Source organism: Colletes latitarsis, chromosome 2 (assembly GCF_051014445.1).
Source record: "Colletes latitarsis isolate SP2378_abdomen chromosome 2, iyColLati1, whole genome shotgun sequence".
Taxonomy (NCBI): Eukaryota; Metazoa; Arthropoda; class Insecta; order Hymenoptera; family Colletidae; genus Colletes; species Colletes latitarsis.
This window is the reverse complement of record NC_135135.1, coordinates 16915401-17038270: the sequence shown is the minus strand read 5'-3', so window position 1 is coordinate 17038270 and position 122870 is coordinate 16915401. Positions and strand designations below refer to the sequence as shown.

General features: G+C 40.6%; 4 protein-coding genes across 7 annotated transcripts; 1 reads left to right on the top strand and 3 right to left on the bottom strand.

Moving 5' to 3' along the window:
- Positions 1-12183: 12183 nt before the first annotated feature.
- On the bottom strand, positions 12184-64592 carry Dve (SATB1_N and homeodomain domain-containing protein dve). The gene is made up of 7 exons (XM_076775363.1): positions 63560-64592; positions 50033-50303; positions 19459-19601; positions 18998-19300; positions 14009-14560; positions 13313-13693; positions 12184-12625 (listed from the first exon to the last, which is right to left on the bottom strand). The coding sequence occupies exons 1-7, from the start codon at positions 63632-63634 to the stop codon at positions 12449-12451; spliced, it is 1902 nt and encodes a 633-aa protein (XP_076631478.1). The 5' UTR covers positions 63635-64592; the 3' UTR covers positions 12184-12448.
- Positions 64593-85460: 20868 nt separating this feature from the next.
- Positions 85461-91778, top strand: LOC143348451 (solute carrier organic anion transporter family member 74D). The gene is made up of 10 exons (XM_076778663.1): positions 85461-85655; positions 86820-87080; positions 87261-87470; positions 87534-87792; positions 88179-88320; positions 89142-89433; positions 89514-89706; positions 89978-90236; positions 90305-90740; positions 90807-91778. The coding sequence occupies exons 2-10, from the start codon at positions 86822-86824 to the stop codon at positions 91718-91720; spliced, it is 2964 nt and encodes a 987-aa protein (XP_076634778.1). The 5' UTR covers positions 85461-85655; positions 86820-86821; the 3' UTR covers positions 91721-91778.
- A 90-nt stretch (positions 91779-91868) lies between these two features.
- On the bottom strand, positions 91869-106377 carry Oatp58dc (Organic anion transporting polypeptide 58Dc). 4 transcript variants are annotated; one of them, XM_076782969.1, is made up of 8 exons: positions 106334-106377; positions 98461-99090; positions 96915-97024; positions 94808-95247; positions 93986-94661; positions 93426-93807; positions 93237-93338; positions 91869-92892 (listed from the first exon to the last, which is right to left on the bottom strand). In XM_076782969.1, the coding sequence occupies exons 2-8, from the start codon at positions 98789-98791 to the stop codon at positions 92771-92773; spliced, it is 2163 nt and encodes a 720-aa protein (XP_076639084.1). In that variant the 5' UTR covers positions 98792-99090; positions 106334-106377; the 3' UTR covers positions 91869-92770. The 4 variants fall into 4 exon arrangements, with proteins under 4 accessions (XP_076639084.1, XP_076639081.1, XP_076639083.1 ...); XM_076782966.1 differs by lacking the exon at positions 106334-106377 and adding an exon at positions 104637-104768; XM_076782968.1 differs by lacking the exon at positions 106334-106377 and adding an exon at positions 102451-102587.
- Positions 106378-110506: 4129 nt separating this feature from the next.
- Positions 110507-119934, bottom strand: Oatp33ea (Organic anion transporting polypeptide 33Ea). Its single transcript, XM_076782771.1, has 8 exons — positions 119748-119934; positions 116725-116920; positions 114510-114935; positions 113649-113896; positions 112807-113077; positions 112496-112691; positions 111524-112080; positions 110507-111406 (listed from the first exon to the last, which is right to left on the bottom strand). Exons 2-8 carry the CDS (start codon positions 116903-116905, stop codon positions 111234-111236), a joined length of 2052 nt encoding a protein of 683 aa, XP_076638886.1. The 5' UTR covers positions 116906-116920; positions 119748-119934; the 3' UTR covers positions 110507-111233.
- Positions 119935-122870: the final 2936 nt, after the last annotated feature.

Genomic DNA, 122870 nt, shown 5'->3' with positions numbered 1-122870 from the left:
GGAAATGAGAAAAGAGGGAACGTGTAAAAGTCAGAACTGATTTGAGTTTTTAATATCGGCTAACGAATCAAATTCTTTGTGATAGGTAGAATTTTTAGTCAAATGATAATAGCTCTTTTCTCGAATCGATAATTTCGGTTTAGTGGCAGCATCTCGTAATGTAATCGCCAGATAGTCAATAGAACACGCCTTTTTCTGTAAAATCGACCTTCAGAATTTTATGAACGGAATGAAATGAAAATTTATCATATTTTTTAGACAATTGAGCGTGCCTGTGTGATATTTCCGGCCGGAAGGCAACGGTGACGGGACATTCGAGGATGAGCATACTTCACAGCGCTATCTAGGAACTCGTTGCACATCAGAACACGCCTAAAGAGTCGAAAAGATTGCGTCGTCTACAGCAGGCAACATGCCAATCTTGCTCGATGCTTTTTATTGCCGCGATAAGCGGCTGTCCTGTCTGTTCCCCACACCCTCGACGAGAAAACACCCAACGAAACGTTACGAATGTAATCTTTACTTCTGCGCCGCTTCTTAATGGACGTTCTCGGTCCTCTCCGCGCCGCGTAACACGCACCGAACGAGTTTCAATCTCTTCCAGATTTGGCAGAGCGGTATCTTCTTTACTGCGCGGAGGAAAAAATGAGGACCAGCTTCGCGAACAGTTCGGGAAACGATCAAAAGAAGGGGCGTTTAAAGTAGTACGCAGTTTTATCACGATTTTGCTTACTTCATCGTTGGTTAACACTCAGTCTACTGACAATTTTAATGTACCTATTTTTACCGTGACAAAATTGGTAATTATCGAAGAATTCATACTCCCACCATCAGTCTTTGCAATTCTGTTTTATTTTTGTCATAATTCGTTTTATAGGGATTACAAAAGCAGTTTAGTTTCCATAAACATTACCTATATAATAAATGAAAAAAAGTTAGTTTACGTAAAAACAAACCTTCGCTTAGCAAATATTATTCTTTCGTTTCATTATTGTACCATCGACTCGATAGTATCGAGGAATACGTATGTTAAACAAGATTTTCGTAGCGGAAGATCTTCGAGACTACTTTTTGTGGTGTTTATGTAAATTCGATAGATCGCGCCTAGCATAATGCCTGAAGCTTTCCCGTAACGAGCCAATCAGGACGTTTAGCGAGTAAGTCGCGCAGGGCCGCAAAATTTAACTTAAAGGATGCCTCGACAGTTCTTCGAGACTTGGAAACTTCGAGCCATTTTCGCCTAAAAACCCCTTTCTAGAAGCCTTTAAGTTTTTCTTCAGATAAGGTAAGCAACCTTGTCTGTCGTTCAACGGGAAGCGCATTAGTACGTAGATATTAGTTAGCGTCAATCGTCGAGCAACTTATTTTTATTCAGCATATAACGGTGGATGTAAAATCGTTTCGTTATAATGGACACGATAGATTCGTATTTAAGATAGGATTGTTTAAAACTTAATATGAAAATATGAAAATCGAAAATCGCAAGATTATCCCGATAGGTTTACTTCTAACTGGTATATAAAGGATTAGACGCGTTTCGGAGGTGGCAGTTATTTTCAATTATCCTTCGACTCCCTTCAGTTGCACCCCCACCCCCGCGCTTGGAGCGTAGCCCGGCCCGCTCAGGGGCATATAATGTATGCGAGATAAAGGCCGGAGAGGCGCCATCGTAGACTAAGATATTACAGAGGAATGGTATAAGGTGTGGAAGGTGGTGGCTGGGGGAGTTGGTTCCAGGGTACTGGGTACAGCGGTGCGGGGAAAGGGGTGCCCATAACTTATCGCAGATTTAAGGCTCTTAGACTTAAGGGACTCTAATAATAATATAGCGCCATTCCGGCACCGTTATATGGAATTCTGGTACATGTATAGGCAGCAATTTGAAAAAGTATTCCACCCTGTACGATGTTGGATAGACAGAAACCCTTAATCCAGTGGTTATTAGCCTCTTTTTTTTTTACACACGAACCTCTTTTTGCCAATCTAATAAGAGCTAGCGGACCTTTAATGTTCCTCAGAGTAACGTTCTTAAAGTCATATCAACGTTTGTTTAAAGTAGTGTTGAGTCCTGCTTCAGACACTGGGACACTCAATGGTCAATCGATGAGCATATACACATATACAGGAATAGGTCGAGTACTTGCAAGAAAGAGATAGGTCGAGCGTAGCCTTCTGGTGGCGAATGCTGGAAGCGCGCCACACAATGGAATCCAAAACTTGGTAAAAGGGTGCAGATATTGCGAGGATTAATTTGTAATGTTCATGTTATTTGGTCGAAGAAAAGAGTGAAACTTTTGCACACGCCTACCAATGTAAAGAGGCTACCATCGCGAGGTGAACGCGTATGTAAATATACCAGGCGCCGCGAGGTTCGGTAGTCGACTCGTAGGACAACTCGATTCACCGTCCGACATCCGGATCTCCCTTGTTCCGGGTATCGGGGGGACAGCATCCTTGTTCTCGCGGAGATAGAACTCGGGTAGCGGTGTACGGAACGTCTACGTGTAAGCTTGAAGGGTGGTTTATGTATCGCGGGGGCAAGATATCCGATGATTTAGCTGCGGTCTCGAGGCCGTTCCGTCGAGTGTGCTACGCGCCGGAGTATCTTCTTATCTCGCGGCTGGCCGCAGTAACCGCGCTGTAATCTTTTATTAATTCGACGACTTATGAAATTTATCGCGGCTTTTGTTTACGGTAGCGCCATGCCGTCTTAAATCTTCCCATTCGTTGGTCCGTTCTTCTCTACTTTTGCATTATCTGCCCCGCCGGCGCAGTACTTTCTCAATGGAAACCCGCGCTCCTCGCCGAAGAAATTTGATAATACCGCTTAGCATAGATTACGTTAGTAAATGGACCAACGTTTTCTTCGTGGTGCAATTACTGAACCCTATACGACGATTCAAGAACGTTACCTTCGATCAGGGACATTAGAGATCTTATGTTGCGATTAACAAGTTTGACGAATTTATGATTCCAAATTGTGAACAGGTTTTATTTGCTTTTGCTCTAGAGGATCGATAGGTTAAAATCTTTAAGTTAACATTGTCAAATATTCAAAGTTTATTCGAAGATCTATTATAATTTTCTTTATTTCTTTATTCTTTGACTTTAGTGTATTTGTCATAGAACATATAGAACTGCAGGAGACGATACACAGGGAGATTGACCAGAGATCAATGCTGTCGCGTGCCTTACGGTTTGAGATATCCGTATTTGCTTACTATTACTAGATAAGACACGGCGTAGACCGACGGACAAATATCTGGGTCCGCTATTAATTGGCAAGCAGGACACTTTGATAGGTATTTCGGGGTGAGCGGAAGACCAAAAGCTTCGCTTTGATGTCGAGAACGCGGTCCATTTCGTACAGGAGAGCCCAATTAATTAACCGACGATAAAGAGGGTGAACTTACACGTTCGAGAATTACGTGTTCAAGGCTATATTGGGTCGCATACTTTTCCAGACGCGATTATCGTCTGAATTTTTCTTACGCGTTGCAATGTAGGGTATATCGGTACCCTTCTAACTATTTTGCGCATCGAGTTACGAAAAACGTTTCATTCGTGAATAAAATTTCTTTCCAAAATAAAAAATATACGGAATATAAGCTTCACCGGATATGAAACTGTTTTCTCAGAATATCAAAGTAAAGAAATGACTATTGCATCAGAAATAATTGAAAATTTGAAATTTCAATTCGAGCTACGATAAAAATAATGCCAAGAGAAAGAGATTCGTTTCTCCGGTGTCCTCGAGTTTAGAACCTAGACTATCCTCAGTCCACGGTAGAATCGCGGGGAAAGAAGTAGAGGTAGCTAACGACTACGAAGAGCACGTAGAAGACGAAGACGAGGAAGAAAGGAGCCAAAGATATAGAGGCGGCCACCAGAGGCGGTGATCTATGGTGGGATTACCAATGGCGGTATTTCTTCATAACCGTTTCTTCGGGTTGCTTCTCTTTTCTCTTCTTCGTCGTTCCTACCAGGTTCGGTTGGTCCCTGCGATCTACCAGCCGCGTCTTTCCTTCTTCGGCTCTGCCTATATCTCCCTACGACGGTACGTATACACCCCGTGCTCTATGCTCCGCTCAGCTCGCGGGGGGTTGTATCTTAATAACATTCATGAGCTCAGATATACCCGCCAGATTTATTGCCCCGACACCCGCGGATTCACCGAAGCCCTGGAACCGACCACCACCTACCTCCCTCCTTCCTCCTTCTCCCTCCGTCTTCTTCTTCCGCAGCAGTTTCGTTTCTCCTCGTCCAAGGACGAGTTTCTTCTATCGTATTCCCTGATCCTCGTTTCCTCGATTCCCGCCATTTCTGCATCACGATGCCACGAATTTTCCACGCGGTCATTATTTATTGAGATTGCGTGCACACGGCGATTACACCCAGTCGCGGATTAAGGGGGGATTACCACTTCAGGGAAAACGGTTTTATCGCCTTCCACGAAGTCAAAAATTCGACGAATAACTTCGTACCGGATGTGGGTGGAATTCTAGTCGAATAATCGAGCAATTATTTATCACATTCGCGTCACGATTTCCTTCTAATCCACAAAGATACCAAGTACCGATACTGTTTTATTAAATTTTGATTTGTTCGTCGCGAAATGCTTCGTTCCATGATCGAGACTTTTATCTTCTGTTATTGTACAGTAATTGGAGTAATCGGAAATAAAATAAGTTTCTCAGAATTTCTACGTAAACGTCTTAAATAATAAATATAAATGAAGTTGAGATAAAAATATATTTTGCATCGTAATAATTTTCTTTTTCTTAATCACTTCGTCTTTCGTACAATCAATAATTAGGTTAATTGCGGGGCGTGCACCCCCCGCGACTTCCGTTATCTGTATGCGAAACGAAACCACTGTGGCCCTGCTTTTATCCGTTTATCAATTGAGTCTCTCCCACGGAACTACCCCTGCTAGCCACCTCCGTTCACCCTCCTTTGCAGAGAACGTCGACGGGTCTGTGTTTCGATATTTATGGCTCCCTGTATATTACACGCGAGCTTCAAAGCTACCACTGCCGTTATATATTCGACGTAAAATGTACACTGTCTTCGATTTACAGTCGATCCATACAAACGTTTTCATGGTACAAAAAGGTGATCCACACTATCGACCTAAAATATAGGAATTAACTTTGCAGATATCGTTTTTCTTTCCATAGATTTATAATTTTCAAAACTATCTGAAACTAGGACTTCGCGAAAAAGAGACCCCAAGAAAGATTCATTATTTGTCAGAGAAATATTTCTTTCGTTCTTGGAAAATAATTCGACTAAATCGAGTATTTGCATTACCTCCATAATATCGTGATCGTACGCCTAATTTCTAGCTAAATATGATTCTCTGTGAGGGCTGAAAAAATGTTCCTCTGATCCAGTGCATCCAGTTCCCAAATAGCGAAGCTCGGTCGGTTGTTGGGTGCCGATTACGCCGTTTCTTGCGGGGGTGTTTGTACCCGCGTTTCCACGTTCACGTGTGCAAGCATGTATCGGTGATCATGGTCGTGTAGGTGTAGTATAAGCTCCTCCCGTGCTGCGCAAGGCAATACAGATTTATGTAAGTATTTAGCGCAGGCTCTTTGCTTTATCGCGAGGCGCCCAGCTAAGACATCGTCGGCGCGCTACCCATCCCGTTCCTCTGACCGTCCGAAAATTTTCAATTATTTTTTCCATCCCCCCTTCCTTCGATCCCTCGTCCCTTTTCCCGACCAACATGTCCCGCGGGATCACCGTTGACCGTCGATTATCTTATATCCGTATGTCTGCGGAGAAAGCATCTAGAAACTGATAGTCATCGATTCGTCCAATATTTTCGCCAAACTGTAGATAAAAATTAAAATCTGAGACTTTTAATGTATTTTCCGAAGAAGGTTCGAAGCGCAAGAAGTTCATTTTTTGATCGTTGAATAATTTTGGACGGTTTCATCCCCTTTCACGATAGAAGGAACGATCCCCGGACGTTGTAGAAAGATACATGCGTGGTTTGTCTGCGGTTACGTCCTCCGTCGCGGTCTCAAGGATACGTGTATCGGATCAGGAGGACACGCTCGTACACCAGAAAAGGGAGAACGCTGTTTGGCCAATCATGAAAAGACTAAAAGCCATTGGTATCGTATCAACAACCCCTCTGTCGAATCCTGACCTTCCAGCAGAGTGGAACCTAAGCTGTATGGAATTCTAGCTGATCCTCGTAAAAGGGGAACTAATCAGTGTTCTTGAGTCCACTAGAAGCGAAACGGACGACATTGAGCCTCATCCGTTTTTGCGTTTCATCGTCGGTGACTCTAACAACATCCGTCATCTTTCATAGAAACAAATCTATAAGATTTGAAAATTTCTCACAAAATTACAGAACTTCGAAGATCCTGTAATTCCCAAAATTTTATTTTTTAAATCGCTACGTTTCCCAGGACCTCGATCGGTTGTCTTTCAGCCCCTAATCGTCATCGATGTCTCTCGAACGGATTCTCAGACTCGCGAAGATACATAAGTGGTCACACCACGCGAGAAGCGTAGCGAATATAGGTTGTTGGTGTTCGGTCGATCTTAATACTGTCTTAAGCCCACCAGAGCACAACATAAATTATGTATCGCTTTGGCGTAAGATGCCTCCAAGATCCCAGGAGCACCTGGTATTCCTACTTCGGTTCACGGTTTCTCTAAGACTTCCTCCGCCTCCATCTTTACCCCTCCGTCTCTGTGGCAGTTTATGCGTTCCGGCAGCACCTCCTTCCGCGGGGGTCCCTAAATTTTCTCGAAGTCTATAAGGGTTAAGGAATTAACTGCGGCTGCTAGCCGGACTGCTGCGAGCCTACGGGGTTCTGATACGACTCGGTGCAGGGTGGCTGCTGCCTCCGGGAGCTTAATAGCTCGTGCGAGGGGCAAGCGAAACTGGGATAGGGATGGAGGGACGAGGGCAGCCAGGATCTTCGCCGAAAGCCATTACAAGGATTTCTTTTATTTACGGTCGCGAAAAGAGCTCCTTTGCTGGCCGGGCTAAGTGGTATGATCTTCTCTGCTCGTGACTCTTCTTCTACGATAGATCTTGCCCAATGATCGACTAAGCGGCCACTTTTGGAGGCTTAATGTACTGTCCGATCGTGTAATATTTGGCTATAGATCAATTAAGAGACGGAGCCGGCTTTTCCGCTACCACCGGGATCATTGCGCCACTGGATGGAACGTAACTAGCCAATCTAGGACGTGGCTCGTTAGTTCGTTAATTGTGATTTAAAAATTCTCTCCAATCTGTGACGTAGCTTAAACCGCTTAACGTAGATGAAAAATGAACAATTATTTTATTTCAATTCAGTCTCTCGGATAAATAGTTTACACGTAACAGCGAACAATCGAAGTTAATAGTAGAAATCTATCGTTATATACAATATATTGACACCTTAAGAATGTATTACTGATAATATTACATTATGTATTGTTTTATGCACGGAACTGCGAATAAAGTAGTGCAAAAAATGAATTTTTACTTAAAATCAAGCGTATCTTGGCAGATCCACGACGCTCTCAAAGGGTTAAGAATTCCCGATTGGTAGACCCGAGTCTTCTCCCCTCGGTCTTTGTAGGATTAGAGTTAGCGATTCCGTATGGGTCGATTGTTATAGAAAGGGTTGAAAGTTTCTCCATGAATTTTTTTCAGTCCACCAAAATCGTCTCAGAACGATTTTGCAATATTTAACAAACAGAAATGCAATCTTTTAAACGAGATTGCTCGAATACACGGTCATTGCCATAAGAGTTTGAACGCATGAACGCGTTTGCAGCCGAGTCACGAGCGTCGCATGCATCATCAAAAATCTGTCCCCTCCCTGTGGAACAGTTTGAGTAACTTTCTTCCAAGAAAAACCTTTTTCTTTCTCTCGCGCGTGGTCAGGGGCGAGTACCGATAAATTAACGGGATTAATTATCCGACCTTCGGATTAAACGGAGCCGAGGATACGGCCTACCATTCTCGGCGATCTTCCTGCCACGGCTCATTACTTTCAATCGTTGCTCTTCAACCTTTCTCTCTTTCCGCCCTGCTCGTAATTTTTGCCATAGCTATCGAGGAGGTTGGAGTGGAATTAAAGAATAAGAAAGAGGGGGTCAGGCTTCGTTTATATGACCTCATCTACTACCTCATCGGGCAAAGAAAGACGAAGATTAGGGATAAGCGAAGAGAGAGCAAGGGACGAGGAGAGAGTAGCTGCGTTGTCGACCTCGCCATCCCTTAAGGATTATAAGGCCAATCCTGCGGCTAATTTGCGAGCTCTCGAATTCTCCCTCCAAGCGTTCTGCGACTTCGTCTTAACCGACCTATCGTTTGCCTTTTAACCGTTTCACGGTTGTTTTCTTTGTCTTTCCGCTCTTGCGCCTTGCTGCCGAGGAAACAGCCAAAATACGATATATTCGTGGTTAACGTTCCGATTTATGAACGTCTACAACGCGTATCTATCGAAACGGGCTTCGAATGTAGAGCATGATTAATTTAAAAAAATCCTAGAATATAAAACTAAGTTTAGGATCGATCGTTTGTATGAAAAATAATGTTAAACGTTACGATTTAAAAGACGATAGATTAGCTTCTTTTTATTGGAAATTGTAAAATAACGATTAAGAAAAACACATAATAAGCACTGTGTGCGGAGTTCTGAGAGTCGCGTTTACCGAGCATTCGAACCGCACGCCCATAGGCGTCCAACGCAGGGGTAGGAGCGATCGATTCGAGTACTAAGTACACGCAACGCAGAGGAGATAAAATAAGTCTTTCTAAGTAACGTACGGAAAGTTGTGTACGTACTCGAGAATAAATAGGTAGAGTCGCGTAGTTCCGTTAGCGACAAGCTACGTATGCAGGTAAAATAAATATTTTCGACGAACAAAAGGGAATATCGATTCCCAGACTCGTGTCCCAATTCTCCTGATCATTATTCCGACTACACGGTACGGTAGAGCATAAGATTCACCGCGAAACAGTATTAGGACACTTTTACCGTTCTCACTGATCGCTTCCAGCGATCTAACCATCCTGGACAACATTATCTACGACGAAACGTCCGGCAGCTGCATGGAAACAGAATAGTTAGGCATATCCTAACCACGGCTGATAGGAGAACAGCGTAGCTCCGCGTTTTCTCTTTCTCTCGATCTCTCTGTCTTGTTCCCCGTTATTATTCAGGAACTTTGCTGACAGCTCTCCGGATAGGCAGATAAGAACGTCCTCTGAATGCCGAAGCGTGCACAATGCTCCTTTGGAACGACGTGTACCCACGTCTCGTGGTTACTTTCCTACCATACAATCGCGCCGGGGCCAGAGTTTAGTGCGTATCGTGTCGAACCTTGTCCTGAAATCCCGAATTTTCTTTGGTCAGACAGATTCGTCGGCCGTTTCCTGAGTCCTGAACCATTTACCCGATTTTATCGATTCGCCGCTTCGTAACGCTCAAAATGACACGGTAATTAAAATAACACATACAACGTCACGAATTTTGTCGAACGAAACAGCCACGATATCTTTTTTTTAAATTATAGACGCTCGAAGGAATTGGGAACAGAAACAATAAGACAGAAATAAGTGAGAAATTAGAAAATGTAATGATAGCGAAGATGAGGAAAGTTTGGACTGTATGGATTCAAAGATATATGAAAAAATAAAAGTATATAAAGAGGATTGGAATTGTGAAAAATAATGGATAGAGAAAATTACTTAAATAGATATAAAATACGAGTAATAACAAATATGATATTTCTTTTTATGGAAAAGTAATTTTAAAACGTGTTGATCAGAAATCATTGTGTTTGCTGTGTTCGAATAAAAATGTAGAACAGAAATTTGTCAAAGTTGCAAATGAAATTTTGACACGTTCAATTATGGGAGGGTTGGTTAGTTCGAATTGAAATAGGCAAACGTTAAGAAACTGAACAGAAAGGGGCAGAGTGTCGGTGAAGCATTTCTCATAACGATTTACTAGCGAGGGTGTGGTCTAAATTGGTCCCGTGCCAACTGACAAATTAAGATCAGATAGAAGGATGATCCTCGAGGCTGCTGACTTTTAGATTTTCATAAGGCATCGGCCTGCCACCCTACCCAACTTCTTACGTTTCCCTCTGTCCTTTTCAAGCTCAATTTCCTTATCCGTTCAACCAGGCCGCCTTCTCTTTCTCCACTGTCGGATCTCGTTCGTCGAACACGAATTTCCCCGAGAAAAAGACAAATTATCCTGTCAATTAATCAGCGACCACGTGAATCATAGTCGCAAACCATTATCGAATATTTCTCTCTGAAAAGAGAAATCTAAGAAAAGAAAACTTCGTTGAACTTTTTGAATTCGATAATCGTTCGAAATCTTATTCCAAATTCTCGCCATATTTTCGACGATACGCTCGATTCAAGAGGCAGAGCTCGATATCAATAACAAAAGGGATAACGGGTTTTGGTTTGCGTTCGTATAGACTAGGATAAGAAACGGTCGTAGCAGTCAAGTCGAAATTCGATGTTTTGCGAATGAACGACAGTCGACCCGCGTAGATCTTTGCAAGTCACTTTAATTGGACAAATCCGCCTATCCTCATTAAATCCAGCCCGACTTTGGTACGATCTCCTCGACGACATCCGTGTATCTCATAAATGACAAGAACAACCCCCTTCGTTTTCCCGCGGCAATGTCGATTCAGACGAAATCCGAGAGTTTCGACATCTTTTGGATATAATATCGTGACGAGAGCCAAACATTACCAAAACTTTAAATAACTATATCATTTTATTTAGCTCTAATAATTTTGTTAGCTTGTATTTATACTTAGCTAAACCTTTCTTTTTTTTTTATAAATAACAAATAGACCGAACAATTTATTTTATTTTTGGATAAACTCAGTACTTTGTTTTATCGTATATTTATTTTCAATGGAAATGCACGGATGTTCGTTTTCAAAAATCTTTGAGTGTCTCATCGTTTTGTCCAGCAGCGTAACGAACGTTTCGCACGGTTAATTGTGTAACACATAGATTTTAGACGCGAATACTGATAATTTACCATCCGTGTAACCGGTACGTCCTTCGGCTCCTTTAGGAAAGGACTCATTGACTATTGTGACGCTTGAGTTAGGGTTGACTCGACAACAACGCTACGGTCTTATCTTAGAGCGAGGTTTCGACTCGGCAGTCTGCGCGTTTCCAGACTTGGAGACAGTATCACATATTTCCACGGTTACGTATACGCGTATCACATCTATTTAGGTTCTGAATATGCATACGAATATTGTATTCGACTGTGTATCGCGTTCAATTCTACGTGAAAATGTAGACGAGATCCAGCGACGATACCGGTGCGCGAAACTATACCAGAGTTCGATCGAAAAGTGAGCAAAATCTTGATTAGGCGAGATAGGAAAATGCGACGTCCATCAATCGTTGATCTGAGAAGGATAATAAAAGCTTAGACGAAACTGACGACTTAAACATCAGTATGGCGGCGTTTGGAATTTAAAAAACGCCTTCAGTGATTGGTAAAAGACTGGCTCAACATTTTAGCGACGAAAGTAAATTTAAATAAGTTAGTATCAACGTTTGCAAATTACTGAAATAAATCGGTTATTGAAATTTACGACTCACTTTTTCGAAAAGTTACGATTCGTAAAGTTTATTTGTTTAAATATACTAAAGTATTTGAATATTTTATGCAGTGGCTACGTACCTGAATATGCGTAATTCTTAAATAGTATGATGTGGACTATCAATCGAGTTTTTCAAATTTACTAGTCCTTTCTAAAGTTTTTATTTTCGTGCAGGATAAAATACTACTTACATTTTTCAACTGTACAGAGGTCATTAATAACATCTGGTTATAACGATGAAAATGATGGTAGTAATTATTTTATAATTAAATAATGAAATTTATCAATTTTTAAAAACTATGTGAATACGCACATTGAAAGGATATTCTTCTTTAAATATTTCAAGCTTGATCAGGGAGTTTAAAAACGTAATTTCCTTTACATAATCTTTGTTCAAAATTTCTCTTAATTACAGAACTTTTCTTCGTTATAGATTCGAAAGTAAAAAAGGTTCCAATGAAAACTTATTTAATTTTTCACGAAGGAAGAAAATAATTAACAAAAGAAACACAAAGATGGGCATATAAGAAATAGGAAGGAAAGGTAATAGAGGCACTGTGAGTCGTGACATATAGTTTTTATTCGACGTTATTCTCATATGTACATTCATCGAGGTCCATAATAATTATATTAATCGTTATGCAATAATTACAATAAAACTGCAACCCACGAGCGTGGTTACAAGTCAACGATATTAAGGTATAACAGGTCGATTAACGATGTTTACTTCTTCTCCTTCGTTCTCCATTTGTGTTGCGGTACATGGTCGTAATGCATTCTGGCTTCATGGTTGCTTCTAATTTACGTTACTTGAGGGAACGAGCTAGTCTGCATGATATGGATGCGGTTGCGGCGATTCGCCCTCGAAGAGCGCCATTTTCAAGCGCTTGCACTTGGCCCGGCGATTCTTGAACCAGAATTGCACGTTTTTTGGCTCCAATCGAGGAAACTTCTGTCGGTACGGCATCCGATTCAGCTCCTCTGTATATTTCAGAATTAGCTGTGAATTAAGCAGACAGAATCTTCTAAGCAACTTAACTCTTTCTATGTATACCATATTTTGCAATTTACTTTCCAAGTTACTTTGCACACACTTTCCATATATTTCGCGTATATTTACATTAAAAATATAGTTCAAAGCTTTTGAAATATTTTTATAAATTTTATATCCACTCTATTTTCGCGTGCTTTTATTAAATTTCACAATTGAAGATACAGTACGTGAACGATATTTGCTATCAATCGTATAAAAAAGGGTAATTGTAGCTTTGCGACCTCTGTTATAATAGAGAATAATTGAAATTGATTAACACGGAAATTCCTGTTTGGGCTTCGTGTCGGAATATTTATTTTTCCAAAGGCGAAATATGATTGCATCGTGTAATATTGAAATTTTAATTCCGGAAAGTGAACAGTTTTTCGTTGCAGCGTACAAATCATAGAAAACTACAAAATTAAAGCGAACGAATTATTATCTACGACGATAAATCGTTCGATTACTAAAAGGAAATAAATTACGTAGCAAAATTGAACCAGGTAAAATCGGTGTGAAGTAAAGGTTTTCGACGCACGCAATATTTTCCATCGAACGCGTTACAAATTACTCATATTGCCATACGGCTGATATTAATACGCGACAGTGGCAAATTAACGCGTCGATAGTTAAAAGTTTGAGCGTTCAACTTACCGCGTGACTGGGGTGAGTATTGTTGGTGAACCAAGCCTCGAGCCTCGGCACTTCCGTCACCGGATCGATGAATGTCCGGTTTCTCTTCCTCCTCTCGTCTAGCATGCTGGTGGAACAACCGGCAGGCCCGCGTGGCGGCAAGTAAGGTGACATATACATAATTCCGTGACCGAACATCGGACTGGGTACCAAAGAGAATCCAGGAGGCAGTGGACCGGTCGGTCTGGCCTCCTCGTCCTCTGAACCAGAGGATACTCTAGCGTCCTCTTGCTTCACCGACGATGGCGTAGACGGCGGTGGTTGCTGATCCTCTGGTCTAGTCGTCAAGGACAATGGTCCAACCGGTGGACTTCCGGGCGGGCAGGGCGAGGGAGAGGTAGACTGAAATACAAATTAAAAAATTTCCAAATTAACGCGTTTAGACCATCGTAATCTACATAATCCAAGATTCGTTTTGGTGCTTATTCTTGTAGGCTACCCAAATTTATTCCCATCAACGTCTCAACTTCAGAATTAATTTATGGGTGGCATAACAGTCAGAGAATCAATAGAACAATCAGTTTAGTTTGAATAACAGAATAAGAGTGGCTAGAGTAGCAAAAGTACTACATTCTAGGAAGTACATCAGGTGTAAAACCTTTGTTTCTCAGCAGAACATTGGTAACGATCACCACTGGTCGATGTTTCCATGCATACCTGATGTCTGGAATCCTCTTCCTCGTCCGTGCAATCCTCGCTGACGATGCTAGCGCCTCTGGGACTGAGCCCAGGAGGGCTGTAGCCGTTGACGCCCCTGTTCTCAGCCCTCTTTTGAGCGGCTCTGGCGTTTTTGAACCAGTAGACGACATTGTTGACGTCCAAGGGTTTCCTGCCCCGGCGGGACTCCAACGCGTTCAATTCCGAAACGTAGTGTTGTATCTGTTGCCGCGACGGGTGTTGATTTTCCCCGAACCACCGTTGAAGACGCGGTAGCTCCAGTTCGGGATCGAAACTCGTCCTCATCCTAGTTTTATGCGAGTATTGGAGCAACGCCGGATGCGGAGGGCCAATGGCGCTGCCTGCAGGCCCGATCGTGCTACCCCCCTCCGGTTGAGGACTCTGCGTGTGATGATGATGGTGGTGATTCGAGGAAGGCACGATCGGGTTCAGGCCCAAACCCAACTGTTGCTGCTGCAACCACGACTCGAAGTTCCGCTTGGTCTCCTCCGACAACTCGTTTCCACCTCTACATAGAGATAACAATGTCATCTGAAACGGAAACAATACATTGCGCTTGAGTACCAAGTGAATTATTCTGCAACGAGCGTCGGTGTGATTCATCATCCTTAGCCCTTAGTTCCACGATATGTTCATCGATTAGGATTGGAGAAGGACATACATCGTGTAATTATATCGATAATAAGGTCGAGAATTAGGCTAGGTAACAAACTGAATGCTATTTATAACAACGAACAAAGATTTAGTCCTATAAATTTGCATCGCAACAAAGGCTTCTTTATCCTAAAAAAAATTAATTCTCAAAGTTAAAGGAAATACATTTAAAGAGACTTCATGAATTTCAACGAATTTACAAAACTGAGTAACAAAGTGTAGATTATATATTTTCCAGTCGTTTAGAAATAAATTTCTGGCCCCTAATGTCACGGTCATTAGAGCGTGTTAAAAATGTGTTATTGTCAGGTATACAACATCTAAAGGAATATACAACAGATCTCATAAGTAAATCGCAGATACGCATAAAATAAAAGAAAAAAATACTGAATCGTTTATTTTAAAAAATGTCACAGATACTTAATGACTAGTGAGAAATATCTACAAATTTTTATACATCAATATAATCAATAGTTTCTTGGCAAATGGAGTGTGAAAGATGTACGTCAAAAAAAAAATTGATTTTTCTTATGGAAATGATTGCCGGTCAACAGCTGGAACAAAAATACAAAGAAAATCTTGTTAAGTGTGAGTTTACTCGTCCACAGTACTAGAATAAATTTGAAAGATCTAAAAGTCACAAAGTAGTGTATCGTTAACAGTCTTCGCTAGAATCTTCTCAAATACTAGGTGTTTCCTCGAAAAAAAAGTGGGATTATATAGCTTAATTATGTTCTTGACTTTGTATCTCTAATCAGTGTAAATAGTATAACAGACCTCGGTAAACCTCCTTCGTTTCACGAACATAGTTATAATATAGTGACGAAGTTCTCAAAATTCTCAATCTCGTTATCCACGTTTCTCATAATTTTTAAGAAACATCTTGTATCCAAACCAGTAGACAAATGTTCGAGTAAATATTGTAACTAGTAGACGTGTCCAGCTAAATCGTATTCGACAAATTTTCAAATACAATTGTTCAAAAAACGGAGCACCCTACGAGCAAAGTTTATTTATATTTTCGATTGATATTTTCACGAGGAATCCAGCCCTCCGTGACGGATCGTGCCACGAATAACGAAACGCTCGATATAATCGGAATTCTTGTTTCGTATAATAACGCGGTGGGACGAGCATTAAGATATCGTTGCGATACGTTCGTCTCCGAGGCATTAAAGCACTCAGATTACGGAAAAGTTTAGACTCGTAGGAAATAGTACGTGGTTTAAGAAACGCGTGCCTTATCTGGACGATGATTTACAAGTACAAACATCTCCGCCCGCGAGGATCAAGCTGCTCGTCGCCACTTTAATAACGCGGTAATCCGTCGCGTATCCGTGGCACCGTGGTAGCGCCAGAAACGACGCAGAACAATTGTTATCCGCCAGGCCTGTCAACCGTTTAAATTCTCATCCGGCGAATTTTACAACCCGGGCACTTAATCATTCAGTCAGCCGCGCGAGACGCTAGGCGGCTGACAGGGCCACGAGATTTCAGAAATCGGTTGATAAACATGTAAACACCGTCGAAAAGACGAGGACGAAACGAGAAAGAAAGAAACGGCCCATCCCGGCTTATCTGACGACATCGCGCTGTAATTCGTGGCCTGATTTACGCCTATTTATTATTTCCCGATGACGTAGCAGGCATCAGCTGATCATCCGAGGGGTAGCAGTAAATCAATCGTCGTGGCGAGAGCTGATCAAACACGCTACAATGAATTTCGCGGCGTCGTCGACACGACGTTCTAGCTCAGACTTCTGCGTAACGAGGAGATTCTTAGCAGATTAGAGACCCGAGACGCGAACTAGGAAAAACAGGAAGAATATTAGTTCGAGGTTCTGACCTTGTTCCGAGGTCACTGGGTCTTTGAAAGCTTAATTTTTAATTTACGCCATTCGTAGCACTTATGACGAGGGTAATTCTGCAGTTTAGTGGCTTCTCTAAATTATTTAGCGCAATTTATTTTTTTTTTTTATGGAGTTTAATGTCATAATTGTGTGGTCATTAACGAGTGTTCTATCTTGTATTTGTTTTGGAGTACATCGTGTCTCAAGAATAAAAATTAGAAAATGTAACTCAAATGTAGTATTGAGACGTTTGTCTCGAAGAAAGGGAAACATAGAGTGTTTTCAGGCGATTTAGTTCTCACGAATATAAATAATTAGTTACTTATTTCAAATGCAAACTCAAATTACAAATAAAAATTAAATTTCTCTAGTACATTTACTTTTGGTAAATGCGTGATGTTACTTTAGAACAGAAAAATTCCGAACGCGATTGAAATTAGATGGAACCTGATGGAATTGTCCCCATTACAAAAGTTAGAAGGGCAGTACACTGTGTGGAGAGGCAAAAAGAGTGGTAATCGTGTAAATTCGTCGAGACTTGGTAAATCCGCCCGATGTGTACCGTTGGCTGGTAGGAACGGCAGTCTTCGTCGAATGATCGACAGATTAAGTCTCACGTACACGAGCCGGCGGTTCTTCATCACAGCCGTTCGCCATTAGCCGACGGGCCGAAACTCGAGCAGGAAACGTCTGTCAGGGAAAATTGGTAATCATAGACCACCGCGAGCGGCATTAAAGTTCGGGGATGGGCAAGTATAGCAGAATCTTCAAAGAGAGTGCACTTAGATAATGCCCGCCCGTAGTGGGGGTGGAACACCCTCTCGCCCTTCTCCTTCTTCCGATATCGAGGGGGCTTTTGATGAAGGCTGCGAATTTGGTTGAGTAAAGGGTAATCCTATCATACGCTATGAGATCTTCATTGCCGTCGAAAGGGCACGCCTGACGATGCCCTCGTATGGAAACCGTACGATGATGCTTAAATCTTTCGAGAAACGAAACCCGAACGGATCTTCCTTCTGGATCATCTCCACTTCTTGACGACTGACAATCACAAAAAATTTTCAACGATTTCGCGGATCGTTCTGAACTGGGTTTCGGCGGAATACTTTTTCGTGACGGTAGTTCTCGAATTTTGCCTTCTCGCGAACGCTCTTGACAAAAATAAAATATAGGGGAAAAATCAGAGGATCGATCGAGAAAATAAAATAAGTAAAGCTATCGTATGAATACTTTCGTCCATTAATCATCAGATACATCGGTTGTTGTGAAATAAATCGAAATCAATTCTTCGCGTTGCAGAGAAAATACAAAATGTATTTCATTGCCAATCATTTCACCAAAAACTTACTGAACTCTCTATTAGAACCTCCAATGCATGTATACGCTTTTTGAATAATTGCTTTTTCTTTCAATTTTGTTATCAGCCACCCCAAAACCAACTTTTTGTTCACCGTGGACCGCGTCGTTGTTAACAATAATGTTTTAATTATCGAAGAATATCCTAAACCGTAAAAAGGAGGGCGAGAAAACGTCATCGCGGTGACTCGAAACCGAGAAAACATTTATTTAAGACGAAGATCAGCGACTTGCGAGCAAGAGTCTACCAAAGATTACCACAGTGGTTTTCAAAGGTGGAACAAGCGCCAGCGGGAGGACTTCTTAATGAGATTAGGTGCCCCGACGACAAACACTCTCTGGTTAGATTTACATTTTATACATTTTTAAGAGGTCTTACAGCGGGAGTCCTTTCCTCTGCTTGATCCCAAATCATCCTTAAACTTCTCGCTTTAACAGGTTACTCGATCTTAATCTTCGTTTTAAATATCGATTCTCTGTCGATGTACCCATTTTGTAGAATCATTTGTTTGGTCAGTTTAATCGGATGAAAAATCTTTAGAAGTTCGAAACACAATCGTACTGTCAAATAAAATATATATCGAACTATTCTTTGTTCTACGCCACATTGTGACACATTCGACCGTGGAACAAGTGGTACGGTGTAAAACAATTAAAAGACCATTAAACTTCATTTTGTTGACCATGCGCCAATAAAAGAAGCAGACGAAAATAACGTTGGCTGTTTATATAAATATTTCGGAGACGAAAGCTGTCGATGGTTAGATAGAATGTTTCAAAAAAATAATAAAATTAAACGTTCAAACTATTAAAGTATTTAAAAATAAAACTGTTAAGAAGTCAAGAAAACCATCGTCGGCTATATAGACGCAAACTGCCATTTTCTATAGTTAATTTGTGGACCCAATATTTACTCTTCGACGAATGGTGACAAAATTCAGTTCTAGTTTCATCGAATCGAGGTAACCTAGTGTCAACGCCGCTCAGCTACATTAAATTGTAGCAGAGATAGTGTATTCGTGTCATCGCACGATACGCCAGATTGCCGGATGAATTTACAACTCGTCAACGAAATGCCATGCTCTAGAAAAGTGCTAATGAAACTTACCTCGTCTAGGGGGCAACCAGCTGATACCAAAAGCGCGTGACTGTGCAGTAGTAGCAGTCTTAACAATTTGTTTCTAACTTCGGCTGCTGGACTAGGTGGGGGCGGTCTCGATCTGTACACCTCGATCTTCAAAGTCGCGACCGACGTCAGTTCAGCCAAAATGTCGCCCACTGTTAACAAGGGCCCTTCCGCGACCTTCTCCATCGGTAAAGGTTTCCAGTTTCGTATCACGATGCTTCCTCTGGCGCTTGGTATCAGATCGCTCGAATAACCAAGACGCACCAATGCTTCGCCCACTAAATCCTACGAAAAAACAAACGTTGTTCGGTATTCAAATATTAATAATCTTCTCGCGACCGAAAGATACGAAATAATTAATTTTTTTCGATAAAAATAGAAATTTATCGAAGTAAAATTTAAGACGGAACAATAAATTTGATTTAAAAATGAAATATATTTACTTGGAAAGGCATGGCCACGGGGATGATAACGTACGAATCCGTTTCTACTTGAGGTCTCCGCCAATTCTCACGGGAGTTGCTCACATGACTCTCTACGATGTTGTGAATCGTTTCGACTACACAATGCACAGGTAGATTCTTTCCTGTAACAAAAGTATGCACGAGATAGCCACAAGTTCCATTTAGTAATTGCCTCCTGACGCTTCCGAAAATATTTTAACAGATTTGAAATACATTGTCGTTGGTGCCTCAGTCTATTTTAAAGAATTTTAGTAATTAATAATTTACGAAGTTTATTCGGTGCGTGAAATCGTCGGTAGATCTCGGTATTTATTTAGATCGCGGCAGGCAACGTCGACGAAACTGGATACAAAGGGCAAAACAAGATGGCGTTGCGTATCCTAAGACCACTCGAAGAATCAAGCTAGTTCCGGCTTTACAGAATTCGACTGACAATAGGCGTGCGCTTTCGCGTTTCGGGATTTGAATTCGAGGGTCCAGATGATTCGCGGAGCTGAAGATCGTCGAGAGAAGTCTAACTCCCGTGCTAAGCATATGCAGATCCACTCGTCTATCCCGAGACAATAAGAGCCGGGCGATGGCACAATAGCTGCGATCCTTGTGTAACCCTGACTTAAGTCCCGGAGTCTATCCCACTCCAGGTCATAATCCCAGACTTCTGCGAAACCGAGGAAATGGAGAACGAGAGGAAGCAACGAAAGAAGGGAAAGGAGGGTATAAACTTGGTTTCGCCGATTCTCTTCGTGGAACGGGCGAAATACTTATTAGCGAAAAATCTCCGCGTCCGCCAATCGAAGAAGAAACGCTATCTGATGGTTTAAATCTCTCTGTAAATCGTGCGTTTCGTGTTTGTACGGGGTACACGTGCCTTTGCAGCTTACATCGTGCTTCTGTGTGGAACGCGTTGATATCGAACGTTCTCAGCCGCGCACTGACAACTCGCCTTATTAAAATTAATTTTAGACGGAAGAAATACTTTTTTTTTTATTCTTAATCACACTTACTATTCGCGTTTATATAAATTACAAATGTATTAAATACCTCGTGACGATTGAATAATGACGATAATAGGGGGGACCCAAAAATATCTATAAAATTCACTAAGGAAAGTTATTTACTTTGTGCATTATTAATTCGTGCATAAATATTCAACGAATATAAATTTCGAAAACTGATGTAAAATTCACGCGATAGAGAGGCAACGCGTTATTACACGACGACAATTCTAGTGGAGTATAATAACAGTCCTCTACATTGCGCCCGTACATACAAATGAAATATAAACTTTAAATCTGTGTTACGCGTTGTGCCCGACACGTTATTCCGAGTATTCGGTTGGCCCATTTAATATATATTATTCCGATATAGGGAAAAGCACGAATAGCGTTAAATAAAATTACTCCAAATGTTCCAAACTGAACGGTGGATAGGTTTTCGAATAATTAGAAGCGCTGTAATAATTTCCATTCTTCGTTGACGCGTCAAACAATTTACACGTTATATCATAAACTGTTAAAGGACGTTATCGATGCCTGGTGATGTAAGGTGCTAAGTCTCCTAGGAAGATGACCAACAAAGGATTTACTGCCGGTGGCGCGATATTAGGTATTAATGCCCTAAACTTCCATCTAATACGCTGGTCACCATAGGATCGACCCCCAGGTTGCATAAGACAGGTCGTACGTAGTGAGCCCGAAGGCTGACCAGTGGCCACCTTAATCCAGAGACGTATAGTTTTCATTAAGGTGCCCCGTCCTGGCGTCGTCTCTGTACCGGGATCAGCTGGTTCAAGGTAGGCTTTTACTCCGCAGATTTGGCCACAGGAGACCGTATTATGCGGTCTGTTTATTAGCGACGTTCCTTGATGCGCAAAGATCCCTCGCCTAACCCCGCTCTGTATACTCTGCTATTTCTTTCGCCAGCGTTGAACGCTTCAAACTATTTATTTCATCGTTACCAAACCATTTTAACCCTCCTACGTTCCTCGATTCAACGTTTGAGGTCTTCAAAAATGTTCCAAATATGGGGAAATTAGTTTCGATTTTTATTCGATACGTTACAGTACTTCTCATATCTCTTGTTTCAAAAAAGTTTTATGTCGTGTTAAAATGTTTTTACAAATTTTGTACATTTATAACATCTTCGTCTAATTTTAAAATAACACGTACTCTTTTTAGAAGATATTTATAATTAGCTTCATCTAATAATCTAATTCATGTATCCCTTTTGTTTCCCATTCTTTTATTCCATCATCGTAATTTTGGTTTACGTGGATCCATTATCCGAAAGATTGATTATTGCATATTTTAACTTCGTCTTCCTGTTAGGGATAATCGTTCTACTGAATCTCGAGGAACGAATATAAAAAAACTGCTGATTAATAGTTACGTGTATTAATATTGGTATCTTGTATTGTAAATCACGCTGTTAACGAACCTTTGGACGAAGGTCTCTGCCTCGACTTTGGTACATTTAAAAAGAGAGAACGAGAAGAAAAGTGTCAACCACTCGTCCGCGAAATCTTTAATCTCCACAACCGCAAAGACATTTCTCATTTCTGGTGCAGGCCCTATCGGTCGTCTGGTTATCTCCCCGTTTACGCTGTGAAGGAAGCACGACGGAAGCGTCAGGACGGTTCCTCTTTGACAGTTCTCGCTGCAAGATAAGATTCATCCGAAGGACAACCCTTGAAGAAGCGAGACCACGGCTTCCCTTGATAGATTTCTTTCGTTTCGCGAGGACCGTTACATTTTCAGATCATTAAACGAACAGTTCCTCGCATTCGTAATTATTTTTCAACGATAGGCATAATCTTTAAAATAACTAAATAGGTATCGTTTCGTTTTCATTATATTTATAATGAATTTTGGCTACTATTTACATTTAATAAAAAACATTATATAACGAAAGTCTTCTGTATGAAAAAGAATACTTTCAAAGATTCAATAAAGAAATAAATAGATTCTCATCGCGAGGAACATTGTTTTAGAAATTTAGTTGCTCGACGTTGAATTAAGCTGTTATGTGACGGGGAATTCCCTTTAAATATACTTCGCACGGTTAACGAAGGCCTCGCTCGATAAATTAACGGACTGGTTTCTGCACCCATTGCCAAGTCAGCGGTGCAGATACAAGATAAAAAGTTAGAACATATTTTTCGACACTGCGAGATCACCCTCTTCGTGCTGTCGTGATAATGGGTTCTTTAGTCGTGCACGGGGTTGGCGTGAAAAGAGACGAAAAATCTTTACCGAATAATTTCGTTCCGCGTCTTCGATTCTCCCTTTTGGACGATAATTACCCACAAGATTTGCGAAAGCCTCCCCGAAGCATTCACCGGAAATTCTCACCGCCATTTTAGATTTATCGACAGTAATCTTTTTCTACCCTTCGTTTAATAATTTAACCAGATTTCTGTGCAAGACGATGTAGTTCTTATTAAATTTCCAAATCTGTTTCCAAATATGGTATTTAAATATTTTAAATATTTTGGTAAGAAAATTGTTATTTCAATAAAACTATCAGGTACCTAGTCATGATTCGATCGAATTCTAAAATCAGATTTAGCGAGACAGAAAATTTATAAAGATTATCCATAATTAATTCAATAATAAATAAACGTGTATCTAGGAAATACTGCTAGCGATTCGTGCCCAATAATTTATTCTTATTCAATTTTCACGAGATCAGGAAACGTCTAGACCGGAATATTCCCTTAAATGCGAATAAATACATCGTGTCTGAAAACTATGTTTAATCCGAAATCGCGTGCAGCAGCGTCGCGTGGATTAAAATAATACATCTGTTTGGATTTTCTGCGAGCACGAGCGGCTGGTAATGTATGCTCGATCTCGGGGACAAAAATTTACACCTAATCTAACGTTCGACTTCCGGAAGAGGAACGCTATGCAGATAAGTCGTAGCACGACCGGGACTTTGATCCTAAGGTTTCCCCTTCGTCTTGGTGACTCGGTAATCCAAGACGATTCCGCCTAATCTTTCGAAATCGAATCAAGCTATGCTCCGAAGCCTCGTACTAAAGCACAAAACTTGTTAGAATTTGTTTTTCCGAACTGTGTTTATAAAATTCAACCCGGATACACTGCAAATGTTCGTAGTGTGTTCGAAGAGTATCCAAATTTATCGAATATTCGAATACAGAGAAATCTGACAATCAATCCAGTACTGCAAACAGGTGTTTACAGTTACTTATGCTAGATGATATTATTATCTACCGTGAATTCTTAATTTGCGCGACTCGATTGTCGGGAGAAACAGTCTTCTCTTCGCCGTAAATCAATGCGTATTTGCTCAACTGATAATTTCGCTCTATCTATCTGTTATTTTCCAAAAATTGTAAGTCACCAGCATACTCGTGCTCCGAAGTCTACGTTCGAACGAATCTGTTATTCGCACGTTTAATAATTGAGAACAGTAGTTTATCTTTGTTCGAAGGTTTCGAGATACTTCATAGTGTTTTAATAAATGAACAAGGTCGCTTACTTCCTTCGTGGATATCTTTAGAAACAGCTTGTATGACTCGTTACATGGATCGCCCTGTACATCGTCCCTTTACACGCATACTCAAAAACTGCACTTCAGTTAGTTACTTATTACTAGGTGCCCTGCAATAAGAACTATCAACTTGGTCCTCTACTCCGATGCGCTTAGTCTGCTCAGTTTAGCCTAAAAACTTGACTCTCGTATTCCATACTGTACCAAGGAACCCTTACCTAAATATTTTATATTTATTTTGTTTATTCAATACCTTCGTTGTTCAAACTTTGAAAGTATACGATATAGAAATAGTAAAAAGAAATATGCAAATACACGAGGGGCTAAAAGTTCAACTACACTGTTTTTTTTTTAATTAATCTCAAATCGATTTATCCGTGATTCGTTCTAAAAAATCTAAATTATATAATCGAATTATGTTTCACGTTGAACGAATCGTACGAATAACTGTTAGAGGTTTTTTTTATATGTGAAAAAGAGCGACGCGAATTTGAAAAATATTTGTAAAAATTTAATAGTGTAATACGTTAAAATATTTGAAGGGGTTAATGGATAAGTATTTAATAATTATAATGCGTAGAAGTTACATAGCGATAAATCACGTGACCATTGACGCGTGGTGGAAATCACAATCCCTGGAAGTCAACAGCTCTTGGAACTTAGCCTAAGCGCGTGGACCAGAAGGAAAGTGTGGGTGGTTTCGGTATCTGAGGCTGATCCGGCGGATGCCGGCCTTTACAGATAAACGACCAACTCTTTCGAACTCTTTATCTGCTACACCCGTCCTCTCTTTTTCTCTCTCTTTTCCCATCGACCGTCTCTGTACGACCTTCTTGCATCGGGTTTTCAATTTCCCTTCTTCCAACGAAAATCCAAACCTTTTTCGCACAAAATATTACGTTACTTTCTTTCTCAAATCCTGTTCGAAGAACGTAGAACTTAAATATTTGCAACATTTATAACCATATATAAACAATAGCGTACACTGTGATATGGAAACGAACGAAAATTAATGCTTCTAGTGTCGTTTAGAAAAAGTAAACATAAAGAAAGGCGATGGATCCGTTACTGTGTATTTTATAGAAGGCATAAGATATTTGAATATTCGAAAGAAAAATTTAAAGGCCAGAGCTGAGAAACTGCAAAAAAGCAATTTAAGTACATTTAAATACTATGAAGATAACGACGAAATGTAACTAAACACTTAATTTTGTTAGTTTGCAAACCTAGGTCGTTTTTAAGCAAAATCATCATATTTTTTAGTAATCATCTTCATCTAGCACTGTTTTATCGTTATGGGGGACGTTTATCGGAGTGATTCTTCATAAAGTTTGCGACACATAGTATTAGAAGTTCGTTTTGCATCGCGCGTGCTCCATTCGCGTGCAAGCAAAGACCGTGTCCATGAGCTTGCGTGCGATTTAAGCTCTACGGCACCGCTAAACCCGCGTTGGGGCGAAAGCACCAGATAAGACGTAATGAGATAACCTCGCAGCTAGTGTAGCTTATAAGATCACCAGCCACGCGACGAAACCTTCTAAATCTAAGTGTTAGCCGATTCTTAGGGACCGGATCACGCATCGTGCTGAAAAACACATCTCAATACTGTCTGCGAAAAGCTCACGAATCCCTTCTATTTCTATTAAAACTACAAACGAATCGTCAGTTCTGTACTAAAGACTTCCCATTTTCTAAATGCACAATTAATACGTACAAACAGAAACCTCAATTTTCTCGCTGGGGTAAATTTAACCCTTTAATATATTTTTCAGCACCAAAAAAAAAACAAACTGGCTTTCTATAAGCGTCGAATAATTCTAAGTTCGAATTACGATATCTTTGATCATACTTTATAAAAATTTATATAAATAAAATACTAAATTTGTCTGTAAAGGGGGCGGGGTTTGCTATAGTATTCCAAGGTTGATACAATAGCGACAGGTAGTCATTCCTGCTTTATCGGACGAGGACAAGTCGCGCAATTATCAATCCTTTCGTTTTTCGCCGGCACACTCGAACGTTAGAAGACGCGTTTTGCTCAATAGTCGGTTACTCCCGAAGTATGTGCCGTCGTTGAATGGAAGCAAGGGTGAAAACTTGCCCTAAGACGCTTAGAGAGTAAGCTCTTATACAAGACGGAGAATAAGAGAAGGGCGTCGTTCTCTCCTACCCGCCTCGCTCTTCCCTTGTCTCCGTTTACACACACGCGTATATACACGCGTGCTTATACGCACACGCACGGGTTCAAATATAAACACACACGTCGCGAGCAGGGAGTTTGTTTTCCAACACTTTCGCGCCGGTCCACGGATTTTCATATTGTACGGGGGTTAAGCGACGTTTGTGTGCACGCACTGTGCCCCGAAAGATTAAAATTACTTCGGTAAACTGCGTCGAACGAGAGAAAAGGAACGAGGCCTCGCAAGATACCAGAACTAGAGGAAGGGGGTAGGGAGGGGGGGCGACGTCTCGTAAATTTCTCAACTAAGGAGCTTAATTTGGATTTTCGGTAACGAGTTATTGTAAGCGGCAACTCATTCTGAAAGGGTGGGGGGTGATTTAGGTGGCATCAAGGACAGGTTCCGGTCGTCTATTACCGGCAGGCGATGGACGGATTATTCGTTGGATCTTGGAAGAGTAATATCGGCGAACTTCTTATCGTTGCTAACCTGTCACTTTCCGGAGCGTCTTTGGCGGTTCGTCTAAATTCTCGCTAAGTCGACGGTAGCGATCTCTATCGACGGATTTCATTAGATTTAGCGTTTAGTCGTAAGTGTTTCACGTTGAAAATACATTTCGATATTTAATTTAAACGAAAGATTCACTTCTTGCGACGAAAATAATGTCGAGCGAGCGAAATATAGTTGGTCCTCGATAAAACGTTCGAGCTTGGGGTTGCTCGTAACGCTTTAACGAGGTCGAGGCACAAACTTGGCTTTTGGAATTTTCGATTTCAAGTGTGCATTGTATTGCAGACGCTTAAATTCAAAACAGTGATTGCAATTAATGCAAACTAAGAACTTTCGTGTTTTGTTCATTTCATTTCATGCCCCTTGAAGGATCGCGTCCTCCATTCTGGAAAACAGTGGTCTATAAGAGCACTCGTTACAGGTGAAGAGGTGAGCTAAACAACGCAAAATGATCCACCTTGTGGCTGACAACCTGATTTAGAAACAGGATGGAGTCTTCCACGAAATCCTCAGAAGGAAGAGAGCTGATCCTTCCGGCGACCGGAGAGTCCTGCAGAATGACGTAGTAATCCCGCGGGAGAGCCTCGGCCTTAGCCTTAGCTTAAGCCATAAGGGTTTGCATACATGCGCAGAGAGACCGGCACAAATCAGGATACACACACAAAGAGACGCGCTTGTATACGGCGGTCCGCACGCGTGCTTAAAACACGGATATACGCGCAACACGAACGTTCCTAATCCACGAGGGTTTCAGCAAAACCTAAACCTCCGTCGGCCGTGGAACACTCTGGATTTAGCTATTCCACTTGCTCGGACGATCTGAAATATTTAAGGGAATCGATGAGAGCTTCGTACGTTCCGAGCTAAGATCAAAGACGAGCTGGGGATATGCGGAGGAACTGTAAGACATTCCGCGTTGCGTAAAATCGTAGAATCCTCGGGGACCGGCGAATTCTTCGGTTTGTTTCTCAAAATTTCATGCACGCTTTATCCTCTCGCGGGACGAACGTAGCGAATGGTCCGATAAATTCGTACGTATAGTAGCTACTACACATTTAGTATACAATCTTCGTCGCAAAAGTGATTTAAAGTTTAGTCGAATACATGCACGTTAGTTTGAGTTTTTCGAGATAATAATTTTGTAAAATGAGATTTTGCTCGTGAAGAGAACAACAGATGGACATGTTTCTAGAACATTGCAAAAATATTTTTAAACAATTCGATGCGAAAGACACCCGAAGACAGATCTCAGGGTTTTGGTTGATGTCGTTTCTACGTCTCGGGGCAACATAGAGAGGGTTAATTGAAACACAACAGTCTCGTCGGTTCTTTTAAACAATGAAGGCGTTTTAGGCGACATTGTGCTAAGGCACGTAATCTTCGGGGGTTTCTCGGGAAGTGACGCTGGTCGTAGCGAGCTAAGGTTGGTAAAGGGGAAGGGTCGAAGAAGACACCAGCCACGAGCACGGAATCGGCGATGGAAGGGTGAAGGCTGGGGCGGAGGGGTAAAAGGAGAGGGTGAAAGGGCTCCTTAGCGGAGATCTTAGGCAAATCCAGCGTGAAATCGCATCAGGACATCCCCTTGCCAAAACCACCACTTACTCTTACCATCCACGCTTGGTATCCGTGGTATCCGCCTAGGAAAATGCTTATTGCTATCTCTTTTTTAGGCAAACGCGTCCAAGGAATCTCTCGCGTACGATAGATCGCCGAAGAGTCATAATTGTCAATGACTGGAAAATGTAAAAGTAATACAAGAACCTGTGTCGATAGAGGTCTGAAGCTAGGAGCCAGAAAATAAATAAAATTAATATTTGTATTTCGATGGTGTGAAATTACGCGTTGATCGTAGGAGTGTTATTTGTAACATCATTATTGGTTTTAATGGCTTAAAAAGTTTCCCATTAACAAGTCGAAGAATGTTAATTTAAATACTTCGAGCGTTAAGCTCGTAATACGCGTGTAGGCGCATTATACTTCACACTGCATTCAATTTTCGTTATCTCGCGCAATTTTCACCGCGCGAAACGAGCACAAAAGGTTCACCTGGATCTTTAATCGACACGATGCCGCGGTAAAGATGACTTTTGACGACTTGACGGCCGTAAGTCGACAATTATTCAAAGCTCCGAGAGCACTATCTCCGGCAGTCTCTTTCCTCCTTTTCCCCGTTCGTTTTCTTGCCAGGGAACCGCTGCCGGGCTCGGCTCTGTTAATCAAAACACGGAGAGAAAAGACATTAAACGCCGCGGAGAGAGTCGTATCTCGCCACGAAATAAAGTTCTAGTCGACCAGGGAAGATAAGGCTCCCCCTTGGCGCTACTTTCTTTCTTCCACTCTTATGGGATCGCTGTCTAAACGCACTCTATTATTACAATACATTCACGGGCGTCGCGTGTGATTTCTTCTCCCACGGAAGATTATGTCGGATCCTATGAAACGGGAAAATGTTTCTGGCGTCAGATAAACCTTAACGGATCGAGGGTTTAATGCACGGCTTACCGCGCGAAAATATCATTTCCTTCCAAGCAAAATGATTTCGTGCGCGAACCAACGCCGATTGTCGCTTGGAATCGTATGCAGTGTTTCTCGGAACAACGTGTTTAAATATTAGTCGATTAAAAAATCCTGACATGCTCAGACGTTACGAACGAAGCACATTCGGGACTGGGACAATGTAGGAAAATCAAATATGCCAGATAATTGGACTATACCTACATATGAACTGACAAAAACAAGGAATATAATCACAGACGAGGTATACAGGGTGTTCGACCACCCCTGGGAAAAATTTTAATGGGGGATTCTAGAGTCCAAAATAAGACGAAAATCAAGAATACCAATTTGTTGATGAAGGCTTCGTTAAACAGTTATTAACGTTTAAACTTCCGACCGTACTGAATTTTTTTCTCGAAAATGCGCAAGATTTCGGGGGTATGTCTATTGACCAAAAATGATTGCAATTGACTCCCGCAACCGAAAATAATTTTTTCAGAATGATATAAAATTTTTTTTTTTCGCCGAAAAATGTAGTAAAATTAAAACCTACTATTGAGTTAAGGGCGTGGAAGCAGTTAGAAAAAACTCCCTTTAACACCCTTTTTTTATTTTTTGCATTTTCTCGGAGCTATTTTCTTATTATCCGATTTCTATTATTTGTATTTGATATCCTGAAAAATTCATTGGTCGCGATCCCCCGGTTGGATCTCATAATGGAGTTTCGGAGTGTAATGAATTTAAAGCGGAATAAGCGGTGTCACCGTTTGTTCCCGGTCCCTCTGTCCTTATTCTGCTTCATCAACAAAGATCACAAAGGGGACTAGGAGGGCATTGAATGGTAAGGCGAACGCGAGGAACGTTTTCAACCACGCAAAAACTGAGAGTCGGTCGGTCATCGACGTTTCGGTAAGCCGTGCTCTCGCGTGCATCGTCTTCGATGCGGGCAGGAACTCGAACTAGATCTCTGCGTGAATACATCCAGGTGAATACATAATGTGTAATCCTCGGGGTATGCGGACTCGGCGTCTTAAGCTAATCTTGTTAGGCGTTCTAAGCCTTCGGCTGACCCCGCGGAGCGGGCTTTTAATCCCTTAACACGGCTACGCGCACGAAGATTTTGCATAAGAAAGAAATAGGATTGCCCTGCCCCTGTTCGAAGGTGACGGAGCCATTTTCCGTCTTCTTTCGCTCGCGGGAAGCGCCTTTTTTCCTAGCGAATCGACGTCCCGCCGTACGTTTAGACGAGGAACGGCTCAATTTAAAAAGAAAGCGGCCACGAGGGTTCTCGCGTTCATTTCGTCGCGTGATTTGTTCCGTTTCGACGCTTTGGAACCGTTGCGTTGAATAACTTATGAGAACTTTTGACCCTGAAACGCAGGGGTTGAAAACAGTTGCGATATCGATCCTGGGTACGGAACAGTCGTAGAAACTGAAAGGATAGGGTAATAGTTTTACACTGGTGATGACAAAGTGATAGTACACCCTTTGTATACGTAAACAATTTTGTAAATATTTAATTAAATCTCTAAGTTATTATGAATTAATTATGCTAGGAACGCAGTTGTTTTTGGAGCTCACTATTTTGAAATTTCAAGTGGATAAAATGTTGTGGTGATCGAGGAATACTTGTATTTTAAATATTTGAAATATGTAATTATATATTTAAACAAGGGAAACAGATAATTAAATAATTGTTCGGTTCTATTTACATCTAAATGTAGATGATGATAAAGAGGAAATGGTGATCCAATTCGAAAGATGAATTATCAATCACTCGTACAGTGATTCTAAGAGTATCAATTGACGTTCGTCGGAAGAATTAAATGGCGATTAATAAGAATTGACGAAATTGGCGAATAAAAGAACGAACTGATGTTTCTTTTTTTATACAACTTGGTAGCGAATAAAATTAGAAATTGCATCGTTACATCTTTAGAAAAAACACATCTCTTTCAATATTATTTATTCTTATACAAATGTTTTATAGTGTTTTGAAATGTAAGTTTTATACGAAATACAGTTTTTTGCATTGCAATTGTTAATACGATTTTAGAACAGAAACAGTTTCAGATCTTAAAATCGCAGATATCGAAAATATCAATTTTTTATTTAAATTAGTCGTTTATAGTAGCACTGAATTGCTGCTCTTTAAGAAATGTTGATTACACATAGTTTTTAAAAAAGTTCAGTTTATTTTTAACGAAAGAATCAAAGGATATTTTATATAAAAAAAATGTTTAATTCTAAAAGAAAGAAAAATGTGACTGCATTCTCCAGATAAATAAATATTATAATCTAGTGCGAGCGAATCTGTAAGTATTCAAAGTTTATTCGTATTATCGGAGTACCTATAAAACATTCGAATATTAAATTACTCGAATGGTCCCAGTCCTACTTTCGAGTCGTGGAACTCTTTGTGACTTCGCGTGGATTGCATGCAAAGCATTATTCGTTCGTTCGTGCGCGCCGCGACGCGGAGCAAGACCAGTTAACAAATCCTATTAAAAATACATACAGTTGAAAGTCATCGACGGTGCAGCAGCGAGCTCGATGCCGCCTTACATCTATATTTATAAGAGCCTTAGAACATTAAGGCTTTGGTCGCAGCTGTTATGAATGTACAATGAAGCGCCGCAACTCCGCCTCGGGATAATTAAAAAGGGAGCGAATTCTCAAATTCGGCTCCCGCCAAGACCGACGGAGCTTCCTTTTCTCTCTATCTAATCCGACTCGAATTGTTCTTACATCGCGGTAAGAAGGCTTCAAAAGAAACGAAATTTTCCTTTTCACGAAGATGCTTGTCAAAAATTCGTGGTTGATTTATTAATTCCATTCAGAAGCTTTAAATGTCTCTTTTATCAACATCAGGGCTGAAAATTATACACACAAATCATACATTAACGCTAAATTTATATTAAAAGCTGTCACGTTCATGGTTAGATATAGGTTCATATCATTGCATGGACAAAATTCAATACAAATTGTAGACAAATAATATTTACGAGTTCTCTAACTTTAAGTATGGAATTTAGTGTTCTATCTAGTGTTAATTTCTTATCGTTCGTTTCTTCGATTTATCTATTACATCCTATCGTTTTTTAAAAAAGATTACAGTTGGTAACGTATGTAGAAACGTCTGCGTCAGCGTGCTTCAGAATGCCCGATAAATTCGTTGATCCGTCCGTCCTGGAAACTCGCCTTTACCTAGGCCCACCTAACCCAATAGACGTCCAAGAATAAACATTTCAACGGTGATTACCGAAAAGACCAAGGGGCACCCATCGATGACATCACCTGCCCCGTTGCGAGTCTGAAAGAGGAGAAAGATAAATCGAAAACAGGATGCAGAGGCGTGGATTTTCGCAGAGGCTAACGTGGGGGCAAGCGCACACAAACGCGAACCCACCGATACGCGAGGAGACTTGGCCAGAGATACGATGGAAAGAGAAAGAGCGAAGGCTAGGGGGGATCGGTGTATACCTACACGCATCATGGTACACACTGGAGTTAATGCCACTCACACACCGCTCCCACCTTCGGGGATTATCCTACGGGGATATTTTTGATCGTGCAATAATCCCTAATACGATTTACACAGCTCGTGCTCGCAGGGACGCACATATTATTCGCTGACGCATATAGCCGTTCGCGATTCCGCACCTGACCGTCGCCGCGAGCGTAACTTTCGTCCTGGAAGAATTTTTACAACCAAACCGACCGCATTGTTTCTTCCTCGATCGATGCTACTCGAAGAAAAGACTATAAATTTTTAAAAGGAAATATTTGCCAAGTTGCGTCCGGTGTGGAGGTCAAATGTTTGATCGGACTTGAGAAAATTCAATCTGTACAAAAGGTTGAACAACTTGTTTGTGCAAATGAGTATAATGTAAGAGGTGTAGTCATATTAGACTTAGGTAAGAATTAGAAAGGGTGATCAGTTAGAGTTGAAAGAAGTTGGAAATGGATAATCGTTGATATGATGCGAGCATTGGAGCGATCGTTACACGAAGATTGATAGAAAACGAGAAAATTAGCTATCGGAAGAGTGCTACAATTTTAAATTGTATCTTTCAGTACGCAGCGACGTTGAAAAAGCAGGACACTCGTTGGCATTAAAGGATTAATGTAATAAAGCACTTTTAAGCGCATAACGTAAATTCCACACATACGTACGACAGAACCGCGATAAATGTATCCCCAATTTTTGCACAAAATTTTTTTCCTTGCATTCGATTCGCAAAAGGTTCGGTAGCTCGTTAGGGGGAGGGAGTAATTAAAGCTGAAAACATTTATTATTCATCCATGAAGAAAATATGCACATTTTTACATAACGGACACGTAATTATTTAAAAATACATAGACTACAGCATAAACCAATATTTTTGTTGCTTGAAAACAATAATTCAAACAAAAAGTAAATATTTTTAACAAATTCAATTTTCAATTTTTGAAAAATTCATTCAAAAATCGACAATTTTAAAACGTATCGATATAGAAATTGATACAAATATTTCGTTTCACATTTTTTTTATAACTTCCCAATAAAGCATTTAAGTGCCTCCGTTCGTATACCATTATTTTCTCAATTTTGTTCGTAACATACTGGCAACGTTTTGCGGGGAAAAATCTGGGTCACGCAGTATGTAACGATAGTCAAGAAATTGTATACTAGATCCGTACGAAATACGACGTGTTGTGTAGGTCGACGTAGGACCGCAAGGGGTTAAAGATCGATAGGACTGGAGGCATCGATTAAAACATAGCGGCTAATCGGACGGGCAAAGCGAAGAAGCCGAGCGGCACTCAACAGTTGTTAGCCGCTCGGATAAAGATAAGTGTCGACCCTTCTTCTTCTTCTGCGTCTTCTTCGTAATGTTCCTCTTCTCGGGCGACGCGGCACGAAGATTAAGCCGGCAGCCGTGGCCGGTGACCCGTGAAGATAACTGGCCAGTATATTCCTAAAGCCGTCGATCGGTTCGTCGTCCATGCACTTCTCGTAAGCCGCGACTTTTTTATCAACCCCCTTCGTGCGCGTTGCGTCGCTGGCTTTCGGATATCCGATGCGCCGTTCGTTGCACTTTCAGTCGCACGCGCTCCACACGACGAGGAATCGCCAGCCAGATAACGCATTCGTCGACACGAAACGTAACAGACACACTACGCGAAAAACCTCTGGCGTGATTGTTGCAAAATTTTCTCGACCTAAATTTAAAGCGTAACAAACTTGAGATCGCGATAACGTAAAAACGAAACTTATTTACAGATCAGCGTTCCTGCTAAGTTTCCAATAATATCGAGTTTCTCTCGCGTGATAAAGTTTACGTTTCCAAAACGGTAAGAAGAAAGGTTGTCGTATCGCAAAATTATCTTCATCCCCCTGTATCGGCAGGAATCGCGCTTTTATAATGGACACTTGAAACACCGATGTACGTGTACATACCTGCGTTACTTTTTACACGAACGTACGTGATTATTTTGCAACGCACACACGTACGAGGCGCACGGACGCGGACCTGCACACAGCATCACGGAAGTGCGCTTTTAATCCTTGAGCTAAAAATCAATAGCGTGGCCCCTCGATGGCTAAAACCTCCCCCGGGATAAGCTCGCGCTGGGACCGTAGTTAAATAAATCCTGGATCAAAGGATAAGTCCTACCTCCGCTCTCTTTTTTCATACACACGCTTTTTCCTCCCTTTCGTTCTCTGCGCCCTCTCCCTCTGCCTTCGCCGTCCATTCTGCGCCACGGATTATTCCGAAGATCGTAAATTATGAATCTTAACCAGGTCGACCCAGGGAAATTGTATCCTTTTCCCTTTCGCCCTTTCCCCCTGCTAGAGGCTGAGCAGGAAGATCGAGATTTGTGGCGATTCCCCGGGTTCGACGAAGTTAAGATCGTGTTCTGTGCTTCTTTTTCTTCCGGCCTTTTCGACGCCATCTTTGCGCTTCTTTTTATTTCGCTACGTACGAACGCGCTTCGTTTGTTCGTGCATGTCGCAGGACGAGCCTTAATCTCAGATTATTTCGTCCTGCCCCGAGGATCAGGGATTAATTCGAGGAAGAGTCGACTTATTTGCGAGCGACGACCCGCGAATTTATTACGGTTTTACACACTTTGAACGCGGAAAACGTTACGCGATCGGCCCGAGCGTCGCGCGAATTCCTTCGACCGATCTCGATTTTTCGATAAACGTCCAGTGTAAACATCGCGCGCAACGAAGAAGAAACGAAATATCGTACGCCAGAGTCATCGGAAAATTGAATAATACAATTTTCCTTTATCCCCGCGAACTTTCCTCAAAAGGAATTTAAATGTATGGGAGAAAATGAAGCGACTGGTAGCAGGACTCGCCCCGTAGGCTTTTAAGGATAAGCGAATCCTTAAGTCAGCAGGAAAGTATAAAAGAAACCGAAAAGCTACGGCGGCAGGTTGGTTGGTCGGTATCCTGTTTCGGTTGGAATCAAAGGGCTTTCCGTACCAGGATTCTATACGCAGGAATCGCAGCGTCGTCCTACATCGCCCGAAGGATCGCGCGGAAGAACACGCAGGATCATCCTGGGTTTAGACGGAGTATAAGGGGTTTTATTATCAGGAGTCTATGAGCGTTATAGGAATCGTTCGCATCCTCTATCTCCATGGTTATTTTCGCGGATCCGATCAATTTATTTAAGTCTCGTTGATAAAAGTTCTAACTTCGAAATGTACGATAATCGTAACCCTGTTCCTAGTTGGAAAGAAACTAAATTCTAGTCACAAATATACATATGTAGAGTTTAATTATTCTTTGGAACGTATTTACTCAAGTGGGCGAAATTTATATTGCACAGTAAACGTTGGATATATGATCAGATTTACCTACAGCATAAAAGCTCAGTGTTCATTCCCACCATTGACACGCCAGAAAGTTCGGTAGCCGAGACTTCCTCCTCTTTTACTTGCTGTTCTTTTCTACATTCGACAGTTGACTGTGTTTCTCTAATCACAATCAATCCATAAATCGTAGTTAGAAGTATCCTCATAGATGTTTGTTTTCAAACATCCGAAGAATCCAAACTCAAAGATCCAAACTGAAACTTCTACTAATGTATAAGAGGATATCCACGGGTACCTTATCGACGTGAGTGCAGTTGTTTATTTAGCAAGGGAGCGAAGGGAGTTAGAAAACCTTATCGACGCAAGGGTACGGGGGATCACGTTTCCACGAATTTATCTAGATTTACCAGGAGTATCGTCATCGGAACCTTATGGATACCCTTCTTTGTCCTTCTCGACGCAAGTGGGTACTGACCTGCATCAACCGGTCCGGAAGGATCTGAAGAGATCCTCGGGTATTCTGTAACCCTGATAATCTCCTCTACGTACAACCCCTCTGAATCGCCACCAACTTGGTGTAGGGACGTGCGTACACGAGTTCGAACGCACCGTTTATTCTCGCGCCTGTGGTGGACGACGCCATTTCTGTTGAATTTCCCGCCTTATCGCACGGGAATGTAGGTAAGGCGACCGTGTGACCTCTCTATCCCAGGAGAGTAGGATCGTCGGGAAGGATTGACAAGGAACCACCAGCTTATGCCAAAGGTCCTCGAAAGTCTGAAGGTCATTCATAAGCGACCCATACACGGTGGAGGTTTACTGGAGGCTTGCCTGTAGCGTTGACCGCCTTTCTCGAGAAAAAGACCAACGCGAAGGACGATCGGTCAAACCCGTAGGTAGACCTTCACTGATACGACTAATCCAACGCATAGTTCCAAGAGAATCGTAGAACGATTATGGTAAATCTTTTGACGGAGAGAAGAGTAAATCTTTCCACGTTCTTTTCTTGTTATGGTGATATGATAATATGAAAATTATCACTCCACTTGTTGGAAATTACTTAGGTCACTTATATTCGACGCGTGTTTGCGGTTATCTTTCGATAGTTTTCAGGGTTTTGATCTTCTTTTATTATTTATCGAGGTCTTGATAAAAACGACTGCAAACGCGACCCGAATCGGACTATTTTGAGTTAGATAACAATGCACTTAGCAACGACACTCGCAAATGTTAGGAAAATTGTAAACAAACGATGGATTTACGTGAGAATTATTGATTCGTTGGAAAATAGAGGGATGATAAACGGTATTACTCATTACTATCGTTACTTATCTCAGCCTAACCCTAACTGGATCACGTTGTTTCTTACCAGTCTATCGGAATTAATGTCAGGAAATTTATTTATACTTTCCTCTTATCTTCGCTTTTTGCCAAAGCGCATCGATCAAATTTACCGAAGAAATCCACCACACATTATTGTAAAACGAAGATTTAAATTGATATCGAATCGAAAACCGTAAGAATCATTGATTAAAACATTGTCGAAACAACTTAAGACGTTGTATAGCCAGAGATATGAGAAAAAATAGTTTGTGTAATAATTTCGACTGTTCCTCCACTAATCTTGGATTAAATAATCCCTACGATTATGCAATCTTAACGTTTTGCTTGCTAAAGACGCTTCAAGGATTAGTGAGTCTAAGTATTAAATGACGGGATTATACATATAATCCAGAAGATTATTTAGAGCAGGATTAGGCGTACGTCAGAAACGGGGTATTTAATTTGATGTCAGTGCGTGCTGTTGCGAGCCTCATCATCAATAAAATATACTTATTAAAATAGAACGATGCTTTCCAATATTGTTATCGTTTGTCGAATAAAATATGTTTCATAATATAATATTGGAAAAATGAAATACTCCAATGTTTTCATGATTTATTTGATAAAATTATTCTTAATCCGGATGTAGTAGTGTTAAAATTCTATCGATTGGAAATTCCGACGATTATTAACATTTTGATGTGCAAACAATTAGGAGAACAACGAAACAAGGTTCGTATGATCCGTTGGGATTTATTCACAGAGAGGAAGAAGAATAAATACAGTATCGAAAGCAGAAAGAAAGAGAGAGCTTGTAGGGTGCGTAGCGAAGCCCGTGCGTAAGGACGAGACATCCTGCGATCCTGCTATCCTGGTCGTCAGGGTTCTACAAAAGCCCTTATTTGGGTCACAAACTATTTTCTGAGTACAGGAGGGGGGAGGGGGTTACACATAGATACGTTATTTTCTTTTTGGTTTTGGTTTTGTTACTTTATCAAGAAATGTTAAAAGTTGTTTATGAGAGTGTGTAAGATTAAACGAAAAGACTAACACTTATTAAATAAGTAATATCAAAGGATATATAAAATTTTGCAAGGAAACAAAAGGTGCTATAAGGCTTGGAGCGTGGCCCTTGGCACCCTTGATAAACATTATCCGAATCTGAACAGCACACGCGTCCAACACACCTACCCGTCTCTTCTACAACCCCGTCCACGAAAATAAGGTGCCAGGTATCGAACAAAGGACTCATTTACATATTTTCGGCTATGCAAGGATACCTTAGGCTACCAAGAATAAGGACGGGATACTTCCTAGCAGTGTATGCGCGCCTCGTACACGGGACGTCTAGTAGGCCTACAAATTATTAGACTTCGATCGATACAGGTGTGTGGAAAGCTTGGAAGCGCGCCTGTGCATTCAGAACAACAGGAATACGAACAGTGAATACTTGAAAAAATAATGAAAATTAAAGAGATTAAACAGAAGAAAAATACAGATAAACTCCTTGGACTCGTACTAGACAATAAGCTAACTTGGACCTCACTTATGAGATATTTAAAGGATTCGTGCTCGAAGAAACTAAACGTCATCAAAGGATCAGCCAAGAACAACTGGGGTCCAAGAGGTTATCTTAAAAACGTATCTTTTCTAAAGTTGACTATGGATCAATAATTGAACAACGTCTGCCAAATCAAACACATCCATATTTTCTGTCAAAACCTACGCAATCCATTCTGAAGCATGTAAAAAACAGCAACTGCCAAGATTAGCGTAATCTACAGAGGAATCTATAAACTATATAATAATTCAGGTCTTATCAAATTCACTAAAAAAGCAAGCATACTAACTATTCACATTCAACTTATCAACAAGAGCAAAAATATAATCTTGGTGCCCTCTCGTCAGTAAATAATCGGAAACGAAGAAACAGACATCAGTGCTAAAAAAAAAGAGTGGCAGATCCATAGATCGAGTCGACAAAGTTCGTACGTGCATAACCTGAAAGGGGAGAGAACCCAAGTTTGGGGAAACGTTGAAAGTCGAACTAATGGGAAGCACTTTCTTTGCTGACGTTTATTAAACGGGGTGCCTAGGTCTTGCAGAAGTTTCAGAAGGGGAAAAAAGGGTAGGGAATGACCCTTGAGCATTAGGATCGCAGAACAAGGATCGCAGGACGAACGCTCCAAGATGACAGGCACGTCTGGAAGCCTGGAAATTCGCGAGGATCAGGCCTTCATATTCCGCGAAGTCGCGACTAGCGAAACCTACTTTCGCTACTCCTACGAGCCTGATGTCCATGTCCGCTGTTTATCCCAATTCTCGCATTGGAGATTACTCGAATATCCGCGAAATCCATCGAAGGACAGGGTCGTTCATCCATTTCCTATGGGAACTGTGCTAACGTCCAGACATGGAATCTTAAACCCTAACCGTTCGTCATTTTTGTCGACATCAGACGCAACAGGCTGGAGGAACAGCTCCTGCGAAGATACGCGCCAAGAAGGACCTCCACGTGACAGTATCCACGCGCTGGTTCTGTTATCCTGACACGAGAAACTCGCCGCAACAATTTGTCGAGAAGTTTCCGAACACATGGCAAGCGTGCTCATGTTTCCTCGAAAATTGACAAATATTTATTGCGACCAATGCTCGAGGAACGTCGCAAAACTTGTGATTCGTACGAAGAAATCACCAACAGTACACTCACTGAGATACCAATGTTCTAACTATTATATTAACCCTTAAGTAGACTCTCAATCTCAACTGAATTATTTTACTCGATGTTGATTTTTACCAAATTGGTAAATGGAAATCAACTTTCCTTTAAAGCATTTAAAAAATAATTAACTAATGGGATAATTACTTTTAATTATTAGTTTAAATTTGCGGAGGGTCGCTGCGGCCCCAATAATCCATTTATGGGTTAACCTAACAGAACATTCCGAGAAACATTTTTTACCAGTATTCAAATTTTTCTCAGTCTTGAGTTATTATAATTTTTCATCAAAAAGAATATTTGTAAAAGCTTACGATCGATTTAATATTATTTTAGGTGCCAGTGTTCTGTTTATAGGGCTTCGTAACTTTGGACAAATGTTTATTTTAGTAAAAAAGATTTTTTCCTGTTTGATAAAGTATATAGTTTAACACAACATACAGAAAATAAACAGAAGTTTGGAAAATGTTATGATCGGGTACTCAAGGGCTTAAATGAAAATTTGTTCGATTATTTTTAAATAATAAATTAGGTGTAATTTCCTCGTGTAATTTCGAAAATATTTTGCTATAATATTTGACTCTACAGAAATTAATACTATTTTACGTATCAATGTATTTTTTGTCGTCGAGAACGGTTATATCGAACCTTGAAAATTATAGTTCATCTGTTTTTTTATTAAAAATCGCACAGTAACAGGCGACGAATCGAAGTGCCGTTTAGTGAATCAAGGCCAGTAAACTTTCTACGTGTCGTTTATTACTATGTATTCAAGATTACGCATTTCGATGATAAATACATACGATCCATGGATTTATCATCGTGGTACGACTGCGAGGTTTTAGACTCTCTAATCCCGAGATTCGTTCCAGGGACAAAATGGCGGGATTATACAAAACCCAGATCATTTAATCTAGGATTAAGATTATGGTCACAGACTGGAGGGCCTTCGCGAACGTATTCTCGTATTTTTCTTCTGCGAGAAGAGAAACGTTGGTGATAAAATCCATATGGGACTCCATGAGTTAATGCGCCAAGGGAGATTGTTCCGCCGGAGAAATAAGGTTTTATAAATATTTGAGTTTTATCTGCAAACGGTACCAATTAAATCGCGAACCTCTATTTCTGCATTTTTGCCATGCAGAAATTCTTAATTATTCTCTTTTAAATATAACAATAGTGTTACTACTTATATTTTCTATTTTAATTATCATAGAAAACAAGTTTAATGATCGAATTAGGTAGTACACTTATGTTTCGATTAATTTCGTCTGTAAATAACCCAAACTTTGGAGACGTCGACCAGATGTAATCGAATAGTTTTAGTTTTATCGTGATTTTATGGTTCACAAAATCAGTAAAATTGTCATTGTATTCTTGAATCAGATAATCTAGAGCAGCTCTGTATTCTTTTATGTTGTACATCCTTTGTTTCGTCTCTTCGCCTAATGTGCTTTGCTATCGCAATCGTCTTCAGCGCGTCTACAATTAAGTCGTAAAGGCGGACAACGGATCTGGCGCTAGTTGATGCCTTCTATAACGATACGCGACGACTTTACCTGCACCGTAGTCACCGGATATTCCAACACTCTCAACGTTTCCTCTTGCAAACCGGTTGGTTATTTTACGAATTTTCTTGCAAATCAACACACTTTACCCTGAATAATGATTCCATCAATTACAAGCTTTCGCTCCTAATTTATATTTGACGTAAGAAACGTCAGCAGTAACTAAGACCCTCACAGTTGACGAATAAATTAATTTACATTCTTCAATTTACGATTAATTTTATTAACTAAAAATTGAATCAATCGGTATCGTTATACTTCTCGAAGCACCAGAGAAGCGAATGATTAACTTGATCGTCAATCGTAGCAGACAATTTACGACTAATTCAATAGATCGTCGTGAACAATTACCGATTAATATAATCTTTAATCGTCGTGAACGATTGACGACTATCCATTTCAACAGTAATCGACAATCACTACTTTGATTAAATTTTGCTCGACGTTGCATCCAATGCGAATGGACAGAGCAAACGAACTATTGATAGAAAAGACTTCGGCGTTCGCTCGTCCGTAATTTCGAAATTTAATCATCGGTATCGCTCAATGTCGTTTATAAAAATATCGTGTACGAATGTGTGCATTATAGACACTTTCGAAACAATCGATTTTCGAGAGAAAAGTATTATACTTTTCCTATGAAATGAGTTTATTATTACACCACTAAATTTGCAATCAATTCCATTGAGGAATTTTTAGTAAATATGTTGAATAATATACTGGTGAATACATAGGTTGAGATATTAAATAATAAAGGTGAAAGAACATAACGAGTAAACGTAGAAAAAGACAATTTTATCAATAATCTATACCAAACTACCCCTTTAACTCTTTCGTGTTTCAGTCGTTGTTGGTTTGACTCCGAAGCTTCGTCCCAGAATTTAAATAACGATGTTCCTTTCTCAAAATCAAAAATTTATGAAAATTTGTTTAATAAAAGGATATTGCAGTGATCCTCGATTATTATCAGATCGTCGTTGATCGTGTCGCTTCTGTTGGAGCCTAAGAGCCCGCCAAAACCCCCGGAAGCGCGATTCCGGGTAGCGTGTAAACAAACAGAAACCACAAAACCAACGATCGTCGGCCGCGGCGTCGGGCGTCGGAATTGCGTCGTGACTCTTTCGCGCCGTCCAATATTTTCCCTTGAAACCGAAGCGGCCGTGTACATCCGTGCCTCCACCTCGCACACAAAGAGGATATCTTTCGAATCGTTCGTAGAATTCCCGACGTATCAGGACGGGATGTAAAGCTTCCTGGGGGATGAGCCGCTTAGCCTCTAAACCTTGTGTGCTCTGCCATAGTCCTCTCCCCTCTCAGCCGCCACCCTTGATCCACCCCCACCCGACGTTCGCTGCGCCACCCTTTTGTACGAACGGACCATCATCCGCGGCCGCGTTAGGTGTGCGTCGGTACGTGTGCACGCATACGCGATCCAGAGAGCGTATATACCACCCTACACGGGGATTATCCAGGTTCTATATTCGTGGGGATTATCTTCGGCCGTTGCATCGATGTATGCTTCGCGCAGACGGCTTTGTGTGCGTGTAGCCAAATCCTTTGGCGCCGCGGCCTGGTTCTCCAACCCCGTGTCCTGACGCGCGACCACACCACCATACTCCTCTCTCTGTGCGCGCAAGTGCGAATGCGTGTGAGCATAAGAGCACCTACAGTTGCGTTAATATTCGGACACCATACGGGGACTTTCAACTTTGTTGATTCACACCGTCTACAAAAAGTATTTCACTCAAATACACCCTAAGATGCAAACCTCGACACACGCATGGAATTTTAATATAAATAATTCACTTTGGAACGCGAAAACATAACGTACGTAGTGCTATGTAAATTTCAACCGTCTCAGAAAAAGGCAACACAATATATAGAAGCTTCTTTAAACAGATCAAACTGTACAACAAACTGTAAACTTGAGTCTGAGTCGCTAATAACCTGCACCTGATTGTTGATACGATTTTAAATACCCAACTAAAAAAAGAAATTTGCTTAAAACTTTGCATATACGTATATATGTATATAAAAAATTAGTCCTCTTCTAGATCCTCTTAATGGTATTTAATTTTACGTTACGTACAGTTACTACAAGCACAATGTTTGTATGCGTTTTATTAGTAATGTTTACCTGCTAATAAATATTTAATCCACCAGTCTTTCCAATCAAATTAGTCTACTCTACGAATACGTTCTTCAAAGAAACGCAGCCGTCACAACCAAGTTTAAAAATAGTCTACGAACGTGTGGTTCAAATCGAAATCAAAATCCATCAGAATAGTTAGAATTTTATTTCTATAGTTCGGTGTCCACGTTATTTCGTGAAAATTTTTACTTTGATCGTAAACGGTTTGAAGTGAGTAACTGCACGTTTCAGTCACTCGGTTTGACCGGGACTCTCCGTTTCGCGTTCCTCGCGAATGTACTGGTATAACTCGCTCTGCGAAAGGATACACGTCGTCCTAGATGTGTGCATTCGTGATTCGGTACGCGTGTATACGTACATAGCCGAACCTGGGATTAATCCGGGATTATTGGTCGAGTGTGCGCCGCCCGCCGCCTAAATCGGAAATCCAACGCACACAACTCAGCTAATCCTAACCCCCGAACCTCTCTACGCCGCGCCGCCCCTGCTCGCGCTACCCGTGTTCCACTCTTGGCGTATCTTGTGTGTTCGACGACATTCGGTGCAACATTCGGCCCAGGGTCTGCGCGAAAGTGCACCGGCCAGATTTCTCGTTCGTTTTGCACAGATAAAGTGTACGCGGTAGAACAAATACGGCCATCTCGTAAAAACCGGCATGATGATAAATAAAGATGGACAACACTTTTCAATGGGTAACTACCGATATTTTCTGTTGCTAAAATAATTCATCGATTTTATACTGGATAACCATTAAACGCAGATCGAGCAAATATTCAATTTCTTTGTTTAGAATATTTATTACGGAGAATTTAGTATCTTTCCCGATAGAAATACTTCGATTAGAAGGTAAACAAAAGTTCCAATTACCGATGACACCTTTTATATAGCATCGATTCATTATATCTCGATTTTTTCTTTAAAAAGAATCGTACGTATTTATCCATTTTCATCCGGGAGCCCCTTGAACAGATTGTTATATTTATTCTGCTAACTATATCGCTCCGAAGTTTTCGCCACCGTCCGATTCGTCGGGTTAACGATACGCCGTGCTAATAAAGCGCTTTATCGTTCAGATAAACCCGGCCGAAATTCGCGGGAATTTTCAGGCAATTTCGATTAAATTTGACGAATATAGGTCCCGACGAAACGTAACCGAACAGATCACAATTTCGGATAAATAATTTAATCGCGGGCACATATATTCCTTTTCACGCGAGCATTGTTTGCAAACGAGGCATCTCGAAAGATCTATTTATAGGCAGGCTAATCCTGCGAGCGCGTTTATTAACGCGTTTGTGTCTCTTTCGATTAAAAGAACAGTTTGTATTAACGGATCTTTCACATTGGGAGAATGTATGTGGGCCCTGGTAATGTATCGTTAATGCGATTAATGTATAACGTTCGTGGAAATTCTGTATTGCGATTTCCATATGGGATCCGAACCTCGAGATGTTTCGAACGATCCTTTCGAAAAGCTTGGATTCTTCGAGCGCAAATAAGCTAGCTTTAAACGAACCGTCAGGCGTTCTTAATGATACCGATGACATCACGAATCTAAGCGTGCAATGCGCATTTACCGAGTCGTAAGTGTTTTCCAAGTGGATGTTGAAGTTCCGCTATGTTCCAAGTTAAAGATAAATGATGCTGCTCGGTGTCGCGACGAGTGCTAACGATACTTCGCAGTTTATCACCGAGAACGTGCCTTTCGAGCAAGCCTATAGAATTTTTATAGCGAATCAAACACGCAGTTCTGACGTAAAATAATTTAAATTACATAAATATTGTTCGACAAACTCCTAGAATGCATGCAACAGAAAAGGAAAGATATGCAACGAGGTTAGAGAAAAATTTAGTAGGAGATCAACAAATTTAAATGACTTTTATTCTATGTTTACTTTGTATTTTTTTAAATGAATCGTCTATCGGATGAAAATTAGAAGCGTGAGAAATTTACCTGAAGGGATAGAAACTTGGAATGTTGTGCAGAGATAGTGTCGTGTGAAATTCTATTTATAATTATTCAATACATATTATCGCTTTACTATTCTTGACTGAATACGATATAATTTCCTTGTTAATCACCAAAATAAGTCGTATAATCAATAGGAATTGCTGAAACTTCTTTGGGTATGTAGCGTCAAAGTAAATGTGAAAATAAACATAGAAGACAACATAAATACTAATAATTGATATGCTCATCGGATAGGGGATGAAATGCCCTTTAAAATGAGCGTTTGTGGGAGTCGATAGCTTTATTAGTTCCGGAGATATAGCGATTTTAGTCTCAAGTTGATGCGGTGGCTAGTTCCGGAGATGTAAGGGTCCGAAGCGTTTGTTTACATTTAATTGACGCGAAGTGAATGAACTCGCGCGCGCGTCAATAGTAAACAGTGCGTAGTAAATTCTTGGAAATACTACGACTTCCTAGTCACGTGACTGTCTCGACTCACGCGCGAGAGAGAGGTCCAACACGACGCGTCAGACGGAGACAGAGACAGTCGAATTAAAAAAATTACCCCTTTACATGAATTACGATATCTCCAAAACGAAAAGTCGGATCGACAAAAACCAGAAACCATTTTAAAGAGGATGCTTTGCCGCCGCTAACAATGGCTCAATAATGGAGAAAACACTAGTATTTTCGGAACTGCACGCGTGTAAAATTTAACTATTTTTAATACGCGTTGTTAAATCATTCATAACCAGAGTTTGATACCAATTTTTGTCCAGTTTTTTACAAATAAATATAAATTGTTCAACCAGTTATTTGGCCGGTCGTGGTAGGTTTAGTGTTGAATCCGAAATATTTCAAACCCAAAGAGTAAAAATTTGAGAAGGATGGAAAGAACCGTAAAAAAAATTGAACACAATAAAATCACGATATATAATAATATTAAATAATCAGTGAATGTTCTAAATTTATGGTTACGTTAATATGGAAACAAATACACGACGTGTATGAAATATTTTATAAATTAATATAATCAGATCAATATTTCATTTTGCATAAGTGCGTGTATTCTGCATACGTTTTGCATACGTTTTTCGTATTTGCATACGTCATAAATACGTGAAATCCGCGGTCTAATAAATACATTTGAATCGAATAAGGTCATGGTTGAGCTGATTTTCACGAAGAAATCCTCGATAATCTATCGGCAATATTGCAATGACGATGTAATTTAAATTATAAAAATTTAAATTTTCACTAGTGGACGAAATGTTATTTGTTATCGTTAATAGGTTTTAGTGTAGTAGGTGACTCGATGTTGTAAAATTGTTGAATATTAGGTCGTATAAAGTTGTAATTATTCCGATACGGTGAACTTAACTGCGAAGCAACGTTAGGGGCGCTCGAACGGAGCAATTCAAATCTGCTGAACGCCAAACAAAAGCGTAAAGGATCAGAAGTTCGGTTTCCAGGGCCGCAGCAATCCGAACGGAGTTGGAGAAAGGGTTAAATGTCGTAACGAGTTCAATCGTATGCTGGCAAGACGGTGTACTGCATGTTCGCAGATCGCTTGGCATAGTCAGGGATTCGAATTTAATCCGGATTAGTTCGTAAGGGTCACAATATCCTCCCCTCTTCGTGTTCGCCCCTTACATGCACGCACACAGAGACTCTCGAATCTCGTACAGGTAAATCCGAAACACATGCACACCTACCCCATTATCCTAAGTCGCAATTGTCGTACTTTCAAGGCAACCGAGAAGATTTTCCAAATCCAACCCCCGCCTTTTCTATGCCCAAGGGTAATGGACACTTTGAACAAATTTACAAAAATGTTGTAGACCGCTTTACTGAAATATACAAGCGATCAACAGCATTCTTTAATTAACGTTCTGACTTCAAAATGTTTATAATGGGATTCTCTATAAAAAAGAAAGGGAAGTTTCTGCTTTCGAGATACGCGCTTTTATATTTCATCTTTATGGTGAAGATATATTAAAAAAGCACTCTGAAACGTCCTCGAACGTCTCCAAATAATCGTTGTGTCTTTTAGAAGCGGCTAGTTACGAAATTGTTCTGGCTGGTCGCACGCGAACAGTTTTTCTCATCGATTTTAAGGTTTCGCGGAATTTCGAGGGTCTTAAAAAATCGAAGACGACAAGGAAGAGATAAGGAGGGACAGAGAGACGGAAAAAGGAGCCGCGTGCTCAAGGTCGAGAATTAGTCCTGACGGCGGAAGATTTAAGGAGAATCCTTCGGAATCCGTAAATTTAGGAAGTGCGTGCCTTCGCCTCTTCTCACCTCTTCGCCTTCCTTTCCCCTTCGTCATTCGAAATTCGAGAGGCAAATATGTACTTTTGCTCCCTGCATGTCGACGTTAGTCGCTTTCTTCCAGAGTCACAGCTATCGAAACTCCAATAAGATAACGAACAGTTGTCGAATCCGTATTAAAATTAACCTTACAGCGTTGTTGTACCTTTATAATAAAATTATGGTGAAAATCAAGTCAATTTTCCTTTTTTAATTTGACACTGTTATCTTCTTCCAGATAATTTTAGAAACAAACTCGTTTCCATGAAACGGTTGAATATTTACAAAGGGCATTCGATGCTCGACTATTCAAATTCTATTTGTTCGAGAGACCGGGGAACCTTTCAACTACTCAGCGTAGTTTCTCAAGTTAGAATCTCTTGAAAAGAATTTTTTACTTGGGTGAAACTGTGGGAAAAATCTGTCGTTACGTTCCATTTACTCTTCACGGTATTACGACGCAAGTAAGACGAATTTTTTATGAGAGATTGAGATTTTTATGGGACGAGGAAACGTAGTGTTCGATAGCAGCCAGAAAAGTAAAAAATGGGGGGTAAATTTTGATCGAACAAGATCGATACGTCTCGAAGTCGCACGCGTGTACTCCGGTTTTCATTCGCCCTGGCAAACGGACGCGTGCAAATTGTTTCCACCGCATTATCGAGGATCAAGGAAATTCCGCCGATAGTCTATCTCGTTTACGAGCTTTAACGACCCCTCCGTGCGACCTCCGGCGTCTACGCACGCGGACTCTTGGCCGTCCTCAACGGAAACTCACGTTACGTACACGGAATCCAAGTCTATGTTCGTGTGTTCCGTGCATTAACGGTTCCACTCTTCTTTAAACACTGTCGCCAGATTATTTTTAATGTTTTCGAAAGACGCGTACAAATAACAGGAAGAGATCCTTAACAATGATAAAATGTTTAAATACTCACACGTAATTAAAAGAAATAATTCTTCGGGATACAAATAAATATTACGTAGAAGGGAATGTTTGGAATTGCTTTCGTTTCCTTGAAATTAATTTCCAAAGAGGACTTTATTCACGATTCACGAAAAACGTGCAGTTGTCAGAGCGTTCAGAGTTTATACTCAACGTTACAAAACTCATAAATATTTACTCGATGACCAATTAAAAGAAAACCCCCATTCCGTGAACCGTAATGTTAAATTGAAGTAAATTGAAAGCGTCGACGCAGGATTGTCATCGAAATTAGGTACCGTTACCTTAATCGGCTGGAATCGCTATTGCAAGATGCATCAGCGTGACACATCGGTAGGTCATCTAGACTGCATTTGCCAACGTTGATAATCCCGAGTCGGGTTCATGACGCAAACACGTTAAGGTTGTTTTCGCACGGCCCGACATCGTAAGGGTGACTTAATTCGCTCGGCGCCGAAGATTTACGGCTGGGGGCACAAACACGTGAGCGATTCTACGAGATTCGGGATAATGGGGCGTGTACTGTTCTCGTGGAAAATGCAGCTGAAACGAAAAACGAGCGGAAGAAAGAAAAAAGGGGTCCGTTGGAACGCGGGACGAGATCCCGGCGAAACGATTTGTTTAAACGAAGGGCGCTAATGCGCGTATCTTTGGAGACACGGGCACTTGTTGCGTGCTGGAATAATAGCTCGCCTGATGTTCGTAATAATTAAGAAGTTCTTATTCTTTGATTTAAGAAACGGGCAGAGTTCAGACCTGGACGAAATTTATTTCGATATATAAATATACAAATAATGTATCTCGATTGGTCTTAGGTTCTTCGTTCGTTCGTTCGAATCTAACCAACCATTTGATATTCGTTTGACACTCTGTAGAGAAAAACAATGAGAAAATATAGGAATCTGTTTGATCCAACAGTAGCAGCCGTATCGGTTAGATCCTTTTTCCAGTTTTGCATCGACTGTTATTCGAAGAGCATGGCGGAACGATTCCCTCGTGTTTCATTCGTTCCGGCAATTTAATATTCATCGAGTAACAGAACATGAAAAATAAAAGTTGAAACTCACCCGTGCTGGAGGCGGACTTGCTGAGATCGAATCCTTCCTGCTTGGGGCTGGTGTTCGCTTCTTGTTTCGGGTGCTGATTGTGCGCGGAAAATGGCGTGTGGGGCGCGCTCAGAGGCGTCTGGGATTGATGAGGATGCACCGACGGATGCTGAAGAGTATTCTGCGGCTGGGACTGTTGGGATTGATGCGACTGGGGGCTCCTCGGTAACGAGGACACGCTGCTAGGCCTCGAAGGTGGAGAGGCCTTGTGCGTCAATGCCAAAGCTTGGCTCTGTAACAGTTTCAACATTTTATTTAATAACCTCATACGAGCAATTTTTTCCAATTGGACGCGACGTTCGTCTTTTCACTGGTTGCAAAATATCGCGTACAATGGTAGACGAAACGATAAAGCACCTCAGGATTACCAACGAATAAAATAAGTCGTCCGGTCCGTTTGTTATTTATACAAAAAAAGTAGAATTTAGCATGGACAAAATGTCGAGGCACTTGGAATGCAAGCTAACGAAAGTATTGGAATTAAATAAAATTGCATGGTTTTTATAAGTTTTCTCAAAATTAATCTCTTCCGTAAGTTGTTTCCCTTTGACGTTTTAAAAAAATTTTGAATAATAATTGAAGGTGAAATTTCATCTATTTAATAATTTTGTATTTTGGCTCGCGTGATTACCTCACCGGCGACCGGGATATTAATCTAACTTAACCTAGCCTAATCTAACATAATCGTTGGATTAAGTTAGGTCAGGTTAGATTAATATCCCAACCGTCGTGAGATAGACGGTATCCAAGACGAAATTCAAAATCATTAACTGTGTGTTAACTCATCTCAAATGTTCAAAATATGATATGTAGTATAGAAAATAGTTTTGAATATGTCAGAAACTAAAGCCAACCGACAAACGTAGTACTTCAATGTTTATATACTACTCTTCACTTCTTCAAGAAAATTGTTCTTCTTTTTTCCCGAACAATATGGATAGAAATTCGTGCTACAACCTAGCAATACAAAGTGTTATTTTGGATACCAGCAACGAAAAACAAGAAAACATCGTATGAATTATAATAGAATCGCATACGCCCCACTACCAAAGTATGTCAAGGATATTTGGTGCAGATTAAGGACAACCCTGGATTTGTATTATTCCTGCGGAAATTACCGCGCGCGCGGTTTTTCGCGTCTTACGAACGAGCAGTAAAATAAGAATAAAAATCCCCATTGTGTTTATTATTCTGGAAAGAGTACCGTGAAGGATTTTTAAGAAAGCACCCGTTTCTACGCAAACGTATTCAACGTCAGTATTTCTAATTCAACTAGCCAGCATATCTAAACTAATTGAAATTACAGTTACATTAACCGCAAAGATATCATACGGACTTGGATATGGTGAATAGCGAAGTGTGCATCGCCTGAAATCTAAAGAGCTGAAATCGTGAAAGGGAGGAAAGAAACAGTGTAAGAGTGAAAGTAGGTGAGAAGATTTAAGAGAAACGAAGGCAAGAATATTTAATCACAAGAAAGAATAGAAATAGAGGAAATAGTGATAGGATCTAAGTCAGATTAAATTACCAAAGCCAAACAGCCAGTGAAACAGGCAGTACAAAGATCTCATACCTTTCGAAGCAAATAATACACGTTAAAGATACGTCTTTGTCGAATAATAAATAATTTAAGAGTTTTATAGCATCGATGCTTACTAATATTTACATCGATATAATCGTATGTTGTGATCTTATCTCGAAATCGAATTCTCTTCTCGAAGATGTCCAATCGTTTAAGCCTCGAAAACCTTAATTCGGCCCTGACCGTTGCCAATCATCCTCCGCGCGGAATAGGAAATCGAGTAAATAAAGTAGAATCTCCCAGTCGATTGTCCGCGTTTAAGAATAGACGTAAAGAGAACAACGTAATGATTTCATCGTTAATACCGATGAGCGTATACTGTCTGAACATAGTCGAATCTGCGACGATTCGGTCGTATCGAACGAGCCGGATGATCTAAGCGTTGTCGCCGATGAAATCTGAACACGTGCTCAATTCCGACAGCGGCCTGCTAAGACATAAGCGCGGACTTAGATTTATGTATGAGTGAACTGAACTTAACACTAACGGCTAAGCCGTTCACGGTGTTAACGAGGGTCAAGTGGGCCCAGAATGCGACAATCCTACACTACACGACCAAAGTGCGAAATGCACCGCGCCGGTTTTCGTCGTCTGGAAACTGGATCGTCGATGACGCTTCCGTGGAACTGGCCAACAGTCTTTTCCTAGATACACCGAGCATTATTGTTCTCTTTTAACGCACGTCTGTCTATCTTGTCCCAAATATATTCGGGTCACAAAATTACATGAAAATAAGACACGATACAAATTAATTTCACGACTGTTTCCGTTGAAACATTGCATCGAACATGATTTAGTAAGGTATTTAATCTACTAGTGGGGAAATAAGGTTTCTTCGTATGGTTCCATCGAGGAGCCATGAAATTCATGATTTGATCCCAAGTTTATTTTGAGTAATTAATTTTAGTTCATATATACTTCTCCAAATACTGTTATTGATAAATACGCAAGGAAAAAACAAGCTGTGTACCCATTTAAATCGATCCTGTCGAGTATCCTCGAAAATATCGATGATATTAAAGAATATTATCGTTTCAACTAAAAATGTTTATTCAGTATAAAGAGGTATAGAGATTTTAATAGGTACATTAAAGATTTTCGTATTATTTCAAGTATAAATTAATCGATGATATCTATTAATTGATTAAGCAACGCGGATCATGAAGTACTTATAAATATAGATCATGAAATTTTGCTACTTCATTACGGATAGTATTTTGCTTTTTACTAGATTAATAGATCCAGCTTTAGATAAGATTATGTGAAATCATGAAAATCTACGATCTGATAAAAACTTAAGTCAACACTTTTTAATCGTATAATTTTTAAAGAGTTTGCGTGTTCCCAAACGAATTATTCGGATTGAATTCGTTGAATTTATACATATACAGCGATTCTTTGTAGAGTCAACCAATACGTACGGTCATTTTGAAATTGATCATAATTTTAACGCGTTAGCATATGATTGTGTTTTATAATTTTACGAAAATATTTATTTCGAAGAGAACACGCGACGTGGCAGTTAAACAGGATTGGGTAGCCAAAAGTGTTAGACAAGGCAATTATCGAATTTTTGTAGAGTTCATCGTTCACGAACGTCACATTGTACGATAACGTTATTAATAGATTAACATTATTCGCGTTAAAACGTCGTCGGATTATCCGAATATCTGGTCCACGGATTAATTCGGATAATCAAGATTTCAGCGTATTTAGCGATTCATTTCTATAAATAACACTACGCGTTTCCATTTTGATGCCAATATTATGCGCAAACGCGCACATTATCAGTTTCGTACCAAATGCATTCCGATGAAAGTTAGTCTCGATCGGGAATGATTAATTCACGTGGCTAGCTCGTCCGCTAGAAAGGCATTTATTATTCGAATATTTTTTCCAAGTACAATCTTCAAACAAAACATTTTCGACTGACAAAGGTATACGTAATTTGCTCACAAACTTATACGATTTGGTAATCAATAAGATACAGAAATAAATAATCAATTTCGTTAATTTCTAATTAAATAAATTCAACAAAAAATAAGTCGATCTATCATCCGGTCGCTTTCGTCTTCCTATTAATTCACGTATGGTTTCTAGTATATATTTATTTGTCGGGGTCTTTATTAATCGTTTACCTGAATCGACGATTATTTAATCGTAGACAAGGATTCGTCTCCTCCCTCGAAACGATCGATTTAACCTCTGAATTACGAGCGGATTGTGGCCGAAATATTCGACGATCGTCGATCGACACGGAGAGAATCGAGCTCGGGTCGGTGATTTTTTCACTGGTCCGGACTGTACCGGGGTACCAGCTACTGTTTCGGGAGCTGCTTCAAGGTATGCACTCGCAAAAAACACGTCAGACTGCTGAAGACCCAGGCTCGGGAGCAACAGCGAGCGAGAACCAGCGGCGAAGAAAGAGAACCGACCGGAGTATGGGGACGTGGAAGAGGAAAGCACGACGAGGATGAGGTTCGAGCGACGAACGAGGGAGGAGGACGAGGATACTGACACCGGCGTATAAAGAAGCGGACGATGGGAGGAAGCCGTGGCCCTAAGGTAAGCGTGAATTGGAAGAGGATGACGGGTCCTTGGCTCGCTTCCACGCGAGGAATGAGGATGAACGCGAGCCTGCAAGCAGGAACGCATAAGAAGGGGCAACAGGTGGATGGGGTTAGCGGCTTATCCGGCTAACGCCCCAAGTGATATCGCGGTAACTTCGACGCGATGCGAAAAGGGGATGCACCCGATCTGCCAGCGAAGTTGCTCCTCGCGTTGCTTCTCCTTTTCCTGCTATTTTCGAACCGGCAAAAACCACGGCTACAACTATTCCGATGTTCTATACGGGGTCACTTCGACAATAGTCGGCCTTTACCTGGGAATAAATTACTGGAAATTCACGAAGAATAATTAAATTCTATACGTTGCGCGAGACTATCGTCGACTTGCAACTTCTTCAGCTTCGATGAGGCTTTATGGTCTAAGCAGCGAAAATATGAATCGTTTGTGTTTTAGTTATAGGGTAACTTTGCCCAATAGCATGTATTATCTATGATATCTTAATTATGCAACGTTTTTGGAGGTATAGTAGTGCAAAAATATTATTTTGAATGTTTCTTTCTATGAGGGAAGGCCAATAATCAGCTCTACTATTATTCGTTTGGAACTGCATGATCATTGCTGGTCCTATTCTACGCATAGAAGGTTTAAATATTAATAGAAACGTTTCATTGCCATTTGTCGAAGATATATTGCCAACAGATTGGATTTATCAGGCCAACAACGATTACAAAACACGGCTAAAATTGTTACACAATGTTTAGATAAGAATAATAATTTTGTTAAAATGACAGGAAATCCAAATTTAAATTCCATCGAGATAAATTGAATAGATATCGATTTATAAGACACGAGGAGTCTAAAAATAGTTTTTAATGGTACGATTTATGCTATGTATCCTTTTGCATATTTGTAAAACACGATTTACCTTCTTTATATTAATCTTTGCACCAGCACTTTTAAACACTTGCCTCGCAGGCATCTTGGAATTTGATGCTGGTCTCAATATTGCACGTTTATCGCGAGCAGTTAAACTTTATGGATGCCCAGGACTCTCTTCTACCGCGATTTTCAGGATTTTTTGCGGGTATCTGTACTCTGAAACAAAGTACGTATAAAACTTTTTATTTCGAACCATCGATATTGCAAACTCGATAAATGTCCTACTCGTTTTTATGGAAGAATATAGAATGCTTGGAATATTTTATACTTTACAAGTTTCGTTGTCGCTCTAAATACATTCTTTAAACGTGCAATATAAAGTATTATCATCACAGTATAACAAGCATCAGAAATTGATCTGACTTTATACGTTAATATCGATTTACCAAAAAGACGATCGCAACCATCGATAACAAAACACTTTCTACAACAACATGATAACGGATTCGCGAAAATAAAATTTTCTGATCATCCGTACAATTTCGAGCATCGAAACTGATGTTAACATAAATTTTCTTCTATAATTGTCGGTAGTTCTTACGAAAGTTTTCCTCGAACGTCAAATAATTATTCGTCCATTCTATCCTTTCGTTTTCGTATCAAAATACATTTTTCACAAATCTGAACGTAACGTTTAAATTCCAAACTTCCATAGAGTGGAGTTTCCGCGTTCCCCGGTGAAAAACAGTTTCGAAACCGTCTCTGCACCGCGACGCGGCCACGCATCGCTGACGGCGCGAAGAAAACCTAATCAAAAAGTAGAAAAAAACACTCGACCCCCGTATGCAAAACGCAACATCGCCACGAATTAATGCCAGCATCGTAAACAGCAGTTCGACATCGTTTATCGGCGGATCAGCTTATCTACCGGGTGGAACACAGATACGCGTCGTCGGCGTTTCCTGCTCGGGCGTTTCCCGTTAAGACGATAACCTTAATCGTGGACCGATGTAAAATTCCGCGCTGGTCCTGCAACAACCGAGGGCCACTGGAATTCCGGGAATTTATTTCCAGATGAATTTTTGTCGCGTCTTCCTAACGAACTTACGTAAGTTCGAACCAGAAACGGTCGAGGCCACGATATTCGACAATTGAACGTAGGACCGTTTCGGCGCACTCCTCGCGTTAGCCTCAATAACGCTCTAAATCAGAGGTCAGCAAACTTTTTCTGAGAAGGATCGAATAATACTTTAATCTTTGCTAGCCAACGCGAAATATCCAGAAACTTTTCGTCCAGATTTCGTTCGAATCGAACCAAGTTGCGATCCATGCGACGATAAGAGGCGCGAAAGCGTTTAAAAACTATAGACCTTCAAAGTTTACAGTGTTTATCAATTTTTACCAGAGGCTACCTTCGTGAAAGATTTTTGTTTCAATCGTAAAGGATCGTTCGTTTTAACTAATTTGATACACCGTATGGGACTCGTTTCAGTGATCGATTGGGAACGCAATAAGAATATGGAATTTCTCAATCTTTAAATATTCCAGATATTTTATCTGCATGGGCAGCCAAACGTTGATTGTACAGCTCTATTTTAAAAGTATGTACCTATGTTGCACTGCAAAAGTGAAGAGACTACGTAGATAATTGATAAGTTAAGTGGCTCCAGAAAGGAGCAGATAGGTTCTACACAGCTTATCCACTCATTAAAAAATCGACGTACATCGAATGAAGCTTCTTCCAATATTTCATACAATTGACTACTCAAGAAATTGACCTAAGATCGGCCTGTTAATCTCCTATCAAGGAAAGCAGGTCCAATTACATTATCACCAATTATCCCTTCCCATTCGTTTACACTGTATTGTTGTTGGTGACTCGATTGAAGAATAGCACGTGAATTTTCTTCGTCCCGATAACGAGTATTCAGATGACTAACGAATACATCGATATGGGGGAATATACAAAACCATTCCATAAATTTACCCCTAATTTCTAGAATCTAAAGACTCTCGATCGGACATACAAAAATTAACCTTCTTTGATATTGCAATTATATTAATGCGTCAAAAGTCGACGTTTTCGATCAGATTTCAGCACTGTAAAAAATTCCGCGTCTAAATTCTGGTACCGCCTCCGTTCTGGTTCGAACCAATGTATCCGTGGCGCGTAAATTGCCGTGCACACCATCCGAGCCACTTTATTATTTCTTCGAACTTCGCGTTTTATTTCTACCACCTGGACCCGCTGATTTTCGTAGGACCCTCGCGTCCTCTGCACGAAACGATCTCGCTAACCTCTTCCAACATGAATTATCGACGCTGTACTGCAAATTTCTCGAACCCTTTCGAACCTGGAATTTAGCGCGACTCTCGGTCAGGTTTCGCTAAGAATTTATTTCGAACCAGTCTTGTACAAATTGCAAACGTTGATATGAAATATTGGTATATTAAAAAACGTTAGCACACAAAATTGCTACTCGTTGGCGTATTTAAAATTATATTTATTTCGGACAAGGACGAACTATTCGATGGAACGATAGAACTATGATTGCGTGTGATTAACAAGGACCAGATTAATGGAAAAGCCTTAGGGTTCGCGTAATAATATACGTTTCAATCCTGTTGATGATAACCGCCTCGGGAGATTAATGAAAAACCCGCGTACGGACTATATTTCATACGTTCAGATTACAAACAGGGAACGTTTAAAAGTCGAAGCGCTCAATTCAGTTCCTGAATCGTACGTTTCGGCTTCTTTTAACGGTGACAATATTTCACTGTTTATTAACGTAAGAACCAGTTTACAAGTCAGCGACACGGGGTAAACTGGTTCTCAGCTTTTTCTCAAATATTTTGCAACCCGCTTCGCCTCCAAATCGCTGACCAAGTCTTCGTCGTGAACTTGAATTAAAACGCAAGAGTAAAGTGGAGCAGAGCCCGAGAAAATTGGGAGAAAAGTAAAAATACAGTTATGAAATAAATCTATTTTAAAAAATTTTTTTAAAGGAAATAGATACAATATTTTAACATGTTTCTGTTAAAATTATTTGTCGTCGATGTTAACGTTTCAGGTCAAATATTTTTACGCGAAATTGTAACGCAATTTACTAAAGAAAACAAGAATTACGTGAATAGACTTTTCGACATCGAGAAACCATTAGGAGAAGAATAGAAATAATAAAATAAGAGGGATGATCCCTTTTAATTGGACTGAATATAATGCATATGTAGAAATTACAATAGAAATTACTTGCAATCTCGTCGCCACCAACTTTCCACCCTTATTTATACATATTTCAAGAAAGCATATTTTTCGTAACGAAATAGTAATTTATCGCTGATAATCGCAGAATGGCAGGACACTTCGAAATTTTATACAGCGAAAAGGCGATGTAATATCTTTCTTTATCGAGCATCAATAGAGTGGAACGAAATGTCTTCGCGGTCGGTGTTAATCGTGCACCATTCTAATCAGGCTTATCTGAATATCAGATGGCCGATATCCACGTACAATAATTGCTTCTCTTTCAACGCTAGATAATCCACGGGATTGATGCTTCCACGATCACATTACGTAAATTGCTCGTTATGCTACCAGCTGGATATCGACTTTCACTCGTTTCAAAAAACAAGCCCGTGGAAAACAAAAAAATTTCGATCGTTCGTGGAATAAAAGTCATTCTCCGCGTCGTATATCGTGAACCGGGGCGGATCCTGAAGACTTATGGAACTCGATGGAACGGAACGAAATACATCAAACTATATTTCTGAATTTTGTTTATAATTTATTTATCAATATTTCCATTATTTGAGTGCACACTCGGCAAAGACACCATAGGTCGAATATTTCGTTTACTTGAAACAAGAGAAATTCATCCCACCAAAGGTCAAATTATTTTTCTGTCGCTAGTTCATAAGCTCGCGTTTATTATTTTCTAAATTCTAGCGTAACCTAGATATATTTTCTTCTACCAACGATAATTATTCGAGACTCGTCGAACAAACGAAGGAGCCCATTTTCTTTTTAGTTTAGAATACGCTCGTTGCCAAAGTATTTCTCGTAATTTACATACCCGGTAGAAATGAGACATCAACGACGCGACCGTTGGGAAAGTTACGCACGATGTACCGCTAAATATCAACATTGTCATAAATATTAATGAGATATTTAGGTTATGTCCGATGGGACGATAGCGTGCTAGAAAGACGGGGTAAGAAACGGTCAAGGAAAAGGACGCGAAAAGTTCTACGTGCATTTGATGTATCGGCTTCGGTGGCCGGATAGATGGATTACAATCATTCCGGTAGCTGGGGTGGTCAAATACCGTGACCATGCGTGTCTCAAAGCTATCCTTGGACGTACATGTACGCACTTTCGAGTGCACACGTGGCTCCGATGCGTGCACGATGTGGGCCCCTGCAACCAACTACGGCAAGGACGCGACTTTGACTCACAGAATGCCTTCGACCGATGCTCGAATTTTCAAACGCAGATAACGAACTTGCGTTATCTTCGGATCCAACATCTTGTTACGCCACCTCGCAGTAGGCCACGATACGTTCGTAACGCGTCAAAAAATAATTTACCAGTTCCAACGAAGGCAAAACGTATGCTGACATTTGGAAATTTTTCCTGATTATACCAAACGTCTGATATAAATTCTGCATAGGTGCAATCAAAGTACCTACTTTGAACAATATTTTTGTGAAGAATAAAATGTTAATTTGCATCTGTAGAAAGTATAACCGAATTTTGTTGTCGCGCGATGGGGTTGATTTCTCCGACTCCAAAGGATCGAAAGGTATTATTAAACCATACGGAATGGTATTTGTTTGAAACATTTCTTATCCATACGTTTAATGAATTATCGAGATATGCAAAGTTTTCTCGAAACGTTTCTAATATTTCTATAAGAAAAATAAAACGCTTTAATGCGATCGTATCGTAAACACCTGTACATTTACACGCAGGGGTACATTATTAATTCATATATACCTTCGTCCTAACGACCAAAGAAGAAATTCAAATTTATACAAGCATGGGACTAGAATTGCGATATTATGTACAGGGTGCACCACGTGAACCGTCCACTCTGATAATATTCGTTGTTGGATCTAAGTGCCTTTGCCTTTGGTACTTTTACAAAGAAATTAAAAATGCTCCACCAACGACAACAATAATTCAAAGTTGGGGAAATTATCAGTCGTTTTACGTACGTTGAATACACAATAGATTTTAAATGTCCCAAAGGAGGAAATCTAACGGATTGGGATCAGGAGACCGTGGTGGTCATGCATTGGATCCACCTCGCCCTATCCATCGGTTTGCGAAGGTGTTGTTCAGGAATGTACTCGATGCACGATAGAAATATGGCCGTAACACCGTCGTGCATAAACCACAAATTACTTTTGACGTGCATCGTGCAATAATTCTTAAAGCCTGCTCTGCAAAAAGCGAAGATAAACAGTCCCATTTAGTCTAATTGGGAGAAAGACTGGTGCTGAAAGACACCGTCTCCCACAATTCCTCCCCGCGTATTAACAGAAAATTTATAAATGAAATTAAATAAAACGAAATACAAATGACATACTAAAAATGATCCAAACGTTCCAGAACAACGAAATAGTCTGCTTTTAATTTCTTGGCAACGTATTCTTATGCTTGCAAAATACTTTTCAAAGGTTGCGAATGTTACACGTTTTGTGGCCCCTCTACGAATAATTGGGAAATGGAATTTTCTGTTTATTAAAATTATCCGCGGATAACGGATAACGAACGATCGTCGAGGCGCGCGGGTCAGAAATGAAAATCAGAAGTTCCCGACGATCAAAAGATCGACCGGTCAATGGAGATGCGGTCTTGTTGCACTGAATGCCAGAACGCGAACGTGGTCGTGGCACAGGAAGAAGGCAGGGGCACATCCGTATCGTGGTCAGAACCCGTGACCCCCCGTACGTACACGTGTAAAGGTACGTATGCCCATCCACGTAACACACACGATCCGCGGTTTTACCAAGGATTATCTCCCAACCCTCCCTCTGCCAACGCCCCGGTTAACGCTCGGAAATTTTAGAACGTCGAATCGTATATACGCTTTTATGGTCTTGACTTCCTACGCCAACGTTAACGTCTCCCCCACCCCCGCCCTTTAAAAGATTCACGTTTCAGAAAGAGTCGACCGTTGTCGATTCTCGTGAAAATGTTCACCCGATGCGTTTCTCTTCAACGTCACTGACGATCAAGAACTTGTTAAACTTTCTTCTATTTGAATATTAAATTTAATATCAGGCTTGTACGAAATATAAAGAACGTTCAGAAATAAATTATTATTCCTCGGGGAAGGTATTAATAACAAATTAATCGGTGTGTATTATGGAGTATGTTTTAAATATGAGCACAAGAAATTTATTCACAACGTTGATACATATAGTGAAGTAATTTATATATTGATTTCTTCCCAGTTTCTTATATAAAAACAACTGTAAACTGCATCAACATACAGTTGATATATTTTGATTGATTTTTTTTCAATAAGATAGGAAGTTATTCCGAAACGTCGTAAATTGCTTATTCAACCAAAATGAAATCTGTTTTGTTGACTTACGTCGAAAACAGAAGCTAGAATTTATCGATCGTCTTAGGTCGTAAATTGATAACAGCGGATGACATTTTAAAATGGAGTATTAATAGTAAGCGATTAAGAGAAGTTATACGGATTATTTCCAACGATCTGAAGTAGTGTACGTGGCTCGTATAAAAAAAATTAGATAAGTGTCATCGACCTATTGCTGGATCGTTAGTATATCAACAGCAAACCTTGTTATTGCCCTCTAAAATATATATAATATATTCTTATAAATATTCTTGTAATCGAAGATCTCGTCTTGGATTTTTCGATAGGGTTTCGAAAAATTCACAACCCGAATCGAAGGATGTTCGAGTGTCAATTGTTATACACGGTGTTAAAGAGAAAGGAATTTCTTGCAAGGCAAGTGCACATTACTCTCGGAAAAAGATTCTCAGTTCGTCATGCATTGTTTCCTATTTTATAACACGAATAATCATGACAGCTGCGTGACTTTAATAAACTCAGCACTCCGAGAGAGATAAGTCAACGTCAAAATGTTCAACGTTGCCTTACAAAGTTCGCAGCTGACGTAACTGAAAATTGAACCAACGGTGAATCGTAACATTCGAAAACCGTTTAGCCTCCGAAGTTTCTGACCTTTAATAAATTGAAAATTTAATAGCAAACTATGGGAATCGTCGAGGAAATGTATGGAAGGCACGCATGTACATTATTTCCATTAAGTGCATCGAGATTTGTAAAGGTATATTTAACAGTTTCAGACATGCAGTCGGGGACAAAATTAAGTGAACATACGGTGGAAATGGTATTCGAATCTAATCAAAACAGCATTACTGATGTAAAAACAAATTTTATTGCATATCCCACGTGGTACATAGAATATTCGATCAATAATTGAAATCAACATTAACATTAGTATATAAATAAGTTGTGTTTATTTAACAGGAATGCAAATTGGAAAGGGTCAAAATTATATAGATATGACTAATATTATAATTAATTTGCAAATAATATTTACTGCTATAGTCCTACGGTGGAACTATTGTTTCTAAGCTGACTGCTAGCTGTTAAAAAATTTTATTCTGATCGTCGCTTATCCAATGGAATCTCAGCATCTAATATGCGCCATAAATTCTCGATCGGATTTAAATCCTGTTTCAGTGGTGGCCATTTAAATAATATTGGAATTGTTAGAAAGTTCTGCATTTTTTTGAGCTTCGTCGATGATCGTCCATCAAACTTTACAGTTGCAATAAATTAGTTCCTTCTGACGTATCAATTCTTTTCAGAATGGGCATTTGCATATATGCTTTAGAAAAATCTAAACGTTTCTTTTTATTTGTTCGATCGATGAATGGCATCAGCTGGACAGTATTTCAATTTTCGTTATATAGTTTTCACAGACACGTTTAATTCTACTTCACGATGATGTAATTTACGTGGTTTTTGACCACAGCCTCTTAAACTCTCGACACTATTATAATAAATAATTTTTATAAACCATTCCGACTGCACTTTTTAACACTTCACATCGCGGATCTTTACGCGATTTCTTCGCAAATTCAAAGAAACAATTCAGCGATTTGCGAGCAAATTGATCGAGTACGCCAAGATGCAGCGGAAAGTGGCAAATTGATATCGAGGAATTAACTCGGCGATGAGTCGAATGTGCTCGAGAGGGCAGAAATTGGTAGGGTAGCAAATTGGCTGTGTAATGGTACAGGGGTTGCTTTTCTCAACGATGCCACTCACAGACGCCAGTGTTTGCATAGCGTTACGATCGTTTCCTCGATGCGTTCGTCGCAAGAAAATAAAACCAGAGTGCTTAAGAGGCCATCTAGGTAGCGACAATGATATATGATTTACCTGTACTTGATCCGTTTTCGTGTTAGCAGCCATCCATGCCTCTACAAACGTGTCCATAGCGCTCTGAAAATCCATTCCCTCGTAGAGAGTCTCTCAATAATTGTCCCGGGACTCGGAAGTCACCTCCATTTCTTTTCTTTTTTAACTTCACACTGTCACCTATTGCTTCGACGATTCTCACCGATTTTTTTTTTTTTTTTTTAATCAGTTCCTACGCGTCATTCATCCGGCGAAGTTCTTCAATTCGCTACACAAATACGTCCCGATGTCACAGCCATACTTTCACGCATAGATTCATACTTTGCCCCCTATCCGCTACGACGTTACAAATTAATTCGCTAATATCATGCAGGACATGCGCCTCGAGCCTCGCGTTGCGAGCGCGACCAATCGAATTTGTTCACGCGTTTGAAAATCGACTCCTCGAAACCGACCGATCGCAATCGATTCGACATCCGTGGAATAATATCAATACCGAGCGGATTCGAAGGGACGCATACACGTGTCGACGCGTACTCGATAACCGATCGAAACCGGCGCTCACGTGGAACTCGATTCCGCGCTAAACCGTGCTAAATCGTTTCTTAGAGCGTCCGGTCGCGGGAACACTATCGGCGAAAAGTACTTTCTCACTCGTGTAAAAATTTCTGTATAGGAAAAGATTGGCCAACGTTTCTCGAACAGCAAGCTCTCGCCACCAACTCGAACAATCGTCACAGTTCCGTCGACGAAGTCTCATCGAGTCCTCGGGATCACTCCATAAAGACCGCGAATAACAGTACACGACAGCGCCAACGGTCCCTCGACTGTCAATGTCTCGACATCGTTCAACGTACACTGTCCGCGATCATGCATCCCGGTGATCTCGATTTTCCCCAATCCACGCTCGTCGAACGAACGTCCATCGTCATTCGATCGATCGATCGACGATCAGGCGATTTCCCTTAAGGTCCCGACCTCGAGGCGGTCCGATCGCAAACATACGCGACGCTGAAATAGAGACACGAGCCGCGAGGACGACACATTCGTATGGGACGGCGTTCGAGCCGCGACTGTGCATGCCGTGGCGTCGCGGCGCTGGTTCTGCCCCTACGACGCCCTACCCGCCGTCGTTGTCACCCCACCACCGCGGCGGCCACCATCGCCCACAGAGCGGAGGACCATCCTGGTCCTCACTCGGATGGTTCACCCTCAAACCCTACGGAGCTGCCTTCATCATCCGTGCACTCTCTACTTTCTCTCTCTCGTCATCTCGTTGATCCTCTCCTCCCGTCTTCTCCCGCCTCCGCCTCTCTCTCTCTCTCTTTCTCTCGTCTCGTTCTCCGTTTCGTTCATCCGGTTCGCCGGTTCCTTCCAATCCCACGGCTATTTTCTCTCCCGTGTTTTCCCTCGAGCTTCGCCCGCGCGTCTCTTTGTTTTCCCACCGCGATTCTCTCCCTCCAACCTCTCGCGCCTCGTCCACCCCTTTCATCCGGCGTGTCTGCCCGCCGCTCGCCTTTCCTCTCTGCATCCAGTCATCTTAGCGACTTTCTCTCTCCGCGATTTCGACTCCCACTTCTGCTCCGGGCCAGCTAGTTTTCCACCGTTACCTATCCTCCACCCTAACCCCCACCCCCTCCTTCCCTTCGTCCCTCTGCCACCCGCGTACCCGTGACGCACTCGGGGGTGTGTCTGGAGATAAGATGCACTCACACCGTGGCACCTGTGCGCCCGCAACACAGCGCACGGGGCTACATAGTCGCGGGCATCGACCAGGGGCCCCCGGTACTGGAGAGTTAAGATATCTTTTCCTACCAGAGATGGCCACGATTCTTATCTAGATAACAATTTTTAATAAAAGATAAACTAATTTTTCACGCGTTGGTTATCTCTCCGTGGCAGTTGCAACGCGTTAATGACACCTAATTCGTTCGTTGTGCCCTGGTTACGATAGATCCTAAACTCTTTTTCAAACAATTGGTAACTAGTCGCAATTTGTTTTAGAACCTATTTTTACAGCCTCGTTAAAATTCAAGAATCCTATCTAGATTTATTTTCTTTAACATCCAATCTTGAGAATTGATTTTTTTAACTCCTCAGTGAAAATTCATGTCTCAACTTTGACAAATCTTGCTCTTCATATTGTATCACAGTTATAGGTATAATCGAAATTGCAACTTCATCTTGTCGGTGTATGTAAGTTGATATATTTTGCATTTACAATAACGCTATCGATGAAATTTGTAAATAAAGCTTACGAAGCAACGCACCCTCGTGAATTTCAAATTATCTATCGCGTAGATTGGTTCTAGTTAAGTTCAATACTATCCTCTCGAATACAATATACATAGTTCTTCATCCGTTGAAAAGTTAGGTCAGAAACTTTGAAAACTTCCCCCGTTCCTCCTCAGCCCTCTGATTCTCCGGCGACACAGAAAAAGGAACGACAAACCGATTATTTACTCGTCTTGAAAATTGCTTATGACTGGTCTCGATTTACAATTATAAATTTGTTTAAATTTATTTAAATTAAGAAGAAAGTATTATTAATTTCTTGAATATTAAAGAAAATGCATTTACTGCTCTATTGATTCGAGGTATTGAACTTTCAATATTATTGTCAACATTTCCACCATTTACCAGTCTAGGATTTTAAAATATCTAGAAATTTATTAATCTTCGAAACGTTGTCAAAATCTGGTTTACGAGTTCGATGGAAGGGCTAAAAAATTGAAAGTTCACGGACAAAATCTGTTCGACTGGTTTATTACCGGGACGACGATGGTAATTGCTCAGTATTTGTAACGGATTGCACGCTATAACTGATTGATTATATCTATAGTAACGCCCTATGACAGTTCCGGTTTCCGGTGCACAGGCTATAATAACGACCGCCGTTTCAAAGTATTCCAATAGTAACAATTTCTTTTTCGCGGTTCGAATTCGGTGTTATTTCTCCTTTCGTTTCGCGAAGATGTTCCATTTATCAAATGACGCGTTGAACGAGCGCGCGCCGAGATCCATACTTTGCATTCAGTTAAATGAAACAGCAAAAGTCGTTTAACCCAGATCGTGACCGGCGTTATTGATATCGATTTATGCGAATGAAAAAAAGCTGATCAGTCAGGTCGGTCAGCTTAATCTCGACCGGGCTCCGATAGCGCCAAGGTATTAAACTAGATAATCCCTGGATTAGGTAGAGTGCTCGTCAGTTAATCCATTAATCACGTGACGTATGCCATTCAATATTCTATTTCATGACAACGATGTTACGATGTATTTATTTTTCCTTTTTTCTCTCTCGCTGCTCCAGTTAGTCCTTAGCTTATCAGAACACCCTTGTCGTACATTTGTGGTCGTAATAATACAATATACTTAAATTTTCTATGTCTATGGTGCCCTTACGAGGAAAGGATCCCAACTGTCCGACTTCGATTCCATTTCGCAAGATAATAGAAATAAATTAGAATGCCTGTATTTGCTACGCTCTTTGGAATTAACTTCAATTACTACAAGATGTAAAATATTGCACGAGTTAATTTTTTTTGACGAGCGGGAAGCATTATTAAAATACATTTTGTGATATTTATATTTTGGTTATTTAAAAAGAGAAAGACGAGTTGCAGCAGTGATCCGCAGCGAGGTTAATTAAGTTAAGTGCTACTCAAGTGGACGCGTACACGACGAATTTTTTAATTCGATATTCTCGAAAACCACGTTTCGTGCTAACAAACTGTTTCTGTGCGCAACCAATATCGTCGATTTTTTCGTTTCATCGTATGGAAATTTAATCGTTCAGGTATTTTTAACGGTGGGCATGCTTCTCTACCAATCTTACGTACTAAATAATTCTGATTTAATTTCTTTTTACTGAGTAGACTATGTACATCGTCGTAGATTGTTTTCACAACCCCTGGTTGTACCTATCTGATAGCATTTACCATGCCCAAAGCTTGCTATTTCTTTGTACAAGACACAATTGAAAGTTCTAAATATCAATTCGAATGATTTTTAAAAGATTTTTTCTACATTTTCGATTTATTTTTTCACGTAGATCCACTCATTTTCGAAATTCAGTGGATTCGTCAGATTCTTCGTGTTCTTTTCTTCTTAAAACGCATTTCTTCTGACTTTGAAGGACACTATGCAAGAACGTGGCGCGTTTTCACGTAGCACGCGACGTTTCGTCCGCCTTACCACATATCGGCTGAAGTCAGCCGAAAATCTTCCCCTGAACAAACTCTTCGTGACAGATTGGGAAACCGGGAGATTTCGTTCGCTGATACAACATTCCACACTTTTCAAATCCGATTGTAGAGATACCAAATTTCACGAACCGAGACAAAGCTCGGGATTCTTGTCTGACAGAAATTCTTAATCTACTCTATCTTGGCCACAATTAGAATACTTTCTTGCTTGCAAAATACATTATGGAAACTCGTCTCGATTTCTGCAAGCTTGATATTTGTATCCTCAAAGTTTCGTAATCTTCTAAATTTTTATCCAAGGATCTTCTTCTTCGATTAATTATGATTTTTTGGAATTTGTACATTTTGTACGTAAAGAGAGTTCGATAGAGAATCGAAACGAATATTAATTATATAAATAGGAGAAGTCCTTTGATCTCTGAACCCTTAGATCATTATTTCTCTCGTTTTCAGAGATCTGTAGCAAACTGCAGGCAAGAAGGGTCGCTCTAACGTCGATTTAACGCGGATGTTACCCAGTCACGAACCACATTTATTTACACAATTCATCTTGTTTGATATTGTTTGTTTAAATCTAGGAAAACATAATAATCAGTTGGCAAGATATCAGGGGAGTATGCTGGATGTGGCAGAATTTTCCAGCTTGACCTAGTAATCGTGTGCTTCGTGAATTGTACGATATAACATCGAGTATTATTCTGCACTGACAAAAACACCTTTTGATCGACAAAAACCGAATATTTGTTCTTCGTTAAGGAATTCATATGTCCAACACACGGTAAACAGAATCTTCATTCGATAAAGATATAGTCCAGGAACATTATCGGTGGTTCATCAATTGATAACAATCGCATGTTACAAGGAACTCGTTTCTCCTTACACATAACGATTCAATTTGTCAACGACTCAATCTTGTTCCACTGAATCAGCGAAGACTAGGTTGCCAGACAGTTAATTGCCGTGAGACGACTCATGTGCAATTCATGTAACGAGATTTTGAACCTTCCCAAGTGCGTAAACATGATTCCTTGCTACTGTTTCTGATATCCCTATACTTTCTGTCAGAGATACACGTGTCTCATCTAGTTTGAATCTGAGTGATAGGATTTTTATATCATTTAATTTACCGGTTGGATGTAATCGTTGATATAATTTTTTCGTATTCCACTGTTATCTTTACTGTTATGTTCCAATTTATGAGATTTGTAATCCTAAAACAAGTTCTGTTTTTTTACTAATAGAGTACTATCTGTGGACCTGTTTGAACATAGTTGGAAACATATATTAAATAAAGTTACTAAAAATGTAGAAACTCTAACCCAAAAGGTATACTGTCCTTCAGTGTCTCGTATAACGTATGAGCAAAGAAAGCACGAGTATATATATTTAATTAATAACTACCCCCTAATTTATTCTCTTGTACTGATCTAGGTAATAAATACTAAATTTCAAACATCGTTTCCTTATAAATACACTGTGGATTTTTATGCAAATGCACACTTTTATTAATAGAATTAATAAAAAGGGAGCTTTGTAACTCGTATCTCAAATCCATTCTGTAGTTTTCAGAGAATTAAAATTTCCCATAAATGCACGAACATCCGCAGTCTACTTATAAGTCTACCATTAAACCTTCCTTCCAGTCGATACACAAACACCTAGACATTCCTGTTAAAACAAAGTTATCGCTTTCATCCTACCAAATACACCCCCCCGGTCCACCTGAATTTCGTCCCCCCATCGTTTTTATTTCACGACCGAAAGTCGTCGAGCGCAAAGAGGCGAGCAAAATGAAATCCACCGCAGCCCCCGAACTTTCCAGCCGGTCTCGAAAAGCCAAAGGGACGTCCGCTCGTATTCGGAATCCAGTTTCCTCAGGTTCTCGGCGTATATTACCGTTACATTTTCCCATGGTAACCCGGCGCTCCTTATCGCAACGCTGAAGCCAATAAAGCATCCAGCAGGCTTTGCCTCAAACTTTCCCAACCCCCGTCCGAACGGTGCACTCTTCCAACCGTGGCGTCCTCGTGCAAACGACACGCGCGCGGGCATGCGCGCACACAAAGTCTTTCGCGTAAAAGGAGCACGGGAGGGGGCGGGGTGGGGGGAGCGGCGGGGTAATGATTGCATCCGCGGATGCCACGGATGCAATCTGTGTGCAAAGCGGGCCGAAGTTGAAACTTGAGAGCGACGGGAGGGGTTGGAGGGGTACCGTAGGAGAAGTTTAAAGGGAGAAAGCGAGAGGGGAACAGAGGATGGATCAGGGATGGAAGGACTACGGGTCCCGTTTAACCGTGGAGGGGTTACCGTTCCCGAAGTCTCGACGGTGACACGGCTGGTCGGACTGTTTTCCAGGATCGCCGTCGGTGGGTGGTAAAGCTGCGCTTCTGGGGCGTGTTCCACGGAGCTTGCGGGCGGAGCTTTCGCGACCCACGCCCACCCCCGACGGGCAGCTTTCCGCGAAGGCGTCTCTCTCGTCCCTCGACGCGCCACCGAGTAGTACCTGCCCAGAAGCCACCCCTAACGTCTCGCGTCGCTCTTACCTCCTGGAGCTTCGCCAGATCGAGCTTTCCATCCCCCACCCCCACCCCCTCCTCCCACGACCTTTTCCGAGGCTGGTTCGCGCTCTCGACGGGCTTCGTCCGTGTACGAGGGTATGTAGACCCTCGCAGCCGTGTTTGGACGCTCGCTATCATTGGAAAAAGTGGAAGGACGGGTAGCTCGCTTCTAGGAAATCTGGGTTTTCTGGAGGGGCGGGACGGAGAGTGGCTGCCACGACGGAGGGAGTGGGAACGCTCGAAGGACATCTAAGGCGAGGGTAACGTATGCCCCGAGCTAATTTGCCGGAGCTTACCCGGGAAATTACGGGCGTCCTGCGCGATGCATCCGAATATCCTTGTCGCGGGGAACGGCGGTCGTTTCCCATCGCGAATCCTGCATTTTTCATCCGGCAACGTACTTACGGGCTTCTTTCAGACGACGGTATCGGAACGCTCGGGGTACCGATCGTGCCACGAAACAATCGAAAGCAGGTTTTAACCAGGACTACTCGAATTGTTTACTTACTAACGGAATACTAGTTTGTTTAAGACGAATACAAAGTTATAGAATCTGATGAATATTAGTTGTGGCTCGACCCATTTCTGGGTCAGGGCGATATCGACTCAGGAGTGCATCAAACACAGAACAAATGCACCAGAAATCCGAATTGTTTCGAAACCAAAAAATGTAGTCGTATCAATGTAGCAAAATTTCATAGTACTTGGAAGAGATAGTAGAATATTCGTTGCTATAAAAATCTCTGTGATTGCAATACCAACTACAGGATGCACTTAATATGCAAAAATATAAGAAACGCTTAAAATAAGATACGAATAATTATATTTAGGTGACAACCCTTTGCAACGCTCCCATTTCATTAATTCTGTTAATAAATATATGAATTTGCATAAAGATCCTCAGTCTAGTTATAAGTATCATTAATAGTATCGATATCATGCACCAAAAATTAAAGAGTCATCCTCTTGTTTGGAAGCACCCTTCGAATTCATCAGGTCAGAGTTCAAGCCTGCTCGCGATGCATTTAGTCCCATCGCTGCTTCATCGACTGAGACGCAGCGCCTAAATGAATGCAACCGCAGAAACATAGCTGACAAGCCGTGTGCATTGTTTTAACCTGAATGGGCGCGACGATACAAACAAGGAACAATAAGAAATTGTTACCAAAAATTCTAAAACATCTCAAATATTGTGTCTCGTAAATCGTTCTTTGGAAAAATTTAATATTTTTCAATCACGAACAAAATTTGTACTGTTTTTAAAAGTACTGCTAATACTGTACTGATTTTCAAGCTTCCAAGAACAGTAAAACTTTTACTAATACACAGAAACCAATATCTGCTTCTTTATGATATAATTTATATAATAAAAAAATTAAGGGATTGGGAACATGATTGCTGTCAAAAACTCTCGTCAAATATTCCTGAATCACAACCGTGCCTCCAATACATCAATCGATTGGTTCCTTTAGAAACACAGATAAAAGGAGTTCTTAATTTTTTTAATTCCGACCATATCCTTATTAAACAGAACAATTTTTTGTTTCTCTGTTTTAGATTCGCAAGGGAGCTCGTGTATCAACATATCAGACACATTTGTTACAACCCCCTTGTATACCTGTTCCAGTAACTTTTACAATCTTTACTATTTTTCATTGAAAAAAAATAGTGAGTACTTTGAGAATACGTATCAAAACATAACAGAACCGTTGCATCGAAAAGTTCTACGGTTTCTTCAAGAAAAAATGACTTTGGAAAGTGCTTTCCTTCGTCCCCAAAACCGGAAGAGCCCCTCGAGGGAATTCAAATAGCCCGCGCGCTATTTGTTCGTATCTCGATGCAAAAGATAGGAACATTGGGAATGTCTGCTGATCTGCTCTCTCCCTCGTTCAATTACCAGAACTGGCAATAAAATCGAAGCGGCCGTCGAATTTTAAATTTCGCACGCAACGTTCGCGATAAAGAAGAACTGGCACGTATAAAGCCCGAAATAAGAAATGAAATACAGTCCGACCAGACGTGGGTACATACGCGATACCACGCGAAATCTGTCGAGCATGTGGTCTGGACGCGTTAATGTACAAATTGAAAACCATTTAGCAAATCTCCCCCCGTCGTTCAGAGTGTTAATAAATTCTGGTTTACGAGGGTCGGAGGGGTTGCGTTATGGATCTACGGGCGTCGGTGCGTTAACATACACGGCGGGAAGAGTTCGCCGTTTCCTTTCCGTGGAAAAAGGATCGTCTTCCGGAACCTAGGGGGGGCCGTGGGAGCCTCGCGGAAAATATTCCGTGTCATCGACGAGGATCTTTTTGTCGCTCGATTGGGCATAAGCGTCTTTTCATACCCAGCGTGACTGTATTGTCGTGCAGGCGTAAAGGGTGCGGTTCTTTCGATTGACACTAACGTACAGGACGTTCCACAATACGTGGTATCTGCTTGGGTGGTGGATCCAAGACATTGCATACCTTATTTAAATACAGGCACGAAAGAAAATATATTAAGGTACATTTAATATGAATATTATTGAATATTTTATTCAATTTTGTCCTTTTGAATGGAAGTGCGTACACAAGTTGCTATAAATTGAAGAGATTGAATAGAGGAAGTGTTTCTTTGAACTTCTTCAGTGTTTTTTATCTCCTCTATCCATGATTGGAATTGTGACCACGCGTTGTGAATGATCCTGTATGTACGCGATCGTTATTAAGAACACGAACGGAGTTGTTACGGAACACGGTAACAGGATCGGTATCTTCCCGCGTGACAATTGTATAGCGAACCCTCTAGTTCGTACCTATATGGTTGTGTCTCCACTTATACACCCGTCTACGTATGTATTTATATACGAAATGAAGGATTCTTTTCTACAATCTTCGTACAGAGAATAATTACGTATCCAATCGACGTTAATTCGATAGTCCGACGAAGAGTGTGTGTGAAATGTATTGTACGGCGAAAGAAAGATCAGCCGTAGTAGGCGTTACCAGTCGTACAGACGTTTTAAACATGCTTCGAGGACGTCGATTATTCGTCAGGAAAGCACTATTTATAACTATCTATATTGCTATCGACAGTTTTCCATTTCATTTATTCGCGGAATAAGAATAACGAATTTGATTTGAATTTGACATGAAATTCAAGACACCGACGAATCAGAATATTCTCTCGACATAACTACGAAGCTGATCTAGCTGTAATCAGCTTCCCGTACACTTTCCTCGAGTTCCTTTATCTCCCCGGGGTTCTGGCGGGGCAGAAATGATACAGAATTTAATACAGCTTCATTCAATAAACTCCCATATACATACTCCGTATCGTGTCACTAAATTCTAACTCGATGTAGGAGCTGTACGTCGTAATCCCCTGACTACGTCGAGCGAGTCCTTTGAGGGTGAAAATGTTACAAGCAGAAACGAGAAGATAAAGAGAAAGAGAGAGAAGCCCGGTACCGTGAGAGGATGGGTTTTGGGTGGGTATATTCGTAGTTTGCCAGAAATCTGTAGGTATAATACGTCGTAATGGGAAGGAGGAGGATTCCTCTCGATGCATACGAGAATCGGTAGAAGCATTATCTATAAGATATCATACGAGCACCCGATGACGAAGGCCGGACGATCGCCTCAAAAGCTAATGCGCGGCTTTGAAATTTGGATTAAACTCCCGGAGAGGAGGGAGAACGTATTTCCTGCAGGACACCGTTGATGGTCCCTTTTGCGCCCAACGAGGTGAGGGTGTAAATCACGTGGATATGAGGTTTGTTCGGGCGATACGCGACATCAAACTGCTTAAACGATAACCGTCGACTAATCGGAATTGCAGAAGCTCTGGGAACAAGAAGGGAAACGGGAGGGGATACGTGGAAAGGCATGTAAATATGTAATGCGGACTGGGGCCATTAAACGCGGTAAAAATCATTTTCTCAACCCTTTAGACGACGCGATACGATGGCGAAACAAATTTTGAACATTGTTAACCCTTTCGAAAATAATTGTACGTAGTCAGAAAGTTTTCGGGTAGAAATTTTTAGAAGATACCCCCTCCCGTTGGCGATCTCGGTAGCATAAATACGGCTCATACATAAATTCCGCGTAATGGTAGCTTTAACCAAAGGCAGGAACTCCGTTGCCTGTAATTCAAATTCGAAAAGATAATGTCCCGCTTGTACAACGTATATTCTGGCGTACCTGCGCCTAGTTACGTAAGTTCGCTTCGGAAACCTCGCCTCTAACCCCCTCAACGGCGTGAACGTAAGGCGATGTATCAGGAAGAAAACTTTCAGCATAGATAACCTACTTGAAGAGTTAGCCCGCGTACATGCAAATTTCTGAATTATTATGCTGCGACGAGTATATTATGCGAGCTACTTCCCCCGACCATTTTACGTCGGTGGCCGCTCTTTCGCAGCCCTGTCGGCTCGCTTCCCTTTCGAGCTGGACCCTTTCCACGTTTCCATTGTCCTCGATCAGCTACACTTATCTACCTTCGTTGATAATTACACTAACGATTTACCTTTTGCACTAGTATTTGCCAAAGTTGGTTTCGAATAATGTCACTAAACATAGGGGGATCTACCCCTAGCATCGACTATTCTAAGTTTTTCTAAAGTAACTGAAACTTAATAAAAGGAGAATAGTTTGTATATTCTTATAAGCGACAACAGTCGTGTTTATCTTTTTGTATTTGTGAAATTTTGTAATTTCAAAACCAATACGAATACGTGCATCTTCTACACCTGTTTGCGATTCTTCATTATTTTCAATGGCTTGAAAGTTAAATCGAGAGATATTTCCCTCGAGCACATCGAACGTACATCCCCCATAAATTGCTCCTCCGCGTCATTTATCGGTATTTCCGTGAGATACATAATAGTTAAGCCCGCCAGCGGAAGTCGACTACGTTAACCGGATTTATTATTATTTTCTATAATGCACAACCACTCGTAACGCTACAAATATTCATTTACCGAAGAAGAGACGCGCAGTATTTATAAGCCAAATCGTGTTTACATTTCATAAAATAGCGCAAATATTACCATGGTGGCATTGCTTTTTTTCAACTAACGATATCATTGACATAAAAAAAGTCTTTTCGTTATAAATTCTCTGAAATAACATTTGTCGAGCCGCCATCGTAATTTCTCGCAGTCGGCGCAAGATGGCTCCCATTCCTCCGCCGTTTTTCGACGCGCGATTTTTAAATCAAAGCGGGCAAATAAAATTAACGCGAACGCGGCGGAGAAATTAGTAGATTCTTCATTTACAATTCCCTCCCCTCGTCTCGAAGCGGAGGTAAGTCGTTTCTGTAACAACAAAAGATCCAAGAACGAAGACGTTCGAAAGAAAAGACGAGGCGCAACACTTTCTCCGGTTAATTGCGTTAATTGTCCCGGAGCAATATCAGGCGGTAATTAAGGCTGCGACGGCTAATTAAGTTCGAAGCAGAGACATCCGTCCGAGCACTATCACCCCTCCGACCCCTTCCTCGCGAAAGGACACAAAGCTGATGACTAACTGAATTTTCTTGAGCAACCAGGCGTCCATCAAAGATCTCGATATTTGAAGGCCTCGTAAGGGTTCTCGACTGGCATAACCCTTGGAATTTGGCTCTCCGGAATTTTCGGATACTCGACGAAAAGCAACTTTACTTAATAAAGGGAAACAAAACAAAAAAGAAACATCGCTTTTGCCTTTTTAACGACAAAAATCTCTTGAAGCTGCGAAACAGCGAACGGATAAGTGTTATTAAAATTGACTGCTGGCCTCGCGAGCGTTGTTAAACGAGTTGAAAAAAATCCCTCGTACATTGTCCTCCGTTCAGGAACGCTCCCATCGAAATGGTATATCGTAATACGATTAAGCTTAATCGCGTTACTGTTCGACGACGGAAAAAACAAAATTTTCGTAAAAAAGAAACGGACGCAAAAAAAAAACTGGGGTGGGTACGCGTGTTTATTCCCGTCGACGAAATTCAGGATCGCCTCTGAGTATCCGTGACCTATAGCTAAACGCATCTAGTCTGTATACTGGGTGTACGCGATAAGTAATTCACTTACAGCTCTATTGAGTTAACCCTTGCTTCTGCAGTGCCTCCATTTAGCCTCTGAAACCCCTGTTCCGATGGTACTTCTGCTCTTCTACCTTTCTCCCCACCCCCATCCTTCCTCGACTACTAACCCCTGTGCCATTTGGCTCTCGCGATATTAAAACTGTCGGACCCAACTTACTTTCCGATACACCCCGTAGCCGGTGCACGGACGCAGGTGAACACTCACGATGGCTCGAATTTTCAAATTTTATCCTGCAAGAGTTAATACACTTATTTCTCTTTTCGTCATGTAGATACGCTTTGTAAAAAAGTGCGTAAAAGTATCGTTATGTAGCTTTCAAAAATCTCATAAAAGATTTTATGAAATAAATGTTACGCTTACCGGAAAGTCATGATGAGAATCGACTAAAAAAATTAGTAATTGAATACCTCTTATTTCTCATTGTGAAACGCTTCTTGCCAATGTGTTTATGCATATTGATAACAAGATGTTTACACAAAAACAAATATCCCCTTTAGGGAAGGGTATTTCTTGGTTGAAGCTCTCCTTGCAATAGGCAATCCGGTGTACGCGTGAGCACAACTGCACTCTCGTTTAGGCGTCTAATAATATAACAATATCTTAAAAAGTACACTCAAATGATTCTAATTTAAACCTGAATGTGACTGAATTTTAATACAGCAACCTAATGAACAAAATATGTAATAAAAGTCGACGGAGAGCATAAAACATAGAATGATTATAAGAATAACAGAAATCAAAATGACTAAAATACGCGATACTTTTGAGAACGCTCTGATATTAATTTTCCACACGATTGTTTCGAAAGCATTGTGGATTAGATTTTGGGGCGGCCGAAGAGCCAGGAATTGATATCCGATCAATTAACCGTGCAAGTCGGGGCAAGATGAGAGGGAAAAGGAGGGAAGTTGAAGGTAAACTTAAGACAGAGAAAGGCAGCGAGGAGAGAAGGACAGAGAGTCAGGGCAAAAGGTTAGGTCATATTGCGGATAGGCAAAGTGAGTAGTATCTATCTCGTCAAAACGTCGGTGTAAGACCACTTAGGGCAAGGGTTCGTCTCTTTGGGAAAGCTTATGGCGGGCCCTCAAAGTGGCCATTACGAGCCGATGGTTGGTCCAGAGATGGTCTGTAGAAATCGACGGTCAGTATCGTCTCTTCTCTCTTCGCCCCCTTACCTACAACTTCTTCTCCCTATCCTCTGCATCTTGCTCTCTTCCGGTACCATTTACCAACCAAGTTGTCCAATTAGGTGTGTCAAGAGGTATCGAATAATTATGGCGGTTTACGTTGCTTGGTGTTCCTACGAAACAGCATCGGTTCCTCGTGCACGAATTGTATGTTTTGCAAAATTGTAACTGCAGCTGCTGGTACAAAATTATACATCGTACCTTGTAAAGTGCAGCCGTAACTATTTGTATAATCAAATATTTAAAAATACGTCGTTATTCGAACATTAAATGAAAATAAAGCTCACGAAGGAAAGCGAAACGTTTGAAAAATATGATTCGATAGGTTCGTATCTGGCTCAGGGTCTAGGTCACGTGTCAATACTTCCAAGGGTTCTGACAACTCACTGTTAACTGGGTGTACTAACGTTTGACGGTTACTCGATAGTTTCCGTCTTAAGTAACATCCTTTCAGTAACGTCCAACGCGTCAATGACTCTGTCGCCTACAAAATAATTACACGTTTGAAGTTTTTTCCCCCCAATGCTGAGTAACATTGCACAAAATTTATAGATCTTGCGAACCTGCACCAAAAATGTATGTAATTTAACATTGATGGGCAATCTTGCGGTTAAGTGCAACGTAATGCCGTTGAAAAAATGAATATCTCGTCGTCGAAGTTTTGGAGTCGCCTGTAGAGACGGAGGAGGGTATTTCACCCAACGGAAAGACACGTTTAAAGAATTAAAGTATCTAATGCGAAAGAAAGGTCTTCGAAGCCGCCGTTTGAAAGCGAAGTATTGTCTGCTTAAGCCTGGCATTCAGTGGCCCCTCTCTCTCTCTCAATCTCGCTCCATCTTCTCTCGTTCTTCTCGAGTATAAATTGCAAAAGGTAAGATAGTACACTGGCTGGGGTCGGTGGAGGGAGAAATAAGAAATTAAGAGAGAGTCTTAGGAGAGAATAAAGCTAAGAATTAAGGCAGCAGAGAGGCTCGGGGTAGAGGAAGATTCAGGGTGGAATAGAGAGGAGAAAGAAACCGGGAAGAGTAAGGGAAGACGGAACGAACTGAAACCGCTGCTGGCGCTCGCTTTCGGGCTTAAGTCCTCCCAGGGATTCTTACTCGCGCATCATTTAACAAAACAATTAGAAGTTAACCCCTTCCTTCGTCCGTTCCTTCTTTTATTTCGAATCCGCGTCCCAAAATTAAGGAGGCTTTCAACCCTTTTCAGGACCGATACAGTAGTCTCGATTACGTACAACAGCCCCTGCGGTCTAACGATCTATGATTTACCTACCTCCCATTACCCTCGATAGAAAGAACGACACCAGAGTCAACCGAAACCTTCGTATCCGATTTATTTAGACATTTTGAATCGACGAATCGAGCTTATTTAAAGCGTGCAGTATTTTTTTATTTTCGCTGTAACGGCTCGTTGGTTGTTTTATTTTGAGGAATTCACCAATAAACCGGAGCCCAATGATAAACGCAAAAAGAGAAGCGGCGATTCTGCCGAAGAAATTACCCGGTATCATTTAGCGAGAGGGTGGGTCGGGGGAAACTCGTGCTTTTTTTTCTCTCTCTCTCGAGGAAAGTCCGCGACGGTTGGGCCGCCATGAATTCCGTCTTTCACGGAGATAAATAACAGTAAAGCGTAAAGCAAAGACATCCGGGGCGGCTGGCGTCTCGCGGGGGCAGAGGAACGGGACGGGCCACCCCCGATTCTCGTCGATACCAGACTGCATCGAGCTCCTCTTACACCCCCCTATTCGAACCTTTCCTTAGAACTGTGACTGCTTCGCGTGTTGTAGACGCAGAATAAGTATACGATGTTTTTTCCGCGCGGCAACCACCCGTGAAACGCGCGTAATCTTCAAACGAAGACGCACCCTGGGATCCGCGAGACGTCGACAGCTTTGCCCAAGGGTGGGTTCGACGATGCCTGGAAAAGATTTCCACCAATTATCAGAAACGCCTTTTGATCTGCGTATGTTGATTCTTAAAACTCTTGCCAACGTTCGCGGAGGGGGGAGGAAAAAAGAAAAAAGAGAAAACGAGCGCTCGGTCGTTCTGTTTACGTCGCGTTCAGACTTTCCGCGATTCCGACGCTAAGCGGCCCCCCTCGCTTTTTGTGTGAGGATCCGAAGGGGTTCTCGGAAAGAAGAAGTTCTCTCGTTTCTTTATTTGCCCGGCAATTACGTTTCCAGAAAACATTAGCGGGGACGAAGTTGGCGATATTTCTACCGGAGACTTCTTCTTGTTACATCGTCGTCCGTCGGTGTGTTTACGTCTGTTTGCAAATAATTATTTATCGACGCTGTTCGGTTGGAAACGAAACCCCCCCAGAGGAAAAAAGTCGAACGAATTCGGAGGATTCGAGGACCGATAAGAAATTTTTAAACAATAAGGAAAAATTAATATACATAATATATACGATTGAAGATACTTTGCAAGAGACGGTAAAAAAATGCCAGATTCGTGCATAAATGTACGCACGAAAAATGGCGGGATTAAGAGGAGGAAAACACGATGAAAGAACGATTTATCAAGATCTGCTGTTCATGAAAGACTTCTAATTCTCGGCCGCGATTTTGCTCTCCATCGACTCTGTAGGGAGTACATTGCAAGCGGTGTGAGTTTCACTGACAATGAGTGGCTATTGTCATGTTAAGCGCTCGTCTTTCACCCTCGTCGTCGGTTTCGTTAGCCCCGAGACCGTTTCCTCGTTACTGTTTTTATAGGAAACCTTATTTCGCATTTTCTTTAAAAAGAGAGACTAGACCCATCGGATGAGGGAACAGAAGCTTGGGATCGTTTTCCTCCTGGTTCTCTAGAATGAATTATTGCGCAGTTAATCCTGTTCTCGAGCAACGAAACGGGGGGCGGCCAATTCGCGGGAAAGCAGGATTGGCAACGATATTTCCGCGGTTGTGGAACAAAACATCGTGAATCGTATTTACTTCAAAAACTTTCGTTTTGTGCGTTAATTGAGCTCTGCGGAATAGAATCTATGCTTTCGTTGGAATCAATGCAGTCTAACTGAAATTCAATATTCAATTTATACAAATATATTTATTAAATTACAAGTTTACATTGTATGTCTATTACATTTTGTCGCGTTTCTAAGACTTTTTTCTTTCATTTTACGATGAATGCATTACTCTAATATAAATATTTGAAATCACGATCCAACAAGAGGGAACCTCCAGATGAGAACGTGAGATCATTCTGTCGTTCTATCGAAATCAGGTTTGTTTGAACACTCGCGAAAGCACGATGGGTACATAAAGAAAAGAATTAATCGCTGAAACGCGTCTTTAAATAATTACGCTGTCGAATGATTAATTACTTTTCAACGTTTATGGTATTTTTTAACTTCCTATTTCCTCGTATTTAATTTCTTTCAATTATAGAATAAAAGTTCGATCGTTCTAGACTGAGATCATTCGTGAGCCACTGTTCTAATGATTAAGAAAATGTTTCTATGGTTTTTGATTTTGAAGTTTTAAACGAACGTAAACGGAATCGCGGCAAATACGACAGCCATATCCGTATTTGAACGAATCCCGGTGGAAGGGTCGAGGTCAACGAGAAGGGGACAAACGTATGGGATGGACGGTCCGCCGTCGAAAGCCAGGAGCTTTTTAACTAGTGGATACCACCCCCGATCGGTCGCTTCAGATTAATTTCATCATGAATGTTAGCCCAACACTCGAGATTCAACCGCAGCCAAACACCCTCCACGATACTCTATTAACAGTTTAAAGCGTATTACAGTCACGACGCGAGCTTGTTTCGATCGTACGCGATGAGCCTGGTCGAAGCTCCACGACCGTGACAAATATTTTTAATAAACATAAACTGTCTCATATATAATTCACAGAATTAATGAAATGGAAACTTAGAGGGTTGTCTCAACCACTAAATACAGTAAAATTCTGATTATCTGGCATATCCGAGACTAGGAAAATGTAGGAAAATTGGACTATATCTACATATAAAATGACAAAAACAAGGAATATAATCACAGACGTGGTATATCTTATATTTTCGGTAAAGAATTTTTGTCTCGAAAATGCGTAGGATTTTGGGGGTATGTATTCACCATAAAATGATTGTAATTAACCCCCGCAAACAAACATAATTTTTTTAGAACGATTGAAATTGTTTAATTTCGTCGAAAAATGTCTGCACCTGCCCCCTGACGATTTTTCTTAAAAAATCGTTTTACATTTTTCGATCACGGGTTTCGTTAAACCCTCTGAAGCAGCGTGTTATCGTTTCTTGCGCGGTTGACAGAGACACTACCAATTAGGAGTGTCTGAAAGGTCGAGGCACATCGGGTAAGCTCGTTTCCAGAAGACGAGGAACACCCGTTCGAATTAAGAGAGTCCCAGAAGAGGGAGGAAGAGGGAAATAAAGGAAGACTCGATCCGCCAGGGTCTCTTTCTTCGTCTGTCTCGGTTTCTCCTTTGCCTTTTTCGGTGGAAATAAAACTGTTGTATCTACTAATAAAGGCGGAGTCTTACTTTTAAAAGCGCGTACTGCCGCTACTCTTTCTCCTTCTATCGCGCGACCGTTCTCCCTCCGAGTTCGCTCTCTCACCTTCGTTCTGCGTTAAAATAGGAGGGATTAGTTCCTATGGTAGCACGGGGGCTTAAACATTGATGAGGTTTTTAAATGGGTTCTCCTTTGACGATAGTAAGAGAGAGCACGAAAGACGCGGGCGGCCAACTGGCTGGGGAACGACGTAGAGGGGGAGGGGGGTGGACAGAGCGGGACGATATTTACCGGCAGATTAAAAAATCGAGGGAAAAATTAAGTGTTACGGGGGCACGCCCCCGTGCGGGATTTAATTCTACGTAATCCTCTGCTAAGATCGCCGAACCAGCTCCCTCCCCTTCTAACCTAAGAAGGTCGCCTCGTCGTTCTCGACCCTCCGTCGACCGGGATTCCTTCTTCTCCATTTTTTTAAATCTCGCGCTAATCGTCTGAGACCACGCTTTCAAAATGTTCTCGATTAGCCGCGCGTAAGAACATTGTAAAACGCTCGGGGGAAGCCTCTTTCTCACTTTATTAACGTGTTCGCCATCGCTCTTCGATCTTCGATCGGGAAAACTACCCTCACGAACCACGTGTACGTTGTAGATGGAACAGGAATAAATTTATAACACGTTTTGATGTAACCAATACATATTTCATATAATAACAACTGGTTTTGTCAATCCTCTTTCTTGTAATCGAACTGTTCTCCCTCCAAATGTTTCCATTGCCTTTCAAATATCTTCACAGTTCATATATTCCCAACTATCCGCGATGAAATGAAATTTTCTTTTGCTCGCGTAGTAAATTGTGGCTCTGTGTAATTGTAAAACTTTCGAGCAATTTTCGCGAGAAAAGTACGGTCAAACGGAGCCTGTCGACCCTGTCGTCGGGCGTATAAATTCATCTCGAGCAGTTTAGCAGCCCCGCGGCTGATGGAAAGTTCATTTCGGTACGAGTCGAGGTCGGTCGGCGATGGGTCTTTTTCCCGGGCCGTTACCACTCAAATAATAATGTGGCTTAATTACATGAGGACAAGTCGATATGTTGGCGATACAAATATTTAGAGGGTGGACGGCGAGTAGCCGCGGAACGATGTTATTAGTAAATTAACCGACATCAAAGAAAATGCGAGCGGTGGTCACTCACTCTGCTAATGGAAAGCCTGCATCCTCCTGCGCGAGATATCTATAGACGTACTTACGTACTGTCTGTACAGATACGTTTCTACGTTTCAGCCATGCCGTCACAAACGCCCGCGCGATCGTTATGATTACGTACAGTCGCGTCTACGACCCCCTCGAAGGGCCATCGAGAGTTCGAGATGCTTCTTCTTCGGTTTGCTTTCTAAAATAGCAACGAGATATGACAGATTTTTCTTGAAATATCTTCGAAATTAATTTCTCGTTGATTCAATCTTCTTCTCAAATACGAACCGTTGTTTTCATTCTTCCTTTACTGTATTTTAGAATGGTAATATTCGAATCACAGAAGCAAGTCGATAACCCCTGTAAAATATCGCGAGCGAAGCCTGGTCTGGACCCATTATTTCGACCCTACGCTACCTCCAGGGATTAGGCACACTAGTCAATTTTCTCAAGACCTGCGAGCATAGCAAAGCCTCCTATTATTAGAAAACAAATTTTATTGAATAAAATAATATCTGCTCGAATACACTTCTGCTAACGAAAAGCTTAAAGGGATCTTTGATTTTTTTTTGCGTTTTCTTAAAGAATATAGTGTAGAAAATATACCTGCTTAATCTTATACTTTTTTTCGCCCAAAAAATTTTAAAATATCACTGAAATATGCATAAATAAACCTTGTAAATTTGACTGCACAAAGTCTTATAGTTCATTCACAAAAAATTGCCCAAGAAAGCCTAAACAAACGGGCTTCACGCTAGAAGAACTCCTTGAACGATGTAACTTGTTTCCCTCAGAAAGCTAATAAAGGTTTTTAATCTTTTTGTAGCGTACAAAAATACAAAAAAGCATCAACTTAATATTGGTCAACTCTGTCAACTTCCTCTTCCTACCCTCTTAATTTAGACCACCCCCCAATCTAAACGTTAAAAATACATCAAATTCCCTTCGTCCATTTTTCTTTCGCGCGTTACAGGCTGATCCAATTCTCGAAAGCAGGGTTATTCATTTATTATCGCGAACCAGTGTCGCTGGTTAAGAGGATGATGCATGCAGAGGGTGACGAGAACCTCTGGGAGTCGGGAGGTCCGTGCATCCCTCTTACCGATTTCCTGGCGTCGTCGTCTCTTCCTCCGGTTACTCTCGACGGTCTTAAGGGTGATTTCTTTTCGTTCCTGGCCCCGCCAGACTAAATTTCGCGCGTTAAGCCCTCGGTGTAATCCTGCCCTTAATATTCAAAAACGTGATCGCCCTGCCAAGCGTCCCGAACGAAGGAGCTGCCCCGAAGCTACCGTTCGTCCGAACCAACTGGGCGAACCGGGGGGCGAAAGGGGGAGAGGGGGGAAGCTTTTCATATGCTAATTGGCATTCGTCATTTTCTTATGGCGACGACTTAAGTGTGCTTAAGCGCGCTAACTCCTTTCCCGATGCCTTAGACGAGCGTCGTCAGACTGGCTCGCGACATTTTCGAAATTGAACGATTTCAGACTGAAATTTACAGGTTTCAGAAGATACTGGAAAAACGATAGCGAATCGATCTGCTTTTTCTTGGGACTCTTTCATAGGATTATTACTAATATACAAATAAGCGATTGAACGCTATGTACGAGTCGAGAAAGCGAACAGCAAGCGATCGAACAAAATATTTCGTTTCAACTACTTTTTGGAATATTAAATCACTCCGAAGGAACATAAAAATTCCCAAAATAAATTTAAAATAAACCTACCATCCACGTTAATATAATGAAATAAATTGTCAAATACGGGAAGTTAAATTTTCTACAGAATCTGTCCAATGTCAAGATGGAGTTAGATATAATATGAAGAACCCTCGAAATCGATATATCCATAACAGTTATTTTCAACCCCTACTGTGAACTGTGTTTCCATCAGTACAATAAAAATATACACACAAACATTAACTTACAAGTGGGATTAACTAAATTATGGACCTATCGAAACGTGAAAAATGGATTTCGAAGGGTTAGCGGACGATCATATTACGATTAATATCTGTTAATGATAATTGACCATGTGTAACGCGTAAATATTTTTCCCGTCCCGTGTCGAGGTGCGAGCATTACCGTGGCACGTATCGTAGCACATGCGTATATTACACTCTTAACTTTATCGGAGGATATCTGAGCGGCGTATCTGTAATAAGATAACGCTTGAGTTCGTCGATTAAAAGTGCCGCGCCTCTGGCCTCACGCTGGTCGAGCTGGTTTGTCTGTTAGCCCAGTTTTTACGTGAAACGCAGGAAAAACGGCGAACAGGAACGAGAACGACGCGATTCTATTTGTTCGTATCATCATGTGATTGCGCGACCATTTTCATGGTTGCACCAGTTACGAAAAGCAGTGCGTTCCAGTGGCGTGTTGTGAATAAAAGTAGGCGCTGATCGGTCGACGGATCGATTTATCGGTGAAGTAAGTTTACGAGAATCCGACGACAACGGTAAATTAAGACCTCACGTTCGACTATCGAAAAACGATAAACGACGAGTATCGGTATTAGGATAATTTCTGACGGGTACGAAGGTTCGTCGGAATATCAAATGACATAGAAATTCTGAGAATACTCTACGCGAATACGTCATCAGGTGATTCATAATGACACATAAACGCACTAGACACGTGTATTCTATGTATGTATGCTTTCTCTATTGCTGTGTGACTGAAGGAACAACTTTTGCGGGGGTTTTCTACTTTTATGGTTTGAAAAATGGGTTGATAATGTTTGAAACATCGCCTTATTATTATACTGACGTTTAAATAAGTGAAAGAAAACATTTTCTTCGTCATTGATAGAAGATATTCTAGCTGTTTTGAAAATCTGAAATAAAAGTCAATACTTATTCGGAATAAATGTATGCTTGGAAATCAGAATAACGGAACAAAAATAAAAATTGTACGTTTAAATCTAGATTTGATAAAAATTACTAGCGATATCGAGTCGATTTTAATTCGTGTTTTTAAGAAAACTGCGTGTAAAGTTTGTATTAAATCAAATGCCTCGAATAGCAAAGATATTGATCTATTTTAATCTAAGAAGGTGGAACGTGACTAATATCTTAAATCTTCTAGTCATCGCGTGTAATACACAACTTCAGTAAAAAAGACGCTATTTAAAGAATCGAAGATTACTACTTAATATCAAGCAAATAATTTCGTGCTTCCTAATTCACTTCTTTCAGATAGAAAATTTTCTTTTGACAATTCTAAAATTTGCTAAGTAGTACTATGTTATCTCAAGCTTTAATATGTTCATAGTCCACTAATCGACACGTGGTTCAAGGCAATCATGACTCAGAACTTCATGAGTCACATTACATCCCCTAATAAAGAATAACAAGATTCAAGGTGTCACAATTATTACTGTTAAATTATTTTTATTAGTTTATGAGTCACCTTTGAATCAAACAATTTTAGAATTATTTCCTACGAGTGAGTAACGCGTGAATCGTGATAATTTTGATCAATCACTCGCTAAGACAGTGAACTTGTTAGATTGAAATTTTATTTGAGCGTTTCTGAAGTACCAACAAGCTAATAAAGCATTCCTGAGACTCAAATATCGATTCTGTCTCGAAGGAATGACCATACATCTTCAAGAAGTGGTGAGATCGGAAGTAGAAGGTGGTTTGTCAGGACCAGCCAATCCGATACCAAGTCAATCGATAGACTGCGGTTGTGCACAATTACCATGCCCGAAATTAGCAAAATTTGCAACCAGACGACTCTTCGTTGGACTGATGTCGTGGGTCGGTTTGGTCCAGGCTGCTGCGTACGCATACTTTTACGTATCCGGCCCCACGATCGCAAGAAAATTTCAATTCGATCCTTACATAATGGGCACGTATTCCAATTACATTAATTAATTTCATCACAGTTAAAGAACTTCTCGCTTTCGTCAAATTTTTAACAAAAACAATTCATTGAACGAGATACGACACGACTGTGAATTACTCTTAACAATTAATATTTAATTCGATGTTACTCTAAGCACGATTAAACGATACTTGAATGTTACAGAATGGGTCCTTGTAATATCAGATTTGACACCCTTTCTTTTTGGATTACTCGTTGCATATTGGGGCGATAGGATCCATAGAGTCGCCTGGATCGGTGGTATAGTTCTTTTACAAAGTGTATCATATTTTATCATGATAATTCCTCATCTGACGCATCAAATCAAGGTTGTCGTAGATACAAACAACGTCACGCATATGTCGTTATACGCAGGTGAGAAACAAAATTTGAATTTAAAAAATTCATTTCAAAGAATTTTAAAAATTAATTTTCCAGACGACCATCGAGAACTGTGTTCGCCAGCCCTAACTAGAATTATTGCAAAAGATGACGAATCGTGCTACTTCACGTTCGCTATGATCGTGATCGTGCAAATTATGACGGGAGTGGCGAACGTTGCATACTTTGCTTTGGGTATTTCTTATTTAGACGATAACACGAAAAAGAAGCACGTGGCTGCTTTCATTGGTGTCATTATCGCTGTGAAAATCGTCGGTGTTCTTTTGGGGTACATTCTGGCGTGGGTCTGTCTCAGGTGAGTAACTATAATAAGAACAAATTGCTTGTATTAATCGTTCCATACATTAACCAGTCAGCTGTGGCGACCCCTTTCCAGAGCGCGTGCTTGTTTGTTCTAAACATATCGAAATTTACGAATATATTTTAGTTTTCGCTAAAATTACAATTAGTAATTACAAAATTTAAAGAAAAACACGATCCTTGGAAATAGTATACCATCCAACGAACGGTTTATCGCGATATTAAGATTTTTAGCAACAGGTAGTAGTTACAAATAAAAGTAATTAAACGAAACGAATTAAATGGCCACTAATTAAAACGGATCGACTGTCGCGAATTTCAACACAGAAATGATCAAAGTATCCAAGCAAATGTACCTGTAAAAAATACTTATTGGTGCAGGATAGACGCAGTAACCTTGACTACTATAGACTCGTACAGAGACCAGATTGGAGCATGGTGGCTAGGATTTCCGATTCTCACAATATCATTGATAGTTCCTGGTTTATTACTTTCATGGTTCCCCAGAATGCTGCCATCGGAGGTAACTACAAAAAATAATTAATATTAAACGCGACTCGTAACATGGCCATTCAGTTAAAATTGGGCACGAGAAAGTCATTAAAGTATTTCGAAGGATTTTTTAAAATATACAAAATTGTTGATTTTACGAACGTTTCGTCTCGAAAGAAAATTTTCTTCGACCCTTGAAGATTTAGTCTACGCCAATGATGCTTATCGATGGAATAAATAAATATTTCGAGATTAGATGGAACGCGATAGGATTGTTTATTCGAAATAACTGCTCTGATTCTATGCACTGAAATCAGGGGCTCGCAATTTCGGTATTCGGCTTTCCAGTTCATCGAAAAATTCTCTTCTTGAGTACCCTACAGATTCTAAATTGGATCTCTCAATATTTGTCCATTGACAGTATGAGGCAGATACGATTGAAAGCTTTTCAAATATACCTCGCAATCTTCTAAAACCTGTACTACGTTTGCAATTATTCGGGTTGCATTAATTCGTTAAATCGCAACGAATATTTGATAGCGTCTCTTCGAACAAACGCGAAACACGCGCGGTTGCAGGAATTGATTTTCGATTCATTAATTTCACGCTTTCTGAATTCATTTCTGCTAATACATACTCTGCAGACCAAAGCTGTGTAAATTTACAAAATTCGATTTTTTACCAACGAATGTTTGTTCTTTGAGAAGTGAAAAATAAAATCAACAATTCGATAAAATTCGAGACGTTGCTCCGCAAGGTGTCTCGATTTCTCGTGGAATGGCCTAATAATCAGGACTTACTATAAATTACAACTATATCACTCGATGGAATGATCGTTCATAATTATACCAGGTCGTTGAACAGGCTGCAGCTTCATTATTAAACAGTTCTAGCAGATATAATCAAGAGCCTCGAAGATCTATCACGAAGAAAGTTGGCGGTACGAATTTCTGGCCATCGTTGAGCAGATTATTCGTTAATAAAATTTTAATAAGCAACGTCCTGGCCTGCGCGCTCTACATTATGGCGATCGTGAATTTCATGGGTTACGAGAACCTTATTATGCAGTCGAGATTTCACGTACCGAAACCGATCGGACTGCTGCTCGGTTTCAATGATCCAATGTACTCGAGAATGGTAGCGAGTAAGACAAGAACATTAATAATCGTAATAATTCGTGAATTTATGCCCTGGAAATTCAATTGAAATTTCTCTTAATTCCAGACATTTTAAAACCTATACTAATTGGCTTGATTGTGATACTCACTGGCCTAGTAATAGCGAAAGCAAGACCCAGCGCCAGAAGCGTCGTCGGATATGGCGTCGTCGTTCTAATTTTATCGGCTGGAATTATTTTCTCATTGACCGCCACAGGTTGCAAAAAGAATCCCATAGTTGGCACCGATGACAGAGGATTGTAAGCAAAACATAAACAAATGTCTCTTTTAAAATGTTTTACACCCCGAATTCTGACTTGCAAACAAATTCATAATTCTAGTCCTCGATGACTTTTGTCAGAACCTCTGTTTCGTGGCTTCCAAATAAATAATTAAAATTAATTATTTGTAATACGATGCACTTTACAGAGTTTAATATCTTTTAAATGCGTTGTCAAGATCTAATAATGTTTAAAATGACTCATAAAAGTAATATGGTGGATAAACGAAGCACCTGTGTGTTCTTTTAAGGATTTATCTCCCGAAGTATTGCAATAAAGATTGCGGCTGTTCGAACGACGCCGAATTTCGTCCCGTTTGCGACGCGAAAGGCAAGTTCACCTTCTACAGTGCCTGCCACGCTGGATGCACTTCCAGCGACGTGAAAAACGGTAGAACGGTTTACAATGATTGCAGTTGCGTGGAAGATGTGACAAATTCGAAAGATGGCGAAGCATGGGACGGACCCTGCGACTCGAACGCCTGTCAACTCGGTTGGCTGATCTTCGAGGCGAGTACATCAGCATTTATCTCGATCTTTAAAATTCTAAAGATATTCAACATTTCATTCTTCTTCAGTTCGGTTCCATGTTGGCGTACGTGTTGGGGGCCTCGTCTTTCGTCGGGGACTTGTTGGTGGCTTTAAGATCGGTCTACGCCCAAGACAAAGCTCTGAGCATCGGTTTCTGGATGATGTGGTTGGCCATTTTTGCCTACGCTCCAGGCAAATTTCTTTACGACACGATAGCAGACCTAACGTGTCAATACTGGGGAAACGAAGAGATCATCTGTCATTTGCACGACAGTTCAAAGCTTGGCAATTATCTGTGTTATCTGACGGGTGGTCTATTGATTTTGTGCGTCCTGCTGAAGATCGTTTTATGGTTCCTTTGCAAGGAACTGAACCTCTACTCTCAGGAAGAAAAAGAACTTCCACCTGGTGCTGAGATGCAACAGCTGATGCCGGATCCGTCGACCCCTAAACCGGTGGAGCCATCGGATACTGCCAATAATGGTGAGAAAAATATTTCAGTACTCCTCGATAGACTAACAACTCTGCTTTTCATTTTTCCATTCGAAGACGACGCAACGACCAGCGTAGTCGTTACCAACGAATCAGAAACGAAGTCTACGGAGTCTCCTAAACATTCTCGAAACGCAGAAGAACCATTCGACAACACGCCGCTGAAGTACGGGCCCATAGGTCCTGGAGATCGACGAACAGATGCAAAGCCTCCCGTGGTTCAAACGTCACAGAAACAAAAGTCCAACATACGACACCTGGACACGGACGTCGAGCTGAGCTCCAGCGACGACGACGGGAAAAAGGACTCGAGCCCGAAGGTGCCCTACCTCCCACTGGATCTCGACTCCGACGTGGAGAGCGATCTAAGCAACACGGAGCCTAGATCGCGCAAACGTATCCACAGCAAAGACTACGATCGCGATCAAAACTCGAAACAAAGCTCTTCGCCCAGACAAGAGTTCCCAAATGATCCTAATCACATCGATTTCAGGCTGGCCGGTCAAAGGAAGGATCCGAACAATTACTTGGATGGTTCGTCCAAGACCAGTAGTTTCGAGTTTTCGAAAAACGGACGCGAGAATGAGGTGCGCAAGAAGGGTGATTTTAACGAAGTCGGTATACCTATAATGGATCCTCCTGGTTCCCGTCCGCCACAGTCCGATGCTCGTTTTTTGAAGGATGTAAAATCGTTGATCAATCGATACGAGTTGAACAGCGACCAAGTCGACGGAGACGGAGAGTCCGTGAAATCTGGGGAAAGCGGTAGCCGTCCAGAATATAAAGGCGTCGGTGGTTTTCCGTTGGTGGCCATGGCGCCGAAGAGACCATCCTCGAGGGCACAATCCTCGTCGGGATTTAGCAGTTTGGCGGACGGTAAGGTCCTCGAGGATCGACCAGAGTCCCGAGGAAGCAGCAGCCCGATGACATCTAGCAAAGGAAGCAGAGGAACGTTGCACACCGATTTCTAACGCTCGATGGAGTCGAGTTCAATGTTCCAAAATTGAGGAGAACTCTTTCTCAGTGTTCTAACCGTACACTGCTCGTGCATTTGAAAATTTTACATGATAGAAGATAAAAATGTTTTATTTATTTAAATTATCTGTTATTTTTCTCCAGATTTCCATTATGGTGGGAGTAATTTTAAATAGCTTAAATATTTCTTTTCCGTTCGTGGATCATATTTCATAATTTTGGACGTGTTATTTGGATCTTCGCGAGCCTTTGGTACATATCTTTTGAGACAATTACGCAGCTTTATTTACACAAATCGACTATTTTCATAACACAGGAACCGAAATTCGGGGATCGCTCGAATTTTGAGCAACAAAAAAGGAACATACATTATCGTTCGTCTCACGGATATTATATCATAACGTTTATCGTAATTATTACTCTTTTTACATTTATTACACATTTCAATGCAACTCGGAAACGCCGCAGTTTCGATAATTTACAAGAAACAAGACACGTCGCACCGCGGTCGACGAACGTAAAGTAAAAACGCTTCCTTTCACCAGTGGATATAAATTCATTCTTTTTTGTTTTCGTATCATACTTTGTACATAGAACACGTGGTATTGATTCGGCCGATTCGAGTTTCTCAGATTACTGTAAACCTTCTTAGAATTATTTTTTACAGGGCTTCCCGTAAGCGATAAGGATATCGTCGTTCAATGACAGTAAGACGAGGACAGTAAAAAATAAAATTCGTTTTCGTTTCTCGAATGTCGCGCCTCGTGAACGAACTAGCCAACAGTAAGTTCTATCCGAGGTATTACGAGCATTTTAAATATCTAAGGAGATGCTTAAGGTACTTGTAAAGTCTTTATTCGTCTGCTCTCTGTTTCTCTCTCTTTCTCTCTCTCTCTCTCTCTCCCTCCCTCTCTCGCTCTTTCTCTGTCTCATTTTCCACCGTTCTCATCCTTTTTTTTCCTATTCATCGACGATTTCGCTGTTGATGCTTTTACTCCACCGCCTCTGGGACGAAGCGATCCGACTGGATCGTTAATGAGTTACTTTCAAAGTGTCTCCCCTGGTTCCTCGGCTATGTCTTTCAGCTCGATCTCCTCGTCGAAGATCTTTACGTCTTTCACGAAATACCAGACACCCACATCAAACAACGTGCCGATCGTTACGAAGCCTGAAAAAAGAATATTGTACAATTAATCGGACTAACTCGCAGAGGAAGGAATTGGGATTCGCGACGCACGAAATAATTAAGGGATCTCCCGTTTAAGCACCTTTAAAATTATCGAAGTTATCGAAAGATATATAGTATCTGAACCAAATAAAAATATTAAAAAAAAAATATATGTTAGTGACAAAGGTGGAAACAGTGGTTTTACCAATTTGTAAAAAAACAGGACGAAGGGACGCTTCGAGGGTGTCTCTCGTTAGAAACATCAACAATGTTCAACTTATTCTTCCAGATCGTATAGAATCCTCTAATTATTTCACGCCATGGAGAAAAAAGATTGAACTTACTGGCCGCGGTGAAGTTCAGCAGGTATCTCAATGTTTCACCGTTGTAGAGCCAACAGTTCCCTGTACCTGAACATGTTTTCCCCCAAACGAGGCAGGTTTTATCTAAAAAAGAAAATACATACATTTGGTCTCACGAGTTACAGTAATTGAAGCTTTAATTTCTTTGGTTTTCGAGGGATATAGCCTTACCTAAAATAAATCCAAACAGTATAGGGGATGGTATGAACGCGAATAAGCTCATAATAGTTAATCCAAAGCCCATTGCCACTGTCTTGTCCTTCTCGTCGACGCATCTGACGGATACCAAAAAGTTCGACGCCCTCCCAGTGGCGCCGCTGAACTTGAGGAGGCAAACCACCGCCAGAAATACGTAAAATTTGTGCATACAGTCCACAGGACATGCCCCCGGAACTGCTGTGCCAAAAGATGGCGACGCGTCCGGCACGGTGGTCTCGAACGGAAATGGCGTCGTGTGCATCGACGTGTTCGCGTACAAATGCGACAACGAACGTCCAAACTTTGGTTTCACGCAGCTGCATTCCGTGTACACTTTGCTACTGTTCTTGTGAATCTGCAAACGTACGATTGATTGTTGTTATTTTAAACGGTAGTCAACAAGAAATCGATTATTTCCTCTAACGTTTCAGTTTGAGAATCAACTGGTTTAGTTCCAAATAACGTGGCGAACAAAGTATTAAAAAGGTTCGGAATCTGATAAAAAATTATGAGAGCAAATTGCAGCACCGTACCTTTAAGTTACGACACCCAGCGTGACACGCTGAAATGAAGGTTTGACCATGTTCAGAGCAGACAGGATTGTAAGTAACATAATCGCAGTGGCACGGCTCGTTGCAGGGCAGCAACGTCTTCAAAGAGCCATCAGATTGAACAGCGATCTGACTGTCGTTAGCAGAGCAACCGAGGAAAGCGTAAGAAATCATTCCCATCACCGATATGGCTCCCACCATCACGTTCCAGGCGGCCAAATACCTAGCCTTGGGTTTGTATTTGGAGATGACCAGACCGGAAAGAAGAATTCCAAAGGCACTGAACACCAAACCGACCGTTCCGGTGATCAACGAGGACACGGAGGCGGACTGTTTGTATTGCGTCTCGATGTACTTGGGCATGAAGATCCAATAAGGCATGTAACCCATGAAATAGAAGACGGTGGCCAGGTTGTTGCACATCAGAGTAGTGTTCGTCAGCAGACGTTTGAACGTCCTCATCATGTCCGTGAAGGAGGCAGGCAACTCTGACTCTTGGTCCCCTTTTATATTCGCCGCGGACTTGTTTCGTTCCGAGGCCAAAGCTTTGCGAGCCGCTGCTCTCGGCAGCGTCTTCGGGAACAGAGCGATTATGCTCGCGAAGACGAAGAGGAGGAACGCCAGGATGATCCATCCGAGCCACCAGGCGCCCAACCATCTGGTTCACGTTCAAACAGACTCGTAAGTTTCCTTTTATCGACATTCTTAACGCTAGAACTACCGACAATTATGGCGTGTTTATTTGTACCAAAGAAGCAAATGTTAAGTGACCGCCAAACCGATTCGTTCTGTTAGCGATCGTACCTTGGATCCTGCGTGGTGATAGTGGGCGTTAGAGTGGGACTGATGTAGAACTTGAGGGCGAACGAAGCCAGACCGTAGCCAATGGCCGGTCCCAGCATTCGCAAGAAATACGAGAAGCTGATCAACGCTGGTGTCTTCGACTTCTGTATATTGTCGTCCATGTATGACACTCCCAGAGTGTAGTAAAGGGATCCGCCAACCCCGGATACGAGCTGCGCTACGAACAACAACGCTTGAGGCGCGAAGTTTCCATCCGAGTCGTCGCACTCGTTTTCACGGTTCTCCTTCCCGAGACAGAGGAACTTCCGGTGCTTGTCAGGAATCTGGCTCGTGTTCACGCTTCGAGGCTTGGCTCCGTACTCCTTCGTGAGCAAAAGAGCATCCTCGCCAGGACCGTACAAGAAATGTGGTAACATCGTCAAGCAGCAAAAGAGAACCACCTTGGGAACAAACCAAACAAATCAAATCATCGTTTCGTTAACTGGTTCGATCGATAAGAACGAGTCCCAATCGCGGCTGATTGAGATGTTAAAAAACGTTAACGGGAGCCTGAACGGATGAAACCATGACCGACTTAAGGTAAGTGTTCCAGTAATTGACAAGAGCTTTGTTACGAAAGTTTATCTATTAACGTGTTTCTTTAATGAATTAACATCTTCTTATCGACGAAATATACGTTTTCGTGATCGAAAGAGGAAACGAAGGAGGATATCCTGTAACTATATTCTATTATTAAATTAACATAACATAAGAGGCTCGCAAAATACTATTAAATTCAACCTTGTATTTCAAGATCATTAATGAACGGATTGGATGTTCGCTTTTAATAAGCCTTATTAATGCACCCGTCTAGACGCTTTAGGAGAAATCCAATTTTCCACCGACTAGCTTGTAAAAGTATGGTTCTCGTGATCCAAATAATTGGGTTTTCTTCTGGCAATAATTTCAAATTTGGGCTCAGATCAGTTAATTTACAAAACGGTAAATAAACGAATTATTTGACGTTACTAAAAGACATTTAAAATATTAACGTTTATCGTCGTTTAAGTTTCGTCGATCGATTAAAATTTTTTATAGAATTTTTAAGTTAGCAAAATCTGCAACATTCGTTCTCGTAAAAAATTAATGTGACAAGAATGTTTGATATCAGATTTGCACGGTATATTTTTTCAACTGTTTACTTCAGTCCTCAGGCTTCAGCGCATTGATAGTGAGTGTACACTTACTGATATTTAGATTGCGATCGTCAAACAAGATCAGGCTTGGAAAATGCCATACGATTTTTCACCTTCTTGCGTTCGAGTTTGCAACGATTGTCAAACACTATTGTCTACGCGACATATTTACTGTGACGTTATCTGAACGATTGCTCTGATAATAATTCACCGAGCATCCAACTGTTTCGCGAGAAGATAAATCGAGAGTAATTAATTTGACGAATAATTTGCAACAAACGGCGATAAAAGTCTCCTCGAATGCTTCTCGAAACTCTTTCCCCCGAAGAATATTATTTCTACGAATCTAAATACGTCGTAGACTGTTTACAGTGGCTGTTGGTTAATAAACAATACTCATACGATGCCACATATATCAAAATCAACTGGAAATTTTATTCCAAATATAAATATATAAATTACCGTTCTTGTTCGTGAATAACGGGACGTTTCGTAACGAAATTATTCCAGAAACGTTTAATAACGAGCCAAGCGACTTTCCAAGTCGCTAAAAAATTTTCTACCGATGCTGGAAGAACGAAATTAAAAACAAAGCCAGATTGCAACGCTAATTGTTTCGAACCGTAATTACTGAAAATACTTGACGCGAGTTGTTTCACGCACACCAACAGTGTCTTTTCACTGTTCAATGAATGAAGCGCTTAGCTAAGCACACGGTGGCGAGAGTACGATGGTAAGAGGCGTGAATGAGCGTAGAGCTACGATTTCAACGCTTCCTAATTTAATTAAGAACCGACCAACCGGTGGGTTATGACGTCTCCTAGTTCGTTCTTCGGGGCGTGTGCCGACAGCTGATACTTTTCTCTGCGTTCTTCAGAAAAATATATAAATAATCGGGCGTACGATGAAAAATTAATTCGTCGAAAACTTACTGTGTAAATGCCGAACGCGATCCAACGAGGCCTGTGACCTCTTCCTGCGTAATAAGACAGGACCACTGATACGAACAGTTGAGAGATATCGTTGCCCACGGTGATAAGGCCTAAACAAAAACTGCATGTTTAACGTACTCGATACAGAAGAACAATTAAATCGGTCAGTCGTGTTGATTCGCGATAGGAAATCTAAATGTCCAGCGATTATTTAATCGCGTCGTCGATCGGTGGTTTTTACATTGCTTTTTTCTGTTACAACTCACTAGTTACGCGTTGCATCGATGCAAGAAACGAGGATATACAGAATGAAAATTGCAAATTTATTTTCTTGACACGAGAAAAGTATCGTTTTGATTAAGAGAAAATATTCACGAAAAATTTACTATTGCGAAGAGAAAGACAACGTGGTTTTCCTTCGAGTCAATTTTCTAAATTTTTAATTATTTAAAAATATTTTTTAAACATTAGGAAATGTACGAATGAAATTACATTAATATATAAAGTGTCTATAGAATCTTTTTTTTGGAAACTTACGTATCGCGAAGAATAAATTTTATTTAGCCCTTGAGGACCCCTTAGAACGATGGTAATATACTTGTATATATTTTAAAGTAAATAATTCTGTGATGTTTACACGGTTGTTTAAAAACAATGCGAATAATGGAGTAACTTTTTTCGTCTAATGCTTCGTTCCGGAGACAATTTAAAACGCGTGCGATTGAATACGATTTGCCTGGCGTGTCTGTTCATTAATCACTGTTTCTACTTAAACTTTACTGCACGCGTACACTCTGAGCTTTTAAAGTCGATTTTCTCGAAAACAAGGTCTCGAACGAAAAAATGTTATTCTTTTATTGCCACTTAGTTTCCTTAAAAAAAAAATATAAATTTCAAATCCGAAAGGGATTGATTTAATCCACTACTATACGAATCGTATTTTATCTTTGCAAGAAGAAACTATTTTTTAGCTATGCATCGATGATTTAATTAATGCTTCGACTAAATCACAAGTTTCCAAACTTACAGGACTTAGATGTCCCTCTACGAAAAACGTAATGCACAGAACCTATGAAATTCCCTCAGCGAACCATTACACGATACAAGGTTAAATATTTTACTGTACTGTCGCGAAGTTTGTAGAACAATAGCACGAATAATTAGCAGTATGCATACAAAATAGATAGTTTCCAACTGAGGTTGCAACTATTTGCAGTTTGATACTTGAATATTTACGAATAAGTTTTGAATATTCGAGTATTCCACTATTTACCAAAAAGCTTTAAATATTTAAACGTTGCAATATAAATATCAAAAATAATAAAATATTGATTTGTTAGATATCGATCGACAATACGCGTCTCTAATCTTTTTTTATTCGATTACTTTATCAACAAGCTTTAAATATTTAAATGTTTGAATACAATTATAACAGATAATAGAACGAGTGATTGGTGAATGTATATGGACAATACGTGTTTCCTATCCTTTTTTATTCGACGTAATCGTCGAAGGTGAACGACCGTGAACCGATTTAGTCTCTGACCTGTGGTTTTCGAGGGTATCTTGAACCTCTTTTCGATGGTGGTGATGGTGCCGTTGAAATACGCATAACTGGCCGAGAATATACACCCTAGTACACCGTAGAGGAACACGTAGGCCTTTTTGTTCGCGAATCTTTGCAAGGTCGGCCCATGGAGGCACCAGATGCCGCAGGAGGTGTCGTCGGTGATGGGCAGCTCTCTGAAAACGTCCTCGAGGCCCCTCGAGCTGGGCGTCGAGGGCGTCGTCGGGGTCGTCGGGGGCGTCGACGGCACCCTCAGCAGCTTCAGGCTCTCGGGCCCGTTCTTCTCGTGGTTGCTCGTGTTATTCTTCATCGTCGATACGCGTTCTTCTCAGTCGAGCAACGTCGATCTCCGCGGCTACGAGAGATCACTCTGACCTCAAACGCTGGTCGCACGTTTTTTATGTATCCCCGCCGTTCTCGCGGCCCTTGGCATCGCTTTTATTAATTCGAAACCGCTCCCCACGGTTGCCCGTTTCTTCCTCTGTCGACTTCCGTTTCTACCGTTACGCGGTCACGTGTTCTCCATCTTTCGATACCGCGTGGCTAAACACGATGGACGCGTCGATCGGATTTACTCGCCCTGCTCGCGACGTATCAGTCCTCTCCCACCTGCGAATTCACAGAGGAAATCAAAACTCCGATAAATATAACCAAGATTCTGGTCAAACTCGCGGGATCGTTAACGGGACGCATTTTTAACAAAACTTCGACGCTGACAAATGACTGGCGGGAATCAGTATTGGGGAGGGACAAATTAACGACGAGGAATTCTTTGAAAGGTCTTTTAAATTTTGAATATTTATTTTTCAAAATTGTCGAGCAATTGTCAAATTTAATAGCTTGTCAATTTATATTCCTTAAACTTGGAGCATCAATGTACAAAGTATTTTCAATTCGATATAACTTTCTTAAAACATTCTTATAGAATCTTACCGAAAAAATAACGGGTTATTGCTTCGCAAAATGTTGCGTAATAAATTTGCTGACTTGAAAATATTCCATTCGAGGTATATTAATCTTGTCCTTTTTATCCTCAATTTGAATGTTCCTGGAGTGCACGAGAAAGTGGCACTCGGAATAATTAAAAAAATAATGCTTACATTTTTGTTATAAATCATCAATTTTTAGATTAATGATACATGTAATATATTAAAAAGGAACGTGTATGCATCGTATAGTATCGTCCGTGTCTTTTTAACGTATGAAAAAATACATGTTCTTATTTTGCTTAAAAGACATTTTGATTAAATTCATTAGAAAATTGTATACCAATTTCAGAAAGGAAATTTGGCAATGGGTCAGAGAAGCCTAGAGTCTTTACTTGTTTTTAATCTTCTTAAACTAAGGGAAAATACAATTCATGAATTCATACTATTGTAAAGGAATTAATAGCTCGATTAACAAAATTTATAAAATCATCTAAGCATATGCGAAAAAGTAAACCATTACTCTTAAAAGAAACCTGTAGTTTTCTCTTTGAAAATGTTTAATTATAAATTCTTGAGGAGCAAATAATTTGTCGTTGGAACGGTTCGAAAAGGGTCTCTTTAATAATTGAATTAGAAACATTTAAAAGAATTCTTCTAACATGCAGTTATTTTCCAGAATTGTCAGATTTGTTATTAACTGACACATTGACAAGTCTCGAAGTAAATACAATGAAATAAATCATTGTTCCCCATACATTTGGCTATAAAATGAGGCAATACTGGAAAATATCTATACACATATTCAGAAGTCTAGTTTATGCAACTTTATTTTATGACGTTAATTCAGAAGCTATTGCACGTCAATTCAAAGCTCGTTTCGTCTACTTTAGCACCACCAAGATCCTTCAACGATAAGAAATCTATCACTAACGCAAACAAGTGTACGAGAATGCAACGTAAATACGCAGATACCACAGTCTACCGTAAAATAAAGTTCCGAAAACCCCAGTAAATGCTTCTCATTAACGTATTTATAAAACCCACGACCATCAAAGATTTCCAATGTGTTAGCTTCGGGGGTGGAATCTCGCTCAGAGCAACCGCGTCGATCTTCCTCCGAAGACTTAATATACACGTGGAGCGCAACTTCCTCGAGCTGTTTCGAAGTCGCTCGACAGAGGGATAATCTCAATAAATTCACGCTGCCCTGACGCGAGAATAAACAATATCGTTGTCGCCGAAAGATCCAAAGAAAAAAAAAAAACGTAATTGCACGTACCCGTGGCGACCAACGTAACAACAAGGCTGCGTCGCAGCGGCGTGGATCGAAGGGTGGCCCGATCGATTCCCAAGATCTCACTGAAACTGGTTCCACCCGGACCGTGGCTCGTGATCCACGGGATCGAGACGCGGGCTCGTTTCGCGGGGGCGGGTTCTGCGTCGCAACGGCTTTTCCGCGGCGTACGCGAATCTCGTGTCCGAAAACCGACGGTATTCCGTCCCAACTGGTATCGTCTTCTGCGCGCGACAAAGACGGTTCCTCCTGCGGATCCCCACTATCGACCCTGAAGAGCCGATCGGACGACAGAGGATCGCGACGCGGAGAACTGTGATGCATCTATGGTACTTCGGTCCGCGTTGCTGTTATCAAGCGGGCACATTTTCTGCCTCTCTTGCAATCACTTCGTGTGCCCCCCTCCTCCTCCCCATTCCTCCCTCCTCCTTCTATGTGTCCCCTCTTACCCCTTCTCTATCACTATCCTCCTACGCGATCCCTCTCGCTCCACCGCGCTCTATGTCTATTCCGTTTCTCGACGACTCTGCCTCTCCCCCGCCACTTCGGATCCACCTTTGATAATATTTACCCACGGTGGAGTATCGATAATGCCTAACTGACCGGGAGTAGGGACCCCCCCCGTCCCATCTGGACGAAAAAATTACGCGACGCCATAAACGGAATTTCTCCTCACCGATCGCCATTGATGATCACCAGTTTTGTAAAGATCGCGGTGGATCGAATTGTTGTGAATTTTGTGGACACTCGAAGTTTAGGAGGCTTCACGGATGATACAGTGCTATCGATCTACTCTCGATGATTTAGGAATTCCTATGTTTCGAATCTACAGACTTTTATCTAACGTCAGGGTCTCTGAAATTTAACCCACCTCCGGATGACACTGATATTGAAACAATACGACCCAACAAATACTACCTTGTTGATTAAAATTCGGACTCAGACGACCGTAAAAGTAGATAAAATTTACCTAACACTGTCATCCACACATCCATGACAGGATTCTTCCCTACGAAACTAAAACAGTTAATTCTCAATTTAAAACGTCGAAAGGAAGAAATTTGGTTACGAAAACAAGTACCGAGACGAATTTTAAGTCGAATAGTTTCGTAAGTTCGATTCGAAGGGTATTTGGGAGAAGGGTCCGGCTGGGAAGACGGCAGATCCAAGCGAGATAGACGAGATCTCGGCTTTGGGTATGGTGTCTATGCTCGTTTCTAGTCAACCTCCGAGAGCAGAGGCTCACATTGTGAACCCATTATGATTTAATAGAGCCGACGTGATGTACACACACGCGCACACCAACACGCGCCCGATAAACTCTTCCGTCTATTCCCGCGCATTGCTAATGGCGCACACCAAACAGCTACACCGCTAATAGCTGGTGGTTAATTGCTGAAATTTAATTTTCCGATCGAAAAACGGATCGGCCTCCAGCCGCGTCGCCATAGTTGTTTTGACATTGAGACGTTTCGTGACGCGATTAAAATCAATTTTTCTAGCTTTCGACGATCGATTTCTATGAAATGTTTTTTATTCTGACGGAGATAAAGTTATCGCGCGTCACTCGATTCCTGAATTGCTCGAGTGTAATGTTATAGTTGTCGAGTATCGTTTAATCTCTACAGTATCGAAGTAATAAAAGAGTTATTATTTAAATAGAAAATATCACAGATAGATTTTATTTTCTTTTGTATACTCGAAGAGACGTATGGTAAGGAACATATTATGACAGAAATTATATACCTGTCTCTCCTGTTTCTCCATCTTGTGTTATTTTTTCACTTTCTTCCGACACGTTTCCATCGATGGGATTTTTGCACGCTTTTGTTGAAAATGTTACCGGTCGAAGATCAACGTAAATAAACGAAAGCGTACCTGCAAACGAGCCACTTCACTTTTTTGACAAATAATAGACAGTGTTTAGTCTGAGCAAACAGTTTCTGGCAACTACGAGGCAAGAAGAATGAAAGACATTGTGAAATCGATTAAAATCTTGTTATCGCGGTAGATAATTAAGCGATATTAAAACCTCCGAATCCAGAAAGCACGTGCCTTAATCAACGATAACGTGTGTATCTTTTTAACGGGTACACTATGATCGTAGAACCGTGGAAACACTACTGGTAAATAATAATAATAATACGTCTTCGCTGCACCGGAATTATATACAATATAAAACGAACTATCGAGGAAACAAGTAATTTGCAGAAGCGAAGATAACGATAAGATAATGATAAAAATCATATTAAACGTGGTTGTCGAAAAGAGTACTATTTTTATAATACAGTTACATCTCGATGAATCTGAGACAAAGTTAAACCAACGCCGCCGAATATAATTAACGAGATAGGTGGATGTTCCAGGAATTTAACGTTGTTATCTGTCTTCAAATATACGAGTTCAGCGGGGAATAAATACATCTGTAAAATATAGAAACAATCTACCGAATAATTCAGAGAAACAAAATTACTAAATATAACTTTCTTGAATTTTACATAAGTACTGATTGGAGTAACTTGGAATCTGGCAAGATCACCCCTCCTTCAATACATCCACTACTTCACAAAGAAACATACATAAGTATACAGGATGTTCGGTCACCCCTGGGAAAAATTCTAACGGGGGATTCTAGAGTTCAAAATAAGACGAAAATCAAGAATACCAATTCGTTCATGGAGGCTTCGTTAAAAAGTTATTAACAATTAAATTCAAAAATTTCAAATCGTTCTGGAAAAATTATTTTTAGTTGCAGGGGTCAATTGTAAGCATTTTTGGTCAATAGACATACCCCCGAAATCCTACTCAGTTTCGAGAAAAAAATTCCTTACCGAAAATCTACTTTCAGGCCAGAAATTGTTCCCCGAATTTTCATGCGAATCTTTAAAACGTCATAACTTCTGAACGGATTGGACGATTTTAATGTTTAAAAAAGCAAATTACGCGTATTTTGATGGAGAATATGTAGAAATTGTAAAAATATTCGAAAAGTTGGTCCTTGACCCCGCAAAATGAGAAAGACTCCATAAAATTGGTTAAATTTTCAAACAGCCATAACTCCTACAATTGTGAATATATTTCAATGAAACTTTTTTCTGAAGTAGAGCTCATGGGTACCTACAAAAAAGTATTAGACAACTTTTCTGTAAGGCGTCAAACAAAATTATTAAAAATGGAAAATGAATTTTTAAGAAAAATCGACAGGGGGTAGGTGCCTAAATCGACGAAAAAAAAAAATTTCAAATCGTTCCGAAAAAATTATTTTCGGTTGCGGGGATCAATTACAATCATTTTTGGTGAATAGACATACCCCCGAAATCCTACCCACTTTCGAGAAAAAAATTCATTACGGTCGGAACTTTAAACGTTAATAACTGTTTAACGAAGCCTTCATCAACAAATTAGTATTCTTGATTTTCGTCTTATTTTGGCCTCTAGAATCTCCCATTAAAATTTTTCCAAGGTATGGCCGAACACCCTGTATAATACAATAATAACATAGTTGGTGGTGATATCGCTATTGTGAAAAGAAACACAGATATCATTATAATAAATCGGGGATATGTAAAAAACTATACTTAGAACTATAACAAGAAATAGTGTGAAGCGAGTTACACCTATTTGAAGCAACGTTTACAGTACACCTGACTACAATTAAAATTAAAATCAAAACGTATGTTTGGAAACGAAGGTATATAATTTTTTATGATGTCGAAATATTTGTGTCAAAGTTTGAAAAAATAAAAAACAGATATCAAAATCTACAGAATGGAAAAAGAAGGAGATACCGCTATGAGTTAATGGTAGGGATAACGAGACGACAACTAACGAGGTTGAATCCGCGTCACTGAGCCCAGAACGAGAGACATCGATGATTTTTTCCATGCGTTTCTTTTCAATAAAATATTCCCACGTAAAAGTAAAAATTCTACGTTGCTTGGGCCACCGTAGTTTCGCTCGCGACCGTAACTTCGCCTATAACCTTCCGTTCCAAGGAACACGTATGTACGAGCGAATTACACCATTGGCTACGAATTTTTGGCATGACTCGTAGGAAACGTTCCAGTCACGAAATCCGTGTATTCGCAAACAGCCACAAAATGTTTTGTTCGTTGGCGAAAATTTACATCTAAGATAAGGCAGCAATAAATTAGCGGTGAATCTTGTCGCGTCGACGCGCGTAACGAACATTTTGATCCCTTTACTTTTTCTAATCCGACCATTAAACGTTCTAACGTTGTGACAGCAACGAAGAAATATTGGAAATAAAACTATATCGTGGATCGCGGATTCGAGGAATAACGCGCGAATAGAGATTTAAACGCGAGGAGGCGTTCGTTTACGACGGAAAATCTTTGATTAATTTGTTTAAAAACGCTAGCGTTTCGTTTAGACGTTCGCTTCCCCGCGTTCGACAAAGCGGTTTTCAAATTTACGATACGTAGACGAGCCTGACATTGACCATGCTCCAGACTCCGTCAGACGTCCTCATTGTCGTAAAGAGAAGAGAGTTGGAAATCCATCTTGATATACGAATCAGTTCACCGTACCTGATGTTTACACGATACGAAACACACATCAACTCGCGCGACATTTGTGAAACGACGCCGGAGCCGTTTTATCGAAACAAATAGAACGGTTGCCTGATACACGCGTGAAGTTTTTAATTACGTCTACTCATCGCGCGACGTGTTGACGAAAAGCAAACGTCGTAAAAATCGCGATTCGAAGTTTGTTAAATAATATCCCCGTCAGGCCTGTCGATTCCCGGGCGACTTTTCGCAAACTCGATCGACGGATTTCGCGTTAGAATTCTTTCCTTTGAGTACTAGTTTCTATTTTATTGGAAATAAATTTCGAAAGTATAATTCGCTATCGTCAGGAATCTTTGAATAATTAATTTTGCATACGTACCAACGTAGTCGTTAACGAAACTTATAAACTATGAAAAATTAAACTCGCGAGGGCAAAATAATGTAAAACCGCTTATGTAAGACGGGAGGTCTTCACAAATAGACGACGTTGAACGTTCAAATAGATAGAAAAAAAAAAAGTATTGTGTCCACAAGTATTAAGAATTTTGGTATAATACGTCGAAAGTATAGTTGGTATGTACAAAATATACATTGTGTTTGCATTAATGAAGATTTTAATCTTTCGGGCTCTATCTCCGTTTCTTTTAAACATACGCAAACAAAGTCGAGAAAGAAGACTGCTCGTTTCGAAGGGGCAAATATTCTCGGAAGAGAAAATTCTTTTTTAGGATTATAATATACGAGATTTCAAGGTCGTCGACATTTTTTTTTAAACGACACTATATATTTTCGTCGACCCTGGAAAGGAGAAATTTAATCCAGGCACGATGCGTCGACTTTCGTGTGACTTTGAACGGTAAAAATCAAAGAAAATAATTTGTTTTATAAATTGTAAAATTTTTACAGATGCTCGTCGGATAAGACGTGACTTATCTACGTAAATATATTTTCACGCAGTCAGATAGTGAAAGGTGCAACTATGAAGCGTGGAATTCAAAACTCGTCTGATTGCTATTTACTTTGATTACGAGCGACAGTGAATGTTTGTCGGCATACATATAATACATTGTACTCTTTCTCGATGGATCTCTTACCGCTATCACCGTGTTAATTTGATCGTGTTCGCAGGCTGACTCTGGAATACTCGATCGTACTTCAGGGGATGAATCTGCACGCTAAAATAAGTAAAATACGTCATACATACGGTATTATTTGAATTAGTAAAACAAATTGATCACAGTCTAAAATTATTTCGAGTTGCCTTAGAGCAACTTTGTTCGTTCGTTTACATCGCCCCTCGATGCTGATACACGCGTAGTTAATTGCATGCTTCGGATCTAGTTAGCAGTGATCCAACTATTACGTAATGCGTTTGATCAATATTGTGAATTCAGACACGTACGTTGTAAAACAATGGTTTGTGGTTGACAATTTTTTCTTCAATTATTGTCAACGAGTGCACCGAACTATTGTTTCTAAGTACTACATACACGCGTTCTGTATGATAATAGAGTATTATTCCTTTACTTACGCTACGATCGAAGTTGGACGACTATCTCTATAAAATAATTTAGTATTAAAAGAAAAAGAACTGTTTAACTAATTCTTTTTAAAAGCAACTGGACTGAGGCTAAGACAGTCCCACAAAACGCGCGAAGGTGCAGATATCTGAATCGAAATGTTTACACAATTGGGAATCCCCGTGTTTGACTGCAGCATTCTACTAACACGATGCAACGCGTAATAAGGTCGATTTGTATTATGCAGTTGGTAAAAAGAAGGAAGATATACATACGTTGTACACTGTTCTTCTTTTTACGTGTACAGTAATTTCTAGTTATTACGTTGTTTATACATTTCGATCTATACGGAAGAAAATTATTTTTAAATGAAATTTCAGTATAATTTCCTTTACGATGGAACAAGTTCTAAGATTACTATTAAAGAATTTTATTTGTTTACGTGTATACATTGGGGTGTCCAACGCGTACTAAAAATAGCCATTTTAGAACATTGTCCTTTTCGTTAGGCGGCGCTGAACGCTACAACCCACTCGCTTCGTTAAATTACGCAGCATTCGTAGTATAGAAGAATCAAGGCCGGACGAGTTGCATTAGAATCATTATTATTACTCACAGCTAATGCCAATCGCCGTTTTTCTCCAGGGCGAATGGCCTTTTATTCGTCGACGCTGAACGCGCAATTCCTCGGTCCCGTCAAAGTTTTTATAATCGATTACAAAATATATTCAACCGAATCGATACGACATCAATTGTCAGTTCTTATTTATTCAACGAGCAACAAAATAAATATCAAAAACATATCGTCGAATGGTTATTCTTCGCGAAGTTTAAAGATGTCAACCAGAGGATCGTTTAAATATAAAATGAACATTAAAATTAGAAATTTTCCTTTCTTTTTAAGCACTGATTCTACCGCTAATTGTTATTTTCTGGAATCAACGAATGAAAATCCATAGCAAACAACTGTCAACTTCATCGACCAATGTCGTTGGACACTCGATACCCATGCTGTCGCATTCTTCGTTTTCGTCTGCATTGCGTTGCATCGCGAGTCCTTGGATCCACACTGAATGCAACTCTGCATCTGCAATTTATGTACAGACGCTCTTCCTCGCACAAAAGAGTATTATATGCAACACCGTTCGTAATGATACGAAACTCATTTCGAAGAGCGATATATTTCTCACGGATAAGTTTTCGCGGATATTTCGAATCGAGGATCGCGCGCATCGGGCGATTCTGGCGTCACCAGCCTCGACAATTCATTTCACCCCTAATATCGTCGAACGTCTGATTGTTAAATACGAAAGGCACAGGTTCGGAAAACAACGGTGACCATCGATGAACGGTCCTTGATCGATCGTTCAGAAAGGAATTATACGCTGAAACGACCAAGAAGACGGTTGAAACCGGTCACTTCCGGTTGCCCGCGCTGCGTACGTCTATCCTCGTCCGATCCGCATTGTCGACGGCAGTCTAGATCAGACTGTACCTCGACTTAGAAGACGTTGATGAGGTCTATATGAAAGTTGGGTCAGGGTCATGTACAATGCACTGTGTACACACGACGACAAAACTTTGCATCGCGTTGCTGACCTGCGCGATCGCGACAACGCGTTCGCGTCGTTTCCAGCGGTCAGTCACGATGAAAACTGTCGAATGTCGGTGAGTTCGAAGTCGATTATCCGTGACAGCGACACGTAACTACGTAACGTCTGCATTTTATCAGACACGTTGCTTGTCCCAATCCCTGTTTATTCTTAGTCTCGATTTTAGATATTAATTTCAACATATTCTATGGAGGTTAGGTCACGAAACGGTCGGCAATCTCGCCATTTTGCGTAAGGTTGCCAACCAGCAGGGGTTGAAAACAAGGTATCAGTTCCAGTTCTTGAAACAGCCACGAAGAACTTTTATTCCCAACAACTGTTGCGTAAAACCGATATTGGCAGACAATTTAGTTTCGACTGTAATGTAGACTGTAATGATATCGAAAAATGTTTGAGACAAAAATTAAATGATTTCAAGGGGTGCATAATGTATTGTAATTCTTTTCTCTCGTAAGTAAACATGTAGAGGATATACGAATATTATTAATGTTTTTTTAAATGGAATCGTATATTTTCTAATACATCGTACGATGCAAGTCGTTTCCTGTAAAAATAATTTAGAAGATTTTCAGTCGTCACTGTGGTTTCCCTTCTTGAGAAAATGCATAAAATTAAAAAAATCGAATTCTTTTTTCGGTTTACAGTAGAAGACCTCGTTAACTCGAAACATCGAGGGGCGATTGTACCCTGTAGATCGCGATCGTTGAGTTCTTTTTCGCTCGGAATGTCCGCGAGGCGCGCAGCTGCGCATAATTAGCAAAGAATCGTCGCGTATCGCAATCAAAGGAGCGCAGCACGGGTTTCCTCGTTTCCTGAATCCTGGCTTCGTCGGAAGCCTGGCCGATCGTCACGGTGCGCGGTGCTCGGGTAGCAAGAAAATCCCTAGTTCGCGAGGCGTCACGGCCTAGGGACAGAGACTCCTGAGAAACGGCGGGGTACGCGCGACGATCGTGGCCGCGATTTTTCTTTATTTACGGAGGAATAAGGCAGGGCACTTAATCCTCGGGTAATGCCAAAGCGCATCCTCCAAAGAGCGTGTCTGAGGACGCGATCGATAGAGACGTCCTGACGTCATAAGAACGTCGTGGAATTCATTACGGGGCTGGGCCTCCTCCGGAGCTCGGTCTGGCCGGGCTTAAAAATTAAAAGGCTCTCAAACAAAAACTCCCTTTTTACTTTCGGCCTCGCGGGTTTGTAATCCCCTGACTACCGGAGGTCCCTGCACCGCGACGTCAACCCTCCGCCCAGAATTCGGGAACGCAGGCCTGAAAACAACCCTTAAGACCTTACCCCATTTCCTACCGCTTTCTTTCTCCACCTCGGGTATCAACCGGTATCATCGATCGCCCGATTTAACTATACTTCCACCCTTTTCCTTTTCCTTTTTCGTTTCGCTGTTCCTCGTACGCCCAGACCACCTCCCCCCCCCCCCCCCCCGGTCGACATTACGCCCTATTTGCGGGGGACTTAACCGGAACTCAAACTCAAGACCCGTTCCGTCCTTCGATGTCGCGTTTCACGCTGATGGGGTTATCTAGCCTGTCGAGAGAAGTTGCTTCTGTCGCTTTATCGACACGCTCGCTTAAGTTTACGATCTGAAAGATTAGATTAAGTTATTTGTTATGCTGCAAAAAAGGCGGTGGGCGTCGCTTGTTTCGTTGTCGATCTCATTCGTAGGGGAAACGGACTTTATAGTGGAGGATTTGACGATATACAGGGTGTCTTGGTCAGGCGAGTACAGCGGGATATCTCGTAAAAGAATTGTGGTTATTAAAAAACAAAAGAACAGGCTATATCGTGTAGTACTAATTATTTTCTTATGGATTGGATTCAACAATGAAACGTAAAATCTGTTATGGTGTGGGCTCTTCTTTTTTGAAGGAAACGTAAATGCACAATCGTATTGAAGATTTTTAGAAATAGAAATAGTAGCCTGTCCTACCAAACAACTTTTGTACGAACATTTTTTTAATAGCTACAAGATACCCTATACGATTCAGTAATGGCAAGCTGGAAAAGGCGTTTATTAATTTTTATATAATATCTCGAGTCGGAGTCTTTTTATCTTGATTGATAGATCAAGAGACGTCGAGGTCTTCAATTTGCTAAAGAATAATTGATGTCTCTGAATAAATATAATTAACAATCGTATTTATTCGATATCGCAGTAATTATTATTTTTATAACATTATAGGAACCTATTATTTCTTGCTTCCGTGAGTATCTGTTTCCGTCGTAATATCCTGGATCGTCCTCTCGAGGACGCGATTTGCACCTGAAATCTTAAATTACAGTTAACTATAAAGAACACAAGCTGTGAACGTTGAGAGCGTCTTAAAATAGCGTAGGCGAATCTGCGCGAGTTGACTCGAACTTGACTGAATAATCGCTCGTAAAGGGGGAGCAACGCCCGGAAAATCTATTTCCTTATTTTTTATTTTTATATAATCGGGTCAGACGCCGGTGTCTCGTAGAGCATTACGGTTTGTTTATCGTAGACTTAACGGGGGCAGCGCGAAAGTTACTCTCTCGGAAATACGACGCAGACGATCACAAGTTTAATAAAAATTCGTATTTTATTTACAAACAATTAGTGATTGTACAATCGCACGAATAGTCTGAGAAGTTTCGAACGTAAATTATAAACGTAGATCGACGTCGTTCGAGTATTCTAATTTAAATCTGTAAAGTCTATAAATTCGAATATATGGAATGTACTAAAAAGGTATCTTACGCGTTCCTAGTTAATCTCGTAATATTTTCACGCTCGACATTGATCATGATTCTAACGTTCAGGTACCAAACAGTTCTCGGTGTAATCTCAATTTTATAAATTTAAATATCAACCCCAGTCAGCTCGTTCAGTTGACGTTCCCGTTTATCTCTTTCTTCTTCTCGCCATCGGCGATCGACGCCGCGGTGTCTTCTTTGACGAATTCGTGGCGTCTGTCCACGTCGTGGGCGCCGTACAGATCCAAATCCTTCCCGAGATAACAAACCGCCGCGTCGAACAGCACCCCTATCATCGAGAATCCTGAAAATTGTCCAGCTCTATGTAATTATATTTTTTTTTCTAACTTGAAAATAGTCTCGACGTGTCCCGATTGGGCAGTTTCATTTTTATGAATCGATCGACGAACGAGAAACTTACCCGCCGACGTTATATTAACCAAATACCGGAAGTTCCGTCCGTGATGGAACCAGCAGTTCCCTCTGGTCCCGCAGGACTCTTCCCAGATCAAGCAAGTCGAGTCGATGATGGCTCCGTAAATAATTGGGCCCGGTATCAGCGCGAACAAAGAGATCGTCATCAACGTGATGCCCTGAGCGAAGCTCTTGTCCCTCTTCTCCACGCTTCGATAATTCACCAGGACGTTACCAATTTTTCCGGAACACGCCAACGTCTGTATGACGCACGTGAGAACCATGAAGAGGAGGTAGGGGCGGCTGCAGTCGCTGGTGCACGGCCCGGCCCTGACTTTGTCGAACTTTGGCTGGCTCGCCGACTGCCGGAAGTGGTCGTCGAGAATCAACGAGTAGGACAGAGGAAGGCAACTGCAGCTACCGAATTCTTTGTCGTTGATTATGGTCCGGCAACCCGCGTGACAGGCCGAGAAGAACGTCGTCTTCGACGCCTCGTGACAAACCGGGGAATATTTCACGCCGTCGCAGTTGCAATCCTGGTTGCAACTGAACGACAGATTCATTCTGAAAGAAACCATTGCACGACTAAATTTCACTCCCATTTGGCAGAATAATCGCAGAAGAACGTTATGTTAAAATATGTAAATCCGGATAAGTGGTGTAAAGTGACTAAGCACTGAATAAAAAAAAAAGGTAAAACTAAAACTGGTAGAATACTCGTGTATCGTTGATAGAGTATTTTAATATTTTAGATGTTTCATCGGTGAATAATATAATTGAGTAGTAAAATTCTCATGATATACTAACAACGCCATAACAATGCAAGTCTCTTTAATTTTTCTAACACACGATGAAACCTTGAGTTTACGAGAATTCTTTATGATAATTCTATTCTGAATTCGATCTCGAAGCGGTGAGTCGAAATCAGTTGGTTATTAGTCTAACTATTTATTCTCGATGAAGGAGAAAACGTACTCACTGCATAGTTTCTAAGTCGAGGCCTTTGAAGCCGACGTCGGAGCAACCGAGGAATATGAAGAGTATTTGACCGGCGACGAAACAGACACCAACAAACACGTTCCATGCGAGCAGTGGCCTAGGTCCAGGTTTGAATTTGCTAATAGTCAGTCCGGAGAACAGGAATCCCAATACCATACCCACCAACGATATCGGACCTTTGAGTACAGAAATTAATTAATTAAATGGTATTCAATTACCCTTTAAGGTTCTATTTACCTTTTTTTCGTTCATAAACTAATATGAAACAAACGAACTATGAAATAAAAATACCTGTAATGACTGTACCGCCAGCAGCAGACGTACTGTACTGAACTTCGAGATATTTCGCCAAAAATGTTATGTAAGCCGAAGCACCCAACACGTAAAACACTCCGCTTAGATTGTTGAACGTCAACAGCCAATTTGTTAGCAACCTTTTCATGGCTGTTGGAAATTCACGAATAGTCGGTATGTATTCCGTCTCGAGCGACTTCCTCGGTTCCATCGGTGTCATATATCGCTCTTGAGCGGTCAAATGCAGTTTCAGTGGTATGCTACCATCCTAGAGAATATAAAAAGACAGCTACAGTTCGCAAACATATTTTTCTATCTCGATTTGTTTATATTAAAATTTCTAATCATGGAATTTTCTTTTAAATTGTTATTTTATTGTTTTTCAAAACCTTTACTGCCTTCCTCGAGTATCAGAGACTCTAAACTTGATTGACACAAACTATTGGTCAAAAAGGAACAGACAATTAAATGGAACCAAGATCAATGAAATACTTAAGAATTTGAATTAACAATTTGAAAGAAGCTTCTGGAAATAAGAGAACTAAAATTAGAAAACCATTCCTTGGTGGAAGTTGTAGAAAGTCATTAAAAAAAAATCTGATCAACGATCGGGTAGGTTTCGCAAAACAATCGAAGAAAGTAAGAGAAAAATTCTAATGAACCGATAGAAGAAGACCACATCTATTGGAATTGAAAGATAAACTGAATGTTCAACTTAATGCAAGCAACAAAACCAAGTCAGAGAACCGTTAAACAATTTATTTATCGAGTCTAAGAAGAGGAAAAAAAGATGAAACATAACTTGGATTCACCAAAACAACGTCAAACTTCAAATTTACCTTCTTGGCAGTGTCGTTTGCGACGGTCTTCTTCGTGGGCAGATCACGCGGGAACATGGCTATCAGGATAGCAAACATGCCCATCGTGACACCTAAAATGATCCATCCTAGCCACCATGCGCCCAGCCATCGTGGATCGTTTTTGGTGATCACAGGATGCAAAGCAGGATCTATGTATAGGCTGAGGCAACCGTAACCCAACAGAAATCCTATAGCCGGACCGACCGTTCTCAGAGCAAACGTGAAACCTGATCGACAAAATATAAATTATTCATTTACGAGTATTAGACAAATATATATTATACAAATATAACAAATATTTATTCTAGGGAGGTCGTGAAAAATTCCAGCAAAGACGACCGTCTTGCTTCGCAGACACGTATCTACTTTGAACCATTCTTGAAATGCAATTACTAACCCTGATACGCATAAATGCGTCATTATGGCGACCTACCGTCGAAGTATAGCGTTGACTAACTTCCCCTACCTCTGACGTTATTGGAATTTTTCTCGATCCCCCTACACTGGGACCAGCGAGTGTCTGCGTTCAAACAATAATCGTTAAGTAAATATTAAAGATATTTCAAGAATTTCTTTCACCGAATCGATAAATGATATATTTGGAAAAGAAATTTTACGTTATGAAAGCGTTGGATAGAGAAAAATATTTCTCGAAGAAAGTAATATAGCAATAATAGCGAAGAATGCTCTCACAAAGATAGTATGAAAAATAATTATTCACACGATTCAAGTTCTCGTAGAAATTTCCTCCGATAAACATACTAAAATCAAACGAACTTTGACTGTTGTGAGTCAGTGAATAAACGTTTGCTCTCTGGTCGTAACAAAATGCAAGCTTACCTAAAAGCATAGGAGTGTTTTTCTTTTTGGTATTATCGTCCAAATACGGCTGGCCTAGACCATAGTAGAGCGTTGTGCCGATACCAAGGATGAACTGCGAGAGAAACACTAACAGTCGTGGAAGGATGCTGACGTCCAGCAGCGTTTCCTCGTCGCAGCGTTCCGGTTTTACGACGCGGGGACAGATCGCCAGGTCCTCGGGGACCGTGGTGCTGTTCAACAGAGTTTGATCGAGGTGTTCCTTCGTCAACGCCAGCGCGTCCCTGCCAGGACCGAACAGGAAGTGCGGAAGCGCGAGGACGAGGCACGAGAACGCGCTGAGACCCACGCCGATCGCGATCCATCTTGGACGGTGTCCAGAGCCTCCGTAGTAGGTTAATATCAGTGACAAAATTTGAGAGATCTCGTTCCCGGAAAGAATTAATCCTGAAAAATAATACTGCTCGAAACGAGTTTCAAAATAACGATAATAATACCCTATGTCGTCCCTTTTTCGTCGTTTTGGTCCTTGAAACGGTTACCAAGACCGCAAAAATGTTGATATAAGTCATAGGAATGAAGAAATGATAAAATCATATCAACAAATGTAATCGTAAGAAAAAATATTTTCATAAATTCAATAAAAACTATGAACCGTAACAGAACTGAAAAGTAACAGTTGCAGAACCATAACCGATATATCCAAAACAGTTACAACATTTCGCTTCTCACTGTTTCAATTTATAACAGTTTGAAACAGTTATTTTTGAGCTCTACAGTTCAAATTTTTACCTCGAAATTTTTATAATTCTTTCGCTTCTTTCGCGATTCGAATTATCGAGGTTCGACTATGTCGTTTTAAATCGATATCGAATTCCAACGAGTCCGCGTAGACGTCGATCGATCAAACGCAACGACGACCTCGTAAAACCACGAACTTGGATGAATATAATGCTCCTGTCTGTAGAAGGACCGTATCGATTTCGCACGAAGCAACTACACGCGCAATTAACATTTATTCGATTGTGTACAAGCAAACGTAAATAATCTTCCGTTGCAAAACACCAACGCGCCGAGTAACGACTGATAGCGGAGATAGGCAAAATTTTACTCGTACGTTAGATAACCACTAATTGTATTTTGCTTTGTTTTTTTTTCGTAAAATGTTTTGTATGATTTTTAATTTTTCTCAAATAATGGACGAACGGAGGTTTAAATTTTTATCTATAATAATTTTGTATTTTTGTACGACAGTGACGAATCGACCAAGAATTCGTGGACTTCGTATTGACGGTATCACAAATATTCGAAGAAACTCGAGCTCGACGAGATTATAATAATTTTTCAATTCTGATTTGATCTGACAAACTCGTTATCCCTTTCATCTGTCATTATTAATGGATGTCTCAAGCATTAAAGTTTGATATAGTGTAGTGTTTATTCGTTTCCACCCTCTGGCATAATATTTTATTTCTAAATACGATTCCTCTGGTTTTTCGCGGGAGCAAAGTTCATCGGGAAGAAATCGAACGCGAGGCTTGCTACGTCTCTGAATGCATTTCGTGTATGTACCCTTGGAGTATATTATGACTAACAATAAACTCGTATAATGCACATCCGTATTTCTTCGCAGTGCGTGTCCAGCGCTCGTTGCTCTAACGACAGATTTCTCACTTTTATGATTGCGACACACTACTCACTTACCTACTAGACGAACGCACACCGACGTACGGTTTATCTTTGTTAGTGGCCGACTGTGTACGCGTGTGGGTGTGCAAGTACGAGTATTTTAACAAGTACACTCGCGACACTCGACTATTCGGCTTTGGTGACAAGAGCAATCGCTGAGAAGATAAGAAACCCAAAACACTCCAACGTTTCAGGATTTCACGAGCCTCGATCGCGTTTATTTATTTTGCTTATCGTTTTTATTGCATTTATTATAAAATGCCCAACGAGTAGAAACACGTTATCAAATATAATATTAAAGAAACGACAATGCGATACTCGTTACAAAAATATAATCAAGATATTTCGTCCAAGTTGATACGGCGAAATAATTTTTTAGACTACATTTTTACAACCGACAAGTTGTCACGCAGGATGTCTCGCTTAATTTAAGCGCTTCAAATTATCTTTATGACTTTTGATAGTGCGACGAAACGTCAAAAGGGGAAAGTATATACTTCGGAGAAGAAACGAAACTAGTCGATTAATAATGTTGAAATACGCGTACCAGTTGTGCGACTAGGTATCTTGAATCTTTTCTCCAGAGTCGTGAGGGTGACAACGATGTAAATGAAGGCCATCGCCTGCACAGTGCCAAGAAGACCGTACACAGCGATGAAATTTTTTGGGGTGGCACGATGTCGCAGCCACCGGGGATAAATCCCACAAATTCCACAACCTTTGCTCATATCCCTCCGACAGCGCTGTAACATTTAAATTTCCGGTTTTTCTATGCTCGACGAATCAGTAAATTCATTAAATTTGAAAAATGATATTACCTGGCTCATTTTTTATCTGAAAAGTACTTTAAAACACAAGAACACAAGGTTCTTTCAATTATAATTTTTCCCTCACCCTTGTATTTCATTTATTTATTTTATACAATATAAAATTTTAATTGAATTAATTTCCCAGGACAGACAATAAACTGGAGGTGCCATTCGTCACCAAATGAAACGAAAATTTATTCTGACATAATATTTATACTTATATTTAATGTTTTCGTCTTCTTGTTTTGGTCTGGTATCGTGAATTTGTTTAACGAAAACAATCGTTAACTGTTGATAGGCGATGCGATAAGTAAAATTAACAGTGCCTGTCGATTCGTATCGAGAAGATCAAGTATTACACTTCCATCGAATTGGAATTATTTATAGTCTAACGCGCGATTTGGAATAAACATTTGCTAGATAACAGCCTTGTACGATAGATTCTGTTATCAATAGTATATCTGATTAACTCGGACATCGACGATGCATGGATTATCCGTTCTAAATCGTAAATTAAAGTGATTTATTTCAAGGTAAATTAATGACACGTACTTTTGCCAAAACAATAATAGTGAAAATAGTCAAGGTGTAGATTATTAAATTATTTATACGAAGTGGATGCCCCATTGAACGCTTCCATCGATATTGGTTACGCATAGCTTCGATCCTGTCGAATCGATAGAATCGAGAATCGAGCGTCTGATCGCATGGCGGCAAACTGACGCACACGCGTCGACGACTTATATTTTCTTTACTTGTTCGAATCGAAGTTTCACTTCGTGTGGATGATTTCTGCTTCAACAAAGTCTACAGAATCCGACACTGCTTAGAGTTTTTGCGCCAGATAAAGAGCTTTTTGTAAAAACACGCGCATTGGCAGTTTTTTAAACTTTGACATTAATTTATGACTATTTGAGACCAAAAACAATTAATAAATCGTACATCACTATATTCGGGAGACTTTCAAGAGCAATTAGAACCGTGTAGCGTCTTTACTTTTCACGTAATTTCAAATCATTTACCACCATTCCAAAAAAAGGTATTTAAACGCTAATGCTAATGGGCTATCCACAAATTTGTTATATAGGACCACGTGTATATTAATTTGTTGATTTCACACTGTAAATTTATGGGATAAAGTATTTGCTGACTTCTGTTTTGTTCTTCAATAAAATTTTAAACGCTAAAAAAAATCCCATTGCGTTTGTCCGCGACAAATTGCAACTTCCACATTGTTTGTAGAGCGATGAATATATTGCACCTAATTAGAATATGTTGTTGTATCTGTTTAACATGAATAATTCTATGATTAACTCTGGTCTTGACGATATAACGAGTAGTATGTTTAAACTATAGAATTAAGAATACGAAGCAGGTAAAATGCATTTAGATTTTAGACGTGGAAACAGTGAGTCTGCAGGGGGAGAAACACAATAAAGAAACGATAGAAATAAAAATAAAAAAGTTATGCAAATTTACGAATACATAAATATAAAGTATGTATTTTACATTCTTACACCTACAGCTAAAACTACGAACTCAATATTTAACGTTTGAAAAGTTACATTATTGTTCGTTTGGAGCAACACTATTCCAATTTATTCCAAAAATTTTGCAATCGTTCGACATAACAGATTTATTTACCGACGATTCCCTACGTAATTGTCGCGTGCACCACGGGCACCTGAGATGATTACGCAATTGCAATTTAACTGGGTATAGATTTCGTTGTGACGCTCGGAGACTGCATTAATACGGAGTTCCAGTCGATTGTTACTTCCGCCTGGTCGTGCTACAAGACGCTAAGAATCGCGAACCCGACCTCGCGACAGGCTTTCTCGACCAAAAAGAACCGAAAGCTCGAACGAGAAGAACGATCCGCCGCGAAGATAAAAATAAATGAAGTCGACGAATTTGTAAAATTCAGCGTAATCTCGTTTTCGTTTATTATCGTCAATTTAGGTAATCGGATCTAAAGCTACGCGAAGACGGGGAAAAGGGCACGAACAACACGAACAGCAGAAAGCAAATTGCTTCGATAATTGGCATCAACGATTCGCTAAGAACGATTTCTGCGCGACAGACTCGCTCGATCGAACGATTTCGCAACGTCGGCGCTCGAATCGACACGCGAATATCTTTCGACGATAAAATAATGCACAAAACGGGTCGCGTACGTCAGAGATATCGGTGGACGATCATCGATTACGGTGGACATCGGCGAAAAACGTCTTCCGTAATGACGTAACGGTCAGCCGTAACTGTTTAATGCTGATTCGTACAGTGCCATTGTTAATTTCAGGATAATTCGCGACGGTCGGTTCGAAATGATTTCAAACAAGATTGAAGGCTGACGACGTCGAAGCTTCGCGACCAGTAAGAATTCGTATCGAACGCTTTGAGAAAATACGTCCAAACGATCGCGATCTCGAAGAGGGTATTTAATTTTAACGCGACGGTAAAAAATAATTCTATGTCTACCGAGAAAAGAAAAGTCGATCGAAAATTTGGAAACCGAACGACAGTTTCCACGATTTTTTAAATACCGAAAGCAAGCTCTGTGAACGTTTCCAAGGATGTTTATGTAACGGAATAATGTGTTTTTTAGTTAGTTCGCGATGGACGATCTATGAGTAAGCTGTCGGACGGAGAAACGATCAGAAACGATTCGCGATAGAAAACGTTAAACGGTGTCTGAACGGACGACGTAAGCCAGGCCGAAGAAGGAAGCGAAAACACGCGAGAATTTGATTAATCTCACCTTGACCTTAGGCCACGTGCTTCCGCATGGACTTAGGAAGGACTTCCAGGTCGCGAGTCCTATCTGGATCGCGATCCTCGAGTCTTTCCTTGCTCGTGACCTCCCTCGTTCGTCGAGTTACTAAAAAATCACCGAGCGCTATGAGCGCTCTAGTTTACGCGAATAAACGCGGGATAACTGAGCCTCGCTCTTCTGTCAATGGCAATGCTCCCCTACTATTTCTCTATCAAAACGAATGATAAGCGGGGGCGTCATTCAGAGGACACATTATCAATGGAGCAACGGTGCTGACATCTTATCATAACTGCTCACGATGACCGTGAGACCCCTATTCAGAAGGTATTGCAGTTGGTTGCAGTCTGTACTAATATTCCACCACAGACAAGGTATACGAGTAAACCTTACGCCTTATGAACTTTCGTGGCCCAAATTTACTGTCATACCGACCTAATAATTGAGAGGTGATTTTTGCGTCTTCTTCTGGAATAGATCCTCTAATATAATTATCAATTACATAGCAAATAATATGAGCTAATGACTGCGTTCTTCTTATAGTTTCGCATATGTTCTTCGCCCCGGTGTGCGATCTGATAACACCGATTTTGAGTCGCAAATACATTTTCGCCAAGTTATTTTTTAAATAAATGATGCATTACAACTTAAAATAGAGGATTTGCGGTGCACTTATCAATGAGTTACATTCTTACGTATTTTAATAATCTTGAAATCTTTAAATAATCTTCAGAAAAATTTCAGCACATGTTCAAATTTTTTTCTCGAAAGTGCGTAGAATTTCGGGGGTGTGTCTATTCACCAAAAATGATTGTAATTGATCCCCTCGATCGAAAATAATTTTCCTAGAACGATTTGAAATTTTTTAATTTCGTTGAAAAATTTCTGCACCTAACTTGCCGATTTTTTTTAAAAATTCATTTTTAATTTTTAATAAATAAGTCTGAAATTGTACGGATATGATGTTTAATATATTTTTGTTACTTCAAGTTATTTAAATTGTTCTTTTTTAATTTAATATAAGGGAATAGTAGTCGGGTTAGCGTAAGAAATTTTTATCGCGCTTCTCTTGAACCGAATTTCGTATCGAATTGCAATGGCGGTCTCGAGGAGTGACGAATCTATGGGCACTCGTAAACGGAGCCAAACCCTAGAGTTATTTCGCCAAAAGGCGCGATCGGTTATTTTTGCTCCGTCGTCGCGGGCCTAACTTCGTTGGACGTCGAGGGCGGTTTCCCTAATGCTCGTTTTTGCAGCACGCCGCGACGCTCGACGTCCAATTCCGCAAGGCCATTAGGATTATCTTTAGTCAGTGAAAAACAACAAGATCGAGTACCATCGAGACGACGAAGTCACTCGCCTCTATCGCAAGAGGAGGAAAAGAACATTCACTGAGGAACAGCTGTGAATGTACCCATAGTTAACGTTGAAATTGATACGTGTCGATGATATTCAAGCAATTCGATATCAAACTACTTAAGTAACGAGTCGCTATTAATCTTATTTTATTCTAACGTAAGGAAAATTTATATTTAATTTTTCTCTTGTACAATTTATATTTACATTGGTCTTGATATTTTTTTGCAAATCTAACATCGTTCTTAAGTTTGTTTACATACAGCTTTACTTTAAAAATATTAAATCTGTTTCTTTTTTAATATTTCGTCTTAATAAAGAATTCTAAATTTTCCTTTTTAACATCGGTAATCAATATTTATACTTGATATAGATCTTTATCTATGGCACAGTAGAACCTCGATTATTGCATAAAAACCTCGTTCGTGTCAAGGCTCGTATGAGTTGCAAGTTTTTTAAAATGACTGTACAAACTACTGGAGTGCAGTTGGGCTTTGCATATGTATACTGATGAATAATTGAAAATAATGATAAAACACTATCGGTTTGCCTCATTCAGCTCAGCTCGTTCGTGACTCGTCGCGTAGATATAAATAGACCTTTATACGGTATTGGTATCGATCAGTGTTCATTACGAAACTATCGATATCGAAAATTGATACCAAATACGAGCTACGTGCAATTTACTTAGTAAAAAGAGTTCCTTTTATCGCAATAGATCAAAAGCGCACGATCGTTCGATAGTTAGATCGAGACTCGAAACCATTGCTTCCAAACCTAACTTGACTTTCGATATTAAAAACATCACGACGACACGATGGGGATGGAACAATACACGATTTCTGTTTTGTGAAAATTGAGGTTTTATTTCATTTTTTTTTTTGTTCAATTTTTCAGTAATCAAAGTTCGTATTTCGTCGTCTCACGAAGAGTTCAGGTGACGTGCGAAAGCAACAGACAACAAGAGTCGCGATCCATCGTGAGACAAAAACACGTTTCGCTTATTTTCTTTCTCTCGGAGACAATATACGTTTTTTCGTTTCCTCTCGTTAACCTTATCGATAGAGCGTATAATAGTAATATTACTGAAGATAACAGATGATATATTACAACCGTTAAATCCTAAGAGCGTAGGATATTCGAAAGGATCATGGTAACCGCGATCAGATTACGCTCGCGGTTTCATTATGGACTTCGGTTCTTCCTTCCATCGCGACGGAAGATTCTTTTTTTTTCTTCTCTCGCTTCTTAATAAATTCGCGCGATTCGCGTATTCTTTTTGTTTCGTCGTTAAGTACATGAACAATAATGAATAATCAATAATGACAATAATAATATTATCAATAATAATAGCAATAATAATAATAATAATTAATAAGTAATAATAATAATAATATAATATCAATAGTATTAATTTATTTTCCTATTACCTTAATCGATCGATTATGTAATAATTAATACTTAACATTAATCCTTCCTAACAGCGCCTCTTTCGCTAACTTTTTACAAGACTTTTGGTTTCTTTTCTCAGTTACTTCATGCGTATTAACGTCTACTTAAAATTCTAACGAATCGAGTTAACCTCGTCTAAGGTCTCGAAGGGTTTAGGACTAGACAGTCTCATTCTTCATAGCCCGATCCTCCCTCTCCCTTCGCGCTAGCTAGTTATATATCTCCTTCAGTTTTCTTCTCCTCCCGTCGTAATCGTTTCCATTTAGTTTCAACCCCTGTACACGCGTTAGCGAATAGTTTCAC

Coding starts and splice junctions, on each gene's coding strand:
- Oatp58dc (XM_076782969.1), bottom strand. CDS start 98,791: ATGAAGAATAACACGAGCAACCACGAGAAGAACGGGCCCGAGAGCCTG. Junction 97,025..98,460: donor GATACCCTCGAAAACCACAG/GTCAGAGACTAA, acceptor GTTTTTGTTTAG/GCCTTATCACCGTGGGCAAC. Junction 94,662..94,807: donor ATCACCACGCAGGATCCAAG/GTACGATCGCTA, acceptor AACGTGAACCAG/ATGGTTGGGCGCCTGGTGGC.
- Oatp33ea (XM_076782771.1), bottom strand. CDS start 116,905: ATGAGCAAAGGTTGTGGAATTTGTGGGATTTATCCCCGGTGGCTGCGA. Junction 113,897..114,509: donor AAACACTCCTATGCTTTTAG/GTAAGCTTGCAT, acceptor TTTGTCGATCAG/GTTTCACGTTTGCTCTGAGA. Junction 112,692..112,806: donor TGGCGGTACAGTCATTACAG/GTATTTTTATTT, acceptor CTGTACTCAAAG/GTCCGATATCGTTGGTGGGT.
- Dve (XM_076775363.1), bottom strand. CDS start 63,634: ATGGATTTTCAGAGCGCTATGGACACGTTTGTAGAGGCATGGATGGCT. Junction 19,602..50,032: donor CAAGTCCGCCTCCAGCACGG/GTGAGTTTCAAC, acceptor CTTTTGTTACAG/GAAAGAATCTACCTGTGCAT. Junction 13,694..14,008: donor AAGAGGATTCCAGACATCAG/GTATGCATGGAA, acceptor TTTGTATTTCAG/TCTACCTCTCCCTCGCCCTG.
- LOC143348451 (XM_076778663.1), top strand. CDS start 86,822: ATGACCATACATCTTCAAGAAGTGGTGAGATCGGAAGTAGAAGGTGGT. Junction 87,793..88,178: donor CTGGCGTGGGTCTGTCTCAG/GTGAGTAACTAT, acceptor TTATTGGTGCAG/GATAGACGCAGTAACCTTGA. Junction 89,707..89,977: donor GGCACCGATGACAGAGGATT/GTAAGCAAAACA, acceptor TGTTCTTTTAAG/GATTTATCTCCCGAAGTATT.